The sequence below is a fragment of the Zalophus californianus genome, chromosome 11, assembly GCF_009762305.2.
Source record: "Zalophus californianus isolate mZalCal1 chromosome 11, mZalCal1.pri.v2, whole genome shotgun sequence".
NCBI lineage: Eukaryota > Metazoa > Chordata > Mammalia > Carnivora > Otariidae > Zalophus > Zalophus californianus.
In genome coordinates this window covers 49,545,234-49,689,412 of record NC_045605.1, presented here as the reverse complement: position 1 = coordinate 49,689,412, position 144,179 = coordinate 49,545,234, and the positions used below count along the sequence as shown (strand labels likewise).

Here is a 144,179-nt window from a genome sequence, read left to right as displayed (position 1 = left end):
TAGCTTGACTCTCCAGATCAACATGAATTACAGGCTAAAGCATGAGAACCTGGAGATTAACAACACCATGAATGTATCCATTTCCAGCAAGTGCCAAGGAAGAAAGAGAGGAATAGGTTATCACTGACATTAATTAGAATTGCTGGCCCATAGCGATCATAAAAAGCAGACAACTTCAGTCAATTTTATTATTGTTTATGCATATTCTTACAATGAATGTGTTTATTACCTGCACCAGGGGTGGATCATTGATATCAATCCTTGGTAGCCACTGCCAGCACCCAGAAAATGAAATGACTATATTTAAGATGATAATATTAGCTAACCTTTATTACAAGATAACTAGATGCTAAAAGCTTTAAGATCTTTACATTTTTATAAAAAATACCTAATACATTAACTATTAACATTATAATAATATTATAATAACATTAAGTAGTACATCCTGTTACTATTCCCATTTCACAAATTAGAAAGCCAATTTAGTAGAATTTAAGAAAGTTAACCAAGTTCACACAATCGCTAAATGGCCAGGCCAGGGATTCAAATCCACATCTAACTAACTCCAAAACACAAGATCTTAATTTTTCACTATTCATTTAATTTAGAATAATACAGCATATTTTAACATTTTTAGATTGGAAATTCAGTTTTAACATTCCAAAAGCAAGTCCAATGATGTGGTTGTGTTTAATGTTACTGAGGCATGAATTTAATCACATGTGCTGAGGGTCTTGTAGGTGAGATATCACTCTGCTTGTGAGTTAGCCTCATCTCATCCAGTGTCCGCCTCTCAAGGAGAGGATGGGCATCCTCACTCATCATGGTAAATGAGTAAGTTATATGAAGGGATGCCAACTTTTGGTTCTTTGTTAAGAAAAAATGGACTCTCAGACAATTGTTTATGCTGTTGACAAAATTAAAAAGGAGTTGAAAATATCTAAGTACTAGTTTACCAGAAAATGGAAATTTTTAAGTAATTTAAACTACATACAATGTTATATCTAGTAGTGTTCACATCTAGGGCATTAACAATCATAGCTAGGAATTTTGGAAACACAAAGTAGTTTATCCAAGGCTAAGGAGCTGTGAAAAGCAGAGCTATACACATTCTGCTATATTTCCTCAAAAGAAATGATGGAAGAAGTTAAAAAAGTATATTGGTAGCACTCCTTCCACAAACTGTAGAGGCATGTCCCTCCTGCCCCAGTCATATTCCTGTACCTTCCTCTCCATAGATGGAATAGCTAATATAATTGTTCAAAACCCCAGAAACCATCAAAGGCCACTGTATGTTGAGAAAGCAGCAAGCTGGCACAGGGCTGCTTTCTATATTTATGTGATAAAAAAGCATAGGGACGTTCTGGCCTCTCAGCAGTTTCTGGTTTTCTCTCTCACCTCCTCCACATAGTCAGTAGATTGGCTAAATTGAGACGAAGTCTACACCACTGCTAAGGCCATGCAGCTAGCCAGAGAGGTGATGAAAACCTTGCTCAGGTCTCACACCTGAGCCACAACTCCCTACCTCACCTTTAGCAGAGGTTTATGTTAGGGAATCAGGTACTTACACAGCTAATGACAAAGTGGTACTTTGCTTCTCAATCTGCTATTGTCTCCTGCGTAAACAGCCCCCTTGGAAGACTCACAGCAGAAGGAACAACTGGCAGTGCAGGATTCATGACATAATACCAACATCCACCCCAAATTATAAAGCCAAGTGACAGGCTGTTTTCCAAGTTACTACCAAATGCCATATGTTACTTAGTGATAATTACTGCTTATGATAAAACCAACAGAAACAATGATAATTACATGGTGAAGCAACCATGTTATCTCTCAGGCACCTGGAATATAATGCTTGTCATCACAGTGGTGACAAGAGGGATTAGGCTTCCCTCTGCTCCAGTGCTCTCATGGTGAGATTTTCCTCTCTTGGATAAGAAGGTTCACTGTCATTTTAATAATATAGCTTAATAGGCTTTAGAAGTTCTGAAGGTTGATTCTGGGCATTTTTATTCACCCATTGATTTTAAAAAGACTGTAGGTGTTGTTCCCAGGTTGAACATACAGAACCACAAAAGTGAAGGCACAAGGGGACCCTTTCTGTATGGTCTCAGGTAGGAGATAGACTAGTTACACACTTGGGTTCTAGGCTTCAAATCGGGGCTCTGTCACCTGCTAGCTATAAGACCTTGGACAGACAGCTTGCACGCTTGTCACCTTGTTCCTCCAAGTCTCATTCTTTAGTTATAAAGTGGACATACTAACAGGTGCCTGGGTGGCTCAGTTGGTTAAGTGACTGCCTTCGGCTCAGGTCATGATCCTGGAGTCCCGGGATCGAGTCCCGCATCGGACTCCTTGCTCGGCAGGGAGTCTGCTTCTCCCTCTGACCCTCCCCCCTCTCATGTGCTCTCTCTCTCTCTCAAATAAATAAAATTTAAAAAAATAAATAAAGTGGACATACTAACAACTATTTTACAGGATCGCTGTGAAGATTAAATGAGATTATCCTTCACACAAAGCCTAACATTGAGTGGGTGCTCACAAGTATTAGTTTATTACTATAATGGCTTTGCTCCAGATCTTAGGGGAGACCTTCATCTCCCCTTCTTTTTCTCAGAGTAGTTTTTTTAATTTATACAAAATCTCAATAGCCAAAAAGATCAAGCTATTGGGTAAGAGGAAAGAGGACTAGGCCACTTCACCTGCTCCTAGAAAAGACCTTTGACCCACCTCAGCTGATGAAACGATTCTTCATGGTTCTATATGGTTCAGCTCAGTTCACCAGGAGAAATGTATGTCTTGGGACTTGGAACCAAACTTGGAACCAAACTTCAGCCCATGATATTAAGTATCCCCACCATCAAGCATTCATTTGACTTTGTCCTCCATGTGGCACCTCATAGCCCTGAACAGGGGATCAGGGGTCTCAGGCAATTGACATCTTGAATTACCATCTACCAAGATAACCCTTTCACTTAAACACTGTTAAAAGACGGACAGTTGAACACGATGACCCTCCTTTCATAGGGATGAGGAAATGGAGACTCAGAGAAGCTGTTATATACCAAAGGCTACACCATCACAAAGTTGAAAATCAAATCCAAGTCTTCTGTCTCTAAACCCAAGTCTTTCCCTTGCTGCTCATTTGTATGAGACTCACATCAATGAGGTTGATGTGCTGACCAACCAAAAGGTTTAGGTCATTTCCAATAAAAGCAGTTTCATTGATCCCTGACAAAGCCACTCTAATTCAGAATCTTTCATTTTAATGATCATAAACAAAAAACTTAGATTATCTTTTAAGTTTAAATAAAACAGGTTTTTAACACCCTTGAGCTACAACATAAAAAAAAAAAACAGCATTTCTCTCAAATATATACATCTATACTGGTTCCAGAAAGCCTATTTATGAGCCAAATCAGAGTAGCAGGGCTCAGTGACAGAAGCAGCATAATTGGCCTCCTGTTCTCTTTTTATGGGTTTCCACTTCCCTATCATCCAGCCAGAGTCCATTTCTCCTCCTCCCAGGAGAAGAAGTGAATGAGGAGCATTTCAACAAACCCTTTCACATTTTTGTTGCTTCTCTGGGCATTTCCTGCCACTTTTATAGGTTATGCACCACTGGAATCAGTAACCCTATAGAAATATGGTCAAGGGAGTGTGATGTTTCCTCAAAAGTGGACTTGATTTATCAGGCTAATAAGTATAGATAGAATTAAACAATTCTGGAAATGTCCTTAGGTACAATATGAATGGTTTTAAAAAGCAGTATCATTTTCATTTCCAACCCTTTCCTAAGCCTCTCCCCTTCAGGAGCCAGCTCCCTGATATCTGCTTTGTAAAGCCCCTACTGACTACCTGGTCAAAGGGACCACCCTCCTTCTGGTAGAGTCTTCCTGCTTCTTTGTCTTATCTAGGGCTAGACTTCTCATAATTTACCTACCCACAGTAAGTGCCCAATAAATATAAATTGAAAAAATATATATAAGAATAAACATAGGAGGGAAAAACATCAGACTGATGTGTATCTAGCAAATTTTAAGATGCCAAGACTGGACACCTGGGGTTCAAGCTTTGACTTGGTACTCATTGAGGTCTTAGAACTTTCTACATTTTTATAACATTTCATTCACACACTACTTCAAGCAAACGTGTATTAAGTATACAGTTTGTAACAGGCCCTGTGGCAAGGCTCAAGAATACAAAATAAAGAAATAAAGGAGCACAGTGCCCAGCTTTGGTTTTCACAGCTTAGGGATGGGGACCGGTAGGGGGTAGGAATGGTGAAGAAGAAATGTAAATAAACATGACTATGTGGTAAATGCTATATAGAATTATTTGTGAGGTGCTATAGAATTACAAAGAAAGATGCATTTCATGCTCCCTGGGGAGGCCAAAAGAACCTTCACAGAGGAAGTGAAACTGGCCCAAAAGAATGAGTAATGTTTTTAAGGCAGGCATGGAGAGGAAAGACACTCCAGGCATAGGGTACTCCATATGCAAAGAAAGAGTGGCACTTTAGGTAGACAGGATACTGTACTTTAGTATGACTTTAGCATGAGGGGAAAGGCAAGAAGACTAGAGAAAGAGGCAGGAGCAAATTGTGAGAGAGCTTGTATATCATCCAGAAGTTAGAACACAACGAAGAGCCAGAGAAAGGGTTAAATGGTGTTTACCAATCACTGGTGAATTAGAATACATGTATATGCCGTATACACCGTGACATGGGCATCAGATCCTCCTCAGAAGAGCCATTCCCAAAAGGGCAATGGGGAAAGACTGATGAGCAAGTCACTGAATAGGCAGTTTACTTCATGCAGCTCTGAGGAGAGCCTGGCCTTTGAGGCAAAAAGTAGGTTTGGAGTCAGATCCTGGAAATACAATACAAATGAGGAGGGCTGGAGCACTGAGACCCTAACAGAGAAAGAAGCAGCCTATAAGAATGGAAATAGAGAAAGCCTGGAACCAAGGATCGAAGAAACAAATAAGGCTTCCTCCTTTAAGAGCCCACCTTCTAAGGTGCCTCAGCCAAGGTTTCCAAAGCCATGACCCACAAGAGGGCACTGCTATCCACCACCTGGAAACTGCATCTGAAACAAACAGTAAGTATGTCAGAAACTGGGAAGGGACCATTGTAGCTCATGTCCAGGATATCCATGGCACAGTTCAAGACAGAATCTGTTTTGGAATTCATGTCTCAGTTCAAATGTCACCTCCTCATTAACCCTTCTATCTTTAAAAGAGCCCCTCTTCATACATAAGTCACTCACTGGGGATTTGTCATTGTCTTCAAAGCACTCAGCAGTCTCTGAAATTATGTGGTTTACTTATTTACTTCTGCATTTTCTATTTCTTCCCACTAAAATGGTGGCCACATCTGTTTACTGTTCCCAGGAGAATATCTGAGGACATACATAAACACTGTGCTTGCTGTTAAGCATTGTGTAAAAGTTAGTTGCTGCTATATATTCAGATGGTAAGTTTTTATTTATCCAGCTTTCTTTTTCTATTCAATATTTTTTCTATTACATTTTGGCTTACAAAATATATCTTCTATCCAAAGCTGGCATAAATATACTATTCCACTCCCTTCAAGATTTTTGCAAGCTCTGAGAATTATTTAACTCTTTTTTTCCCTCTGAAAATTATCTTAGTGTATAGGATCAGGGATGAAATCAAGTTATTATATTTTGTACTGGCATTCAACTACCTATTAGTGCATTGAATAATGATTTCTTTTCTCATTATTATGATACTTTGGTTAAATCTTCAGGCCCTAAATGAATTCAGACTTTCTTTTAAAAATATTTTTAAACACCTACTAAATTAAAATCTTTCTAATTTATTAAAGTTTCAACTCTGTATCAGGTAGTTTTGGTAGTCATTTTCCAAAATGCTTTAAACTTACACAGCAATGACTTTTTTTTTTTAAGGCTTTTGGTACTCTTACCTACTCTTAAATAAGGATTTACATTAAAAATTTGTCAAGGTCTATGGAATATTCTGCAAAAGTCTAAGTTACACTATGCATAAAATGAACTAGTGGAAGTAGCAGAAAGAGGAATTAAGAAAACAATCCCAAGGGCAGAGCAAGATGGTGGAGTAGGAGACCTGGATTTCGTCTGGTCCCAGGAATTCAGCTGGATAGGGATCAAACCATTCTGAACACCTACGAACTCAACAGGAGATCAAAGAAAAGAGGAGCAGCAACTCTCTGAACAGAAAAGAGACCACTTTCTGGAAGGTAGGAAGTGCAGAAAGGGAATCCAAGGCAATATTTGGGAGGATTGACAGCAGGGGAGGGGGCCTCCATCGGCCGCTTCTGGCAAGTGATAGAGCAGCGGAGCACAAAATTGGAACTTTTAGAAGTTGGCTCCACTGAGGGACATTGCTCCACTGGCTAAGTGGGGGGGGGGGGGGACCCTCACGGGACAGTGTGGTCTCAGGACTCTTGGGGTCACAGAAGAACTGAGGGTGCCTGAGTGTGGCAGAGCTCACAGATATTGGAGAAGGGAAGATGGCTGCAGAGACAGTGCCGAGGCGCAGGATCCCAGCTCGGGATTGCCATAAACTGTGATCCGTGGCACACTCAGGCCACTGTTCTTCCAGCAGGAACCCAACAAGTGGCAGATCTGGGGAGACTCCCCTTCCTCCCCTGGGAGGAGCGGCATGGGAGCACACCGCAGGGATCTGCTGGGTTTGGAGACTCCACACAGGGTCGTGTCCCAGAGATAGAAACTCTTGGTCACAGGCCGGGTGAGCAGGGAGTGCGGCCAGAGACCAGGGAGACGGGAGTGATTGACTGCTTTTCTCTGGGGCTCAGGGCCCCGAATTCTCAGCTCCTCTGGGGTGGAGAATGGGAAGGCCACCATTTCACTCTTGTCCTCCAAAGTTGTACGGAAAGCTTCCAGGGAACAAAAGCTCCCGAGAGCAAACCCCAGCAGATTACTTAGCCTGGCACCCAGCAAGGGCAGGGCAATTCCGCCTCCCTCAAAGACATTTGGGAACCATGGCAAAAGGCCCCTCCCCCAGAAGATCAGCAAGAACAGCCAGCCAAGACCAAGTTTACTGATCAATGAGAATGGCAGAATTCCAGCGCTAGGGGAATACTGCACATAGAATTCATGGCTTTTTTACCTTGATTCTTTAGTCTTTCAAAGTTAATATTTTTAACTGTCTTTTTTTTTTAATTTTTCTTTTTCCCTTTTTCAACCATCATCTTATCAATCTCTTTTTTATAAATATTTATATTTTTCATTTTTAGAGTCATATTCTATCCCTTCATACTAGTTACCCTTATTTTTGGTATATATATATAAGTTGTTAGCTCTTTAAAATTGAGATACAGTTTCTTCTAACAGATCAAAATATACCCTAAATCTCCACTGTATGGCTTTGTTCTAGTCTCCTGCCTCATCACATTCTCTCCCTTTTTTTTTTTAAATCCTCTTCTTTCTTTTTTCAAACAACTTCTTATCAATTACTTTTATAAAATTTTTTATAATTTTCATCTTTACAGTCATATTCCATCCCTTCATCGTATTAACCCTTATTTTTGTACATATATAAGTTTTTCTTTACTTAAAATATCAGGAGGCACTTTCCTCTAACAGACCAAAATATGCCCAAAATCTAGTGTGTGGCACTGATCTATGCACCAGCCTGAGCATATTTGATCATATTCTGGTTTGTTTTGTTTTGTTTTGTTCTGTTTTTGTTTGTTTTTACCTTTTTCTTTTTCTTTTTTCTTTCTTTCCCTTTCTTTTCCCCCGGTTTCAGGTCTTTTCTGATTTGTTTAGAGTATATTTTCTGGGGACGTTGTTACCCTGTTAGCATTTTATTCTCTCACTCATCTATTCTCCTCTGGACAAAATGACAAGATGGAAAAAATCACCTCAATCAAAAGAACAAGAGGCAGTACCGACTGCCAGGGATCTACTCAATAGGGACATTAGTATGATGTCAGAACTAGAGTTCAGAATGATGATTTTAAAGATACTAGCTGGGCTTGAAAAAAGCATGGAAGTTATTAGAGAAACACTTTCTGGACAAATAAAAGAACTCAAATCCAACCAAGTCGAAATCAAAAAGGTTATTAATGAGGTAAAATAAAAAATGGGGGTGCTAACTGCTAGGGTAAATGAGGCAGAAGAGAGAATTAGTGATATAGAAGACCAAATGATAGAAAATAAAGAAGGTGAGAAAAAGAGAGATAAACAACTACTTAATTTGCTTTTTTGGTGGGAAGGTAGTTTTTGATTTTTGGTTTTGTTTTGTTTTTGGTCTCTCCCCTCTGGTACAGAAGCAAGGGTCTTTACTATCATTATACTTCTGTATCTCCAACACCTCAAACAGCAGGTAGTTGTGTTCAGTGAACATTTCCTCAATACATAAACAGAATTGGGAGCCTCCCTTGCTCTTTCCAGGTCTGCCAATGGCTGGACCCCTGCCCCTGAGGCCCAGAGGCAGTGGAGAGCTGCTCCTAACAGACTTCCTGTGCAGGTCTCTGAACATTACCTGTTCCTGGATTCCCACTGCTTGTGGAACCTTCATTATTTCCTTTTTGATCTCCCAGCTGCTGACACTTGCCTGAACTTGAAGTTGGTACCCGTCTCTCCAATTACCTTCTTTTCCTTCTTGCTTGTATTCTACTTCATCACCTAGAGTTGATTTCCTCCCAAACTTGCACACACCTCCAGTACATGGCTGAGGCAAAATTCAGACCCAAAGACAGTTGATTTCAAAATTATATTCTGTCCACTTAACCATGCTGCCATTGAAAACATAGCAATTACAGCTAAGCTTACAGCAAGCATTTGTATGCCACTTTACAGTTTACAAAGCACTGATATCTCACAGCTAGGTCAATATTTAATAACATTAATTACCTAGCATATGACCTTTGTTGTCAGTGTAGCCCCATCTCCTGGAAAATACCTGACCTGCCAGAAACCTCTTCTAACCACAAATTTACTTTAAGACGAATATAATTAAATTCATAAATCCTCAACAATAATCAAGTTGGTAGTGTCACAGAGACCCCCAAATTCCCCATGCTGTCTGAACTTACATCCACAGCTGCCCATCACCTCACTCTGAGGGCTGAGGAGATAGGTGCATCTTGGGTCATTCTCCTGGAGCCTCAGTTTTCATTACCATCTAGCTTCCTCCTCCCACAGGTCTGCTTGCTTAGTGTCTCTGCCATGGCCTCAGCTGTACACATGGCTCCCTGGGTCATTTTGGAATCTGCTGCTCTCCCTTCACATCGCCCTTGTAAAAGAAACAGGAAATAATTGCAGTCCTTCTCCGTTCTGATGCCCTCCTGTTGTTCTTAGCTTATTACCATCTTCTTCTTCCACAGCTGTTCCTCTTCTCTAGACAGTCACCTCAGGCTTCCTTTGACATGACGTTTCTTAATAAGATTTTCAGCTTCTCCATCCACAATTCTGAGTTATGCCATGTTAGACTATATCCAATGCTCAGTAAAATCCTCCAAAGTGGCTGGTGCAGCATTTGATCAAGGAGAAAACTTAGTCAGTGATTACCCAAATTCACATTTTCATTAAGTGATGGGACCTGATCTTAGATTTCCTAGCTCCAGGGTTTTGGCCCAACCACTGCACCACTTGACATACACTGGCTAAGCTGCTACCCCTTATATATAGCCCTCAAGCTCATATAGCCCTCAAGACAATCCTATTTTCATGGAATAGGTAAATGATACTACCCACATTTTACCCAAGGGAACTGAGATTGAGAAGTTATATGTAATATATAGTCTTGTCACATAAGCAGGAAATGGTGGAGCTAAGATCTGACCCCATCCCAGGTGATTGCTCCACATGGTGCAAGATTTAGCTATAATTCTAACAGGAGTCATTCCCACTTGTTGGCTTTATTTGTGACATTATGTCCACAGGATGCACTATCCAGAGCCACCATGACTCACATGGCACATATCTCCTATTCTTACCTACTATTTTTTAAACTTTAATTGCTTTATAAAAACAGTTACTTCTCTATTCATCTGTGTTTTCTCAAGTAATATTGAAACATTTATTTCAGACAAATTCTCTCTTGAAAATTCTCTTACAGACACCATAAACATAGGTCATCTGCCGTATCTTCAGTCCAGCAACATGTGAAAAAGAGGAATGGAACTAGTCTTTATTGAATGTTCACCTTGTATCACCCACTTTATGTGACTCATGTAGTATAAACAACCTATAAAATAGGTATCACAAACCCATTTTACAGATGGAGAAATAAGGTTCAAAAAATATAACTCCCCCAGAATCACACAACTTCCAAACAGCAAAGAATTCATATTCAGATCTGCCTAACTCTGAAGTGGAATACTTTTCCCACCACACACATGCAAGCTAATACAACAATATACTGTGGCAAGAGCAGAGAATTACCGTTTAAGCAATAATACAAAATTTCCATACTAAGTCTTTTGCATTTCATCAGTATTTGCATTTTCCCCCCAAGATCTCACAGGACCACTTGGACATTCTTGTCTGTGAATCAAAGACATTTTGAATGTTAATAATAATAATAATAAAATAGCCAAATACACATAACTCCAAAGCACCAAAAAGCGGACATCAGAATTCATCTAATTTGTTAGCTTGTGCTGAGAAAATCATGTTTACTATATATATTGCTGGGGGACAAACTAAGAATATTTCAGAGTTAATTTCCCCTCACAAATAATACATGGCCAAGACAAAAATACACAGGCCTTTGCCTCAGGACTTCATCTTTGGGCTCCTGATGCCATCTATTGGGCCCTCTGCTGCCTGCAGCCGTGTCTGCAGCTGGGGAAATGAGCGCTGAATGTCCCAAAACATGCCTAGACCTGTGTGTCTGTGGCTCTCTGGACGAGAAGAGAATGAAGCTTAATGTTACAGCAGACATCCTTTAAAAGGATTAATTTCAAAAATGGAGTTTGATGATCTGTAGTCATCATCTTGAGATTAAGGATTTTGTCTTTGAATTCATGCTCTGTAAGTGAGGTTTGATGGGACAAAGGAGCATGAGGGAGGGGAGGGACTTGGAGCTTCAGCTCACAATTGATCTTACTTCTTGCCACCTCCTCATCTCCCCACAGGGCTCTCAGCCTCCTCTGCCAAGTCCCCTCATTCCCAACTCAGTACCCTAGCCATCTTCCCTCCTTTCACTCCGCAGCTGCCTGCCAGCAGATCTCCACTCAGGGAAAAAACCTTCAGGTTTCAAAAGCCCTGTTTGTCTATCCCCTGCCTCCAGTTCCCTCAAAGGGCCTGGGGGTAGGGGAGGGGAGGGTAAAAGTAGGGGATGATCTGAAGATAGGACAAGGCAGGGCTCATCCCTGCCACAAGATAACAGTGGGCAATTCAAAGGGGGCCTCTCATCCACCCCCAATCCCAGCACGAGGCACAACCCTACACAGAAGGTGCAAACCACTGGGGGTTGCTCTTTGCTTTGGAGGATTAAGACAGGGAACCCATGGCAAGAGGGGATTGACTATCCTGCCCTGCTAGAGCCTCACATTTTTATTTTGCACTGAGCCCCGCAAATTATGTAGCTGACCTTGTCCTTAAAGAAAAATACATGTATATTTTAATATTGAGGAATAAATGCTAATAAGCTGCTATTACTTGAGCTCACGCTTTTAACTTTTCCTGTTAAATCCTCTGTCTGCAGGCATTAGCACTCTGGCCTCATATTTATACACCATCAATTATTTGGGCATGAGAGTGCAAACCAATAAAAATCCAATCGTATCAAAAAAGAGACTATATAGGGTGCCTGCGTGGCTCAGTTGGTTAAGCGACTGCCTTCGGCTTAGGTCATGATCCTGGAGTCCCGGGATCGAGTCCCACATTGGGCTTCCTGCTCAGCGGGGAGTCTTCTTCTCCCTCTGACCCTCTTCCCTCTCGTGCTTTCTATCTGTCATTCTCTCTAATAAATAAATAAAATCTTTAAAAAAAATTTAAAAAATAGACTATATATAACACTATACTAAATATGTACTATCATATGGAACCATATGGTATTTCTATTTTAAAAACTGAGGGGGGTGGAAATGGGCCAGTTGGAATAATTATAATATTTTCCCTTGTCCTTACTGAGTCTTCTATACTACAGCTCTGTTCTTGTAGTTAGCACTGACAGAAAGGCCTGGAGGGGATTAGTTCCTTTTACAGACTAAACAGCTAAAAACCTTTCTTTCTTTTTTTTCCCCTATTTTTTCTTGAGGAAATAGACTGTAAGCTGTATTTTCTGGTGCCAGCCAGAGTGCTCAATCCATGGTATTTATGAAATAACATGCACCCATTCATATCTCAGGAGAAAGTCAAAGATTCACCCACTTTCTCTCATCTTTCTTCCTTTTTCCCAATGCCCATCTGAGTGGACTTGTACAGGCAAAATTAGAAGTAGAAGTTTTTCTGATGGCCCATTCTCCCAGTTCCAAATCAATCTTTTCCACCTCAGATCTTCATCCACATTATCACTTGGGTGACCACTTTAAAGACAAATATAATCATCTCACTCCTATAGGTCTCCAATGTTTAAAGACCAGTTACCACTAAAAGAACCCATTCTGCCCTGGCATTCAGGGGTCCTGAAACAACTTACTGTAAGGCAAGCAGTTTATAGAAGAAATAATTTCATTAACACACACACACACACACACACACACACACACACACACACACTACATAGTAGGTGGGCAAGGTCACAGTCCAAACCTAACTCAAAGAGAAAGGCTTTCACACACACACACACAAAAAATCATCAACAATCTGCAAATTTTGTACTTCTCCCAAATCCGTGGAACAAAGAAAAGGGTTAAGAAGAGAGATTTCCAACCCCATCCTTTCAATATCAGAGATATTTAACACCTTGGCTTTATTTTTGATAAAAGAAGTAAACTTTAAGTGTCTAATTCAGATGGACCTAGTCCCTTGGTAGGAATACTAGAGATAACACAAGCTCATTAAAGCAGTTAGGTGGAAGGGGAGGCAGGCAAAGAGAACTTCTGTGCAGAGGTCTGGCAAGCTAGCCAGCTGGCCTGTAAGAGCACAAAGACAGGATAGAATGGTGACAGGACAGCAAAGGTATCAGCAGCGACTCCATCCTGCTAGGGACACCCAAGGGAAATCTCTTCAGTAGTTTTATTATAGTGCTCATCATACTCGATTATACTCACATGCTTAATTGTCTATCACCCTTACTAGACTGTGAATTCCTCCAGGGCAAAGACTCTTCTTTCTGCCTCAATGCCCATGATAAGTGTAAAGTCTCTACCCTCAAGTGTTGGTTGGGGTGCAAAGGGCTTGAGAATACATATCTTTAAGTGAAATCTGGGCCACTGCATTTTCTTAAGGCCAGTTCCTCCTGGAGAATCATGATCACGGTCATAGTATTCTTTCCCTTTCATACAGTTACCCAACTGCCAGTCCTAAGGACAGCAACAATTTGTTGATCGTGGTTGTGAGACTACTCCACACGTTAGTCTTCCCCACCTGTTCAACAATGTATTATTTTTAGGACTAGCCCCAAATTACAAAATTCTAGCACTCTCCAACCAGGAAAGAAAAAGGCTTATGACCCCTAAGTGGAACTTAGAAGCTTCAACCAATTTAATAGACCCACCCAAGTGCATCCTCTGTCACCTGGAGCCTTGTCAAACTCTGACTAATGAGCTGGCATATTTCATCATTCATCAGTCTCCACCAGCCTCACTCCACCTGAGACAGCCTATTTTGAAGAACAGGACGAATGAGCCTTCAGTGTGTAGCTCCCTCTTCCCCATGATTTCTGCCAGAAATACCAATATAGACCAACTGTCCAATTTTCCATGATCCACACCACAACTGGGGAACATTCTACCTGCCATCTGTCACTTTTTCTCTGTCAGATTTCTCACAAGGCAAAGGAAACTGATTGTGTTTTTACATATATATTAAATTGATACCAGTAATAAAACACCTGACGGAGTTGTGCGAGTTAATAAATGCAGCCTGTGCAGGATAACTACGTCTGCACAAGATGGAGTGGCAGTCATCTATCAGCAATGGCAGGCCCTGTTGCCTGCCTGCTCCTAACCTGAAGCTGATCTCAGTGGCCCATGGAGGGTCTATTTTTCTCTCTGTCCTACCTATCCATTTCCTTTGGAGTATGAATGTTGTGGGGCTGCCAAATCTTGTAGAGAGACTGTCCTCAGCCAGGCAGTGAAGTTCAATGAGAGGAGCCCCCACTCTGGGCCAGGCAGACTTGAGTAAGGATCCCCACGACTCCTAATAGTAGAGTGCACTTAGGTAATTGCCTAGTCTCCTCCAAGCCTCAGCTTCCTCAATATGTAATATTGCAATAGTTGCCTTTGAAGGTTCTTGTGGGATTAGAAATAAAGAATGTAAAGCACCTGGCTTGCTGTTGGCCATCCATAAACAGTAATCAGTAGCCAGACATAAGCAATCATTTGTGTCAGCCTCCGCTAAAAAACTCTACCTCTGTTATTATTGTTGTTGCTGTTATTTTTTTTTAAGATTTTTTTTTTAATTTGACAGAGAGAGACAGCAAGAGAGGGAACACAGGCAGGGGGACTGGGAGAGGGAAAAGCAGGCTTCCCACCAAGCAGGGAGCCTTGCGGGGCTTGATCCCAGGACCCTGAGATCATGACCCAAGCAGAAGGCAGATGCTCAATGACTGAACCACCCAGGCACCCCTGTTGCTGTTATTTTTAACCATTTTAGTAGATTATTTGGGAGTATGGAAGGTTTTTCCAGAATGAGATAAGCAGGATTAGAAAGGTAATATCCACTTGGTGGAATAAAATAAAACTAAGAATCATCACTCAACTATTATTCAAGTCAAGGAGACTTTCTCCTATGTTGGCTAGGTCCCTTTAGTTCATTCCGATTATCTTATCTGCAAGTAGAAATAAGGAAAATAGGAATTTCAACAGTAGAACAAGACCTCACCTAAAAAAGAATATTGCTAAAAGCCTGGAAGATCATTCAAGATTCAACAGAGCCTTAGCAACCAAGTTTTCTTGTCATTCCCTCAGCAACCACTTTGACCATCCCAACAGCTCTGCCATTAAGTAACTTAACACTCTCCTTATCTGCTTCTGCTTCTGCTGTTCTAAGTGACACAATGTCCTCCTTTCCGGCTTTTTCAAGGTTTTTGCTTAACAGAACTTCTACTTATTCAGGGCTCCTAATGCTCATGACTTCTCCTGTTTCATGAAGGCTGTCAACATGTCTCATGATGTCCTCTTTGTGTTCTCTGCCTCCATGGACAACCACTAACTCTACATCTCATATTCAAACTCCCCAGTGGAAAAGAATTTTACAGTTCAGTTTATCACTGTCAAAAATAATCACTGACACCCGAGGGGGGAATAGCTCTTACACCAGGCTACCACAACTCAGATATCTCTCAGCCTCAATTCAGATACCTAGCCCTTGTCCAGTGAGTTATAGTCAGGACCTCTGAATCAAAATTCTGCCCTAGGCACAGGGTGACTCCCTCTCCCCCCACCCCAAGAGCTACTTCCATCCACAGCAGACTGTGGGCTTGGCAGGCAGTCAGCACAACAGATTCCTCTCCAAAACATCTCTTTCCTCAGGCATTTTTCATTCCAGAAAGGGCTTGTAACATTAAACAGAGAATTGATTACTGCACCAGAGATGGTACTTATTATACAGGATTGCTCGTTTCACAAATTTCAGAGTAATCAGAACAACAAAATACCATACCTAAACTGTATCCTTTGGAATAGGGAGTTTTTGAATCATGAAAGACTTTGTATTTATGCACAAATGTGATCAAGTTAATAAAAAATCCATTTTCAGGATAACTGGGAAATTTTCAAGATGCCCCCTGAAATAAGAGCTGTGTCATAGAAGCAGGGTGTGATATCTAATTTACTCCAATTCTTGATCCTGTATTTGGCATCCCCTATTCAGTAAGTATTTATGGACCATATACTAACAAACACAAGTGCTTGTTGATTGTTTTAATACCTATGGATGATGAGGGAGTTTCAAAATAGCTTTGGTGAATGCCAGGTGGTGAGCCCTGTGAAAACTGGTAAAACAATTACATTTCATGCCTGAAATTCACACCTCTAATCGTGATGTTCCGCTGTTTTATTTCTTGGCAATACATCCTTAACCCATTCCCTTGCAGCATTAAAAACTAACAATTCAACAAAGCCAATGCTATTTGCTTGTAATCTGGACAAGTTTCTGTTTTAGTCTGTCAAGAAAGAATTGTGGCAGGGGGGAGGGGGAGATACTTGCCCAGATCAGGAGCTTCTTTTTTTAATGTTTGGGAACATCATACTGCACTTTATGGCAGTTTAAGGCAATTTGCATGATTTATTAAGTGATGAAAAGCAAAGTAACGTTGTTTTATGAATGATCACGAGGTCAGAGGACTCAAGGGTGACATACAGCAGCAGGAAAAATCTCGCCTGGAAATGCTGCTGAGGGCAGTTACCCAGATGTCATTCCTGCAAAAGCATCAGTCCAACAATTTCATGTCTCACACTGGCTGGATGGACCATATCTGAGCAGCCCCAGTGTGGTGCTTTTGTAATGTAGAATTCACTGAAAGGTATGAAGAGGCTTAGTAGGTACATCCATGATCCCACAGGCAACAAAATCCTTTTGCTTAAAAGAATAAATTGAAATGATCTATTTAAGGGGCTGTCTCTCCAGTTAGGAGAGAGCCCTTCATCTCTATTGCCTCAGTATCTAACATAGAGCAGACAGCCAATGAAAGCTTGTTGGGGTGGGGTTCACCCAGCTCAGACATCTCTTATGGAGTTGCTGATGACATTTAGAAACAAAAGGGGAGAATTAGCTAAGGATGACTTACTGGGATGACAGTGTAGAGTTTTTTATTGTATATGTATATGTGTGTGTGCGTCTTATATATTATGTATATACATATATGTTTATATATGTATGTATGTATATCAGAAAGCCTATAAGGTGGGTTCTGGTATCACTGGAATGAAGTCTACTTGAGAGTCAACCCAAACTGTCTCTGCTCATTCACTGTAAATCTTCCTCTTGTTAAATACTGTTCTATACCAGAACTACCCCAAATTTGCTTAAAATTTCAATCCTAAACACTGCTAAGGACTGTCCCACCCTCACCCCATTTCGCTCTGTAAAATGGTATTCAACCTAACCTGTTACCTCAAGAAGAACTGCCCCGGGCTGTGTGTGTGTGTGTGTGCGGGTTTCTCTGCTTTGAGAGGCTGTATAATGGGTTGGAAAGGACAGGGCCTTGGAAAACATATAGTCAAGGACTTATGTCCAATGTGACTCCAGTTACTTAACTTCTTTAAATCTCAGTTACTTCTTCTCTAAAATAATCATAATAATAGTAGCTATATAGTGGGGGTATTACACAGATTAAATTAGATAATGTGTATAAAGTATTTAATACAGTGTTTGGCACATAATAAACTCTTTTAAAAAAAAAGGTGTTACTTACTTGAGTACTTGGATGGCTCAGTGGGTTGGGCATCTGCTTTCAGCTCAGGTCATGATCCCAGGGTCCTGGGATTGAGCCTTGCATGGGGCTTCCTACTCAGGAGGGAATCTGCTTCTCCCTCTCCCTCTGCCACTCCTGCCTGCTTGTTCTCTCTCTCTCTCAAATATAAATAAATAAAATCTTTTTTTAAAAGTCCTACTTATTTTTATTACCATTTTTTTGCATTATTATCTTATCTGAACATTCTGAGTTATAGACCATAGTACTGAATCCCTTCCTGCTCTTTGTTCTGGTAGGATGAAATGAACAGCAAAGCCACTTTTTCATTTGCATATGAACCAAAAATAGAGCCTCCCCAGGCAGAGAACACCTGATATTTCTACTCCAATACTGTTAAATACAGCCCCCATTCCTAAACATGGAAATACTTTAAACTTAACATGGTATGAGCTACACTTTCACAGTCTCTGCAAATGGGATTATTCTTTTCTTTTGGATAAGTCTGGCCAGGGGTTTATCAATCTTGTTAATTCTTTCAAAGAACAAGCTCCTAGTTTCGTTGATCTGTTCTACTGTTCTTTTGCTTTCTAGTTCATTGATTTCTGCTCTGATCTTTATTATTTCTCTTCTCCTGCTGGGTTTAGGCTTTCTTTGCTGTTCTTTCTCCAGCTCCTTTAGGTGTAGGGTTAGGTTGTGTATTTGAGATCTTTCTTGTTTCTTGAGAAAGGCTTATATTGCTATATACTTTCCTCTTAGGACCGCCTTTGCTGTATCCCAAAGATTTTGAACAATTGTGTTTTCATTTTCATTGGTTTCCATGAATTTTTTTAATTCTTCTTTAATTTCCTGGTTGACCCATTCATTCTTTAGTAGGATGCTCTTTAACCTCCATGTATTTGAGTTCTTTCCGACTTTCCTCTTGTGATTGAGTTCTAGTTTCAAAGCATTGTGGTCTGAAAATACGCAGAGAATGATCCCAATCTTTTGGTACTGGTTGAGACCTGATTTGTGACCTAGGATGTGATCTATTCTGGAGAATGTTCCATAGGCACTAGCGAAGAATGTGTATTCTGTTGCTTTGGGATGGAATGTTCTGAAGATGTCTGTAAAGTCCATTTGGTCCAGTGTTTCATTTAAAGTCTTTATTTCCTTGTTGATCTTTTGCTTGGATGATCTGTCCATTTCAGTTGGGGGGGGTGTTAACGTCCCCCATTACTATTGTATTGTTGTCAATGTGTTTCTTTGCTTTTGTTATTAATTGCCTTATATAATTGGCTGCTCCCATGTTCGGGGCATAGATATTTACAATTGTTAGATCTTCTTGGTGGATAGACCCTTTAAGTAGGATATAGTGTCCTTACTCATCTCTTATTACAGTCTTTGTTTTAAAATCTAATTTGTCTGATATAAGGATTGCCACCCCAGCCTTCTTTTGGTGTCCATTAGCATGGTAAATGGTTTTCCACCCCCTCACTTTCAATCTGCGGGTGTCTTTGAGTCTAAAATGAGTTTCTTGCAGACAGCATATTGATGGGTCTTGTTTTTTAATCCAATCTGATAGCCTGTGTCTTTTGATTGGGGCATTAGTCCATTTACACTCTGGGTAACTATTGAAAGGTATGAATTTAGTGCCATTGTATTGCCTGTAAGGTGACTGTTACTGTATACTGTCTGTGTTCCTTTCTGATCTGTGCTGCTTTTAGGCTCTCTCTTTGCTTAGAGGACCCCTTTCAATATTTCTTGGAGGGCTGTTTTTGTGTTTGCAAATTCCTTTAGTTTTTGTTTGTTCTGGAAGCTTTTTATCTCTCCTTCTATTTTCAATGACAGCCTAGCTGGATATAGTATTCTTGACTGCATATTTTTCTCGTTTAGTGCTCTGAAGATATCATGCCTGTCCTTTCTGGCCTGCCAGGTCTCTGTGGATAGGTCTGTTCCCAATCTAATGTTTCTACCATTGTAGGTTACATATCTCTTCTCCCGAGCTGCTTTCAGGATTTTCTCTTTGTCTCTGAGACTCGTAAATTTTACTATTAGATGTCTGGGTGTTGACCTATTTTTATTGATTTTGAGAGGGGTTCTCTGTGCCTCCTGGATTTTGATGCCTGTTTCCTTCCTCACATTAGGGAAGTTCTCTGCTATTATTTGCTCCAATATACCTTCTGCCCCCCCCCCTTTCTTCTTCTCCTGGGACCCCAATTATTCTAATGTTGTTTCATCTTATCGTATCACTTATCTCTCGAATTCTGCCCTCATGATCCTGTAGTTTTTTCTCTTTTTCTCAGCCTCTTTATTTTCCATCATTTGGTCTTCTATATCACTGATTCTTTCTTCTGCCTCATTTATCCTAGCAGTTAGTGCCCCCGTTTTTGATTGCACCTCATTAATAGCCTTTTTGATTTCGACTTGGTTAGATTTTAGTTCTTTTATTTCTCCAGAAAGGGTTTTTCTAGTAACTTCCACACTTTTTTCAAGCCCAGCTAGTATCTTTAAAGTCATGATTCTGAACTCTAGGTCCCACATCGTACTAATGTCAGTATTGAGTAGGTCCCTGGCAGACAGTACTACCTCTTGTTCTTTTTGCTGAGGTGATTTTTTTCGTCTTGTCATTTTGTCCAGAGGAGAACAGATGAATGAGAGAACAGAATGCTAACCGGTTAACAATGTCTCCAGCAAATACACTCTATACAAATCAGAAAAGACCTGAAACCAGGGGGCAAGAAAGGGAAAGAAAGAAGAGAATAAAAAAAAAGGAAAAAGAAAAAGATAAAAACAAACAAAAACAGAACAAAACAAAAATAAAACAGAATATGATCAAATATGATCAGGCTAGTGCATAGATCAGTGCCACACACTAGCTTTTGGGCATATTTTGGTCTGTTAGAAGAAAGTGCCTGCTAAAATTTTAAAGGAAGAAAGATTTATATATGTAAAAAATAAGGGTTGATACAATGAAGGGATGGCAGATGACTGTAAAGATATAAATTATAAGAGATTTTATAAAAGGAATTGATAAGAAGTTGTTTTTAAAAAGAAAGAAGAAGTTTTAAAAAGAAAAAAGAAAAAAAAAACGGGAGAGAATGTGATCAGGCAGGAGACTAGAACAAAGCCATACACTTGTGATTTAGGGTATATTTTGATCTGTTAGAAGAAATTGTATCTCAAAATTTTAAAGAAAGAACAACTTATATATATATGCCAAAAATAAGGGTAACTACTATAAAGGGATAAAAATATGACTCTAAAAATGAAAAATAAAAAATGTTTTTTTATAAAAGGGATTGATAAGATGTTGTTTGAAAAGGGGAAAAAGAAAAATTCAAAAAAAAACAGTTAAAAAAATTAACTTTGAAAAACTAATGAATTATGGTAAAGAAGCCATGAATTCTATGTGCAGTATTCCCCTAGCACTGGAGTTCTTCCGTTCTTCTTGATCTGTAAACTTGGTCTTGGCTTGCTGGCTGTTCGTGCTGATCTTCTGGGGGAGGGGCCTGTTGCCGTGGTTCCCAAATGTCTTTGCCGGAGGAGGAATTGCCCCGCCCTTGTGAGTCCGGGCTAAGCAAGCTGCTAGGGTTTGCTCTCAGGAGCTTTTGTTCCCTGCAAGCTCTCGGTACAGCTTTGGAGGACCAGGGTGAAAACGGTGGCCTCCCAATCTCCGCCCGGAGGAGCTGAGAACTCAGGGTCCCGCTCCTCAGTGTGCCCCCAGAGAAAAGCAGTCACTCCCATCTCCCCAGTCTCCGGCCACACTCCATGCTCACCCGGCCTGTGATCGAGCATTTCTATGTCTGGCACCGGACCCTGTGTGGAGTCTCCAAACCCAGCAGATCCCTGAGGTGCGCTTCTGCGCCGCTCCTCCCAGGGGAGGAAGGGGAGTCTCCCCGGATCTGCCGCTTGTTGGGTCCCTGCTGGAGAAGCAGTGGCCCGAGTGGGCCGTGGATCACAGTTTATGGCAACCCCGAGCTGAGAGCCCACGCCTCGGCTCCGTCTCTTGCAGCCGGCTTCCCCGCTCCGATACCTGGGAGCTCTGCTGCACTCAGGCACCCCCGGTCTTTCTGTGACTCTGAGGGTCCTGAGACCACACTGTCCCGCGAGGGTTCCACCCCCCGCTTAGCCACTGGAGCGACGTCCCTCAGCGGATCCGACTTCTAAAAGTTCCGATTTTGTGCTCCGCAGCTCTATCACTTGCCAGAAGCGGCTGACGGAGGCCCCCTCCCCCGCCATCTATCCTCCTGAATATCGCCTCGGATTCACTTCTCCACACGTCCTACCTTCCAGTAAGTGGTCGCTTCTCTGTTCCGAGAGTTGTTGCTATTCTTATCTTCAATCTCCTGTTGAGTTCGTAGGTGTTCAGAATGGTTTGATCCCTATTCAGCTGAATTCCTGAGACCAGACGAAATCCAGGTCTCCTACTCCTCCGCCATCTTGCTCCGCCCCCCGAGTCATTTTTAAATGCTATTAAATTAGCAATAAGAGAAAAGGTTTCAAAAAATTGGAGGAGGGGCATGTGGGAGGCGCAGTCAGTTAAGCATCTGCCTTCAGCTCAGGTCATGATGCCAGGATCCTGGGATTGAGCCCCCCTGGGGGGAAGCAAAGAGCCTGCTTTTCCCTCTCCCTCTGCCCCTCCCCCACCCCTTACCTTGACCCCCACCCTGCTTGTGCACAAGCACTCGCTTGCGCTCTCTCAAATAAAATCTTTTAAAAAATTGGGAGGAAAAAGTATAAAATTTTGAAAAGATTTTGCATTTGCTTTACTTGACAAATAACCTGAGTTTTAGCTCCACTTTGAAGAAATGAAATGAGATTGTAAACTGCGCAATGTGGGTGGGGTTTATGCAACTAAAATGACTGTGTCCTCCTGTCAGCAAATTCATAACCAAACAGAAAACATGTCCCTACCTTAAAAGATTGATAATTAAATATGCCCTTGACTGTTGTAAGTTAAGATAAAATGTTTAAGGTATGTATACCTCATTTTAATGGTATGTTAAGCAATTTTTTCAATTAACCAAAAAATCACTAATACAAATCACATGGCCTCAGGGTTGCCTTGATTATACAATGTATCCCAAGTCTAACATAGCAGTTGAAACATAGGGGACCATCAGTAAAAGCTGGAAGGCAGGAAGGCAAGCAGGGGGAGATGCAGAATGGATTGAATGAACGACTTTGAGGATTTAAGTAAAAATTTGGATTTTAGGCTAACAAAGTGGCCAGTGAGAAAGATGGAACTCCTGAAAAGTGCATCCCAAGGTGAGAAGAAGCACTTAGTTTGCCCCATCCCACCCTTACAAATGGTTTCAAATAAAAATATTTCCTACCAACAACAGATTCACTATCTAAACCAAACTCCCAAGAACTTTGAGAAGAATCTCCCAGACTATGACTTTCCCCGCATTTAATATTTATGTTCTTCCTCCTGTCCGTTGAGTATGCAGGAACAGTTGGATGTTACACTTGTCTACAGACAGCAGAAGATGAGAGGACAGAATCAAAACAGCAGGAGGGGTTAACTCTGACTTTGTAATTTCAGTTCCAGATGTGTCTAAGGTTAGAAAGTTTCTATTTGATGCATAATTGTTGTGATGATGTCCTACAAGAGAATAGGAAACCAAGGGAAAAGGATACTGATTGAGTCCTACCATGCCCCAAACCCTGTGCTAGTCCTTTATTTATTTAATCCCACAGCAATCCTGTGGGAGGCATTGTTCTCCTCATTTTACAAAGGGGAAAACAGACTCACAGAAGTACAGCCATTTGCTCAGGATCACTCAGCTAGTAAAGAGAAGGAAGTCCCTGAACCTTCTCTGACCCCATCTTGCTCCCCAGTCTAACTCCTGGGGTACCTGTGCCAGTTGCAATTGGTTTGTGCCGACCCCACAAGAAAGTCCAGAGGTTTAAAATTTCAACTGAGAGCAGAAATCTAAAGAAAGACTGTTAAGTACACCCACTGTCTCCATTCTCATCACAATGCAGGCAGCATAACCGGCTGGCAGTCCAAATTATGCGAAGCACCAAGGAGCACTTGAATACACTGGAGGGTCCTTGTACACATTTGGGTAATTAGGAATCCTTCTAGCCACTCATTGACCAAAGCAATTCCTCTCACAAAAGCTTCTGCTCACACACCTTTTTTTTTCTTTTTAATCTGCATGAACTATTTCCCAGAGTAAGAGTTCCACCTGGAGGATGACAGAGAACCCCTGGACCACCCTCCATAAAATCATGAAGGAGACATACTATACAAGGCTAAATGCAGAAAAATGCTCAAGAAATTAAGCTATTATGAACTTTATCACACAATCTTCTTTAATCCTCAGTCAAACCCTTTGAGAGACACTATTATTATTCCCATTTTGTTGATAAGGCAACTGAGGCTTCAAAGCCAATAATTTTTCTGAACTCACTCAGCAATTAGGTATTGAAGAGGAAATTAAAACTCAGGTCTTCATGAAAAAATTTTGTACTCATAAGTGGTATTACTGCATCTTTAGCAATAGAAATACTAAAAGGTTGAATAATGGGCTCAGAGGTCAATATCTTTTGCCTCTAGCCCACACCCTCCAAAATTCCCCTACCCAGATGTTCTGCTCCCCTTTGTGCTACTGTGCTCTCACTAGAAACTATTACATTCCTGTCACAAGCAATCTGACTTAAGCCCACTCACACTCCAGCGTAAATAAAGCTTAATCAATAAGGCTTATGCTTTAATTATTTATCCAAATTGATTATTTAAGCTTAACAAATAGAGCTTAAGCAAAAATTCATTATTTCCTTACTATGCAATTAATTATTCACATCTAAATTAAGATAAACAAGGCTTAGTATATCAGCCCTTGATAGAAAACCCCAGTCAGGTCTGGGCTGGCTCTGGTTCTCCTTCCTTCTCTCTGTCCCAGGCCCCAAGTGCTCCACTTTCTTCCTTCCCTCTAGGTTGCTACCACCCATCTCATCCCTCAAGAGTCTTCTCCCCCAAGCCCACCTCCAAAATAGGACACAATCCCTCTAGCAACCCCAGTACTTAAGTATTTGAGACAAATTCATAGACCCTTTGTGTTTTAAGGATTTCCTCATAGAGTACAATGGGTAAGTAAACAAGATAACATAGGGTAATATGGCAGTTTCTATTTTCCAACACAGCAATCACAGTATCTCCCGGCCCACATGCTCTTGTTAAAATGTGACTTTGGCACTCTTTTATTAAGTAGGGAGGTCTGCATTCACTTCTTTGAAGCTGAGTGGATCTTTGTGACTGCCTGACAATAAAGAATGGTGGAAATGATGCCATATGACTTCCATTAAAAAAAAAAAAAAACACTATAAACTTTCTGCTTTCTAAGGACAACTGATTTTAGAACTCAGACACCACCCTGTAAATAAACCCAAACTAGCCCTCAGGAAATCGGTCAGAATGGTTTTCTGTCCTCCCCACTCTCATAGTACTTTATCTAACTACTTTAACAGCTGTTAGGGTAATATTATTGCCTTTCTTATCTCTCAACAGGATTAGCTTTTGAAAGTAGTCAGCTTTGGACACTAGCTCAATGCCTGGTACAATTTTTTTAATTCATTAAATGAATTCAATTTTTTGAATTCATTTATTCAATAAATGAAATATTAATTCTTAGTTGTTGATCAAGGAAGCCTACTTGAAAAAAGTTACATTTGAGCTGGGTATAAAATAATGGGTTGAAATGGGACATTCCAAGTGAGAATTCTGTTTGAGTAAACACTCAGAGAGAGCAAAGTGATGGTCATTTTGGTGGGGGGCAGGGGGAGCAGGCAGCAAAATATGTGGAGAATTAGGAACATAGATCATGTGAGAAGAAATAGTGAGGGAAGAGTTTGGTGAGGTAGGGTATGATGAGTCATGTAGTAATTTAAATATCGACTTTGTTTGCTAGCCAATGGGAGTTACTGAAAAGTTCTAAGAAAGGGAGTGTTTGTATAGTGTTCCCAAAGCTACACTTCCAAATTTTAAATCATTTGCTCCTGAAATAAGTGTTCATGGAATTAATCATGCCTTATGTAACTGTTTGAACATGCTTTTTCCATATCTAAAAGTCAATGATGTTAGGATTCCTGGTCAAAATCATGTTCCAAGGTTGTTAGAACAAGTGCTAATTCCCTGACCTTCTCTGAGAACCTAAGGATGTGCCTAAAGACACTTGACACCTTATCACAAGTTCTTGATGTCCCAAGTCCCACAATGGAACTCTGTATGGAATCACCAGCCAGGTAAATCACCAGCAAAACTAAGGTGATAAAAGATTATCATCCAGGGACAAGCAGCAGAATTATTAACTCCAGCAGTACCTCAGACACTACTTTGCAAAGAATCCTTTCCAAATAGCCTGAAGCTAATGTTTCTTTGACAACTGTAGGCTGAGATCAGCTTCCTTTATTTGTGGCTCTAAAGAAAAACTTTCTGTAACTTTTTGTATGATTTCTAAATGAGGTAGCAGAATTATCACTAAAAATGGATTCCTCTACTATTCAATTCATGTGTAGTCATCAAATATGTAGTGAATACCTACTATGTGCCAGCCATTTTATACATACTACTTCATTTAATCCTGTCTTAATGTTCATGAGAAAAGGGTCCATTTTAATGCCTATTTTAGAGATGATGAAGCCCAAGTTCAAGGACATTAAGTAATTAGGCCAAGGTCATGCCGTCAGTAAAGGCTAGTTTCAAACACTGGCTGGCTAGTTTTTTTCTTCCCCCATTATCCAATTCTGCCTCTCTAGGACAGGAACCAGATTGGTGTTGGGAGTACAAAAGTGAGAAAGATGTCATTCCTGCTCTCAAGAGTCTCACAAACTATGTGGAAGGTGACAGGTAAACAAAGAAGAAATAATTAAGGGCCAAATTGAAATACCAATAAGATGTGGTAGAAACATTAAAAAAAATAGTAATTACTTCTAGTCATAAGAATCTGGAAGGCCTTACCAAGAAGAAAAATTTGACATGGATTTTCATGATTGAACAAGATTTTGATTGACAGTGGACTACAGAATGCCACTAAGTGACAACCACCACTGGAATAAGGAGCTGGGACTGGGCTGTCAGACACACCTGAGTCCAATAGAAATCTCATAATCAATTCTAGATATTGAAGTCATCAGATAAACATCTCAGGAACTGTATCTATTGTGTTTAACACATAAAGCCATGTATTGAAAATAAAACTAAGAAAAAGAAAACAGTTACAAATCAAAACCACAATGAGATGTCACCTCATCATACCTGTTAGAATGGCTATTATCAAAAAGACAAGGGGCAGCTGGGTGGCTCAGTCAGTTAAGCATCTGACTCTTGATTTCAGCTCAGGTTATGATCTCAGGGCTATAGGATCGAGCCCCATGTCCGTCTCAACACTCAGCCAGGAGTCTGTTTGAGATTCTAGCTCTCCTTCTGCCCCTCTCCCCATACCCTCAAATAAATAAGTCATTAAAAAAAAAAAAGACAAGAGAGAATGTAGAGAAAGGGGAACACTTGTGCACTGTTGGTGGGAACATAAATTGATACAGCCACTATGGAAAACAGTATGGAAGTTCCTCAAAAAATTAAAAATAGAACAACTATGTGATATAGCAATTCCACTTCTCAATATTCATACAAAGAAAATGAAAACACTAAAAGATGCATGCACCCCCATGTTAACTGCAGCATTATTTACAGTAGTCAAAAAATAGAAATAATCTAAGTGTTCCTCAATAAAGAAAATGTGGTGTGTGTATGTGTATGTGCATCTATATACATATCCATACAAAAGAATATTATTCGGCCATTAAAAAGAATGAAATATTGCCATTTGTAACAACATGGATGGATGGATCTTGAGGGTATTATACTAAGTGAAATAAGTGAGACAGAGAAAGATCTCACTTATGTGTGGAAAATTAAAAAAAAAAAGCCCATAGATACAGAGAACAGATTGGTGGTTGCCAAAGGCAGAGAGTTAGTGGTGGGCAAAATGGGTGAAGAGATCAAAAGCTATAAACTTTCAGTCATAAAATAAATGAGTCCTAGGTATATAATGTACAGAATTGTGACTATGGTTAATAATACTGTATTGCATATTTGAAAGTTGCTAAAAGAGTGAATATTAAAAGTTCTCATCATAGGAAAAAATATTTTGTAACTATTTGGTGATAGATGTTAACTATACTTATTGCAGTGACCATTTTGTAATATATACAAATGTTGAATCATTGTGTGGTACACCTGAAACTAATATCATATGTCACTTATACCTCAATTTTTTATTTATTGTTTTTTAAAGATTTTACTTTATTTATTTATTTGAGAGAGGGAGAGTGAGAGAGAGAGCACAAGAGGGGATCGGGTCAGAGGGAGAAGCAAACTCCCTGCTGAGCAGGGAGCCCGAGGCAGGACTCGATCCCAGGACTCCAGGATTATGACCTGAGCCGAAGGCAGTCACTTAACCAAGTGAGCCACCCAGGTGCCCAACTATACCTCAAAATTTTAAAAAGAGAACATTAGCATGGAAAAAGAAACAAACAACAACAACAAAACCCAGAATATTAGCAAGCCTAAGGCATCAATTTACAACGTGGTCTAAAAATAACGCATGACTAAGTTTCCTTTGTTCTAGGAATGCAAAAATCTCTTACTGTAATTCACCAAATACAATACTCCAGGAGGAAAAAAAAATGCTCATCTAAATATATACAGAACACGATTTTAATTAGACTCTTCCTTTTTGATTAAAACTCTCAGCAAATTAAGAAAATTGTTTTAAATTAAATTTTAATTTTAATTTTAAATTAAATTTTAATTTTAAATTTAAATTAAATTTTAATTTTAAATTTAAATTTAAAACAAAAAACAAAAACAACTGCAGCAAACATACTCAAAGGTAAAACGTTAAATGCATCCTACTTCAAAATCAAGGACATTAACAATGATGTCCATTATTACTATTTCTCTTTAACATTGCACTTGAGCTACTATCTAAAATAATGATAAAAGGAGAAAAAAAAGATTTGTGAGCATTGCATTGAAATGAAAGAAAGGAAAGTATCATACTTTGTAGCCGGTATGAATATCTACTTAGAAAATCCAAAAGAATCTTCAGACCAATTACCAGAATAAAGATCTACTAATTCTAGAAAAACAGAACTTAGCTAAACTTTTAATTAGATTCGATATTTAAAGTCAATTTTCTCCAAAATTAAAATGCCAAATTCTAATCAAACCTCAACAAGCTTTTCATCTAATTTGACAAGCCAATTCTAAAATATATTTGGAAGAACAAAAACTAAGAATAATTATCCAAGTACACTATGTGGAAACATATATAATACAGTTAACATTACAGACCAGTGGGGAAAGTACAGGAAAGAATTTCTTGTACACTATCTTATAGAATCGTATTAATAAATTTGATTACATTATAATTTAAAATATCTTTGTATCAGAAGGAGCCATGAAGAAAATGAAAAGATAAACCATAAACTGGAAGAAATATTTATACAACAAAATAGAATTCTTTATCCAGAATATACTAAGTTGAACTATATAAAACCATCATTTTTAGTGGTGAAAAAATGGTTAAACATTGACAACTCATTTGGTGGAACTTAATGTAAAGAATTCCTATGAATCATTCAAAAAAAAAAAGCTAAACAGGAAATGACATCAGCATCAGGGCTGCATAAAGTCTCCCTCATTTTTGCCTCCCTAAATGTTCCCCATCCATCTACAAACAAAACTATCTTTGTGGGAGATGTAGGATTTAGCACCAAATGCCAAGGGATCTGGGAGCAGTCCCGTCTACCTGTGCCTCCGGTAATAGGCAAACAGATGTCAGTAGGGCTGTTGATCTGGAAGTGACCTATGAACAAGCTCTAGCACCTCTCCACAACTCAGGTCCAGGAATCCCTAGGGGACACTGACTGAGACAATCACCAACACATGAGAGAGCTTTTGTGGAAGTCCAGGTTTCCAAAGAAGATCCAGCACTCAAAGTAAAAAAAAAAAAAAAAAAAAACAAGTTCTGATACACTGGAGTAAGAGAACTCTATCTTTACCCATGTCACCCCTCTCCCAAGTCAGAACAGCTTAGGGCCCAGGTAGATTCCCCCGCTCCCTGGGAGAAAGGAAGAGCAGATGAGTGAACACATAGCTTCCCCCACTGTGCAGGTGTCACCAAAGAGGCTCATTTTTCTCTCGCCCCACCCAGTACTAAATCAAGAGCTCCACGTCTGGAGGGCTAGAGGAATCTGGCAAAGTACACAGGAGTCTCAGAGAGCACTCAAGGGGCTAACTGTATGATGGGCTCCATCAAGAAGCCCACCACCCACCCACGAGCTGCTGGAAGAGCCCCACCTACAGATCCTCCAGCTGACCCACTGACACTCCCGGCACCTCCAGTGCCTCAACCACACACACCCACTCTGTGGCTACCTGTGCACCCTCCTGTAGGTGGCAGTGAGGATGAGGTTTGGAAGATGGCAAGTGAGGACAGGGGAAAGCAGGCCCTAAACCTGTGGACCAGGGAGAGAACACACACTTGAGCTGTAGCGCCACCTTTGGGAAAACAAAAGAGAGGCTGTCAGGCTCCACCTGGCTCCTTTGGGGATCCAGAGGCATAAAGCTTTAAAAATTCTGCCACAAGAGGGAGCAAGAAGCCTGGAGCCAGTGAATCCACGGGCTGTCCGAGAAAGCCTCAAAATCTCTACAGGGCAGATGGACGATATTTCTTCCCAGAAGTCAGTAAAATGGACAAGGTGATTGCTACTTCAAATGTGAAGACAGCAACATGAAACTCAAAGCAATATGAAAAAAATCAAGAAAGCATACCACCATCAAAGGACCACAATAATCTTCCAGTAACCAAACCCAAAGACAAGGAAACCAAAAATTTACCTAATAAAGAATTCAAAATAGCTGCTTTAAGAAAATTCAATGAGCTACATGAATACACAGAAAGACAATTCATTGAAACCAGGTATGTATGTGAATATGTGTGTGTGTGTGTGTGTGTGTGTGTGTGTGTGTGTGTATCTGTATATATATACACAATGGAATATTATTCGGCCATTAGAAAGAAGGAAATTCTGCAATTTGTGACAACATGGATGGACCCTGAGGGCATTATGCTAAGTGAGGTAAGTCAAGAAAGACAAACAGTATATGTTATGACTTATATGTGGCATCTAAAAAAGCCAAATTCATAGAAACTGAGAGTAGAATGGTGGTTATCAGGAGCGGGGGGGGTGAGAGAAATAGGGAGATATTGGTGAAAAGAAACAAACTTTTAGTTCTAAGATGAAAAAGTTCTGGGGATCTAAAGTACAGGATGGTGACTATAGTGAACAATACTGTATTATATACTTGAGGGGTGGCTCAGTTGGTTAAGCATCTGCCTCTTGGTTTTGGCTCAGATCAAGCTCCATGTCAGGCTCTGCACGCAGCGCGCAGTCTGCTTGAGAGTCTTTCTTCCTCCCCCTCTGCTCCTACCTCTGCTTGCATGCTTTCTCTAAAATAAATAAATAAATAAAATCTTAAAAAAAAATACTGTATTATATCCTTGAAAGTTGCTCAGAGAACAGATCTTAAATGTTCTCTCCACAAAAATGAAATGGCAATTACGGGATGTGATGGAGATGTTAGCTAATGCTATGGTGGTAATCATTTTGCAATATATAAGTACATCAAATCTTTTTTTTTTTCTTAACATATATTGCATTATTTGTTTCAGAGGTACAGATCTGTGATTCAACAGTCTTGCACAATTCACAGTACTCACCATAGCACATGCCCTCCCCAATGTCTATCACACAGCCACCCCATCCCTCCCCCCTCCCCCACTCCATCAACCCTCAGTTTGTTTCCTGACATTAAGAATTCCTCATATCAGTGAGGTCATATGATACATGTCTTTCTCTGATTGACTTATTTCACTCAGCATAACACCCTCCAGTTCCATCCACACCGTTGCAAATGGCAAGATCTCATTCCTTTTGATGGCTGCAAAATATTCCATTGTATATATATATACCACTTCTTTATCCATTCATCTGTCAATGGACATCTTGGCTCTTTCCACAGTTTGGCTATTGTGGAGATTGCTGCTATAAACATCGGGGTACACATACCCCTTCGGATCCCTACATTTGTATCTTTGGGGTAAATACCCAGTAGTGCAATTGCAGGATCATATGGTAGCTCTATTTTCAACTTTTTGAGGAACCTTCATACTGTTTTCCAGAGTGGTTGCACCGGCTTACATTCCCACCAACAGTGTAGGAGGGTTCCCCTTTCTCCACATCCCTGCCAATATCTCTCGTTTCCTGACTTGTTAATTTTAGCCATTCTGACTGGTGTAGCAGGAAGGGAAGAATGAAGGGAGGGAAATCGGAGGGGGAAATGAACCATGAGAGATGATGGACTCTGAAAAACAAACAGGGTTCTAGAGGGGAGGGGGTGGGGGGATGGGTTAGCCTGGTGATGGGTATTAAAGAGGGCATGTTCTGCGTGGAGCACTGGGTGTTATGCACAAACAATGAATCATGGAACACTACATCCAAAACTAATGATGTAATGTATGACGATTAACATAATAAAAAAATTTAAAGAGAAAAAACAATAAAAGTTCTTAAATATGAAAATATTAGAAAAAATATTTTGTTCACTTTTTAAAAATTGGGGTGTTCTGATTTTTGAGGTTTTTTGTATATATTCTGTACACAAATCTTTTATTAGATATGTATCTTTTATGCATTTTATCCCAGTCTATGGCTTACTTTTTCATTTTTTTTAGTGCCTTTCAAAGAGCAGAAAATTTTATCAATTTGTTAACTTTATTGTTCATACTCTTTTTGTCTAAAAACTCTTTACCTAACTGAAGGTCACAGAGATTTTCTCCTATGTTTTTATCTAGAAGTTTTATATTTTAGGCTTTACATTTAGATCTATAATAAATTTCTAATTTTTCAATAAAAAAATAAGTACATCAAATCAACATATTGTACACCTTAAACTTACACAATGTTGTATGTCAATTATATCCTGATAAAGGTGAAATGAAAAGCTAAGCACTCTTACAGAAAAATTACTAACAGACATAACCAGCATTTCATAAAAGTGCAAACAACTGACCAACAATTGAAAAGGCAATAAGCATTAGAATCAGTAAAACATAAATTAAGCCCAGAAATATATGCAATCTCACATGCATTATATTGGCTGAAATTTTAAAGATTGACAATGCCAAGAAAGCCAGTGTGGTCCAGGCTCAAGAAATAGAACAAAAGGAATTTTCACTCAGTGCTGATTTTCCATCTTGGAACAAACCATTATTGCTCCTTGTCTCTCAATCCCGTCTTTCTCCAGGGTAAGAGCAAGAACAGAGGACATTCCTGGGCATTAGACTAGAGAACTGGACTCTTGTAACTTGTGCAATATTCAGATTTGTTCGGGGTAACAAGAACAATGTCAACAAAATTGCTGGACTCTAGTTTAAACAGGAAGCCTACACTTTAGGGCAGTACTTCTCAAACTTTACTATGTACCAGAATCACCTGGAGAAGCTCACAGATTTACTGGCTCCACCTGCAGAATTTCTGATTCACAAGTCTGTGATGAGGCCCAAGAATCTGCATTTCTAACAATCCCCAGCTAAGGCTGATGCTGCTGGTCTGGGGACCACACTTTGAGAACTCTTGCTCTAGAGAATGAAATTTGATCTATCATTGGGTGAGAAGAAAGGAATGATGTAATGCAAGGGAAGTTAGCATTTAATTGTGCCATGTACTATGATGTGCCAGGCAATGTGCTTTTAAATAAATCAATAGTCACAGCAAATTCATAAAGTAGGTGTTATAAATGCCATTTCACAGAAAAGGAAACTAAGGTTTTCAGAGTTGAGGTATTTTTCCAGTACCCCACATGGAATACATGACAGAAGGCAAGATTAAAACACAGGTCTGACTACAACTCTGGTAGTCTTTGTACTCTTTGCCCCATACCGCCATGACTGTTAGTGAGACAAAACATCATCTACTACTGGTATCACTGACTAGGATGTAAGCCGACCACAGCTGTCCGATACGGGCAAATGCATCACTAGTAAACATATGTTGGAAGTGTAGAACCAACATAATGCAGGTAGAGGTGGCATATCAGGAAAAAAAGATAAAACTAACTCAGTCCTAAGGGTACTCCTAATATCATAATGAAGAGTGAGAAAAAACACTCTAGGTACTCCTTTATATTTTTTTCTAGTTTTAGAGAACTATGAACACACAATTATGCTTATTTAAGCAACAAATATATTGAGGACAATTCATTTCAGAATGTTAACTTCTTAGCAAATACACTGTTTATTTGGGGTCCCAAAAGAAAGGATTCCAGTAGAGGTCACTAAGAAGACATCCTTCAATGGAGTAAACCCAACATCTTTATCCAGTCCCTCTCTGGTTGGAGCATTGATCAGATCAGAAAATTAAAACATACAAGAAAACAAAACCACTCTTACCTTTAATGTCTAATGTTTCCATGACCATAAGTGCTATAGAATACAATAAGGAGTGACTGTTTATGCCACATTTCTCAGACTCTTCTTAAAGTTTAGGTAGAAAACCCTCCTCAGGGATTTTTGAAGCTAAAACTGACAGCCAGAGCTCTTCAAAGTGCCTGTGGTTTCTAAATAGGATTACACTAGGGACTGAATGTGTGACTAGCATTTCAGAAGAGGGAAGACATCAAACAATGTGAGCATTTATTAGTATTTAAGCTTTATGTTAACATCACTTACATCTCTGCAACTCTACAAAAACTCCAAAAGATCAAAAAGCTCACTTGAATTTGTAGGGCTTGCTAGCATGAATAACTCCCTACTTCTGGTATCTCTTTAAAGCAGTAAAAAAAGACCAAGCCTTCCTATGTGGACAAAACCCAGATTTATAAGAAAGCACAAAATAGCAAATTGCAACACAGCAGAATTAGTCTAGCCTGCTATAGAGGTTCAGGTACAGATGTTAAGGTAATCGGCTACTTACCCTGTAAATAGATGTTCTGATCACCAATTCCAGTATGTGTGGTGGGTGGAGAGAGAGGGTCCCCACAGAAACAAGCAATGGTCAGGACACCAGCTGGATGTCCTATAATTCAACTCAATTCTGACACTATCTACCTGGAGATAGAATCAGATTCCACAGGTTGACAGCTCAGTCCCACAAGAACTGCCCTTTCCCCACATCAGATGCCAGTCACAAACCCAGGTTGTTACCTGTACTTCTGACCAACCAGCTACAAATGGAGGTTCCAACAACTCAGGATGCCAACTGCAAGCCTAGGTGGTTCCCACAATCCCCTCCTTGGGTTCAATTAACTTGCTAGAGCAGCTCACAGAACTCAGAAAACCTGTTTATATACTAGATCACCTGTTTATTATAAAAGGATGTAACTCAGAAACAGGGAAAGGGCATTGAACTTTCATGTGGACTGCTCCCCCTAAATTTCCGTGTGTTCACCAACCCAGAAGTCCTCCAAATACTGTTCTTTGGGGTTTTTATGGAGGCTTCATGACAATGGCATGACTCATTAAATCTTTGGCCAGTGGTGACTGATTCAACCTTTAGCCCTTCTCCCTTCCCCTGAGGTGAGAGCGATAGGACTGAAAGTTCCAAACCTTTAATCACAAGATTGGTTCCTCTCATGACCAACCTCCATCCTTAGGTGATCAAGAGGCATTTTGAAAGTCACCTGATCAACAAAAAAACACCTTTAGCATTCTCATCACTCAAATTTCAGGGGTTTTGGGAGACCTGTGCCAGAAAGGAGAGGAAGATCAAATATGTATATTTTTATAAATCCCAGTATCACACACTGTCACACCATACTGAGTTCTAATATGTTATCCACTCTAAGCCACACCATTTTATTACAGCTTTGGAATGTAAGGAAAGAACCACATAAATATTCACCTTTATAGATTTAACAATAATCTATATTTATCCATACTTTTTCTTCAGTGTCCTAACCAAGTTTGGAGCTTAAGTTTTGGATTTGCATGAACTATGCTCATGATAGTGGCCTTTTCATACTTTTAGGATTAACAGTGCTATTTTCAGGCATACAGAATATTGGTGTTTCATTGGCATGCCCTTGGAGCTTTATCCTTTTCTTCACTGAGGGAATGTCCTGAAAGTTAGCCAGGCTCTCTTCAAAGTCAGACAACTGCTTTTCAGAGAGAAGCTGTGTGGTACCTAAATGACAGTAGTTCAGACACATAAATTGGTTACCCGAGATTCCCACCTTAGCATTTTTATGATCTATTCTGAGAAATTTGGCAGTTTCTATTTCTTTTCATTGCATTGCCTGACATGTGTCAGTCATTCTTGTGGAAACAATAAAATTTTTTTCATATTAATGCTGCATTACGATGTATTTTTAAGGCATTTAAATCAATAGTTAGAGATAAAATTTAAGCTAAAATGCAACCCCTCAAGTTATGATATTGATACAAATAATTCAACTGAGTTAACAATCATGTGATTAAATAACCTCCATGAGTGGACAAGTGCATACATCTAAGGCAATGTAACAATGCAGTAACAAACTCTTCTGCCTGGTAACTGACCATTGTTTATCTTACTTTTTTTTTAATTTTTTATTGTTATGTTAATCACCATATATTACATCATTTGTTTTGGTGTAGTGTTCCATGATTCATTGTTTGTTCATAACACCCAGTGCTCCATGCAGAATGTGCCCTCTTTAATACCCATCACCAGGCTAACCCATCCCCCTACCCTCCTCCCCTCTAGAAACCTCAGTTTGTTTTTTTTTTATTTTTTTATTGTTATGTTAATCACCATATATTACATCATTAGTTTTTGGTGCAGTGTTCCATGATTCATTGTTTGTTCATAACACCCAGTGCTCCATGCAGCACGTGACCTCCTCAATACCCATCACCAGGCTAACCCATCCCCCTACCCCCCTCCCCTCTAGAACCCTCAGTTTGTTTTTCAGAGTCCATCATCTCTCCTGGTTCGTCTCCCCCTCTGACTTACTCCCCTTCATTCTTCCACTCCTGCTATCTTCTTCTTTTTCTTTTTTCTTAAAATATGTTGCGTTATTTGTTTCAGAAGTACAGATCTATGATTCAACAGTCTTACACAATTCACAGTGCTCACCATAGCACATACCCTCCCCAATGTCTATCACCCAGCCACCCCATCCCTCCCACCCCCAACCACTCCGGTAACACTCAGTTTGTTTCCTGAGATTAAGAATTCCTCATATCAGTGAGGTCATATGATACATGTCTTTCTCTGATTGACTTATTTCACTAAGCATAATACCCTCCAGTTCCATCCACGTCGTTGCAAATGGCAAGACCTCATTCCTTTTGATGGCTGCATAATATTCCATTGTGTATATATACCACCTCTTCTTTAGCCATTCATCTGTTGATGGACATCTTGGCTCTTTCCACAGTTTGGCTATTGTGGACATTGCTGCTATAAACATTGGGGTGCACGTACCCCTTCGGGTCCCTACATTTGTATCTTTGGGGTAAATACCCAGTAGTGCAATTGCTGGATCGAATGGTAGCTCTAATTTCAACTGTTTGAGGAACCTCCATACTGTTTTCCAGAGGGGTTGCACCAGCTTGCATTCCCACCAAAAGTGTAGGAGGGTTCCCCTTTCTCCACATCCCCGCCAACATCTGTCGTTCCCTGACTTGTTAATTTTAGCCATTCTGACTGGTGTGAGGTGGTATCTCATTGAGGTGTTGATTTGGATTTCCCTGATGCCGAGCGATGTTGAGCACTTTTTCATGTGCCTCTTGGCCATTTGGATGTCTTCTTTGGAAAAATGTCTGTTCATGTCTTCTGCCCATTTCTTGATTGGATTATTTGTTCTTTGGGTGTTGAGTTTGGTAAGTTCTTTATAGATTTTGGATACTAGCCCTTTATCTGATATGTCATTTGCAAATATTTTCTCCCATTCTGTCGGTTGTCTTTTGGTTTTGTGGACTGTTTCTTTTGCTGTGCAAAAGCTTTTTATCTTAATGGAATCCCAATAGTTCATTTTTGCCCTTGATTCCCTTGCCTTTGGTGACGTTTCCAGGAAGAAGTTGCTGCGGCTGAGGTCAAAGAGGTTGCTACCTGTGTTCTCCTTTAGGATTTTGATGGACTCCTGTCTCATGTTTAGGTCTTTCAACCCTTTGGAATCTATTTTTGTGTGTGGTGTAAGGAAATGGTCCAGTTTCATTCTTCTGCATGTGGCTGTCCAATTTTCCCAACACCATTTGTTGAAGAGACTGTCTTTTTTCCATTGGACATTCTTTCCTGCTTTGTCAAAAATAAGTTGACCATAGAGTTGAGGGTCCATTTCTGGGCTCTCGATTCTGTTCCATTGATCTATGTGTCTGTTTTTGTGCCAGTACCATACTGTCTTGATGATGACAGCTTTGTAATAGAGCTGGAAGTCCGGAATTGTGATGCCGCCAGCTTTGCTTTTCTTTTTCAATAGTCCTCTGGCTATTCGGGGTCTCTTCTGGTTCCATACAAATTTTAGGATTATTTGTTCCATTTCTTTGAAAAAAGTGGATGGTATTTTGATGGGGATTGCATTGAATGTGTAGATTGCTCTAGGTAGCATTGACATCTTCACAATGTTAGTTCTCCGAATCCATGAGCATGGAACGTTTTTCCATTTCTTTGTGTCTTCTTCAATTTCTTTCCTGAGTATTTTATAGTTTTCTGAGTACAGATCCTTTGCCTCTTTAGTTAAATTTATTCCTAGGTATCTTATGGTTTTGGGTGCAATTGTGAATGGGATCGACTTCTTGATTTGTCTCTCTTCTGTCTTGTTGTTGGTGTATAGGAATGCCACTGATTTCTGTGCATTGATTTTATAACCTGCTACTTTACTGAATTCCTGTATGAGTTCTAGCAGTTTTGGGGTGGCGTCTTTTGGGTTTTCGACATAAAGTATCATATCATCTGCAAAGAGTGAGAGTTTGACTTCCTCTTTGCCGATTTGGATGCCTTTGATTTCTTTTTGTTGTCTGATTGCTGTGGCTAGGACTTCTAATACTATGTTGAATAGCAGTGGTGAGAGTGGACATCCCTGCCGTGTTCCTGACCTTAGGGGAAAAGCTCTCAGCTTTTCCCCATTGAAAATGATATTCGCTGTAGGTTTTTCGTAGATGGCTTTTATGATATTGAGGTATGTACCCTCTATCCCTATACTCTGAAGAGTTTTGATCAAGAAAGGATGCTGTACTTTGTCAAATGCTTTTTCTGCATCTATTGAGAGGATCATATGATTCTTGTTCTTTCTTTTGTTAATGTATTGTATCACGTTGATTGATTTGCGGATGTTGAACCAGCCTTGCAGCCCAGGGATAAATCCCACTTGGTCGTGGTGAATAATCTTTTTAATGTACTGTTGGATCCTATTGGCTAGTATTTTGGTGAGAATTTTTGCATCCATGTTCATCAAGGATATTGGTCTGTCATTCTCCTTTTTGATGGGATCTTTGTTTGGTTTTGGGATCAAGGTAATGGTGGCCTCATAAAATGAATTTGGAAGTTTTCCTTCCATTTCTATTTTTTGGAACAGTTTCAGGAGAATAGGTATGAATTCTTCTTTAAATGTCTGATAGAATTCCCTTGGGAAGCCATCTGGCCCTGGGCTTTTGTTTGTTGGGAGATTTTTGATGACTGCTTCAATTTCCTTAGTGCTTATAGGTCTGTTCAGGTTTTCTATTTCTTCCTGGTTCAGTTTGGTAGTTGATACATCTCTAGGAATGCACCCATTTCTTCCAGGTTATCTAAATTGCTGGCATAGAGTTGCTCATAATATGTTCTTATAATTGTTTGTATTTCCTTGGTGTTGGTTGTGATCTCTCCTCTTTCATTCATGATTTTGTGGATTTGGGTCATTTCTCTTTTCTTTTGGATAAGTCTGGCCAGGGGTTTATCAATCTTCTTAATTCTTTCAAAGAACCACCTCATAGTTTCGTTGATCTGTTCTACTGTTCTTTTGGTTTCTATTTCATTGATTTCTGCTCTGATCTTTATTATTTCTCTTCTCCTGCTGGGTTTAGGCTTTCTTTGCTGTTCTTTCTCCAGCTCCTCCAGGTGTAGGGTTAGGTTGTGTATTTGAGACCTTTCTTGTTTCTTGAGAAAGGCTTGTATTGCTATATACTTTCCTCTCAGGACTGCCTTTGCTGTATCCCAAAGATTTTGGACAGTTGTGTTTTCATTTTCATTGGTTTCCATGAATTTTTTAATTCTTCTCTAATTTCCTGGTTGACCCATTCATTCTTTAGTAGGATGCTCTTTAGCCTCCATGTATTCGAGTTCTTTCCGACTTTCCTCTTGTGATTGAGTTCTAGTTTCAAAGCATTGTGGTCTGAAAATATGCAGGGAATGATCCCAAACTTTTGGTACCAGTTGAGACCTGATTTGTGACCTAGGATGTGATCAATTCTGGAGAATGTTCCATGGGCACTAGAGAAGAATGTGTATTCCATTGCTTTGGGATGGAATGTTCTGAATAGGTCTGTGAAGTCCATTTGGTCCAGTGTGTCATTTAAAGTCTTTATTTCCTTGTTGATCTTTTGCTTAGATGATCTGTCCATTTCAGTGAGGGGGGTGTTAAAGTCCCCCACTATTATTGTATTGTTGTCAATGTGTTTCTTTGCTTTTGTTATTAATTGCCTTATATAATTGGCTGCTCCCAAGTTCGGGGCATAGATATTTACAATTGTTAGATCTTCTTGTTGGATAGACCCTTTAAGTAGGATATAGTGTCCTTCCTCATCTCTTATTACAGTCTTTGTTTTAAAATCTAGTTTGTCTGATATAAGGATTGCCACCCCAGCTTTCTTTTGGTGTCCATTAGCATGGTAAATGGTTTTCCACCCCCTCACTTTCAATCTGGGGCTGTCTTTGGGTCTCAAATGAGTCTCTTGCAGACAGCATATTGATGGGTCTTGCTTTTTAATCCAATCTGATAGCCTGTGTCTTTTGATTGGGGCATTTAGCCCATTTACATTCAGGGTAACTATTGAAAGATATGAATTTAGTGCCATGGTATTGCCTGTAAGGTGACTGTTACTGTATGTTGTCTGTGTTCCTTTCTGATCTTTGCTGCTTTTAGGCTCTCTCTTTGCTTAGAGGACCCCTTTCAATATTTCTTGGGAGGGCTGGTTTCCTGTTTGCAAATTCCTTTAGTTTTTCTTTGTTCTGGAAGCTTTTTATCTCTCCTATTTTCAATGACAGCCTAGCTGGATATAGTATTCTTGGCTGCATATTTTTCTCGTTTAGTGCTCTGAAGATATCTTGCCAGTCCTTTCTGGCCTGCCAGGTCTCTGTGGATAGGTCTGTTGCCAATCTAATATTTTTACCTTTGTAGGTTACATATCTCTTCTCCCGAGCTGCTTTCAGGATTTTCTCTTTGTCTCTGAGACTCGTAAGTCTTACTATTAGATGTCTGGGTGTTGACCTATTATTATTGATTTTGAGAGGGGTTCTCTGTGCCTCCTGGATTTTGATGCCTGTTTCCTTCCTCACATTAGGGAAGTTCTCTATTATTTGCTCCAATATACCTTCTGCCCCCCTCTCTCTTTCTTCTTCTTCTGGGATCCCAATTATTCTAATGTTGTTTCGTCTTATCGTATCACTTATCTCTCGAATTCTGCCCTCGTGATCCTGTAGTTGTTTCTCCCTCTTTTTCTCAGCCTCTTTATTTTCCATCATTTGGTCTTCTATATCACTGATTCTCTCTTCTGCCTCATTTATCCTAGCAGTTAGTGCCCCCATTTTTGATTGCATCTCATCAATAGCCTTTTTGATTTCGACTTGGTTAGATTTTAGTTCTTTTATTTCTCCAGAAAGGGTTTCTCTAATAACTTCCACGCTTTTTTCAAGCCCAGCTAGTATCTTTAAAGTCATGATTCTGAACTCTAGGTCCGACATCGTACTAATGTCCGTATTGAGTAGGTCCCTGGCTGACAGTACTACCTCTTGTTCTTTTTGCTGAGGTGATTTTTTTCGTCTTGTCATTTTGTCCAGAGGACAATAAATGAATGAGAGAACAAAATGCTAACAGGTTTACAACGTCCCCAGCAAATATACTGTATACAAATCAGAAAAGACCTGAAACCAGGGGAAAAGAAAGGGAAAGAAAGAAAAAGAAAGAGAAAAAAAAAAAAGAAAGAAAAGAAGATAAAAACAAAAACAGAACAATACAAAAAAAGCAGAATGTGATCAAATATGATCAGGCTAGTGCATAGATCAGTGCCACACACTAGATTTTGGGCGTATTTTGGTCTGTTAGAAAAAAGTGCCTCCTAAAATTTTAAAGGAAGAAAGACATATATGTACAAAATAAGGGTTGATACAATGAAGGGACAGAAGATGACTGTAAGGATGAAAATTATAAAAGATTTTATAAAAGGGCTTGATAAGGTAAGAAGTTGTTTGAAAAAAGAAAGAAGATTAAAAAAAAAAAAGAAAAAAGGGAGAGAATGTGATCAGGCAGGAGACTAGAACAGAGCCATACACTAGTGATTTAGGGTATATTTTGATCTGTTAGAAGAAACTGTATCTCAAAATTTTAAAGAGAGAACAACTTATATATATATGCCAAAAATAAGGGTAAATACTATGAAGGGATAAAATATGACTCTAAAAATGAAAAATAAAAAATGTTGTTTTTTTTTTAAAAAGAATTGATAAGATGTTGGTTGAAAAAGGGAAAAAGAAAAAAAAACAGTTAACAAAAATTAACTTTGATGAACTAATGAATCATGGTAAAAAAAAGCCATGAATTCTATGTGCAATATTCCCCTAGCGCTGGAGTTCTCCCGTTCTCCTTGATGGGTAAACTTGGTCTTGGCTTGCTGGCTGTTCGTGCTGATCTTCTGGGGGAGGGGCCTGTTGCTGGGGTTTCCAAATGTCTTTGCCGAGGCTGAATTGCCCCGCCCTTGTTGGTCCAGGCTAAGCAAGCTGCTCTGGTTTGATCTCAGGAGCTTTTGTTCCCTGCAAGCTCTCCATACAGCCTTGGAGGACCAGGGCAAAAATGGTGGCCTCCCAATCTCCACCCGGAGGAGCTGAGAACTTGGGGTCCCGCTCCTCAGTGCGCCCCCAGACAAAAGCAGTCACTCCCTTGTCCCCGGTCTCCGGCTGCACTCCATGCTCACCCAGCCTGTGATGGAGCATTGCTATCTCTGGCACCCCACCCCGTGTGGAGTCTCCAAACCCAGCAGATCCCTGCGGTGCGCTCCTGCGCCGCTCCTCCCCGGGAAGGAAGGGGAGTCTCCCCGGATCTGCCGCTTGTTGGGTCCCTGCTACAGGAGCAGTGGCCCGACTGGGCCGCGGATCACAGTTTACGGCAACCCCAAGCTGAGAGCCCGCGCCTCAGCTCCGTCTCTGCAGCCGGCTTCCCCGCTCCGATACCTGGGAGCTCTGGTGCACTCAGGCATCCCCGGTCTTTCTGTGACCCCAAGGGTCCTGAGACCACACGGTCCCGGGAGGATTCCACCCCCTGCTTAGCCACTGCAGCGACGTCCCTCAGCGGAGCCGACTTCTAACAGTTCCGATTTTGTGCTCCGCGACTCTATCACTTGCCAGAATCGGCCGGCGGAGGCCCCTCCCCCGCCGTCTATCCTCCCGAATATCGCCTCGGATTCACTTCTCCGCACGTCCTACCTTCCAGTAAGTGGTCGCTTCTCTGTTCAGAGAGTTGTTGCTACTCTCCTCTTTGATCTCCTGTTGAGTTCGTAGGTGTTCAGAATGGTTTGATCCCTATTCAGCTGAATTCCTGAGACCAGACGAAATCTAGGGCTCTTACTCCTCCACCATCTTGCTCCGCCTCCCTGTTTATCTTACTTTTGAGAAGCATCTCAACCAGGGACTCGTCACTTACATATAATACCCAAATGACATATTTTTAAAAAGCTAAGTAATTTGTTAAAGCTTATAGAATTACAAAGTGGGTGATATCTCTAACAAGGGAACCATGAGATTGCAAGGAAAACAGGCTACCTTGGTATGTCTGCTTAAATCAATCATATTTATGAATATTGATATAAAAATTCCAAATAAAACTGTGGCAAATGGCATTCAGAATACATCATAAAAAAGTAGAATCTATATCAGGAATGCAAGGATGGTTTAAAATCAAGACATTTATTAATGTAATTAATTATATTATCTGATTAAATAGATATGCCAAGGCAAGAGATGTAAAGTTTTAATGAAATTTAATATCATTCACATTAAGAACTTAAATGTTCTATGTTAAGGAAGAGGTCATAAATTATGCTTTATCCACTCAGTAATTATAGGGGACCATTAATGACACCTTTTTGGAAACTATATAATAACCCAGGAAATTAAGCATTGGAAAAAACCAGTGAATGAAATTGTACATAAGATTACAATTATATAAGAGGACAAGCATATAAGATTGGAAACACAAAAACCAAATTCTAAAAAGCGATATAATGTGCAAGCATTATGGGTGTTTTTTCTTCTTTTTTAAAGTTTTAGTTCTAATATTTCAAAATGAAAAATATAACCTAATGTAAATAAAAAGCTTTATCATAACTATTAAAAATGCGTTGAAACCACTTTCACCTTTATTCTGACTACTTGTATTCATTTTCTTCCTCATCCTCAGGGCAATTTGGTATATCAAGGATCCATGTTTTCCAAGAATTGCAACTATTTCATTCTGTACAATGCCTGTTTTATATCTCATCAGGGGACTGCATGAGATGCAGGCACTGTTTATGCATACTGGCTTTGAATAGTAATCACATGGAGAAAAGCATTTTGTCTGCTGTCATACTTAATACATTCTAGAAATAAAATTACATTCTGAATGTAAGATTTGCCAACTTTCCTTTGAATGGGACAAGTTTTTTGTTAGAAGAGGTTAAATTGGTTTCCTTTTCTCATTCCAAAGCTCAAAACTCCCATGGCCTCATGATCTGTAGGAATACAAACCAATGCATTTAATGCTTTCCCATGTACCACTCAGCCTGTCTTTTCACTTGCAGAAGCTATAGGCAGGATTTTTTTTTTTTTTTTTTTAGTTTTATGAATCTACTTTAAACCTGAAACAAAGGATCATAGATTCGTGGCATCATCCTTGAGGACCCCACTGACATATTTGTTCTGGCTAAGAGGGCGTCAGAGGCTACCCAGAGCCTGCACTTTTCAACTGCTTCATGCTATCCTTCTCCCTAGCCCCATCTAGTTCCTCTCCTTTCTCCCAAATTTTTATCCATAATTCTGGTGGACCCCAGGAGGCAATCTTAAGAGGTAGTACCATATCTTGGCAAGTGTGGGGGAGTCTCTAATCAGAGAGAAAGAGGTTGGGCTACTAGTTGTGTGACCCTGGTCAAGTTGTGTCACCTTTCACAATATCATCAAGGGTAACATAAGATCACTGTAAAAATTATAGAAGATTGTCTCTGTGCTGCTGCTATGTAGTGGTGACTTAAATTGTATATACTTAATAGTAAAGTATGACTTAAACAAATAACTGCCCAGCAGGAGAACTAAAGTGAAAGAAGTAATCAAGTAGAAGGGTGTGATAGAAAAATTATATGGTTCTAAACCTTTTTCTGACACTAACTAGCTGTGTGACTTTGGGACAAAACCTTTTCTTCTATGGGCACCAGTTTCTCTGTCTGTAAAGTGTGTCATCAGATTGCATGATCTTAGACTCCTTTCTGTGTTAATGGGCTCTATTCTTTTATTTTCTTTCTTTTTTAATTCAGACCAAGTGCACAGCTTTCAAACCCTGCTCAGTTCCTTGAGAGAAATCCTCCGCTCTTTCCCCCTGATGTTTCACAGGCAGCTGTCACTTCCTACACAGAGCTACAGAGAGGGCTTTTCATAGCCCCAAGCAAGCATGGGTGTTTGGCAGCCAAGGTGCAGAGCTGAGTGAACAGGGCAAATTGTCTAACCTTCCTGCCTCGAACAGGGCGGCAATGCACATTGTTTGATCAGACAAAGCTTTCTCCAGCCCTTCCGCCTGGAACTCCCTCTGTGTTCAACCAGTCACTCACATTCTCGTTACAATTTCCCCACGAGCCAGAAGCAAATTGGAGCCAAAGGGTCTGAGTGCTTTGCGCACATGGGAGCCTTCGCTGCCTGGCAATCCCCAGCTGGCCTGCCACAGTTCATCTATAGCAATAAACGTGCCTGGTCAATGCTCACTTACAAAGCTGCAGCAGTCATTTAATCTGGGAATGAGGAAAGGGAGATCCCTGTTCACTAAAGCAAAGGCTATTTCCACAAATGGTTCAAAGAGGCCCTTCCTCAAGGGACCTCCCAGAGAGCCCAGAGGTACAACCCAAGGGGCAGGGCAAGGGCAGGTGGTGGAACCATATAATGAACAAAAAGAGATGGAACTTGGAATTTTAAAGTAAAGAAATATTCAACTGATTAGAGAGCTGGACCCCAACCCCATTTTGAACTGATCAGTCTGGGCTACCTTCATATATCATAAAATAAAAAGTTACCCTCACACTTGTTACTTGCAGAAGTTCTCACAGTGTGCTTAGAAATAGCTGTTAAAATTTACTGAATAACTACTATGGCTCAATAACATATGTGTGGTAGATGTTACCATCTTCCTTTTCCAGATGAAGAAAATAAGTTTCCTTAAATAAGTCACTTTACCTAAGGTTACACATTACTAACTTGTCCTAGGTGAACTTCCCTCACCTTGAGATGAACATTATGTACAAGTAATTTATGAAGGAGGAGCTCCTAAGAGAAACCAGTAGTAGTGTGAGAGAAACAAGAGAGGGAAGAGGAAGGAGAAAGCAAGGATGGGATTTAAGACCAAGTCCTGATCCAAGAAGGGAGCACTATAGGGCTGATTTTGTCTCAGAGTCACACTGACCAGAGCAAGGGAGCTGGGCTGACATACCACTCATTGGTTAAGGCCCTCCAAAGGTTGGTTAAGGACATTACCAGCACTTAGCAAAGTGGCAATCCACTGAAAGAAGAGTCATAAGTGCAAGCCATTAGCAGCAGAAGCAAACCAAAACCAGGAAAGGAGCATGGAAATGATAGAAAGGATGCACCCAGGAGGCCCTGGGCAGGGCCCCACGGGACACTCCATAAATAATTTGCTCTTGACAGCCACTTTCAGAAAAGGATAGCATTTACTACTGTCCTTATTTAATAGGAAAAATGACTCTCGGGTTATGTAACCAATCCAAGGTCATACAGCTGATATGTGGCTAATTGACTCTACAACCCCTTCTCTTTTCTCCACACTGGGCTGTTTTCTGGAGCAAAACAGAGGAATGGTGTCACATGAGGGGTACTTAAAGGCATCCTTGCCATCAAATATTTCCTCCCTTAAGTGTTTATAGGTCCACAATTAGAAGTACATTCCTTTGGGTAAGTACTGCTTCTCCTCAGGGCCTATGTTGAAATGCCATGACTGCAGAGGACGAAGGCAAGATGGTGAAGAGTAGGGGACCTCATTTCATCTGCTCCCCTGAATTTAGCTATATATCAAATCATTCTAAACACCTATGAACTGAACCTGAGATGTAAGAAAAGAATTGCTAGAATTCTATGAATAGAAAAGCAACCACTTTTTTTTAATTTTTTTATTGTTATGTTAATCACCATATATTACATCATTAGTTTTTGATGCAGTGTTCCATGATTCATTGTTTGTTCATAACACCCAGTGCTCCATGCAGAACGTGCCCTCCTCAATACCCATCACGAGGCTAACCCATCCCCCTACCCTCCTCCTCTCTAGAACCCTCAGTTTGTTTTTCAGAGTCCATCATCTCTCATGGTTCTTCTCCCCCTCTGACTTACTCCCCTTCATTCTTCCTCTCATGTTAACTTCTTCTTTTTCTTTTTTCTTAAAATATGTTGCGTTATTTGCTTCAGAAGTACAGATCTGAGATTCAACAGTTTTGCACAATTCACAGCGCTCACCATAGCACATACCCTCCCCAATGTCTATCACCCAGCCACCCCATCCCTCCCACCCCCAACCACTCCGGTAACACTCAGTTTGTTTCCTGAGATTAAGAATTCCTCATATCAGTGAGGTCATATGATACATGTCTTTCTCTGATTGACTTATTTCACTCAGCATAACACCTTCCAGTTCCATCCACGTCGTTGCAAATGGCAAGATCTCATTCTTTTTGATGGCTGCATAATATTCCATTGTGTATATATACCACCTCTTCTTTAGCCATTCATCTGTTGATGGACATCTTGGCTCTTCCCACAGTTTGGCTATTGTGGACATTGCTGCTATAAACATTGGGGTGCACGTACCCCTTCAGGTCCCTACATTTGTATCTTTGTGGTAAATACCCAGTAGTGCAATTGCTGGATCGAATGGTAGCTCTAATTTCAACTGTTTGAGGAACGTCCATACTGTTTTCCAGAGGGGTTGCACCAGCTTGCATTCCCACCAACAGTGTAGGAGGGTTCCCCTTTCTCCACATCCCCGCCAACATCTGTCGTTCCCTGACTTGTTAATTTTAGCCATTCTGACGGGTGTGAGGTGCTATCTCATTGAGGTTTTGATTTGGATTTCCCGATGTTGAGCACTTTTTCATGTGCCTGTTGGCCATTTGGATGTCTTCTTTGGAAAAATGTCTGTTAATGTCTTCTGCCCATTTCTTGATTGGATTACTTGTTCTTTGGGTGTTGAGTTTGGTAAGTTCTTTATTGATTTTGGATACTAGCCCTTTATCTGATATGTCATTTGCAAATATTTTCTCCCATTCTGTCGGTTGTCTTTTGGTTTTGTGGACTGTTTCTTTTGCTGTGCAAAAGCTTTTTATCTTGATGAAGTCCCAAGAGTTCATTTATGCCCTTGCTTCCCTTGCCTTTGGCGATGTTTCTAGGAAGAAGTTGCTGTGGCTGAGGTCGAAGAGGTTGCTACCTGTGTTCTCCTTTAGGATTTGGATGGACTCCTGTCTCACGTTTAGGTCTTTCAAACATTTGGAGTCTATTTTTGTGTGTGGTGTAAGGAAATGGTCCAGTTTCATTCTTCTGCATGTGGCTGTCCAATTTTCCCAACACCATTTGTTGAAGAGACTATCTTTTTGCCATTGGACATTCTTTCCTCCTTTGTCAAAGATAAGTTGACCATAGAGTTGAGGGTCCATTTCTGGGCTCTCGATTCTGTTCCATTGATCTATGTGTCTGTTTTTGTGCCAGTACCATACTGTCTTGATGATGACAGCTTTGTAATAGAGCTGGAAGTCCGGAATTGTGATGCCGCCAGCTTTGCTTTTCTTTTTCAATATTCCTCTGGCTATTCAGGGTCTCTTCTGGTTCCATACAAATTTTAGGATTATTTGTTCCATTTCTTTGAAAAAAGTGGATGGTATTTTGATGGGGATTGCATTGAATGTGTAGATTGCTCTAGGTAGCATTGACATCTTCACAATGTTGGTTCTCCGAATCCATGAGCATGGAACGTTTTTCCATTTCTTTGTGTCCTCTTCAATTTCTTTCATGAGTATTTTATGGTTTTCTGAGTACAGATCCTTTGCCTCTTTGGTTAAATTTATTCCAAGATATCTAATGGTTTTGGGTGCAATTGTAAATGGGATCGACTCCTTGATTTGTCTCTCTTCTGTCTTGTTGTTGGTGTATAGGAATGCCACTGATTTCTGTGCATTGATTTTATAGCCTGCTATTTGACTGAATTCCTGTATGAGTTCTAGCAGTTTTGGGATGGAGTCTTTTGGGTTTTCCACATACAGTATCATATCATCTGCAAAGAGTGAGAGTTTGACTTCCTCTTTGCCGATTTGGATGCCTTTGATTTTTTTGTTGTCTGATTGCTGTGGCTAGGATTTCTAATACTATGTTGAATAGCAGTGGTGAGAGTGGACATCTCTGCCGCGTTCCTGACCTTAGGGGAAAAGCTCTCAGCTTTTCCCCATTGAGAATGATATTCGCTGTAGGTTTTTTGTAGATGGCTTTTATGATATTGAGGTATGTACCCTCTATCCCTATACTCTGAAGAGTTTTGATCAAGAAAGGATGCTGTACTTTGTCAAATGCTTTTTCTGCATCTATTGAGAGGATCATATGATTCTTGTTCTTTTTTTTGATAATGTATTGTATCACGTTGATTGATTTGCGGATGTTGAACCAGCCTTGCAGCCCAGGGATAAATCCCACTTGGTCGTGGTGAATAATCCTTTTAATGTACTGTTGGATCCTATTGGCTAGTATTTTGGTGAGAATTTTTGCATCCATGTTCATCAAGGATATTTGTCTATAATTCTCCTTTTTGATGGGGTCTTTGGTTTGGGGATCAAGGTAATGCTGGCCTTATAAAATGAGTTTGGAAGTTTTCCTTCCATTTCTATTTTTTGGAACAGTTTCAGGAGAATAGGTATGAATGCTTCTTTAAATGTCTGATAGAATTCCCCTGGGAAGCCATCTGGCCCTGGGCTTTTGTTTGTTGGGAGATTTTTGATGACTGCTTCAATTTCCTTAGTGCTTATAGGTCTGTTCAGGTTTTCTATTTCTTCCTGGTTCAATTTTGGTAGTTGACACATCTCTAGGAATGCACCCATTTCTTCCAGGTTATCTAATTTGCTGGCATAGAGTTGCTCATAATATGTTCTTATAATTGTTTGTATTTCTTTGGTGTTGGTTGTGATCTCTCCTCTTTCATTCATGATTTCGTTGATTTGGTTCATTTCTCTTTTCTTTTGGATAAGTCTGGCCAGGGGTTTATCAATCTTATTAATTCTTTCAAAGAACCACCTCCTCGTTTCGCTGATCTGTTCTACCATTCTTTTGGTTTCTAGTTCATTGATTTCTGCTCTGATCTTTATTATTTCTCTTCTCCTGCTGGGTTTAGGCTTTCTTTGCTGTTCTTTCTCCAGCTCCTTTAGGTGTAGGGTTAGGTTGTGTATTTGAGACCTTTCTTGTTTCTTGAGAAAGGCTTATATTGCTATATACTTTCCTCTCAGGACTGCCTTTGCTGTATCCCAAAGATTTTGGACAGTTGTGTTTTCATTTTCATTGGTTTCCATGAATTTTTTAATTCTTCTTTAATTTCCTGGTTGACCCATTCATTCTTTAGTAGGATGCTCTTTAGCCTCCATGTATTCGAGTTCTTTCCGACTTTCCTCTTGTGATTGAGTTCTAGTTTCAAAGCATTGTGGTCTGAAAATATGCAGGGAATGATCCCAAACTTTTGGTACCGGTTGAGACCTGATTTGTGACCTAGGATGTGATCAATTCTGGAGAATGTTCCATGGGCACTAGAGAAGAATGTGTATTCCGTTGCTTTGGGATGGAATGTTCTGAATATGTCTGTGAAGTCCATTTTGTCCAGTGTGTCATTTAAAGTCTTTATTTCCTTGTTGATCTTTTGCTTAGATGATCTTTCCATTTCAGTGAGGGGGGTGTTAAAGTCCCCCACTATTATTGTATTGTTGTCAATGTGTTTCTTTGCTTTTGTTATTAATTGCCTTATATAATTGGCTGCTCCCATGTTCGGGGCATAGATATTTACAATTGTTAGATCTTCTTCGTGGATAGACCCTTTAAGTAGGATATAGTGTCCTTCCTCATCTCTTATTACAGTCTTTGTTTTAAAATCTAGTTTGTCTGATATAAGGATTGCCACCCCAGCTTTCTTTTGGTGTCCATTAGCATGGTAAATGGTTTTCCACCCCCTCACTTTCAATCTGGGGCTGTCTTTGGGTCTCAAATGAGTCTCTTGCAGACAGCATATTGATGGGTCTTGCTTTTTAATCCAATCTGATAGCCTGTGTCTTTTGATTGGGGCATTTAGCCCATTTACATTCAGGGTAACTACTGGAAGATATGAATTTAGTGCCATTGTATTGCCTGTAAGGTGACTGCTAACTCTATGTTGTCTGTGTTCCTTTCTGATCTTTGCTGCTTTTAGGCTCTCTTTTTGCTTAGAGGACCTCTTTCAATATTTCTTGGAGGGCTGGTTTCGTGTTTGCAAATTCCTTCAGTTTTTCTTTGTTCTGGAAGCTTTTTATCTCTCCTTCTATTTTCAATGACAGCCTTGCTGGATATAGTATTCTTGGCTGCATATTTTTCTCGTTTAGTGCTCTGAAGATATCTTGCCAGTCCTTTCTGGCCTGCCAGGTCTCTGTGGATAGGTCTGTTGCCAATGTAATGTTTCTACCATTGTAGGTTACATATCTCTTCTCCCGAGCTGCTTTCAGGATTTTCTCTTTGTCTCTGAGACTCGTAAGTCTTACTATTAGATGTCGGGGTGTTGACCTATTATTATTGATTTTGAGAGGGGTTCTCTGTGCCTCCTGGATTTTGATGCCTGTTTCCTTCCTCACATTAGGGAAGTTCTCTGCTATTATTTGCTCCAATATACCTTCTGCGCCTCTCTCTCTCTCTTCTTCTTCTGGGATCCCAATTATTCTAATGTTGGTTCGTCTTATCGTATCACTTATCTCTCGAATTCTGCCCTCGTGATCCTGTAGTTGTTTCTCTCTCTTTTTCTCAGCCTCTTTATTTTCCATCATTTGGTCTTCTATATCATTGATTCTCTCTTCTGCCTCATTTATCCTAGCATTTAGTGCTCCCATTTTTTATTGCATCTCATCAATAGCCTTTTTGATTTCGACTTGGTTAGATTTTAGTTCTTTTATTTCTCCAGAAAGGGTTTCTCTAATAACTTCCACGCTTTTTTCAAGCCCAGCTAGTATCTTTAAAGTCATGATTCTGAACTCTAGGTCCGACATCGTTCTAATGTCCGTATTGAGTAGGTCCCTGTCTGACGGTACTACCTCTTGTTCTTTTTGCTGAGGTGATTTCTTTCGTCTTGTCATTTTGTCCAGAGGAGAATAGATGAATGAGAGAACAAAATGCTAACAGGTTTACAACGTCCCTAGCAAATATACTGTATACATACAGAAAAGACCTGAAACCAGGGGAAAAGAAAGGGAAAGAAAGAAAAAAGAAAGAGAAAAAAAAAAAGAAGAAAAGATAAAAACAAAAACAGAACAATACAAAAAAAGCAGAATATGATCAAATATGATCAGGCTAGTGCATAGATCAGTGCCACACACTAGATCTTGGGCGTATTTTGGTCTGTTAGAAAAAAGTGCCTCCTAAAATTTTAAAGGAAGAAAGACATATATGTACAAAGTAAGGGTTCATACAATGAAGGGATGGAAGATGACTGCAAAGATGAAAATTATAAAAGATTTTATAAAAGGACTTGATAAGATAAGAAGTTGTTTGAGAAAAGAAAGAAGATTTAAGGAAAAAAAAAAAGGAAAAAGGGAGAGAATATGATCAGGCAGGAGACTAGAACAAAGCCATACACTAGTGATTTAGGGTATATTTTGATCTGTTAGAAGAAACTGTATCTCAAAATTTTAAAGAGAGAACAACTTATATAAATGTGCCAAAAATAAGGGTAACTACTATGAAGGGATAAAATATGACTCTAAAAATGAAAAATAAAAAATGTTTTTTTTTTTAAAAAGGGATTGATAGATGTTGGTTGAAAAAGGGAAAAAGAAAAATAAAAAAAAGCAGTCAACAAAAATTAACTTTGATGAACTAATGAATCATGGTAAAAAAAAAGCCATGAATTCTATGTGCAGTATTCCCCTAGCGCTGGAGTTCTCCCGTTCTCCTTGATCGGTAAACTTGGCTTTGGCTTGCTGGCTGTTCGTGCTGATCTTCTGGGGGAGGGGCCTGTTGCTGGGGTTTCCAAATGTCTTTGCCGGAGGCTGAATTGCCCCGCCCTTGCAGTCCGGGCTAAGGAAGCTACTCCGGTTTGCTCTCAGGAGCTTTTGTTCCCTGCAAGCTCTCGGTACAGCTTTGGAGGACCAGGGTGAAAATGGTGGCCTCCCAATCTCCACCCAGAGGAGCTGAGAACTCGGGGCCCCGCTCCTCAGTGCGCCCCCAGAGAAAAGCAGACACTCCCGTCTCCCCAGTCTCCGGCCGCACTCCGTGCTCACCTGGCATGTGACTGAGTGTTGCTATCTCTGGCACCCGACCCCGTGTGGAGTCTCCAAACCCAGCAGATCCCTGCGGTGCATTCCCGCGCCGCTCCTCCCCGGGAAGGAAGGGGAGTCTCGCCGGATCTGCCGCTTGTTGGGTCCCTGCTGGAGGAGCAGTGGCCCGACTGGGCCGCGGATCACATTTTATGGCAACCCCGAGCTGAGACCCCGCGCCTCGGCTCTGTCTCTGCAGCCGGCTTCCCCGCTCTGATACCTGGGAGCTCTGGTGCATTCAGGCACCCCTGGTCTTTCTGTGACCCCAAGGGTCCTGAGACCACACTCTCCCGGGAGGATTCCACCCCCTGCTTAGCCACTGGAGCGACGTCCCTCCGCGGAGCCTGCTTCTAAATGGTCCGATTTTGTGCTCCGCGTCTCTATCACTTGACAGAAGCGGCCGGCGGAGGCCCCTCCCCCACCGTCTATCCTCCCGAATATCGCCTCGGATTCACTTCTCCGCATGTCCTACCTTCCAGTAAGTGGTTGCTTCTCTGTTCAGAGAGTTGTTGCTACTCTCCTTTCGATCTCCTGTTGAGTTCGTAGGTGTTCAGAATGGTTTGATCCCTATTCAGCTGAATTCCTGAGACCATACGAAATCTAGGTCTCCTATTCCTCCGCCATCTTGCCTCCATCCTCGAAAAGCAACCACTTTTTGCAAGGTAAGAAGTGTGGAGAAGTGAATCTGAGAGGATCTATTGTAAGATAAATGGCAAGGGGAGAGAGCCTTTGCAAGCCAGCTACCAGAAAGCAATATAGCAGCAGAGAGCAATATCGGAACTTTTAGAAGTCTGCCCCAGTGACAGATGTCCCTGCCTGGTAGGTGCACAGATGGTGAAGCAGGACAGAATCTTAGGTGGACAGTGTGGTCTCAGGATCCACGGGGTCACAGAAAGAATGGGGTGGTGCCTAAGCCGACAGATTCCTAAGCATTGGAGCAGGGAACCTGGCTATGGTCAGTGAGCCTGGGAGTGGGCTCTCAGCTCGGTTTGCCATAAACCATGAACCCCAGCAGGATTGGGCAACCACTCCCATGCAGTGGCCTGCAAAAGAGAGGGGAACCCTCCTCCTTCCCATGGGAGGGGCAGCACAGGTGCACTCACAATCAATCAAGTGATTGCTCTCCCTGTGGGGTCCCTGCAAGTGGCAGGTCTGAGGTGACCTTCCTCCTTCCCCTGGGAGGATTGGCATAGGTGTGCACTGCAGGAATCTGCAGAGTTTGGTGCACACAAAAGTGAAGACTGCTTTTCCTTGAGGGTTTACTGAAGAGAGGGGGCCACAATCTTTCACCTCCAGAGCTGGAGAATGGGTCACCACCATTTTTATTTTCATCTTCTAAAGCGGTGTGGAAAGTCTTCAGGGAACAAAAGCCACATATAACAACACAAAGCAGTTTACACTGAGCCTGGCCTCTTGGAAAGGGGTGGTGCAAATTCACCCAGGCAAACACACCTGAGAATCAGTGCAGCAGGCTCCTCCCCCAGAAGACTGGCTGGAACATCAGAAAAATATCAAGTTTACGGACCACACAGAACTGCAACTCCAGTGCTAGGGGAAAATAGTATAGAGAATTTGAGAGTTTTTCTCATGATTTTTTATCATGAGTTTAAAATTTTCATTTTTTTTCTTTTCAACTAGTTTCTTATTTATCAACTCTTTGTTTTTAAGTCTTTCTTTAACTTACATTTTTACATTTATATTTTATAGACATATTCTTCATTTTTGGCTTCCTTTCACTGTATTCAATTTTATTTTTGTATACATATGTTTTGCTTTCTTCAGAATTTTGGGATATAGTGTCTTCTAACAAACAGATCAAAATACACCTGGGACCATGTGGATCACCTTGTTTTGTCCACCTAGGAGATTATATTCTCTCTTTCCCCCCCACGTTTTTTCTGTTTCTTTTCTTTTTTAGTTTCTGACCTCTTCGGATCTGTCTACTGTGTATTTTGCTTTGGTCGTGGTTGATATTTTTCATTTTGTTCTCTCTTTCATTCATTCTTCTCCAGGCAAAATGACTAGAAGGAGGAATTCATAACAAAAGAAAGAACCAGAGGTAATACTCTCTGCCACAGATCTAATCAACATGTATACACGTAAAATGTCAGAGTGGGAATTCAGAATAATGATTATAAAGTTACTAGCTGGGCTTGAGAAAAGCCTAAAAGACACTAGAGAATCTCTTACTACAGAAATAAAATCTAATCATGCCAAAATTCAAAATAATTTCACTGAGATGCAGTCTAAAATGGATGCTCTAACAGCTAGGTAAAATGAGGCAGACGAGAAAGTCAGTGACATAGAAGACAAGATGATGGAAAGGAAGGAAGCTGAGGAAAAGAGAGAAAAACAACTAATGGACCATGAAGGGAGGCTTTGAGAAATCATCATTGCCATAAGGTGAAACAATATTAGAATTATTGGGGTCCCAGAGGAAGAAGAGAGAGAAGGAAGGTATATTTGAACAAATCATAGCTGAGAACTTGCCTAATCTGGGGAAGAAAATAGGCACTCAAGTCCAGGAGGTAGAGAGAAGCCCCCCTCAAAAAAAAAAATAAATAAATAAAAATAGATCAACACCCGGACATATCAGTGAAGCTTGCAAAATTCAGAGATAAAGAGAAAATCCAGAAAGCAGCTTGAGACAAGAACTCCTTAACCTACATGGATCGGAACATTAAACTGGCAGAAGACCTATCCACTGAGACTTGGCAGGCCAGAAAGGGCTGGCATGATATATTCAGGGTACTAAATGAGAAGAACAGGCAGCCAAGAATTCTTTATGCAGCAGGGCTAACATTCAGAATGGAAGGAGAGATAAAGAGCTTCTGGGACAAACAGAAACTAAAAGAATTTGTGATCACTAAACCAGCCCTGCAAGAAATATTAAAGCCCTGTAAGAAAGAGAGAGCCCAAAAATAACACAGACCAGAAAGAAACAGAGATAATCTACAGAACAGGGACTTTACAGGTAATACAATGGCACTAAATTCATATCTTTCAATAGTTACTCTGAATGTAAATGGGTCAAATGCTCCAATCAAAAGACACAGGGTATCAGATTGGATAAAAAAGCAAGGCCCATCCATATGCTGTCTACAAGAGACTCATTTTAGACCTAAAGACACCAGATTGAAAGTGAGGGGGTGGAGATCCATTTATCATGCTAATGGACATCAAAAGAAAGCTGGAGTGGCAATCCTCATATCAGACAAATTAGATTTTTTTTTAAGATTTCATTTATTTATTTTACAGAGAGATAGAGAGCACAAGTAGGCAGAGCAGCAGGCAGAGGGAGAGGGAGAAGCAGGACCCTGGGATCATGACCTGAGCCGAAGGCAGCCACTTAACTGACTGAGCCACCCAGATGTCCCACAAATTAAATTTTAAACCAAAGACTATTGTAAGGGATGAAGAGGGATACTATATCATACTTAAAGGGTCTATCCAACAAGAAGATCTAACAATTATAAATATTTATGTTCCTAACTTGGGAACAGCCAATTATATCACCAATTAATAACCAAATTAAAGAAACACATTGATAATAATACAATAATCATAGAGGACTTCAACACCCCACTCACAGTAATGGACAGATCATCTAAGCAGAAGATCAATAAGGAAACAAGGGCTTTGAATGACACACTAGACCAGATGGACTTCACAGATATATACAGAGCATTCCATCCTAAAGCAACAAAATAAACATTCTTCTTGAGTGTACATGGAACATTCTCCAGAATAGATCACATACAGGGTCACAAATCAGGTCTCCACTGGTACCAAAAGATTGGGATTATTCCCTGCATATTTTCAGACCACAATGCATTGAAACTTGAACTCAATCACAAGAGGAAATTTGGAAGGAATTCAAACACGTGGAGGGTAAAGAGCATCCTACTAAAGAATGAATGGGTAAATCAGGAAAAATGAAAATGAAAACACAACTGTTCAAAACCTTTGGGATACAACAAAGTTGATCATAAGAGGGAAGTACATTGCAATACAATGCTTTCTCAAAAAATAAGAAAAGTTTCAAATACAAAAGCTAACCTTACACCTAAAGGAGCTGGAGAAAGAACAGCAAATAAAGCCTAAACCAAGCAGGAGAAGAGAAATAATAATGATTAGAGCAGAAATCAATGAAATAGAAACCAAAAGAACAGTAGAACAAATCAATGAAATTAGAAGCTTGTTCTGTGAAAGAATTAATAAGATCGTCAAACCCCTAGCGAGACTTATCAAAAAGAAAAGAGATGGGTGCCTGGGTGGCTCAGTTGGTTAAGCCACTGCCTTCGGCTCAGGTCATGATCCTGGAGTCCCGGGATTGAGTCCCGCATCGGGCTCCCTGCTCAGCAGGGAGTCTGCTTCTCCCTCTGACCCTGTTCCCTCTCGTGCTGTCTATCTCTCATTCTCTCTCTCTCAAATAAATAAATAAAATCTTTAAAAAAAAAAAAGAAAAGAAAAGAGAAAGGACCCAAATTAATAAAATCATGAATGAAAGAGGAAAGATCACAACCAACACCAAGAAAATACAATCTTAAGAACATATTATGAGCAATTATATGCCAACAAATTAGGAAATCTGGAAGAAATGGATGCATTCCTGGAAATTTATAAACTACCAAAACTGAAACGGGAAGAAAGAGAAAACCTGAACAAAGCCATAACCACTAAGGAAATTGAAGCAGTAATCAAAAATCTCCCAACAAACAAGAGTCCAGGGCCAGATGCCTTCCCAGGGGATTTCTACCAAACATTTAAAGAAGAACTAATACCTATTCTTCTGAAGCCGTTTCAAAAAATAGAAAGGGAAAGAGAATTTCCAAACTCATTCATTGATCCCAAAACCAGACAAAGACTCCATCAAAAAGGAGAATTACAGACCAATATCCCTGGATGAACATGGATGCCAAAATTTTCACCAAGATACTGACCAATAGGATCCAACAGTACATTAAAAGGATTATTCACCACAAACAAGTAGGGTTTATGCCTGGACCACAAGAGTGATTCAACATTTGCAAATCAATCATTGTGATACACTACATAAATAAAAGAAGGAAAAGAACCATATGATCCTCTCAATTGATGCAGAAATAGCATTTGACAAAATACAGCATCCTTTCTTGATTGAAACTCTCCACAGTGTAAAGATATAAGGAACATACCTCAATATCATAAAAGCCATCTATGAAAAGCCCACAGAATATATCATTCTCAATGGGGAAAAACTGAGAGCTTCCCCTCTAAGGTCAGAAACATGACAAGGATGCTGACCCTCACCACTGTTGTTCAACATAGTACTAGAAGTCCTAGCCTCAGCAATCAGACAACAAAAAGAAATAAAAGCATACAAAGCAGCAAAGAAGAAGTCAAACTCTCACTCGTCACAGATGACATTATACTTTATGTGGAAATCCCAAAAGACTCCACCCCAAATTTTCTAGAACCTAAACAGGAATTCAGCAACGTGGCAGGATATAAAATCAATGCACAGAAATCAGTTGCATTTCTATACACTAACAATGAGACTGAAGAAAGAGAAATTAAGGAATCGATCCCATTTACAATTGCACCAAAACCATAAGATACCTAGGAATAAATCTAACCAAAGAGGTAAAGGATCTGTACTCTAAAAACTACAGAACTTTTATGAATGAAATTGAGAGAGACACAAAGAAATGGAAAAATATTCCATGTTCATGGATTGAAAGAATATTGTTAAAATGTCTGTGCTGCCCAGAGCAATTTACACATTCAATGCAATCCCTATCAAAATACAATCAACATTTTGAAAGAATATCCAATGGAAAAAGTACAGTCTCTTCAATAAATGTTGCCGGGAAAATTAGATAATCACATGTAAAAGAATGAAATGGACCATTTTTTTTACACCATACACAAAAATAAACTCAAAATGGATGAAAGACCTAAATGTGAGACAGGAATCCATAAAAGTCCTAGAGGAGAACACAGGCAGCAACCCCTTTGACCTCGGCAGCAGCAACATCTTGCTAGACACGTCTTCAAAGGCAAGGGAAACAAAAGCAAAAATGAAGTATTGGGACTCATCAAGATAAAAAGCTTCTGCACAGCAAAGGAAACAGCCAACAAAACTAAAAGGCAACCTACAGAATGGAAGAAGATATTTGCAAATGACATATCAGATAAAGGGCTAGTATCCAAGATCCATAAAGGACTTCTCAAACTCAACACCCAAAAAACAAATAATCCAGTCAAGAAATGGGCAGAAAACATGAACAGACATTTCTCCAAAGAAGACATACAAACTGCCAACAGACACATGAAAAAATGCTCCACATCCTTTGATATCAGGGAAATACAAATCAAAACCAAAATGTGATACCATCTGACACCAGTTAGAATGGCTAAAATTAACAAGACAGAAAACAACAAATGTTGGCATGGATGCAGAGAAAAGGGAACCCTCCTCCACTGTGGGTGGGAATGCAATCTGGTACAGCCACTCTGGAAAATAGTATGCAGGTTCTTCAAGAAGTTAAAGACAGAGCTACCCTATGACCCAGCAATTGTACTACTAGGTATTTACCCCAAAGATACAAATGTAGTGATCCAAAGGGGCACCTTCACCACAATGTTTATAGCAGGAATGTCCACAATAGCAAAACGTGGAAAGAACCAAGATGTCCATCAACAGATGAATGGATAAAGAAGATGTGGTATATATATATATATATATATATATATATATATATATATATATATATATATATATACACACACACAAACACACACACACACACACACACACACAATGGAATATTACTCAGCCACTAGAAAAGATGAATACTTACCATTTACATCAACGTGGACGGAACTGAGTGAAATAAGTCAATTAGAGAAAGACAATTATCATTTGGTTTCACTCATATGTGGAATATAAGAAACAGCGCAAAGGATCATAGGGAGAGGGAGGAAAAACTGAAGGGAAATTCATCAGAGAGGGAGAAAAATCATGAGAGATTCTTAACTATAGGAAACAAACTGAGGGTTGCTGGAGGGGAGGTGGGTGGGGGATGGGGTAATTGGATGGTGGGCATTAAGGAGGGCATGTGATGTGACAAACACTGGGTGTTACATGCAACTGATGAATTACTTAACACTACATCTGAAACTAATGATGTACTATATGTTGGCTAATTGAATCTAAATAAAAGAAAAGAAAAGAAATGTCATGGCTGTACCACAGACTTTCCTGAATACACACATTGTGCCCAGGAAGATTAAAGCAGGAATGAGACATGTGCTGGCAGAACTCAAGTCCCTCAGGGGACACTGTATGTGTGCAGAGCAACTGGGGGCTCCCTGAGATCCTCACAGAAGCCATAGTAGTAGCTGGGCAAAGAATTTTTTCCTCATTTTACAGTTAAGAAAACCAAGTCTGAAAAAGACGACTTCTCAAAGTTACACAGTAAAGACTAGAAGAGCTGGGAAGGGAAGCCCTGCATTGTCTTATGCTTCTTAAAGACTGCCTTATCTACAAAATCCCTGAGTATAATGTGATTGACATCTCTGGGTTTTTCCCTCTTTTTATCTCCTGTCTCTTAATAGCAGCACCTAATTTCTCTTTAAAGAACAACACTCTCCCATCCCATCAGCCATGGTGAGACCACACCACACACCACATTGGGCTCCTGATCCCAGTTGCCAAATTGGGATACACTATCCAAACTAGATTTCCTCAGAGAAGGGCACATGACCCAAGAAAGACCAATGTTTTGGAGAATATTGATATAGATGCTAAAAGAGAGGGGTTTTTTTATTGCTAAGATCGTATACACTAAAAGATATCTAAATTTCTAGCTTCCAAAATTACCTTTACAATCAGAGAGAGAGAGATTTCGCCTGGAAATGAAGCCAACACAGAAGAAAACAGAGATCAAGGAGTGAGAGAATGAAGGCGGAAAGAATGAAGGGATGGCAGGAGAGAGAAGAGGGAGGGAGCAGGAGCAGAATTACTGCAATGCCCTGGATCTAGCCACTGCTGATGGGAGCACTGACCACCTTAGACTACCTAGTTATGTGAAACACTGCATTCTCTTCCTGTCACTTCCAACCAAAAGACTTTTTACAAATGCTATGCTATATAACTTTCAGATGTGTCTATATATTTATCTGTGGATATACTATCAATATAGCAATAGATTCCGGTCAGTATAAAGAAATGTTTTAAAAGAACCATTTCTTTGAGCTACATGGTGAATAACAGACTGAGAAATCATACTGACATGATTCAATAGTAAATGGCCTCCAAAGATGGGATTCCAACTTCAGCTCCATAGACAGAGAACTTGGTACAAGAGCCAGCTCAATCACTTGCCAGCTTGGCCACACTGAACAAAAATTTTAATATCTCTGAGGGTCCATCTCCTCATCTGCAAAATAGAACATGTGCTTGCCTCTCTCACACATTAGTTGTGAGAATTATTAGGGAAAAGATGTGAAGGTTCTACATGACCTAAAGAATACTGTATAGATACAAGGGATTCATCACTCCAGCTACAGACCATGCTGGACTACTCACCCTTTGCTATGTGGATGTGTGTCTACACAGATGAGAGCTGTAGGAGTGCAAATATAGAATAAAGTAGCATTTCAATGATTACTCCCTCTTGTCACTTTAGCTTTAATGGGGTAAGTACTTTGAGGTGTTTATTGGTTTGCAGTGGATTCCTGGGTGATTTCCCCACCAAGCATCACAGCAGAAACACAATAATGGACTATGACAGACTCAGAGTTAAATCTGTCTGGACTGTTCAATACAAAACACAGTTCTATATATACTATTTCATCCTTGAATGCAAATGCTTCTGACAGCATTTCTAGTGGCTTTTTAAGGTTCTGCAAAATGCATGAGGTCTGTTAAGACTCTGCTTCTTTGAAATCCCAGGTTACTGAGATCTGTAACCTGGATATCATCCTCTCTCCCTCAACCCCTTATCTCATCAAACTGTCAGCCTTGCCAATCCCACCTCAACCCTCCTATCCCATTAGCACTGCCAATTCCTGAATTCAGTCCTTCATCACTTCATGGCCCCAACACAAGAATGATTTGTTTCTAAAACAAGTATCTGACCATGATATTCCCCAGCTAAAAACTCTTGCACGTATTGCATGGAACACTGGGTATTATACACAAAAAATGAATCATGGAACACTACATCAAAACCTAAGATGTACTGTATGGTGACTAACATAACATAATAAAAAAAAAACCTCTTGAATAATTCCCTGCTATTTACCAAATCAAGGATTAATCTTTTAGTATATTAACAAAACTCTTCACGAGTTTGCATTCACCTTTATCTCTCCAGTCTTTTTCCTTCTTCTACCCCACAAGCTCCTTATGTTCTAGCCATGTCAAAATATTACTTCAAACTTCCCAAACTTTGCTCTCTCATATCTCTATGACCTTGCACTTGATGTTTCTTTTTTTTTCTTCAAATTTTAATTTAAATTCTATTTAGTTAACATATATAATACTGGTTTCAGGAGTAGAATTTAGGATTCATCACTTACATATAACACCCAGTGCTCATCACAAGTGCCCTCCCTAATGCCCATCACCCATCTAGCCCATTCCCCACCCACCTCCCTCCATCAACCCTCAGTTTGTTCTCCATAATTAAGAGTCCCTTATGGTGGGGCACCTGGGTGGCTCAGTCAGTTAAGCATTTGCCTTCAGCTCAGGTCATGACCCTGGGGTCCTAGGATTGAGCCCCACATCAGGCCTCCTGCTCAGTGGGAGCCTGCTTCTCCCTCTCATCCCTGATCATGCTCTCTCTTGCTGTCTCTGTCTCTTTCTCAAATAAATAAATAAAATACTTTAAAAAAAATTTTTAAAGAGTCTCTTATGGTTTGCCTCCTTCTTTTTTCCCCCCTTCCCTATGTTCATCTGTTTTGTTTATTAAATTACATATATGGGTGAAATCATATGGTATTTGTCTTTCTCTGACTTATTTCACTTAGCATAATACACTCTATCTCCAACCACATTGTTGCAAATGGCAAGATTTCATTCTTTGTGATGGCTGAGTAATATTCCATTGTACATATATACCATTCCTTCTTTAGCCATTCATCAGTTGATGGATATTTGGGCTTTTTCTGTAATTTGGCCATTGTTGATAATGCTGCTATAAACATTAGGGTGCATGTGCCCCTCTGAATCAGTACTTTTGTATCCTTTGGGTAAAAACCTAGTAGTGTAATTGCTGGGTCATAAGGTAGTTCTATTTTTTAACTTTTTTAGAAACTTCCATACTATTTTCCAGAGTGGCTGTCCCAGTTTGCATTCCTACCAGTGTACTTGATGTTTCTTCTGTCTGGAACTCTTCACACCCTTTTCAACTATACCTTTTTTATCTGGAAAATTACAGATTATTCAAAGAGAATGAAGTCAAGGCATCAGCCTCCTTGTGAAACTTTTCCTGGAAACATCATTTCTCCACTCCAGCCTTTTGGCTCTCAACTTTCCACTTACAATCACCATAGCTAACATATGTAGAATGCTTTCAGTGCTCCAGCCAGAATACCAAATGCCTCCCATAGGCTATCTCATTTTACCTTCTCAATAACACTATGAAGCATATATCATTTTTTAATTTAATTTTATTATGTTAGGTTAGTCACCATACAATATCATTTTTATTCCCATTCTACAGATGCGAAAATAAAATTTGGGAATATTATTTAACTTCCTGAAATCATAGAGGTAATTAGTAATAAAAATAAAATTGGAATCTAGGCAATCAGACTCCAGAACTCATGTGCATAACACCCAATATACCACACTGCACTACTGGTACATTTCTATTATAGCATTTAGCACATTTATTACCACTTTAATTATTAGCATGTCATACTTAGAAAAAGCCTTGAACTGACTGAATCCTTGAGATCAAGATGTGTCTTCATTTAGCCAACTGCTCAACTGGTGAGGGAAAAATCTGAAAGTGACAAATACAATGCCATATGGTAAGGATGGTGTGATTTGAGGGCAAGAACAAGATGCTATGGGGATACCAAAAAGTAGGGTCTGAATAGTAGGGTTAAAATAGAAATTCTGATTGCATCTCTTCCCCAAAATCTGTTCTCCCTGAGTCTTCCCCATCTCTGTGAACAGCACTTGTTATTATCAAATACTGTTCTTATTTATGGTCCATTTCCTCCCAGGAGATATAAGCACAATGACAGTAGGGACATTGGTTGTTGCTTCATTACTCTATGCTCAGCATCTAGAACAATAGCTGGCATGCAATAAGAATATCATAAATAAATATCTTCATCTCCTAGCTCCTGACAACCTCCAAGTGGCAGAGAATTTTTGTCATACTGCTAGTTTTCCAACTGATTCAACTCTCACAATGACCTGAGCAATTTGCTGGTTTGACCAATTGTATCTACAGTCATCAGGAGCTCAGTATCTCCCTTTTCTCCCAGTAGTTAATGTAATTCACATTAAGAAAAAGCTTATCTTTGATTCCATTCATTTTAACAATGAAAGAAGAATCTACCCTTGAATTCCAGAAACTGTTATTCAATTTAGAGAGACAGACATACCTAGATAACCCTTATGGAAGGCAGACTGGAAGTCTGACAGAGATATAAACAACCATCATATAGGGTATGAGAGCAAATATTACTTGCAACTTGTGAGGAAGTGGGAGTCTAAAGGAAAGTAGCACTGAGCTAGATGTAGGGTGGTGGTGAGGACAAGGAGGATGGCATTGCAAACAGAGTTACAGATTAAACAAAGCCGCATTTATGAAGGAATATCAGGAGCTTTCAAGGACAGGTAGTAGTGGTCTATGCCTGGAGCTCAGGGTACATAAGTGGGGAGAAGCTTAGGACAGTGCATGGATTACAGGGTGAGCATATATTCTGAACAAAGTCAGGACACATAGGAACTGATAAAGCATAGCAGTCATGAGCATGAATTTTGCCATCAGAATATCCAGTTTTCAATTCTGACTCTATCATTTCCTACTCCTGTGACCTTGTTACATAAATTAATATGTTACATCCAAAATTGAAATGGTAATAATACCTGCCTTAGAGGGCCCTTGTAAGAATTAAATAAGATAATAAGTAAAAGCTTCTGCAACATGTAAATTCTTTTAAAAAGTTAGATATTTTTAATATTATCATTGTCTAGAAACATTTTTGCTGGTTTTAAATTTGTTTCATATACTTAAAAGAGTATGAGGATTAAATTCTTTCTGTGGTCTATTTAATAAGCCATCTTTATCAAAAGTATAAAATAAAATTGAATCCATATTCTTGTAGAAAATACTGTATTTAGTGTACAAGGGAGGAGAGGGAAGTACATTGTAAGTAGTAATGGTGAAAATCTAAAAAAACCCACTGGTTTCTGAGCAGTTATGTTGCCTTGAATTGTATGCCAAACCCAGATAATTCTTAGTTCTTAGTTGCCCCATATCCCCAAATCAAGAACCAAGCCAAATCAACTCAAATCACAGATGCTTTCCCATAATATAGAGAAACCACCCTTTCCACTTATAACAGCTGGGGAAAGAAGAAGCCAGAACTTCAGAGGAGTTTACTTAAGCCCATAGCAAAAAGAAAAGCTTGCTTCTTCTAGTATAGGAAGAGAGTGGGGATTTCTATTTAAAAGGAGGGGGAAGCACCAGATGGCATGTCCAAAAGCCAACATCTTGGGGTCAGAAAATATGGGCTGTGCTCTGTTCTCCATTTGGAACTTAAAGACAGCAGTGAGAGGCAACACACAAGATAGTCCCTTAGCAACATGGGGTAAAAAGTCACACAATTAGTTTAGGAGGAAGAGAGCCTGAATTAGCATTTCCAAAGTTCCCTCAACTTTAATGTCATGAGGAATCCAGAAGTTTCCCACTTGGACCATAGAGTATGTGGTTGGAGCAAAGCAACTCTGTAGATGAGGGCTACAGAAAGGGCTGTCCAACCAGACTTAACCAGGAGCATCCTCAGTACCAGTGAAAAGGGGTGGAGTTAGCAAGGTGGCAGAAGAACCACCAGACTCTGCTGGAGGCCAGAGAATAGATCACAAGTTTGCCAATCATAAATTTTGTCCTCTATGCCAATGGCCAGGCAAAAAACCCCCCAAAATGTTGCCATGGAGATGAGAAGAGCCAGACAGCAGTATAGGGCCCTGAATGCGGGGATGCAGTCCCCTTCCAGCTGCTGCAATGGCAGGATCAGCCCCAATCTCACACTTCAAGAACATCTTGGTGAAAAGCAGGAAAGAAGCTGGATTTAAAAGAGGGATATTATCCAAAGAGACTGAATCATCCAAAAGCCATGGTTTAAACTAGAAAGGACTGAGAGAGATTTCAGTAATTAGAAATTTTGAGTCCTCCTCCCCCACCACTCACCCTTCTTTCCAGCTTCCCAACAACATGGGGCTTTTGAGGGGCATTAAATCAGTTATAAAAAATAAAATCATATATTTTCTGAGTAATAGTAAGAATACAATCATGACCCCAGAACACATGAAATATCTCATCTATTCCTTATAACAGGGTTGTGAGATAGACACTATTATCCCTATTTTACAGATGAGTAAGGTGAGGCTCAATGAGGTTAAGTAAGTTGCCAAAAGTCCATAGCCTGGACTCTGTCCTATATGTGACTGATGCCAAAGTCACCTTCTTAACCACTATACCAAACCAAAGGTCAAAGTCCAATTGAGAAAGATATTGAATATCAGTCTATGGACTCCAGGTTTTACTTTATACAAATGGAAAGAAAGAACAAGTTTTGCAACTAGAAGGGAGATTATTTGAAGTTTAGAAGAATCACTCTCGTGGCAACGAATGAAGAGATTGAGCAGGTAGAGACTGATGTATGAAGTCTATCAAAAAGGTTTACAAAAAGTAGAGTGAGAATTAAAATTCAGATCTATTTGATGTAAAAGTCAGTGAATTTTTCTTTGGGCCAAACTTCCTCACCAAAATGACCTCCAAATTTGGTGACAGAAGGAATGCAAGTATAGTGGTACCATATATTGAGCGATGGGAGGCATGTCAGTATAGAAAGAAAATATTAAAATTGTTTTTTTGATATGTATCTTCCATAATATCACTCTCCTTGAAAATAAATAGGATTCTGTAAATTCCAAGCAACCATTTCCAAACCTCTTGATACTTGAAAAGAGCATCGTCATTATTATAATATATGTCTTTTCTCAGCATAACTCTGTTGGTATTACCTCAATTACTTTTAAACTTTAAAACATGAAAGTTGGGGTGCCTGGGTGGCTCAGTCATTAAGCGTCTGCCTTCGGCTCAGGTCATGATCCCAGGGTCCTGGGATCGAGCCCCACGTCAGGCTCCTTGCTCCACAAGAAGCCAGCTTCTCCCTCTCCCACTCCCCTTGCTTGTGTTCCCTCTCTCACTGTGTCCCTCTCTGTCAAAAAATAAATAAAATCTTTAAAAAAAAATAAAACATGAAAGTTCTATTTAACACAGTTCATGAATTTAAATGAAATTTGAAATTTGAAAATATCTTTAACAGATAGATGACCTGATTTCATATAAGTCCTAGGAAATAAGCCTTTGTAGTTATTTATGAAGTCAAGACATATACAACGAGAAGTAAAAACAGCAAAGCAAGGGATTTTGATAAATTAATCATTTGGTTCAATTCAATCCAATTAAAAAACCTGTTATTGAACACCTACTTCATGTAGGGCACTCCACTAGGTAATAGGATTATAAGAAGGCTTGTGGTAAAGTTTCTGTCCCCTAGGACTCAGAAATCTATCTTGCTGCAAAAAGAACATGGTTTTTACAGCCGCACTGACCTGGCTTTGAAACTTGGCCTTGCAGTGGTGCATGTCAGGGGCAAATCATTCAAACTCTCCAAGCCTCCACTTATTCCCCTTTAAAACAAAGTAATATACTATACTTAACTCTCACAGTTGCTATGAGAATTAGTAACAAGTGGGTAAATCCCAATAAATGTTAGCCATTAGCCTTAGTAGATAAGACTAGTTTACAAGCAACTATAACAAATGACCCTGTAATAGAAAAGTTATATGATAGAGAAGCAGAGTCATAACGCTTTTATTCTTTCTGAGAGGTTTTTTTTTAAGGAGGTATTTTTAAGAGAATAAGTAAGTAGAAATTAAAAAGTTTTTTTCACTGATCCAATAAATATTGTTAGAAAGCAGACAGCCCAACTAAAAAAGGAAACTAGATATCAAACCACCACATTCTCATATGTTGTATTTAATCCTAACCACAACCCCATAAGGATGTATTATAAGGAAATAGACTCAAAGAAATTAAATGATCTCCAAGATCACACAGCAAACAAGTAGCAGAACTAGAATCCTAGCCCCTAGGTACCCTGTGCCTTGTACCCCTTGTGCCACCTCTCAGCCTACCTGGAGATGCCTACACAAAGGCTCTTGTAGAAGGTGTTCCATGAACATTTGCTGATCTGAGTGGATTTGAAGGAGCAAGCTGGTTGCAAAAGGAGTACAGGGAAGCAGTCTTGCTAGAGAAGTTGTTGATTTCAGCAAGATTTAGAGATCTTTGGGATAAGGAAGGGATGGAGTCACAAAGGACTGAATGGATATGAATGAAACCTACCCACCTCTGAGTTACCTTTGGAACACTGGTAAATTGATACGTCCAGAAAACCTCTTTCAAAGGCACAAAAGATTGTTTTTTAGTATAGAGTAGTCCTCCCTTATTCACAGGGGATACATTCCAACACCCCCCAGGAGATGCCTGAAACAGCAGATAGTACCAAACCCTATATACACTATGTTCTTTCCTATACATACATACATATGATAAAGTTTAATTCATAAATTAGGTACAGTAAGAGATTAAAAATAACATAAATAGTATAATTTTAACAATATACTGTAATAAAAGTTATGTGAATGTGGTTTCTCTCTCTCCCTCAAAATATCTTATTGTTCTGTACCCTTCTTGTGATGATGTGAAATGATAAAATGTCTACATGATGAGCTGAAGTGAATGACATAGGCATTGTGATTTAGCATTAGGCTACTATTTAATTTCTGATGATATTGTAGAAGGAGAATCATCTGCTTCCAGACCAAGGCTGACCACAGGGAACTGAAACCACTGAAAGCTGAGCTGCAGACAAGGGGGCACTACTGTAAAGTCTAGTTTCTTCAAATGTTTCCAGATGGCCACCTCTGAGCCCTCCCACTGTCCTGATCTACATCCAAACATGCTCCCTCAAGAATATGCTATATCCTTCTTAAAATCATAGCTCCCAGATATGAATGCAATGATCCAAGTTGTGGTTGGTTTAAAACGAGTTGAAAAGCACCATAACCACCTCTGCTTTGAACATTATCACAATTAATGTGGCCTAAGATGATAAATGTATTTTGTTTTACTTTGCTTTGCTTTTAGCAGCACGCACAATTTACTGACTCTTATAGTCTGAGAAAGTTTTATTTAAGAAATAAATGCTTTTAATTAAAAAAATGAAATTCTGGTGTTTTCCAAAGTCTTTAAGAGATACTGAAAAGAAGACTTCCTATTTCAGACAGTGACTAGAGTTAAAGAGGTTTCAGAATCACAGCATGATTTCCTAAATAGAGATGACAGCTAAAATGTTTTCTCTTCAGTGATTCAAGAGGAACTGAGCAACTGTCTGAAAAACAAATCCATCCTCAGTGTAGCAGTTCTTTTCTTCCCCATTCGTTTTCATTTTATCTGCATCACAAATTGGAAATAACATTTAGGGGCAAGTTCTCTGATTAAAATGGAAAGGTTTTTCAAGAAAGAAATGCTTGTACTAGGATCATAATTTTTTTAAGAAAAATAAATGAACAACTCACTCCATGGATCTGCCCTGCTAGTTTGATATTTCTGAATTGAGGCTTTCTGAGATTTTTGTCAGGGTTTGTTAAAAGGCTTTGATATATGAGAAAGAACTAACCCTCATGGACTGTGGCTCCTTAGGATACTGTCTTAATAACAGAGGAAAGAGGGTGCTCTTTGTCCCCAAGTGGATACTAGAATTACTATGGACTAGTAATGCTATGACCTAGTAATACTATGAACTAGTATTGCACAGAGCATTAGCCTCATGATCTGTAAGGACAAAGACAAAAGAAGCACCTAAATGATTACGTAAGAGAATTAATTTCAAATCCTTAATAGTAAGCAGGCAAATGAATAAATAGGAGAATAAGGTTATTAAATAAGGGAAAACATTTAGAACCAAAAGAGCAGCTTTTCCCTGTATATTCATAATTAAAATAAATATTAAAGATACTATTTAACTAGACCAATCATGTGAATTTTTCCTCAGATCCAAATTTCAAGAATTAAATATTTATTGAGTACCTACTCATGGCCAGGAAATAGCAAGTATTGGGAATACAAAGAAAAATAAGACAAGTTTCTGGACCTCTTGTAGCTCAAATCAACAAATTTGAGAATGATTTAAGAGTGATATAAATCAACAAATAATAATATAGCCATCTGGTCCCAAAGGCTCTTTTCATTTTTTAAAAGATTTTGTTTCTTCATTTATGTACTTGAGGGAGAGAAGAACAGGAGTAGGAGTAGGGGCAGAGGGGGAAGGAGAGGGTGAGAATCTCAAGCAGACTCTACACCTAGCGTGGAGCCCCACATGGAACTCAAACTCACGACCCTGTGAGCAGAAACCAGGAGTCAGATGCTTAAACAACTGAGCCACCCAAGCACCCCCCCGCCTCCACCACCAAAGGCTCCTTTCATGAAAAACCTGTGCAGTTTGTCTTTAGGCTTCTCTGCTTTCCTTTTTCTATAATATTTTCCTGCTCTCAACCATTATCTTACTACACAGACTCTTAAAGTTCTTAATTGCTGGCATGGGAGAATTTGACCTCCACATGAAGAGCAGATCTTAAATTTTCAGTCATAATTCCCATGCTCTAATCCTGCATTTATCATTCATAAGCTATGTGATTCTGAGTGAGTTATTTCTTCTATGTAGACCTCAATTTCCTCATTTGTAAAATAGAGCAAGGTTCTTAAGAGTCTTCAGGGGCCCTTCCAGGTCTGGCATTCCACAGTGTGCTCTGCACCTGCCAGGGGCATCTGTAGGAAAATAGCAACACTTGACCAAGAGCAGAAACACTCTAATAGTAGAATTTCAGATACTGGGCTGCCCCTTGGGGAAATAGAGAGATTTGAGGCTGAGGGCAGTAGATCTATCTAATTCCAATCAATTCAATAGGCATTTGAAGAGGGTCCATTATGAGCCAGATGAAGAAGGAGCTTCAGAGTTCAAGAAGCCTTTCTTTCAGTGGAAGAAAGACTGTAAGCAGATGATGGTTATGTAGAAAATTATGTACTGACAAAAAGGAAAGCGCAAGGTATTGTATGAATGCAGAGAATACCTCTAACAATCTAGAATTTCAGGAAAGGCTTCCCAAAGGCCATGACAATTAAGTTGAAACAAGGAAGACAAGGGAAGAGGGTCTTAAAAGAAAAACGGTTAATGGGAATGTTTACCAGGCAGAAGAAGCAGTAGGTGAAAGCAGTTCAAATTAAGCAGGATGCCTGTGGAAACTGAAAGTTGCAACTAGAGCCCTAGGTCCATATTGCAAAGAAGCAGGACATAAGTTGAAGATGGAAAAGTGACAAGGAGCCAGAAAATTGAGGGCCTTGTGTCTCGTTCTAAGGATTTTAGATATTTTCCTGTGAATCTCAAAGGACAATTAAAAGGTTTAAGCAGAAATGGGTGATCCATAAGTAACACCTCCCTCAACATAACTTGGACCAGCTCATCTCTCTTACATAAACTTACAGTTTTGGATCAGAATGCATACACTTTCCAGTCTATTCTTGAAGATCTTCAAGCTGCACCTTCCATAACCATATCCCTAAGATGCCATGTTATGCAGACCCCAGGATAATTCATTTTGTACAAGCTAAGCATTTCTGCATGGGCTGCTTCCCAAGCAACACAGCCAAAAGCTGCAACACAAGCTCTGAACAAACTGCAGCTCCTGAATTATTCAGGGCACTATTAAAATGAGACTCACGACTCACAGGGTAAATTAATTTTAATTTTTAAACAGGCAACATTTTAAACTGTTCATTTCCTTGAAATGTATCTGTCCTGACATTTTTATCATCAGAAGAGTAAGTAAAACTCATAGTGGAAAGAGGAAAAGAGCCAGGATGCTGTAAACTAAGACTCTCTCATGTCCAGGAAAGGCCCTCTGGAATGAGCAAGAGTCACATCATCTGTTCTCGGAGGGTATGTATCTTGAAAATACAGTGTCAATCTAAGAAATTCAGTAGTGGAAAATTCCTTTTTCCTCTGCTTTTGTCATAATGACATGTGGTCAGCAGCCTGAAACTCCAGTACCTTAGTCACTGTGCTTTAACCCTGAAGCCTATTTCTATACAAAAGCAGAAGGAAAGTGGAGTCAAAGGCCTAAGGTACTGAGGCCTGAGAATATTCATCTGAACTGTAAACATCTCTCTACAAGGCCTATGTGTTACTGCCCTTTGTCTAGCCTCCAGCACCTAAAACACAGTTGTTCCATTAAGTTTTACTGTACTGAGCTGAATTTCATATGAAAAATCCTTTCAAACAGGAGATGTCCTTTATGTTTTTCCCTTTCTTCTAAACTGCCTTTGTTCTCTATGACTAGTAATCTAAGTGTCCTTGGGATGCCCAGTGACCCCCAGGAACAAAATTAAATGCACCACTGCTGCCTAAACTTAGCCTTGAAAATGACAAAATTCTGACTTCCTTGTCATTCAGACAGGATCCATGTGGCTGCCATGCATAAACTGAAAGTAAGGAGGCCAAGTTGGGGGTTGGGTGAGACTGGTACCCAGGCTTTCTCCCTCCTGATCCAGGGTTTTTACCACCACACTTCATGGCTTGATAGAATTAGGAAGTCTCTCAGACACCCAGATGGTGTCCTTCTCTACTCTTCCCCTTCCTGATTGCTGGGAATCACAGAATAAAGAAAATAAATGAATGTTTTTGAGACCCCTCACTACAGGCCTACCACTCTGATAGGCAAATTTTATACACTATAATATTATTTAGTCTTTTCAATAAGTGTGTGAGGAAGAATTTTTTTAATTGACATAGAATTGACAATTAAAACTGTATTCATTTCAGGAGTGCAACATAAGATTCAATATTTGTATATATTGTAAAATGATCACCACAGTAAGTTTAGTTAATATCCATAACACACATAGTTGCAAAAGTTTGTTTCTTGTGATAAAAACTTTAAAGATCTACTTTCCTAAGACTTCAAATATACAGTACAGCATTGTTAATTATAATCATCATGTTGTACATTACATTCTCAAGACTTATTTATCTTATAAGGAAGTCTGTAGTTCTTAACCCCCTTCACCCATTTTCCCCACCCCATCCCCTGCCCCAGAAAACTACCTATCAGTTCTCTCCATTACGAGCTTGTTTTCTGTTGCGTTTTTTTAAGATTCCACATATAAGTGAGATCATACAGCATTCCTCTCTCTCTGACTCATTTCACTTAGCATAATGCCAAGAAGAATTTTTTTATACCTATTTTGCATCTAAGAAAATGTTGAGGCTAAATAGGATTAAATAGTAAACCCAAGGTCACCCAGAAAACCAGTGGTAGTACTAAGATTTTAACCCTCATTTGACTCCAAAGTTTTTGTTCTTTCTACTATACTGAGAAGGAATTGAGTAGGTTGGGGTGAACTTTTTGAATGAGCAAGGAGTCTTCCATTTCACAGCCAATATGGTATTTCTCAGGCTCACAGTCCATGTGTTATTTCTTGAAATGGTGTTCCTTCACTGGTGGGCAGATAGGATTCCTCATTCTCTGCCCATCCGTGACTCATCACAATTTCTCAGACTCATCAAAGCTCTGCCAGGAGCCAAAAAGGCAGCTCTGTTCAGTTCTATTCCACCCACTCAGCGATGGTCTCATTTCTAGGCTCCTGACACTGTCTGAACTAAGGGTTTCATCATCTCTCTTACTTGACAGCTTCCTCATTCTTCATTTGTCTTTCTATCTCTCCCTCTTCTAATCCATACTCCACACAGATTTCAAAGATGTGTCTCCAAAATGTAAATATGAATATGTCACTCACTGGCTTAAAACCCCTCACCTATCTGATCACATCCAAATTATAAACAGCATATATAAGACCGTCCATGCTCTGGTCTCTGACTCCTTCCTTATCCCTTGCTACTCTCCCCACCCTCATTCTTAAATCCTATCCTCCAACCCTACCTAAACACTGCCACTTCCCATTCTGTGCTCACCTGTAACTTTTACACATACTGCAACACACACACACACACACACACACACACACACACACACACACACACACACTCCGTCTAGTGAACTCCAAATCATGGCTCAAAACCTAGATTTAGTTCTTTCATGAAGCCTCCCATGGTCATTGCAGAAGTTTATCACTCATTTCTGGACACCCACCATTCTTTGTACATTCTTATTATGAAACCCATTCCATATCAGTCTCTCATTTCAGAACTCTCTTTACTTTTCTTAGACTATGGTTCCTTAAAGGAAAAGAAACTATGTCTTCTTCATCTTTAAACCCCAGTTTGAACATACTGGTCATTCAACAAACATCTGAGGAAAAAACAAGTTGAATAAATACTATGATAATTAATATATTAAGGAATGGAATCAGGTTAGCTGAAATCTATACTCAGTTCTCTCAGTAACTTTTTGTGTTAAAAATCAATCAGTTTTCTGAGTATTATTTTCCTCTCCCATTTAAACCATTTCTGTATGGGGCACCTGGGTGGCTCAGTTGGTTAAGCTACTGCCTTTGGCTCAGGTCATGATCCTAGAGTCCCTGGATCGAGTCCCGCATCGGGCTTCCTGCTCAGCAGGGAGTCTGCTTCTCCCTCTGACCTTCCCCCCTCTCATGTGCTCTCTCTCTCTCAAATAAATAAATAAAATCTTTTAAAAAAATAAAATAAATAAACCATTTCTGTATGGAAAAATGTGCTGACCAGCTAATAGACCTCCCATAGTTATATTTCTTTTAAATTAATAAGTGGGCTTTCTGACTTACATGTCAATCTTCTATGAACATGGCTAGTGTAAGTCAGTCATCATGAGGTTAAACTTTGGCTTCACTGGAAAAACTGTCTTTGGAGTCAAGGTAAGCTAAGAACCAGCTTGTAGAGCTTTGTTGAAGTGGGCAGGCAAGTTCTACCCTTATAGAATTGCTCTTTAATTGAAATTTAAATCATGAGAACTTAGCCACTGAGCCTTAAATTTGTTAATTGTAAAATAGAAAATTGGATTAGATCCTAAATCACAAACACAAATACCTGCTGTCAACCTAAATGAGTAAACTCTGCTGGGTTTTAGACAAAAAGAAGCTTGGTTGCATGTATGATTATCACAATCAATCATGGTTTCTACCTAGTTACCTTGCCCATTAAAACATAAGATGCTAAACAAAGCACAACCCTAAGCCTTGTACAGCTATGTGTCACCTGGGACAGCTCTTTTGTGACTCCAAGGACCCTAAAATGCTTTAAGGCTATGATGCTGTGACTGCTATTTCTCTGAATTTCATTCGTTCTTTCATTTATTCACATAGTAGTAAGTATTGCAGGCACTGACGTAGGGGCTGACAACACTGGTGTCAATAAACATGACCCTGCCTTCAATGGACACTGGGCTCTGTTGGAAGAGTTGGACTTTTAATTAATTAAAGACATTAAGTGGTGTCAAAGACAGTTTACAAAGAACAGTGGGAGCACAAGAAGAGATACCATCTATGCACAACAGTTTCCCTGGAAAGGTCAGAAAGGCTTCACAGAGGAGGTGATATGTGAGCTGAATTCAGAAGGATAAATAAGAGATTTTCAGACGGGCAGGGCATTCCAGGCAAGGTGAACAGCATGGATAAGGGCACTAAAAATTGAAAGACCTCTGAATGGAAGAGGAAATGATCTAAACCCTCAATTACTCTTCTTAGTCCAAAAAATGCAAGACATGAGGAATGGAAAGGAAAGGGAAAATACTCTATAATTCCACTGAGGCTTCTCCCCAGCCTCTTAAAGGACAGTATCCCCCACCACAAACACCAGCCATTCCTCATCTGCACTGCTCCCTTAGTCTAGGTTTTCCCATTAAAGAAGTGAACAAGACACTTCTCATTATTGATGCACTGTATTCACACGGCAGCTTCCTTTCTCATGGGGGAGCTGCTCAGTCTGAGCAAATAAGACCCTCCTCCTCAGAGGCCCCAGTGGCTCAGAGGCACTCTTCACTGAAAAGCAATCTGATCCATGTTGATTCTTTGTAGTAATAGATAGAGACTAGGCAGTTGATTTAACATATTCCTTAAATTGCCTCTAAACAAAGTGAAGGAAACAACCATTTACCAATAGGTTGTTAAACTTTGTATTAACACTTTGGGTAACTTCCCATACCCTCAATTTGAAGATTGCAAGTAAGAAGCAGAGAAAGAAATAACAAGAAGATCCACTGCTTACATAGCACTTACTATGGTCTGGTTATCACTTTAACTGCCTCAAAACATTAATTCATTTAATCCCCACTACAACCCAATTAGGCGAGCCCTCCTATTGTCTTACTTTATTTTTTTTAAAGATTTTATTTATTTATTTGAGAGAGAGAGAATGAGAGATAGAGAGCACGAGAGGGAAGAGGGTCAGAGGGAGAAGCAGACTCCCTGCTGAGCAGGGAGCCTGATGTGGGACTCGATCCCGGGACTCCAGGATCATGACCTGAGCCGAAGGCAGTCGCTTAACCAACTGAGCCACCCAGGCGCCCCTATTGTCTTACTTTAAAGATGAAGAAATTGAGACTCAGAAATCTTGTTTCTCTCCTACTTGCTAATAAGTGATGACAAGTGACATTTGAACTGAGGCAGACTTGGCAGAATTTGCTTGTAAGAACTATGATCCACAGCCTTGTGATACACTAGATTCAATGGCTCTGTGGGACTATGAACCCAATATTTTGGATAAATTGTGTAATTTAATCTTCATAACAGTTTACATTATGAATTAAAACCTGAGGCTTGGAGAAAGTAACTGGCCCAGCACTGCATAGCTGGTAAGTGAAAGAGGTAAAATCTGATTTAAAGTCTGACTTTAACCTTATGCTACTGTGTCTATCTCTGTAAGTGTTAGGTAGGGGTTTACACAGAAGAAAAAGTGGCTAACAAAGCAGTAGGCCTGATATCCCTGGATGATATTATTTGCATTTTAATTCCAATATCTGATAGAATTGAAAATACCTGAAATTGAGACTTCATTAACCAGTGAGGAGTTTTGCCTGGACCAGTGGTTGTTAAACAGAGTTCTTGAAACCCCAGGGTCTTCTCCAGTGGGGAAAGTCTAAGTCCTTCACATAATCCCCTATATTAATCAGCTTTTGTTGTAGTGGCAAACAACTAATTCTCAGGGCTTCTCAACAGCAAAGGTTTATATCTCACTCACCTTGCATGTGGTCTGCACCATGGCATTACCAAAAAACTGTATCACCTCTAAAATTATAAATCCAATCTCCTACTAACCAACCACAAACTCCTATCAGTCTTCCAGCTCATTTGCTGGAGATCACCAATCTACTGACCCTCTACTTTCTCTCTAACCACCAGCCTTCTATCATGTAAATCCCAACCCTGATCCATGGCCAATGGTATCAACCTCATATTAATATCTTTAACTCACTTATCTCTGTGCCCCTCAATTATGTTCATCCTAACCCTGAATGAACCTAACCCTCTGTTTCACTAAGGCAGCTGAATTTGTTGAAGAATATCATGTAACTGGAAAAATTGCTCTTACTGTATATTCATGATCACCAACCCCAAACTCAGCACTGCCTGGTAATGCTACTGCATTCTTCTGTTAAGCTTAGTCTCTTCCTCTACCCAAAATTCTCCAATTTCCTCAAAGATCCCATACATCACCCATATTTACAGTAGTTCATCTTACTTTGTATTTTATTAAGAAAAAAAGAAACCACCTGACAATAGCTCCATATCTTTAAATCTACAAAAATACCTAATTTGCAGCTATTTCCCTTTCCCTCCTGTAAAAAACTGTGAAACATTCCTTCTTCTAGCAAGGGTCACTTCCTCTACCCTTGGAATACATGCTTTGAATTTTATTCTCTCTCACGTTCTCAATTATCTTTCTTTCTCTTGCATCTTCTGTCTTTCCTTTTCTAGTGGACTTTTTACATCATTAAATGTTATCATACTTCCCATAGTTTTGAAAAAATCTTCCCTAGCTCCCAAATCCCTCGCTAGCCAATATCCCATTTTTCTGCATAGCAAAACTTCTCATATCTGCCAAACTTAAATGAGGGGACATGAATCAACATATATATGTAATACCTTTTACCAGGTCTGATCTATGCCACATACTCAATAAATGATAGTATTGGTTGTAAAATCAGTAATAAAAATAATTGTAGTTGACATAAAAGTTTTCTTATATGCCAGTACAGCCCTTAGCATTATAAGTAGATTGTCTAAATTTGCTCTTACAACAACCCTATGAAGTAGGTATTAATTTTATCCCAATTTTATAGATGATGTGTCTGAAGCTTAGAAAGGTTAAATTGCTCAAGGTCAGACAATTCATAGAAAATATGACTTAGATTTCCTTCCATTTCTGTGTGACACCATAGCCAAAGGCTGTTACTCTCTAAATAAACCCTAGCTTCTATTCCTCTAACACTCTCTATGTACTTCTACCTCATAAGAACAGATACAATTTTTCCCATAAGCAGAGTAATAACAATCAGGAAGAACCTCTGTGAAGCCGGATGATACTGGCATCACCTCCAGATCCCTTAGGGTGTCAGTATATGAGCAGGTTCACTAGGAAAATTCAAAGGAAGTATTGACAGGGTTCAGGGCAGGCCACCCCAGAATATGCCACCTTGACATGTAGATTATTTTAAGCTGAAGACAATCAAGGCCCAACAGACCAATGATACCTTTTACTTCACCCTTAGCTGCCTAAAAGAATTCAGATAGAAAGTCTACACCAGGAAGAGAGCTATTATCAAAGGTAACTTTTTTTTACATTAGACAGACTTCTCTCCAAGGCATGGCAAACATTTGTTTACCAAACATTTCCTCTCTCCATCTTCCTGTGAATTATTTTCCTTCCTATTTGAAGTCCCCGACCTTTACCCCCTTCTCCTTAGCTCAGAATGGCATATGAGCTTCAATTGCCTGGCTATCTGGAAGCCTCATGCCTTTGTGGAGCTCCATATATATGAAATATATATATGTATATGTATATATGTAACAATAGCAAATAATCTGGTATACATTTCCAACAAATAGAATTTTTGGTTAACATGCAAAAGAAAAGGAGAAAGAAAAGAAAACAAACAAAATTCTGAATTAAATCCAGCTCAACACAGATGGAAGGAACAATGAGTAAGAAGCAGAAAGTATTCAGTAAATGAGGTGATGACCCACTCTACATATGAAACCTGAGGGGATGACTGATAGAGTTAGAATGTCTTCAAAGTTGTTCTCAATCAATAGGGAAATGTCAAGACCAGAGGGAAAAGTTGAATGTGAATGGAGGTATCAGAAGTGCTTATAATTAGATAACAAAAAGCCAAGTAGCAAACACTGGAGGTTAAGACACATTGATTGCAAAATCAGTAGCAATATGAGAAGCATAGCTTTGGATGCCTCAGAGGCCAGACAAAAAAAACTGAGGAAAATATAGGGAACTAAGTATAACCAAAGGAGGAAAGAGGAAAATAAGCTGCAAAAGTCGGGGAGGATTCCCTAATCTACTATTTACTAAGCCCTTCATGTTTATATCCATCCTTTGAGATATATTTAATATTCCCATTTTACATGAGAACATTAAAGCCTAGAGAGGCAAAGTGAATTTTCCAAGGTCATTCAACTACCATGGTGAATTTTAAGCACAACTTCTTAGAATCAGAATTTGAGCTATCTTGATTTATAAACCCATGATCTTTTCATTCCCCAGGATTGCTTTGTGAAGAAAGAACTGTCTAGGTATGGAAAGCATGCCCACGGGGTTTAACTAAGAGAAGAAAATGCTATGGAATCTTAACCATTTTCCTTCCTGCAAGCCAGATGGGATTTCTATTTTTTTTAAGAGTTTATTTATTTATTTAAGAGAGAAAGAGAGAGTGAGAGAACACAAGCAGGAGGAGCAGCAGAGGGAGAGGGAGAAGGAGGCTCCCCGCTAAGCAGGGAGTCTGATGCAGGGCTCAATCCCAGGACCCTAGGATCATGACCTGAGCCCAAGGCAAAGGTTTAACCAACTGAACCACCCAGGCATCCCACTGAATGGGATTTCTCATGCTTCAGAATCACCACTGTATTTTGAGAGCACCAATTATGGGACACTCAGCTTATTACAGCCTTATAGTAGTTACTTGTAGATCACTGTTATGTTCGCTGTGTCTTTCTTCATATTTGTATTTTCATGGCACCAAAAACAAGGTGAACTAGTGATTGGTAGAAAATGAACATATGAAACATACACACAACGTGCACATGCACGCATACACTTCCTTACTCTTTTAGCCCAGAATGCTAAAGGGAGGCCACACTGAGTAGGGGCAGTTAAAGCTTGTCTAACCACAGCTTTTCTAATAGGGGCTATGGTTGCCAGTTATATCACACAAAGTAGGGTCTTTCTGCATCCAATAAGTTTAATTGTATGCTATATCACAACCTTTTATACTTGGAGTTGGTATCATTATTCTGGACGAATTTACATAATCCCTTTAAGGGGATATTTACAGACATTGAGAATGTCATGATTCTGTAACTATCTCTAACAATTCCAAAATTTTAGAGTCTGTTCCTTACAATATCGTGCTCCTGATCCCAAATCTTTTTCAGTTACAGTTGTTTGGCTTGAAACAATAGAAAGTCCAACTCAAAATAACTTAATCATTAAGGAGAATGTATCATCTCATGGAACCATTAATGTAAATCCTAAATAAGAGGGCTCCAGGTTTGGTTAATTCCATTACTCAACATTATTAAAAATCCAGGTTCTTTCCATCCTCAAGGTGTCAGCATTGCCCTCAAGGAAGCTCCTGTTATGACTGAAAGATGCTGCTGCATTTTCCAGCTCCCCAAATAAACATAACATCCCTCTTACATGTCCTTTTTAAAAGGAAGAGAAATTTTCTCAGACACCCTTCATTAGACCTCCCCGTTTTGTCTCTGTGGCTGGAACTAGGTCACAGCATTTTAAAAAATGTAAGCTCAATGAAGAAATAAATGTTGTCTGTCTTGTTCACTTCTATATCCCTAGAACTCAGAACAATATTTGGTGCACAGCTTATATTTAACCTATAGCAACCTATTTTATTTTATAATATAGTAACAGCAATAACTAATAACAGTAAAAACATAGCACATCTGTTGAGACTATGGGCTCTGGAGTCAAATGGCTGGGGATATTTTTTTCTCTCTTTTTGGACCTTAGATGAACAGAATTGGCTTAATCATAGCCCTACATTCATGACAACTCTCATCATTGCTCCATGTAGGATTTACTTCTTTATTTACTTATTGACCAATAATGTAATAGAAACTAATCTCACCACTCAAAACAAAAGTTAGGATCTTGACAATAACCTATTTCTAACTTTATGACCACCATTCACATTCCCTGCCTGTCCCCACCCAAGATAACCATCATAATAAATTGTGTCTCAATATTGTGTTGATTTTTAATACAATTTAGTACATCTATAAGTATTCCTAAAAATATTTTATTTCATTTTTTTTCAACTTTATAAAAAAGTAATCAACTTTAAGTAATATTTTTGGATTTACTTTTTTACTTAAACTTATATTTGCTGATATCACTCATATTTTGCATGTCACTGTAGTCTATTCACTGTAACTGCTATACAACAGTCCATTCTGTCAATATATCACCATATATTTTCCTACTTTGATGTTAGTAATCACCTGAGCCATTTAATTTTTGCTATTATAAAAAAAGCTGCTATAAACATTCTTGCAGAGCTCCCATTGTACACATGCAAGAGTATCTCTTGGGTATTTACACCTCAATGTGGATTTGCTGGATCATAGGGTACATAAATATTCAAATCAAGTAAATAAAACTAAACTGTTTCCAAATTGGTTGACCTATTGGCTTTTAGTTCCATATTCTGTCCAGTATTATCATATCCCTAATTCCAATTTTTCTATTATTTGTGCTTTCCTAATTGATTTGCGGATTGCATACATACCACACATACACATAAACACATCCCACATATTCTTGATACAACCACTTTGTGTCTGTCTCTTCTGAGTAATCTTTAACCAGTCTGTGCCTTAGTTTTTCACTCTATAATATAAGGTAAAATATAAAATATGGTACCTGTTGGTGAGGGTTAATTTTATGTGTCAACTTGACTGGGCTGAGATGCCTAGCAGACTTGTAAAACATTATTTCTGGGTGTTCCCATGAGAGTTTTTCTGGAAGAAACTAGCATTTGAATCAGTAGACTAAGTAGAGGATCATCTTCTCCAATGTGAGTGGGCATTATCTAATCCTCTGAGGACCTAAATAGAACAAAAAGGCAGAGGAAGGACAATTTGCTCTCTGCTTGATCTGGGACATCCATCTTCTCCTGACCTTAGACATCAGTGCTCTTACTTCTGAGGCTTTTGATATTAGATGAGGAATTACACTATTGGCTCCTGTGGTTTGCAGGTCTTCAGGTTTGGACTAGAATTACATCACTGGCTTTCCTGGACCTCCAGCTTATGGGTGACAGATCATGGGACTTCTCAGCCTCCATAATCATGTGAGCCATTCACTCATAATAAATTTCTTTCTCTGTTTCTCTGGAGAACTCCAATACACTACCTAAGAAGGGATTTTTTTGAGGAATATATTATTAATACATGTAGAATGATTTATTAAAACTATTTTATCAAATATCAATGTTATCATCCCCAACTTATAAGTTAGCAAGTTGAGGCTTAGAAAGGTTAAATAATTTGACCAAGATCATACAGCTAGGATATGGTAGGGCTAGATTGTATACCCAAACTGAAACAGAGCTTCTGTCTGTTCTTAACCACTCTACCATACCACCTCTTTTTATATCAGGAAATTGAAAAGTTCTTGTGAAACTTTGCTACAGGGAAAGACAATGGAAAATAATACTTTTGACGACTATGCTCATTACATGTTTTGAAAATATATCTCTACCTTGTAAAATAGACACTAGAATGCCAGGATGATCAATATATTGTAATAAGCATAACAACAATCACATAATAAGTGGTTAATAAATTCTAGTTATGATTATTATCTCATAATATCTCACAAATCCAGGGTTACAGATCTTCTCCCCATTTTATCAATAAGAAAAATGAAGCTTTTAAAGAATAAGTAACTTGTCCAAGGTTGAATGGTACAAAGTAGTTATAGACCCATAAGCTTGTCTGATTGTTCTATATGGCACCACAGAACAGATCTAAGATTAATGGCAGACTGTATATTATTATTAACAATAATAAGCTAAAATTTATTAAGCATTTATTATCTAGCAGGCTGTGCTATGTACTTTATATGAATCATCTCATTTATTTCCAACAAAGCAAGTGGTAGGTCTCATTCTGCAAGTAAGTAAATACAGGCTTAAAGAAGTTAATTTGTGAAATTATTTATGACTGATGAGCAGTGGATACTAACCTAGGATTGCTGAAATCCAAAATGTATATTCTTTACCATAATGGTATGTGCTTAACAGAAATAAGGATCCCTATCACAAGAGTTGTATAGAAGAAAGGGCTGGGAAACCACTGGACTGGTATCTTACTGAAAAGATTCATGTATTTTTTCATCTAACTCATACCTGTTAAGTGCCTATTATGTAGAAGTCATATTATTTTACAATTTAAGGATTATATGAAAAGCAAGATTGTTTAAAGAAAGCAGATTTAAATGGGAGGCAGAAAACTGAACTGAATGGTTTTTATGTTTTTTAGTTTCTTCAGTCATATAATTCTGTAACTCTTGATTTCCCTTATTCCAAATAACGCCAGCAGTTCCTAAAGCAATTAAAACAGAAGGAATTTGCTACTTCAGTTACTTTCTCTTTCCCAGTATCTACATATACTCCATTCCGTATTCAGCATGCTGATTTGCATTAGCTTAGATGTCACTCAGAATTGAGGAGTGAAATCCAGGCATTCCTACAGAGTTCTTTACAACTGACTGCTGAAACCTCAAGCTGTGATACAGCATGAACTGCCCATCTCCCAGGTGTTTCACATGCTCTCACTGTCATTTCATCAGGAAAGGGAGATTACCTATTTTTCTCCTTGAAATCATCATTTCCTGTCTTCAGGCTGGGTAGCTTATCTATTCTGATAACAAAAGATATAGATATCACTCTTGTTTGCCCTATCAAACATCATGAGACATTTCCCTCACTAATTACTGAACAAATTGAAAGGAGTAAGACAAGAGCCACTCAAAATATAGGGATTTTCTTTTTATTTATTTATTTTTATTGTGGGAAGAACACCTAACATATCTACCTGCTCACAATTTTTAAGTGCAAAAGACAGTATTGTTCACTACAGGCACAATGCTGCATAGCAGATCTCTAGAACTTACCCATCTTGTACAACTAAAAAATTATACCTTTTGAACAGCAATTCCCCATTTTCCCGTCCCTTCAACCCCTGACAACCATCATTCTAATTTCTGCTTCTATGACTTTGAAATAGGAACCTCATATACTTGGAGTCATGCAGCGTTTGTCCTTCTGTGACTGACTTATTTCACTTAATATAATGTCCTGCAGGTTCATCGATGTTGCTGCTTATGAAAAGATTTCCTTCCTTTCTATATATGTCATGTGATTACAAAAATTTTATCTATTTCTGAGCTTTGTGATGAAATTTTTATTAGCTTTTTCAAAACTGTAATTTGTTGTTAGTCTTTTTCTCATTTTAGATAAATATTGACTTCCATGTGTTTATAAAAAGGACAAGTACCAAGCTTCAGTATCTGATTCTTTCATAAAAATCTATTGAATAATTCAATTATATATGTTGGGAAGATTTTTATAGCTAAGGTGGTTTTGAAAAATTATTCATTGTCATTTTCAGATTATGTGACTTCTGGCAAGGATGTATCCAAAGAAGGCTGATTCCATAGTCATCAGATTCTATTTATTTTGTGAATTTGATTAGAAAATGGCAATTGATTATTATAAGATTGGACAGTAACCATTACAATCCAATTTGTATTTTTTAAGACAGATGTAAATCATACCACAGTGATAGAAAAGCAAGAGTACTTTGCGTGGCAATAAAAAAGACAAACTTTCAATGATTCTACCATTCTCTGGCATGGTTTTGCATCACATTGGTCCATAAACCTATGAAAATAACATACACTAGATGCTTACTTTTGGAATTTCTCATTCAGGAAACCTAGGGTTAGTACAGATATCATAAATGTATTTGAAGTATTCAATGAGTCTGTGAAGAACCACTGATTTGCCTGGTATAGGCCAAAGTCCTCAGCATAGACACATCATGATGGCTAGCTAACTCATGCTTAGCAACGCATACCAGCCCCACCTCCAAACAACTTCAATACTTATACCTAAGTAATATGGAGCTACTTGTGGTTTTTTTTGGAATCATCATACATTTGCTGATGATGTTCTCTTCCCTGGAATAAACTTTCCCCCTTGTACACTTGGAACATTCTACTCCTATTTCAAGACCCAATCCAAAAATCATCACCTCTCTCATTTTTTCCAAGAAAACATCCTGTTCTAATTCCTCATGCTACCTTATAACTTAAATTATATAATTAAATATATATATTTATATAAAATTAAGCTATATATATATATCGCAATTAACACACTGTATTGTCTCGAATTGTCTAGATCCCTGTCTTCCCTGCTAGCCTGTGAGCTCCTAGAAAACCTGTTCATCATTTTATCCATAGTGCTTAAAACTGTGCTCTGCCAAAGAGAGAGACAAACCAAAAAACAGACTCTTAACTATAGAGAACAAACTGATGGTCACCAGAGAGGAGGTGGGTGGGGGATGAGTGAAACAGGTGATGGGGATTAAGGAGCATACTTACCATGATGAGCACAGGGTGATATATGAACTGTGGAATCACTTTATTCTATAACTGAAACTCATATAACACTCTGGAAACATATAACTAACTAGAATTAAAATAAAAAATTAATTAAAGGGGGGCGGAGCAAGATGGTGGAGGAGTAGGAGACCTAGATTTTGTCTGGTCTCAGGAATTCAGCTGAATAGGGATCAAACCATTCTGAACACCTACGAACTCAACAGGAGATCGAATAGGAGAGTAGCAACAACTCTCTGAACAGAGAAGCGACCACTTACTGGAAGGTAGGACGTGCGGAGAAGTGAATCCGAGGCGATATTCGGGAGGATAGACGGCGGGGGAGGGGCCTCCGCCGGCCGCTTCTGGCAAGTGCTAGAGCCGCGGAGCACAAAATCGGACCTTTTAAAAGTTGGCTCGGCGGAGGGACGTCGCTGCAGTGGCTAAGCGGGGGGTGGAATCCTCCCGGGACAGTGTGGTCTCAGGACCCTTGGGATCACAGAGAGACCGGGGGTGCCTGAGTGCGGCAGAGCTCCCAGGTGTCGGGGCGGGGAAGCCGGCTGCAGAGACGGAGCAGAGTTGCGGGCTCTCAGCTCGGGGTTGCCATAAACTGTGATCTGCGGCCCAGTCGGGGCACGGCTCCCCCAGCAAGGACCCAACAAGCAGCAGATCCGGGGAGACTCCCCTTCCTTCCCAGGGAGGAGCGGTGCGGGAACGCACTGCAGGAATCTGCTGGGTTTGGAGACTCCGAGCGGGGTCGGGTGCCAGAGATAGCAACGCTCGATCACAGGCCGGGTGAGCACGGAGTGTGGCCAGAGACCGGGGACACGGGAGTGACTGCTTTTCTCTGGGGGCGCACTGAGGAGTGGGGCCCCGAGTTCTCAGCTCCTCCGGGCGGAGACTGGGAGGCCGCCATTTTCGCCCTGGTCCTCCAAAGCTGTACCGAGGGCTTGCAGGGAACAAAAGCTCCTGAGAGCAAACTGGAGCAGCTTCCTTAGCCCGGACCGACAAGGGCGGGGCAATTCCGCTTCCGGCAAAGACATTTGGAAACCACAGCAACAGGCCCCTCCCCCAGAAGATCAACACAAACAGCCAGCAAGCCAAGACCAAGTTGATCGATCAAGGAGAATAGGAGAACTCCAGCGCTAGGGGAATACTGCACATAGATTCATGGCTTCTTTTTTTTTTTTTTTTTTACCATGATTCATTATTTCATCAAAGTTAATTTTTGTTGACTTTTTTTTATTTTTCTTTTTCCCTTTTTCAACCAACATCTTATAAATCCCTTTTTTAAAAAAAAAAAACATTTTTTTTTTTTTTTCATTTTTAGAGTCATATTTTATCCCTTCATAGTAGTTATCCTTGTTTTTGGCATATATATATAAGTTGTTCTCTCTTTAAAATTTTGAGGTACAGTTTCTTCTAACAGATCAAAATATACCCTAAACCACTAGTGTATGGCTTTGTTCTAGTCTCCTGCCTGATCACATTCTCTCCCTTTTTCCTTTTTTTTTTTCCTTAAATCTCCTTTCTTTTTTCAAACAACTTATCTTACCAAGTCCTTTTATAAAATCTTTTATAATTTTCATTTTTACAGTCATCTTCCATCCCTTCATTGTATCAACCCTTATTTTGTACATATATGTCTTTCTTCCTTTAAAATTTTAGGAGGCACTTTTTTCTAACAGACCAAAATACGCCCAAAATCTAGTGTGTGGCACTGATCTATGCACTAGCCTGATCATATTTGATCATATTCTGCCTTTTTTGAATTGTTTTGTTTTTGTTTTTATCTTTTTTTTCTTTTTTTTTCTTTTTCTCTTTCTTTTTTCTTTCTTTCCCTTTCTTTTCCCCTGGTTTCAGGTCTTTTCTGATTTGTATACATTATATTTGCTGGGGACGTTGTAAACCTGTTAGCCTTTTGTTCTCTCATTCATCTATTCTCCTCTGGACAAAATGACAAGACGAAAGAAATCACCTCAGCAAAAAGAACAAGAGGTAGTACCGTCAGACAGGGACCTACTCAATACGGACATTAGTACGATGTCGGACCTAGAGTTCAGAATCATGACTTTAAAGATACTAGCTGGGCTTGAAAAAAGCGTGGAAGTTATTAGAGAAACCCTTTCTGGAGAAATAAAAGAACTAAAATCTAACCAAGTCGAAATCAAAAAGGCTATTGATGAGGTGCAATCAAAAATGGGGGCACTAAATGCTAGGATAAATGAGGCAGAAGAGAGAATCAGCGATATAGAAGACCAAATAATAGAAAATAAAGAGGCTGAGAAAAAGAGAGAGAAACAACTACAGGATCACGAGGGCAGAATTCGAGAGATAAGTGATACGATAAGACGAAACAACATTAGAATAATTGGGATCCCAGAAGAAGAAGAGAGAGAGAGAGGGGCAGAAGGTATATTGGAGCAAATTATAGCAGAGAACTTCCCTAATGTGAGGAAGGAAACAGGCATTAAAATCCAGGAGGCACAGAGAACCCCTCTCAAAATCAATAAAAATAGGTCAACACCCCGACATCTAATAGTAAAACTTACGAGTCTCAGAGACAAAGAGAAAATCCTGAAAGCAGCTCGGGAGAAGAGATATGTAACCTACAATGGTAGAAACATTAGATTGGCAACAGACCTATCCACAGAGACCTGGCAGGCCAGAAAGGACTGGCAAGATATCTTCAGAGCACTAAACGAGAAAAATATGCAGCCAAGAATACTATATCCAGCTAGGCTATCATTGAAAATAGAAGGAGAGATCAAAAGCTTCCAGAACAAAGAAAAACTAAAGGAATTTGCAAACACGAAACCAGCCCTCCAAGAAATATTGAGAGGGGTCCTCTAAGCAAAGAGAGAACCTAAAAGCAGCAAAGAGCAGAAACGAACACAGACAACAGACAGTTAACAGTCACCTTACTGGTAATATAATGGCACTAAATTCATACCTTTCAATAGTTACCCTGAATGTAAATGGGCTAAATGCCCCAATCAAAAGACACAGGCTATCAGATTGGATTAAAAAACAAGACCCATCAATATGCTGTCTGCAAGAGACTCATTTTACACCCAAAGACAGCCCCACATTGAAAGTGAGGGGGTGGAAAACCATTTACCATGCTAATGGACACCAAAAGAAAGCTGGGGTGGCAATCCTTATATCAGACAAACTAGATTTTAAAACAAAGACTGTAATAAGAGATGAGGAAGGACACTATATCCTACTTAAAGGGTCTATCCAACAAGAAGATCTAACAATTGTAAATATCTATGCCCCGAACATGGGAGCAGCCAATTATATAAGGCAATTAATAACAAAAGCAAAGAAACACATTGACAACAATACAATAATAGTGGGGGACTTTAACACCCCCCTGACTGAAATGGAAAGATCATCTAAGCAAAAGATCAACAAGGAAATAAAGACTTTAAATGACACACTGGACCAAATGGACTTCACAGACATATTCAGAACATTCCATCCCAAAGCAACGGAATACACATTCTTCTCTAGTGCCCATGGAACATTCTCCAGAATTGATCACATCCTAGGTCACAAATCAGGTCTCAATCGGTACCAAAAGATTGGGATCATTCCCTGCATATTTTCAGACCACAATGCTTTGAAACTAGAACTCAACCACAAGAGGAAAGTCGGAAAGAACTCAAATACATGGAGGCTAAAGAGCATCCTACTAAAGAATGAATGGGTCAACCAGGAAATTAAAGAAGAATTAAAAAAATTCATGGAAACCAATGAAAATGAAAACACAACTGTTCAAAATCTTTGGGATACAGCAAAGGCAGTCCTGAGAGGAAAGTATATAGCAATACAAGCCTTTCTCAAGAAACAAGAAAGGTCTCAAATACACAACCTAACCCTACACCTAAAGGAGCTGGAGAAAGAACAGCAAAGGAAACCTAAACCCAGCAGGAGAAGAGAAATCATAAAGATCAGAGCAGAAATCAATGAACTAGAAACCAAAAGAACAGTAGAACAGATCAACGAAACTAGGAGCTGGTTCTTTGAAAGAATTAACAAGATTGATAAACCCCTGGCCAGACCGATCAAAAAGAAAAGAGAAATGACCCAAATCAACAAAATCATGAATGAAAGAGGAGAGATCACAAGCAACACCAAAGAAATACAAACAATTATAAGAACATATTATGAGCAACTCTATGCCAGCAAATTAGATAACCTGGAAGAAATGGGTGCATTCCTAGAGATGTATCAACTACCAAAATTGAACCAGGAAGAAATAGAAAACCTGAACAGACCTATAACCACTAAGGAAATTGAAACAGTCATCAAAAATCTCCCAAGAAACAAAAGCCCAGGGCCAGATGGCTTCCCAGGGGAATTCTATCAGACATTTCAAGAAGAATTAATACCTATTCTCCTGAAACTGTTCCAAAAAATAGAAATGGAAGGGAAACTTCCAAACTCATTTTATGAGGCCAGCATTACCTTGATCCCAAAACCAGACAAAGACCCCATCAAAAAAGAGAATTACAGACCAATATCCTTGATGAACATGGATGCAAAAATTCTCACCAAAATACTAGCCAATAGGATCCAACAGTACATTAAAAGGATTATTCACCACGACCAAGTGGGATTTATTCCTGGGCTGCAAGGCTGGTTCAACATCCGCAAATCAATCAACGTGATACAATACATTAACAAAAGAAAGAGCAAGAATCATATGATCCTCTCAATAGATGCAGAAAAAGCATTTGACAAAGTACAACATCCTTTCTTGATCAAAACTCTTCAGAGTATAGGGATAGAGGGTACATACCTCAATATCATAAAAGCCATCTACAAAAAACCTACAGCGAATATCATTCTCAATGGGGAAAGGCTGAGAGCTTTTCCCCTAAGGTCAGGAACGCGGCAGGGATGTCCACTCTCACCACTGCTATTCAACATAGTATTAGAAGTCCTAGCCACAGCAATCAGACAACAAAAAGAAATCAAAGGCATCCAAATCGGCAAAGAGGAAGTCAAACTCTCACTCTTTGCAGATGATATGATACTATAGGTGGAAAACCCAAAAGACTCCACCCCAAAACTGCTAGAACTCATACAGGAATTCAGTAAAGTAGCAGGATATAAAATCAATGCACAGAAATCAGTGGCATTCCTATACACCAACAACAAGACAGAAGAGAGACAAATCAAGGAGTCTATCCCATTTACAATTGCACCCAAAACCATTAGATACCTAGGAATAAATCTAACCAAAGAGGCAAAGGTTCTGTACTCAGAAAACTATAAAATACTCAGGAAAGAAATTGAAGAAGACACAAAGAAATGGAAAAACGTTCCATGCTCATGGATTGGGAGAATCAACATTGTGAAGATGTCAATGCTACCTAGAGCAATCTACACATTCAATGCAATCCCCATCAAAATACCATCCACTTTTTTCAAAGAAATGGAACAAATAATCCTAAAATTTGTATGGAACCAGAAGAGACCCAGAATAGCCAGAGGAATACTGAAAAAGAAAAGCAAAGCTGGCGGCATCACAATTCCGGACTTCCAGCTCTATTACAAAGCTGTCATCATCAAGACAGTATGGTACTGGCACAAAAACAGACACATAGATCAATGGAACAGAATCGAGAGCCCAGAAATGGACCCTCAACTCTATGGTCAACTTATTTTTGACAAAGCAGGAAAGAATGTCCAATGGCAAAAAGACCGTCTCTTCAACAAATGGTGTTGGGAAAATTGGACAGCCACATGCAGAAGAATGAAACTGGACCATTTCCTTACACCACACACAAAAATAGACTCCAAATGGTTGAAAGACCTAAACGTGAGACAGGAGTCCATCCAAATCCTAAAGGAGAACACAGGTAGCAACCTTTTCGACCTTAGCCGCAGCAACTTCTTCCTAGAAACATCGCCAAAGGCACGGGAAGCCAGGGCAAAAATGAACTATTGGGATTTCATCAAGATAAAAAGCTTCTGCAGAGCAAAAGAAACAGTCCACAAAACCAAAAGACAACCGACAGAATGGGAGAAAATATTTGCAAATGACATATCAGATAAAGGGCTAGTATCCAAAATCTATAAAGAACTTATCAAACTCAACACCCAAAGAACAAATAATCCAATCAAGAAATGGGCAGAAGACATGAACAGACATTTCTCCAAAGAAGACATCCAAATGGCCAACAGGCACATGAAAAAGTGCTCAACATCGCTTGTCATCAGGGAAATCCAAATCAAAACCTCAATGAGATACCACCTCACACCCGTCAGAATGGCTAAAATTAACAAGTCAGGGAACGACAGATGTTGGCGGGGATGTGGAGAAAGGGGAACCCTCCTACACTGTTGGTGGGAATGCAAGCTGGTGCAACCCCTCTGGAAAACAGTATGGAGGTTCCTCAAACAGTTGAAATTAGAGCTACCGTTCGATCCAGCAATTGCACTACTGGGTATTTACCACAAAGATACAAATGTAGGGACCCGAAGGGGTACGTGTACCCCAATGTTTATAGCAGCAATGTCCACCATAGCCAAACTGTGGAAAGAGCCAAGATGCCCATCGACAGATGAATGGATAAAGAAGAAGTGGTATATATACACAATGGAATATTATGCAGCCATCAAAAGGAATGAGATCTTGCCATTTGCAACGACGTGGATGGAACTGGAGGGTGTTATGCTGAGTGAAATAAGTCAATCAGAGAAAGACATGTATCACATGACCTCACTGATATGAGGAATTCTTAATCTCAGGAAAGAAACTGAGTGTTACTGGAGTGGTTGGGGGTGGGAGGGATGGGGTGGCTGGGTGATAGACATTGGGGAGGGTATGTGCTACGGTGAGCGCTGTGAATTGTGCAAGACTGTTGAATCACAGATCTGTACTTCTGAAACAAATAATGCAACATATTTTAAGAAAAAAGAAAAAGAAGAAGATAACAGGAGAGGAAGAAAAGGGGAGTATGTCAGAGGGGGAGACGAACCATGAGAGATGATGGACTCTGAAAAACAAACTGAGGGTTCTAGAGGGGAGGGGGGTAGGGGGATGGGTTAGCCTGGTGATGGGCATTGAGGAGGGCACGTTCTGCATGGAGCACTGGGTGTTATGAACAAACAATGAATCATGGAACACTGCACCAAAAACTAATGATGTAATATATGGTGATTAACATAACAAATTAAAAAAAAAATTAAGTAAAAAAAAACTGCTCTGCAAAGGGAGGTGCTAAAGCAATAGTTGCTTAAATTTTTTAAATGAATCAATGAATGAACAGCAGCACCAATCAAACAATCTTTCAGGCCAAACACTTCAAACCTAGATTCTTCTCTGCTATTCAGTTGTCACAGTCACAGATTCCACTGTTAGATCTGTTCTAATGATTTACTCCTCTCCTTCTCCATGGCAAATGCAGATATTTTTTTCTACAGGCTAGTGCCACCTTAATACCCTCCTATGATACCCCACAGCCTTCAGCAGAAAGTCTTGATGCCTGGTCATGCCATACGAGACCATGCCTGCTCTGTGTCTACCTAAGCCCCAAATTCTACCATTCCCACAAACAGAGCCTACAGTCCACTCATATGGACCCATTCAAGCCTCCAAAGCAGACCATCGATTTCTGTATTACTTCTTTGTTTTTGCATGTCTTTCTTCACTTAGAAACTCCTCATTCTTCTCTGCCTGGATAAAAAAGTAAAACCATAAAAAAAAAAATTTAGCTCAACTGTTCACCTTCCCTGGAAAGGCTCAACTAATTCTTATCCTCTTAGACCGGGCTAGAGACATAGTCCCCCTCCCACTTCCCTTAACTCTCAGTGCATCCTTCTAGGTCCAGGTCACTGCAACTGCTGACTTACTGTCTTTACCAGTAAACTAAGAAATTTTCCAAGGAAGAGACCATGGCACCTACTACAAGCCTACTTCATGTGATTCTGACAAACTACCAGCTGTATCTATGATATAACTCAATACTTACCTCACATCGATTTGTTTAAAATATATTTAATTTGAAGGATGTAAATGTAGTTTTTCTTAAATTAGTATCACATGGAAAATATTGTAATGAGAAATGAAATTTGAGAATTAAAAATCAGTCATTTTATCAGGAACATGTCTTTTTTTAAGATTCATTTATTTATTTATTTGAGAGCAAGAATGAGAGAGAGAGAGAGAGAGTATATGAGAGGGGGAAGGGTTAAAGGGAGAAGCAGGCTCCTTGCTCAGCAGGGAGCCCAATGCAGGACTCGATCCCGGGACTCCAGGATCATGACCTGAGCCAAAGGCAGTCGCTTAACCAACTGAGCCACGCAGGCGCCCCAGAAACATATCTTGTAAGGGGACTTTTGCAGAATGTACATAATCTAAATACAGTGCCAGAAAAGGGGAACCAAAGATGACCAAGACAAGACTCCTACAATTAAAGCCTTGGCAAGCTGCATTTATAATTAACTAAAAACACAACAAAATCATCAGTGTTGATCAATACTCTTCTGGCATGTGATCAAAAGCAATTTTTGCACTGAGCCCTGGAAATTTAAACAAACATATTTTCTCCCTATTTTTTTTATGATCATGAATCCTGCTTGATTAAAAATCTCTACAAGATTCTTTCATTCACTCATTAACTCATTCATTTAATAAATATTTCCTGACCATGTCCCACATCAGGCATTTTGCCAAGAACAGATGGTACAAAAATATAAGATAAATACTTTTCCTTAGGGGAGGCATTTTTAATGAAAACAGATAAATACAACTAACACCTAAAAAAAGGAAACAACTTTGCATGGGGATCATGAAAGGCTTCTCAATGAAGATAACATTTAACTTCAGTCTTGAGGAAGGAGTTAGTTTACCAGAAGTTTTATTGTTTGAGGCGATGATAGAGATGAATATGGAATTGGTTTTTACGGTGCATGCTAACCAATATGAGCCTCTAGCTGTGTGACACAGTTAACAACATGTGAGGGGGACGACTTTCCTAGAAACAGGTGTTCTGGCATTTTCCTAACTGGAATAGCTTAGATGACTTTCCCAGGCACTTGAATTTAAAGAAAAGTTCTCCCAATATAGAATCTTCAGGAGTGCTGTGTCAAATTATTCATTTTTGGTATTTTAGACATATTGACTAAAGGATTTTCAACAAGCTTTTGTATATGTATGGGCAACACTCAACAAATTATTTTTCTATGCCATAAAATTTTTCACTTGAGAATAAATTTATCATCTCCAGATTTTGCTAACATGGGCTTCTTGGTGCCTTACAAACAGTAAAAAGTAGGGATTCATGGAAAAGAAAAACTTTCACAATACTTTCAAAAAGTACAAAACACTTAATCAATAGTCAACATATTTGAGTGGAGCAAGATGGCAGAGGGGTAGGAGACCTGGATTTCGCCCGGTCTCAGGAATTCAACTGGATAGCGATCAAACCATTCTGAACACCTACGAACTCAACAGGAGATCAAAGGAAAGAATAGAAACAACTCTCTGAACAAAAAAGCGACCACTTTCTGGAAGGTAGGACATGCGGAGAAGTGAATCCGAGGCGATATTCGGGAGGATAGATGGCGGGGGAGGGGGCCTCTATCGGCCGCTTCTGGCAAGTGATAGAGCCATGGAGCACAAAATCGGAACTTTTGAAAGTCGGCGCAGCTGAGGGACGTCGCTCCAGTGGCTAAGCTAGGGGTGGAACCCTCGCGGGACACTGTGGTCTCAGGACCCTCGGGGGTCACAGAAAGAACGGGGGGGGCGTGCTGAGTGCAGCAGAGCTCCCAGGTATCAGAGCAGGGAAGCCGGCTGCAGAGACGGAGCCGAGGCTTAGGCTCTTAGCTCGGGGTTTGCCATAAACTGTGATCGATGACAGTCGGGCCACTGCTCCTCCAGGGGTGACCCAACAAGCGGCAGATCCGGGGAGACTCCTCTTCCTCCCCCAGGAGGAGCGGCACAGGAGCACACCGCAGGGATCTGCTGGGTTTGGAGACTCACGGAGTCGTGTGCCATAGACAGAAACGCTCGGTCACAGGCCAGGGGAGCAGGGAGTGCAGCCAGAGACCAGGGAGATGGGAGTGACTGACTGCTTTTCTCTGTGGGCGCACTGAGCAGCGGGGCTCCGAGTTCTTGGCTCCTCCAGGGCAGAGACTGGGAAGCCGCCATTTTCACTCTCGTCCTCCAACGGTGTACGGAAAGCTTGCAGGGAAAAAAAGCTTCTGAGAGCAAACCCGAGCATATTACTCAGCCTGGACCGGCAAGGGCGGGGCAATTCCGCCTCCCGCAAAGACATTTGGGAACCATGGCAACAGGCCCCATCCCCAGAAAATCAGCAAGAACAGCCAGCCAAGACCAAATTTATCGACCAATGAGAACGGGAAAACTCCAGTGCTAGGGGAATACTGCACATTGAAATCATGGCTTTTTTACCATGATTCATTAGTCTTTCAAAGTTAATTTTTTTAACTGTTTTTCTTTTAATTTTTCTTTTTCCCTTTTTCAACCAACATCTTATCAATCCCTTTTTTAAAAAAAAATTTTTATTTTTCATTTTTAGTCATATTCTATCCCTTCATAGTACTTACCCTTATTTTTGGCATACATACACACACACACACACACACACACACACACACACACACATATATAAGTTGTTCTCTCTTTAAAATTTTGAGATACAGTAAGTCGGAGGGGGAGATGAACCATGAGAGACGATAGACTGTGAAAAACAAACTGAGGGTTCTAGAGGGGAGGGGGGGTGGGGGGATGGGTTAGCCTGGTGATGGGTATTAAAGAGGGCACATTCTGCATAGAGCACTGGGTGTTATGCACAAACAAGGAATCATGGAACACTACATCAAAAACTAATGATGTAATGTATGGTGATTAACATAACAATAAAAACTTTTAAAAAAGTTTTTGAGATACAGTTTCTTCTAACATATCAAAGTATACCCTAAATCTCTAGTGTCCATGGCTTTGTTCCAATCTCCTGCCTGATTACATTCTCTCCCCCTTTTGTATCTTTCTTTCCTTTTCTTTTAATTCTCTTCATTATTTTGTCAAACACCTTCTTATCAATTCCTTTTTTAAAATTTTTTTTAAAATTTCCATCTTTACAGTCATATTCCATCCCTTCATCATATCAAACCTTATTTTGTACGTATATAAGTCTTTCTTTTTTAAAGTTTTAGTAGGCACTTTCTTCTAAAAGACCAAAATACACCAAAAATCTAGTGTGTGGCACTAATCTATACGCCAGCCTGATCATATATGATCATATTCTGATTTTATTGTTTGGTTGGTTTTTTTTTTTTTAATCTTTTTCTTCTTCTCTTTCTTTTTTCTTTCTTTCCCTTTCTTTTCCACTGGTTTCGGGTCTTTTCTGATTTGTTTAGAGTATATTTTCTGGGGATGTTCTTAACCTGTTAGCATTTTGTTCTCTCATTCATCTATTCTCCTCTGGACAAAATGACAAGACAAAAAAAAAATCACCTCAAAAAAAAGAACAAGAGGTACTACCGTCTGCCAGGGACCTACTCAATATGGACATTAGTGCGATATTGGACCGAGAGTTCAGAATCATGATTTTAAAGATACTAGCTGGGCTTTAAAAAAGCATGGAAGTCGGGGCGCCTGGGTGGCTCAGTTGGTTAAGCAACTGCCTTCGGCTCAGGTCATGATCCTGGAGTCCCTGGATCGAGTCCTGCATCGGGCTCCCTGCTCAGCAGGGAGTCTGCTTCTCCCTCTGACCCTCCCCCCATCTCATGTGCTTTCTCTCTCATTCTCTCTGTCTCTAAAATAAATAAATAAAATCTTTAAAAAATAAATAAATAAATAAATAAAGCATGGAAGTTATTAGAGAAACCCTTTCTGGAGAAATAAAAGAACTAAAATCTAAACAAGTCGAAATCAAAAAGGCTATTAATGAGGTGCAATCAAATATGCGGACATTAACTACTACGATAAATGAAGCAGAAGAGAGAATCAGCGATATAGAAGACCAAATGATGGAAAATAAAGAAGCTGAGAAAAAGAGAGATAAACAACTACTAGATCATGAGGGCAGAATTCAAGAGATAAGCAATACAATACGACGAAACAACATTAGAATAATTGGGATCCCAAGAAGAAGAAGAAAGAGAGAGAGGGGCAGAAGGCATATTGGAGCAACTTATAGTGGAGAACTTCCCTAATTTGGGGAAGGAAACAGGCATCAAAATCCAGGAGGCACAGAGAACCCCTCTCAAAATCAATAAAAATAGGTCAACACCCCAACATGTAATAGTAAAACTATGAGTCTCAGACACAAAGAGAAAATCTTGAAAGCAGCTCAGGAGAAGAGATATGTAACCTATAATGGTAGAAACATTAGATTGGCAACAGACCTATCCACAGAGACCTGGCAGGCCAGAAAGGACTGGCATGAGATCTTCAGAGCACTAAACGAGGAAAATATGCAGTCAAGAATACTATATCCAGGTGGGCTGTCATTGAAAATAGAAGGAGAGATAAAAAGCTTCCAGGACAAACAAAAACTAAATGAATTTGCAAATACGAAACCAGCCCTCCAAGAAATATTGAAAGGGGTCCTCTAAGCAAAGAGAGAGCCTAAAAGCAGCATAGACCAGAAAGGAACACAGACAACATACAGTAACAGTCACCTTACAGGCAATAAAATGGCACTAAATTTGTATCTTTCAATAGTTACTCTGAATGTAAATGGGCTAAATGCCCCAATCAAAAGACACAGGCTATCAGATTGGATTAAAAAACAAGACCCATTGATATGCTGTCTGAAAGAGACTCATTTTAGACCCAAAGACAGCCCCACATTGAAAGTGAGGGGGTGGAAAACTATTTACCATGCTAATGGACACCGAAAGAAAGCTGGGCTGACAATCCTTATATCAGACAAATTAGATATTAAAACAAAGGTCGTAATAAGAGATGAAGAAGGACACTATATCCTACTTAAAGAGTCTATCCAACAAGAAGATCTAACAATTGTAAATATCTATACTCCTAACATGGGAACAGCCAATTTTATAAGGCAATTAATAACAAAAGCAAAGAAACACATTGACAACAATACAATAATAGTGGGGGACTTTAATACCCCCCTGACTGAAATGGACAGATCATCTAAGCAAAAGATCAACAAGGAAATAAAGACTTTAAATGACACACTGGACCAAATGGACTTCACAGACATATTCAGAACATTCCATCCCAAAGCAAGAGAATACACATTCTTCTCTAGTGCCCATGGAACATTCTCCAGAATACATCACATCCTAGATCACAAATCAGGTCTCAAATGGTACCAAAAGATTGGGATTATTCCCTGCATATTTTCAGACCACAACGCTTTGAAACTAGAACTCAATCACAAGACGAAAATCAGAAAGAACTCAAATACATGGAGGCTAAAGAGTATCCTACTAAAGAATGAATGGGTCAACCAGGAAATTAAAGAATTAAAAAATTCATGGAAACCAATGAAATTGAAAACACAACTGTTCAAAATCTTTGGGATGCAGCAAAGGCAGGCCTGAGAGGAAAGTATATAACAAAACAAGCCTTTCTCAAGAAACAAGAAAGGTCTCAAAGACACAATCTAACCCTACACATAAAGGAGCTAGAGAAAAAACAGCAAGTAGAGCCTAAACACAACAGGAGAAGAGAAATAATAAAGATCAGAGCAGAAATCAATGAAATAGAAACAAAAAGAACAGTAGAACAGATCAACGAAACTAGGAGCTGGTTCTTTGAAAGAATTAAGAAGATTGATAAACCCCTAGCCAGACTGATCCAAAAGAAAAGAGAAATGACCCAAATCAACAAAATCATGCATGAAAGAGGAGAGATCACAACCAAGACCAAAGACATACAAACAATTATAAGAACAGATTATGAGCAACTCTATGCCAGCAAATTAGATAACCTGGAAGAAATGGATGCATTCTGAGAGATGTATCAACTACCAAAATTGAACCAGGAAGAACTAGATAACCTGAACAGACCTATAACCACTAAGGAAATTGAAGCAGTCATCAAAAATCTCCCAACAAACAAAAGCCCAGGGCCAGATGGCTTCCCAGGGGAATTCTACCAGACATTTAAAGAAGAATTAATACCTATTCTCCTGAAACTGTTCCAAAAAACAGAAATGGAAAGAAAACTTCCAAACTCATTTTAGGAGGCCACCATTACCTTGATCCCCAAACCAGACAAAGACCCCACCAAAAAGGAGAATGACAGACCAATATCCTTGATGAACATGGATGCAAAAATTCTCAACAAAATCCTAGCCAATAGGATCCAACAGTACATTAAAAGGATTATTCACCATGACCAAGTGGGATTTATCCCTGGGCTGCAAGGTTGGTTCAACATCTGTAAATCAATCAACGTGATACAATACATTAACAAAAGAAAGAACAAGAATCATATGATCCTCTCAATAGATGCAGAAAAGGATTTGACCAAGTACAGCATCCTTTCTTGATCAAAACTCTTTAGAGTATAGGGATAGAGGGTACATACCTCAATATCATAAAAGCCATCTATGAAAAACCTACAGTGAATATCATTCTCAATGGGGAAAAACTGAGAGCTTTCCCCCTAAGGTCAGGAACATGACAGGGATGTCCACTATCACCACTCCTATTCAACATAGTGTTAGAAGTCCTAGCCACAGCAATCAGACAACAAAAAGAAATTAAAGCCATCCAAATCGGCAAAGAGGAAGTCAAACTCCCACTCTTTGCAGATGATATGATACTGTATGTGGAAAACCCAAAAGACTCCACCCCATACTGCTAGAACTCATACAGGAATTCAGTAAAGTGGCAGGATATAAAATCAGTGCACAGAAATCAGTGGCATTCCTATACACCAACAACAAGACAGAAAAGAGACAAATTAAGGAGTCAATCCCATTTACAACTGCACCCAAAACCATAAGATACCTAGAAATAAATCTAACCAAAGAGGCAAAGGATCTGTACTCAGAAAAGTATAAAATACTCATGAAAGAAATTGAGGAAGACACAAAGAAATGGGAAAATGTTCCATGCTCATGGATTGGAAGAACAAACATTGTGAAGATGTCAATGCTACCTAGAGCAATCTATACATACAATGCAATCCCCATCAAAATACCATCCACTTTTTTCAAAGAAATGGAACAAATAATCCTAAAATTTGTATGGAACCAGAAAAGACCCCGAGTAGCCAGAGGAATGTTGAAAAAGAAAAGCAAAGCTGGAGGCATCACAATTCCAGACTTCCAGTTCTATTACAAAGTTGTCATCATCAAGACAGTATGGTACTGGCACAAAAACAGACACATAGATCAATGGAACAGAATAGAGAGCCCAGAAATGGACCCACAACTCTATGATCAACTAATCTTTGACTAAGCAGGAAAGAATGTCCAATGGGAAAAAGACAGTCTCTTCAACAAATGGTATTGGGAAAATTGGACAGCCACATGCAGAAGAATGAAACTGGACCATTTCCTTACACCACACACAAAAATAGACTCCAAATGGTTGAAAGACCTCGATGTGAGACAGGAGTCCATCAAAATCCTAAAGGAGAACATAGTCAGCAACCTCTTCGACCTCAGCCGCAGCAACTTCTTCCTAGAAACATCGCCAAAGGCAAGGGAAGCAAGGGCAAAAATGAACTATTGGGATTTCATCAAGATGAAAAGCTTTTGCACAGAAAAAGAAACAGTCCACAAAACCAAGACAACCAACAGAATGGGAGAAAATATTTACAAATGACATATCAGATAAAGGGCTAGTATCCAAAATCTATAAAGAACTTCTCCAAACTCAACACCCAAAGAACAAATGATCCAATCAAGAAATGGGCAGAAGACATGAACAGACATTTTTCCAAAGAAGACATCCAAATGGCCAACAGACACATGAAGAAGTGCTCAACATCGCTCGGCATCAGGGAAATCCAAATCAAAACCTCAGTGAGATACCACCTCACACCCGTCAGAATGGCTAAAATTAGTAAGTCAGGAAATGACAGATGTTGGCGGGGATGTGGAGAAAGGGGCACCCTCCTACACTGCTGGTGGGAATGCAAGCTGGTACAGCCACTCTGGAAAACAGTATGGAGTTTCCTTAAAAAGTTGAAAATAGAGCTACCATACGATCCAGCAATTACACATCCGGGATCTTTACCACAAAGATACAAATGTAGGGATCTGAAGGGGTACGTGCACCCCAATGTTTATAGCAGCAATGTCCACAATAGCCAAACTGTGGAAAGAGCCAAGATGCCCATCGACAGATGAATGGATAAAGAAGAGGTGGTATATATACACAATGGAATATTATGCAGCCATCAAAAGGAATGTCATCTTGCCATTTGCAAAGACGTGGATGGAACTGGAGGGTGTTATGCTGAGTGAAATAAGTCAATCAGAGAAAGACATGTATCATATGACCTCACTGATATGAGGAATTCTTAATCTCAGGAAACAAACTGAGGGTTGCTGGAGTGGGGGTGGGGTTGAAGGGATGCGGTAGCTGGGTGATAGACATTGGGGAGCGTATGTGCTATGGTGAGCCCTGTGAATTGTGCAAGACTGTTGAATCACAGATCTGTACCTCTGAAACAAATAATGCAATATATGCTAAGAAAAAAAAAGAAGAAGAAGATAGCAGGTAGGGATGAATGAAGGGTGGGAATCGGAGGGGGAGAGGAACCATGAGAGAGGATAGACTCTGAAAAACAAACTAGAGAGTTCTAGAGGGGAGTGGGTGGGGGGATGGGTTAGCCTGGTGATGGGTATTAAAGAGGGCACGTTCTGCATGGAGCACTGGGTGTTATGCACAAACAATGAATCATGGAACATTACATTAAAAACTAATACAATGTATGGTGATTAACATAACAATAAAAAATTTAAAGATAAAAAATATACAGCATTAATAGAACAAACTAAGAGAAACTTTTTGAAAATTAACTTGCATGATATGGATTATTGCCTTTTTCTTTCTTATATGGTAAGAATTGAGGACTTCTGGACCTCCTGCTTTTGTATCTCTCTTCTTATGAAGTCAGAATTAATATTCAGAATGTTGTCTCTCTGTTACATGAGATTAAATTATTTGGGGGGTCATCTAAACTATTGGAAAGCATAGTTTCATTAAGAAGTGTTAAGACAGTTATATTCTTGGTTAAACAAAAATTATACTAACTGGAGTATTTAGATTGAGATATTATTGTGTCTACATATTTATCCAAAATCATGTAAAATTCATGATTTTTCACTCTATTTTCTCTAACAATCTAACATTTAGCCAACACTTTTTATTATGATTTAAGGAAATTTGCAAAATTCTGTTGTTTCCTACACCTGATACCAAAAAGCTGCTAAGAAATATGATGGACGAGCAACAAACTTCCTTGGATTATTTATCCAATCAGGTTAACGAGCTCATGAACCGGGTTCTCCTTCTGACCACAGAAGTTTTCAGAAGGCACCTGGATCCTTTTCCCCACAGGCCGGTTCAGTCACATGGTTTAGATTGTACTGATATTAAAGGTACCATTGGCTCTGTCACCAAAACACCAAGTGGTTTATATATAATCTACCCAGAAGGATCTAGTTACCCGTTTGAGGTAATGTGTGACATGGATTACCGAGGAGGTGGATGGACCATGATACAGAAGAGGGTTGACGGGGTCATTGATTTCCAAAGGCTGTGGTGTGATTATCTGGACGGACTTGGCGACCTTTTAGGCGAATTTTGGCTAGGACTAAAAAAGATTTTTTTATATAGTAAATCAGAAAAATACCAGTTTTATGCTGTATATTGCATTGGAATCTGAAGATGACACATTTGCTTATGCATCATATGATAACTTTTGGCTAGAAGATGAAAAAAGATTTTTTAAGATGCACTTAGGACAGTATTCAGGAAATGCTGGTGATGCTTTCCGGGGCTTCAGAAAAGAAGAAAACCAAAACGCAATGCCTTTCAGCACATCAGATGTGGATAATGATGGGTGTCGCCCCGCATGCCTAGTCCGGGGTCAGTCCATGAAAAGCTGTAGTCACCTGAGTAACAACACAGGCTGGTGGTTCAACCAGTGTGGTCTAGTGAACCTAAACGGCATTCATCACTTCCCTGGAAAATTGCTTGCAACTGGAATCCAGTGGGGCACATGGACCAAAAACAACTCACCTATCAGGATTAAATCTGTTTCAATGAAGATTAGAAGTATTTACAATCCATATTTTAAGTAATCTCCTTTTAAATTGCAGTGTGCATTCCAGAGTTATTTTTGATAATATGGAAGGGATTTTACATAGTTTCTCTTTTTACTCTTTCAAACCTTTTAGCCAAAATTTAACTATAGATGACATCTAGGTGTTGTTTAATTAGAAATCTTTTGTAGAATTTTATAAAACATGGCTCAATGTATGCTTTTACTACTAAGCACATTAACAATATGTAATAAAATTTGTTTTAAGTAAAAAAAAAAGTCAACATATTTTATTTTTTTATGTTATGTTAGTCACCATATAGTACATCATTAGTTTTTGATGTAGTGTTCCATGATTCATTGTTTGCATATAACACCCAGTGCTCCATGCAATATGTGCCCTCCTTAATACCCATCCCCGGGCTAATCCACCCTCCAACCCCCCTCCCCTCTGAAACCCTCAGTTTGCTTCCTGTAGTCCATAGTCTCTCATGGTTCATCTCCCCCTTTGATTTCCCCCGCTGCATTTTTCCCTTCCTTCTCCTAATGTCCTCCATGCTATTTCTTATGTTCCACTTATAAGTGAAACCATATGATAATTGCCTTCCTCTGCTTGACTTATTTCAGTTAGCATAATCCCCTCCAGTTCCATCCATTCCTTGTTAGGACAAATAAGGAGGAAGACTTTTGCAATACACCAATTTTGTTTATCTTTTCTCCTAAATTTGATTTTCCTAATCATATATGAATAGAATCACACTGTGGAAAATTGGGAGAAAAAGACAGAAAAAAATAACAATGATCATAATCGCTGTCACTTACTAAACACTTTGTGCATTGGGCTTCACATACATTACTTCATCTAATCCTCACCACAACTCTATGAGGTAAGGTAATATTATCATTATCCTTTTATAATAAGTGAAAAGAGGCTTAAGGAGACCTAGAGATACCAGCCAAGGATAGCGCCAGTTAACAAACTTAAAATATCTGACTTCAGAACCCTCACATTTACTCATCTTCTACAAGGCAGCCAGCACTTCATCTAGTTGCAGGTTTCCCCCTTTTTAATTAATTAATTATTTTTTATAAAATATTTATTTATTGAGAGATACAGAAAGAGAGCACATGTGTGAGCATGCACACACAAGCAAGTGTGTGGGGAAGAGGGGCGGGGGACGGGGTGGAGAGAAGGGATTTTTCAGCAGACTCCCTGCTGAACCAGGAGCCTAAAGTAGGGCTCAGTCTCAGGACCCTGAGATCGTGACCACAGCCCAAATCAAGAATCCCACGTTCAACCAACTGAGCCACCCAGGCATCCCATCTTAACTAATTTATTAACTTACTTAAATATTTCATTACATGGTTATACCAGGCACTATATTAGATACTGGAAGTACAGAGGTAAGGACAGTCTTGGCCATCACTGAATTTTTATCCTAGCAGAAGTGGTGGACATTTTATAAGTAATTACAAATGTGATGTGTATAATAAAGGAAAAGTCGTTTGAAAGCTTGTAATAAGAGGGACCAAATGTAGCCTGGTGGACCACAGAATGCTTCCCTAAGTTATCTATCTGTGTAATTACATATGTATAGTTGAGTGTGCTATTTCTGAGTTTTCAATGTTACCTTGTTCATTTAACACTATATTCTAAGCATTTATAAGTAATTAAGTGTGATTTGTTTTAACTACTTACATAATATTTAGATTTAGGAATGCATCCATTAACCATTTTCTATTATTGGATATTTCAGTAGTTTCCTATTTTTCTTTGTTATAAACAATAATATAGTTAACATTCTTGGGCATAAAGCTTTTTCTATATGTCTAATTATCTAAGGATAATTTTCTTAGGAAAAAGAATCCCCAAATTAGAAGGCTACAGATACCTAGAGTATTACAGGATCTCAAAAATACACTTGCTGAATAAGTGAATACAGACATGAATGGAAAAACAGAAAATTATCACCATTTCAGTATGAAACTGATGTATGGTTGTTCTGAAGGGTAAAAATGAGTTTCTAAACAGTTCTTATAACTCAAGTTCAAATTGTCTTTATTGACAGCAAAACTAAAAAGCAGTTAGCACCTTCATCAAGTACACTTCTATTTGTAATTTTTGTACAAAACTTTGCATTCCTTCATTAGCATGAAATGAAAACCTCCCTTTTTTTTTTTAAAGAGAGAGTGCACACACATGCATGCATGAGTGGGGGGAGGGGGGAGGCAGAGAGAATCTTAAGAAGGCTCCATGCTCAGTGCAGACCCTGATGCAGGGCTTGATCTCACGACCCTGAGATCATGACCTGAGCTGAAATCAAGAATCAGATGCTTCACAGACTGAGCCATCCAGTGTCCCGAGACCCTCCTTCTTAATCATCACTGCCTGGCATCAAAACGCCGAGTGCCACATAACCACAAATAGAAACTGCTAGTTGTGAGTTTCACACACACTCCCTGTTACTGCCACCAAGGGAGAAGGGTTTGGAGACCAGTTATGTGACCATAAACATGTTTCTTAACTCCTTAGGTTCCAATTTCTATATTCAAAAAATTAGGAAAGATATCTCTGGCTTTGTGGCTGTCAAGAGTGTTAAAAGATAAAAGAGGAATGGTATACACATGCTACCTACCAACTGTGCATTAGGTACTGTGTAAGGCCCTTCTTATGCTACATAAAATGTCTAATCACGGTGACTCAGCCTTCAGATCATTTGTCAAGAAAGAAAAAAAATATGGGGGAAACAGGATAAGGGGATGATAGCAAAAGATACACAATTTCTTCTTGAGATGATAAAAGTGATCTAAAATTGACTATAATGATGGTTATACTTATCTGGAACCACCTAAAAACCATTGAATTGTATACTTTAAACAGGTGAATTGTATGATATGTGGATTATATTTCAATAAAGCTGTTAAAAAAAATAAGTTATTAGGCAGCAATATTACCCAATCAGACAGATTCTGGCCTATGCAAGGCTGCATTTTAACTCATTTGATAAGCATATATTAAGCACCTGACATGTGCCAGGAGTGATTCTAGATGGCAGAGATATAGTAACACACAAAAAAAACAAAGCACTACCCTAATGGAGTTAACAATAAGCCAAAAACACATGCATATATAATAAATATCAGGCATGATAATTGTTATTAAAAAATAGAGAAACAGATCAGACTATTTTAAATACAGTGATCAGGGAAGACAGCTCTGTGGAGGTAGCCTGTGAATGTAAAACCAAATGATATAAAGAAGCAATTGCAGCAGAAGAAATAGCAAATACTGTGGGCCTGAGACAAAAATGAATGTGGATATTCAAGAAACAGAAAAAATGCCTGTGTGCCTGAAGCATATTGAGTTTATTATCTATGAGTTTGTGTTCTGCCAGTCTGAATATCTGTTTGTACCTATCTTATGAAATGTTACAACTTTATGGGAAATAATTTGGAATTAAAGTACCACTTTGGACAACTTTGGATATAACCAAAATTCCCCACTGTGGAGGTATCATAGAGCAAAAGGGAAGCAAAATTTCTAATAATCAATGGTCATTCACCTTTGGTTGGATTAAAAACCTCTTAAAATTTTTTCATTAAAGCTTTATTATTGTGCAAAATATATTATCCAAAATATATTCATATATATGTGATATTAAATATATATATTCATTAAATGCTTCTTTGCCCAAAGCCAATGAAATATGTGAAAAATTTAGAAATATTTTACTTTTGAATCCATCAAAATCTTGTTCCTCTATTCATTGCCTATCTCCTACAATAGCTCGTTCTCCCTCTGATAATCTCCCAATTTTTCCTTTTTTATCTTTTCACCTAGATCTTCTTCCCTTTTCCCCAGATTCTCCTGGTCTTAACCCAACCTCCCCCCTCTGATTTTATCCTAAAGTTCATAATTTCCTTTAAAAATAAGATCACTGAAACAGGAATACATACTTGGCAGGTAGATTTTAAGATCTGGCCTTGGTCTAACAGATAATTATCACATATTTCCCCAAACTCTGAAAGGAAAAGTAGAAATTTACTGAAGGCTTTCAACAGTATTGGGAACGCAGTGTCCCAACCTCTCTGACCTATAACAACTAATAATGACTAATACTTGTGCTCATAAATCCATTTGATATTTGATGCTGAAGCCTGGCAACAACAACAAAAACATTTTATTGGGAATATTCCCCAAAAGTGAAGTTATCCCCAAGGTCCACCAAATAGAATAGGAATTTTTAAAAGCACAAAATGTGGGGCAACCTTAACTGAGGATTATACTTGTTATATTTTCAGTAAAGAATGACTAGATATTAATCCAGTCTTGCAAGCAAAGAAAGGGCAAATATATCAGATGTCTTAGAAATTACCTTTTCAATAACTTTGGTCAACATTCAGGATAGATCCACAGGCAGATGCTTCTGCTGCACTATTCTCACCTCTTATGAATGGCCTTAAGCTATAAATGCAGGACTTGGTATGCAAACAAATACTCAAATAGGAAATAGCTCTCCTAATGGGCCTTTAGCATTTGCCCAAACATATTGAGAGGGTCTTAGAACAAAAACAAAGTAAGACCCAAAAACAAGTTAATGGCTTTGCAAAATAAAACCATTGAATGGCCCCTTGTCATCTTGGGTTCCCCAAAACAAAAAATGCCCATAATAGATCTTTAGAATTATCCATGATTTGGGATGCACTGAAAAGAGTAATTTTTTCTAGGGGTGCCTGGATAGCTCAGTCAGTTGGGCATCTGACTCTTGATTTTGGCTCAGGTTGTGATCTCAGGGTCATGGGATTGAGCCCCACGTGGGACTCCATGCTGGGCATGGAGGCTGCTTGGGATTCTCTTTCTCCCTCTCTCTCTGCCCCTTACCCTACTTGCTCTTGCTCTCTCTCTCTCAAAAAATAAACAAAATCTTAAAAAAAAAAAGTAATTTTTTCTAAACATAAGATGGATTCCTATCAACAATGATTTGGAGTCAAGGAACTTCTAGATGTTCCAATGCTGACAAAGGAAATAGCTACTCTAAAAGGCAAAAATTATCTTAAAAATGGATGACCTAGAAACCAAGAGACTAGCTCATCATTATGTCAAGCAGACAGTCCTTATAAAGGGTATGTGCATCTGTGATGCCTCAAACACCTAGATTATAGAAGGGCTCAAATAAACCATTATAGAATGCTAAAATTCATCCTCAACACTAAAGAACATATACTGGAAACTATATGAATGTAAGTTATATGGAGATAAGCTCTGGCAGTCCCAGGATAGCTTACTGGTAGCACCTGATGACCTCAAGTTGAACCTTGTTAAGATCCTTCATGAAGGGGTGCCTGGGTGGCTCAGTCAGTTAAGAGTCTGCCTTCAGCTCAGGTCATGATCCTGGAATCGAGCCCCACATCAGGCTCCTTGCTCAGCAGGGAGCCCACTTCTCCCTCTCCTCCCTGCTTGTACTCGCTCACTGTCTCTCCTTCTCTCTCTCTCTCAAATAAATAAATAAAATCTTAAAAAAAAAAAAGATCCTTCATGAAATCCACACCACAGCAAGGACAACCTGGCCACCACTGCACACAAACGCTGTGGGGAAAATTTGGAAAAATCACTGAGAATGTCTCTACTGCTCATCTTACCTGCTAAAATGTAATCCTAGCAAAACAGTAAAGATGGTGACATGAATGACACCAACTTCAGGGTCTGTTTGACTCTCAAGATGGAATTTTACTTTTTTGCTCTGCTTGTTGCATGCTTATTTTGGGGATCACTAAAGCTTTTCCTTGTCAAGAGCAACATCTTGATAGCAAGAGAGAGCTATTTTGTGTTTTCCACTTAGCAAATCTGAATTACCTTTCTAATAATAACCATACTCATTATACTGTGACAGTCGTTAAAGAACTCTGCAAGGCATTACACTAAGTTTGAGGCATCCTTTTTTTTCAGGCAATACAAATTAAATTATCAGTTTAAAGTTAGTCAAATTTGCAAAAACAACTGAATTTTATTAGCCAAGGTTCTGTCCTTAGCCTAAAGACAATAATATCAACTCCGTTTGAAGTTCATCAGTCTCTTTCTATGATTTAATAACAAGCCAACCATGCATCTAGCAATATAATTTATAATCTTAGACGCTGTCTTCATACAAGTAAAAATGGCTGGGGCACCTGGGTGGCTCAGTTGGTTAAGCATCTATCTTTGTCTCAGGTTATGATCCCAGGGTCCTGGGATCGAGCCCCACATCAGGCTCCCTGCTCAGTGGGGAGCCTGTTTCTCCCTCTCCCCCAATGTTCGTGCTCTCTCTCTCACAATCTCTTTCTCTCTCTCTCAAATAAATAAATAAAGTCTTTAAAAAAGTTAATATGGCTAAAATACAGCAAGGGACTAATGCAGTACACTCAGTTTTATCAACAGATAGGGTCAGCCCTCCTCAAAGTCCATCCAGCAATCCTTGCATTACCTAAAACCTGAAGAATTGGTCTTCCTAAAGAGATATCAGAGAAAGACAGCCTTTGAGCCTCAATGAAAAGAACATTATCAGGTTCTTTAAACAAATAAAAAAGCAGTAAAAACTCCAAAGGGTGAATCTGTAGATACATGTCTCACAATTTCTATGTCACAAGTTATCTTCAGAACACAGGTAGACCATCCCAACTGAAGACCTCAAGCTAAGAATTCCTAAGAATTCTCCAGAAGCATATGATCTTTAGGAGAGTGCTAACTCAAGATTATTTAGATCAAGATGATAACAGCATAGGATATACAGTTTCCACCCAAGATGTTTGGAACTAGACCGACCAGATGCCCAGAGTAACAGGACAAAATACTACCCCTAGCATTCTTACTTTAATAGTTGTCTATTTCTTGCCACTTCACTGATTTTCAGTCATAAATTGCTAATAAAAGAACTTCTGTACCATAGCCATATTGAAGAGACTTCCTCTAACCATATGTTACAAGAACCATTTTGTTCTAGATACAATTATTCAATTTTATCATAAGATTCTTTTATTTTTATTGAAGTATAATTGACACACAATGTTACATTTTTTTCACCTGTACAACATAGTGATTTAGCAAGTCTTTACATTATGCTATATCATAAGATTCTTACAGACTGACAACAATAACCCTAAACCATAATGACTTGGTTTTGCCATACACTAATCACCATTTACCTGAACATTCACAGTCATCCACAGAACACTTCTAGCACCTAAAATATAACCATGGTATCGACTATAATATCCAATCATGTAACAATTGAACTTGACCACATAACAGCAAAAAAAACTTTTATAAAAATTATTACAGTGCTCTCAAAAGAAGCCAAAAACCCAGCAAGAACAGGAATGAACACTGAGGCTATGTTTGCATAATAGGGCACTTGTTCTCCTCAGAGATTCTCCAACATCCTTACAGGAATTATTTGGCTCTGTCTAGAGAATCTGTCTTCTCAAAACAAGAGTTAACTGGCACTCCTATTATATTAAACATTTACTCCCACAACAAAATTTGTGCTCCAATAAAGTCCTGTCTTTTATGTGGCCATCAAACCCTCATTTGTTTACTATAAAAAAAATTGTACTTGTCTATACTGGTAATTTGTCAAAACTTTCAAGTATATTCAGGATCACTATACCTCTGTGCTTCATGTTTCATTTAAGTGTATTCCCAGGAATTTCAAAACAAAGTTACTCTAAGCTACTCTGGAGAATTAGAATAATTATTGATCTACTCTTTATATATACCATGTGAGCAAAAATTTATACAATAAAGGTTATGGAATTAGAAAAGGTGGTCAGAAATTTATCAATAAGCCAAAAATATAAATGATATTCTCCTAGTATCTAATGTTCAAGCTTTAAAAGCAGGTCTAAAACTCTTTAACCCAAGTAGAAATAAATAATTAAATAGCTTTCACATTCTATTAGCTAGCCATGTTGGTACCTGCATAATTTCCAATACTTCATGTTGAATTTGGATAAATATAATTGGTCAGGTAGAACAGTTCATGTAAACTGAACGTGATGACCACTGGACTCTCTAAAACAAATCAAAAGGGAGTGTGGGACATGTTTTCTTTACAGATTTTGGTATTTGGGGATCATGATTTCACAGCATTCAGGCTCTTATACTTTGTGTGTATTCCAGTTGTCAAGTGTGACTTCTCATGAGTCCTAAATGCCACTGTATAGCCACTGTCATGTCAGATGATTCAACCACTCATCATCTGAGAAAAGCAGCAAGAAGGGCAAACCCTGGTTTGACGCTGAACTGCTGTGTCTGAGATAAAGATGTTACCTAGAGATCAGGACCATGGTGTGAATCTGGCATGACACTGATTTTAAGACTGACCCTCTGGACTCACTAGAGAATGACCAAAAGATAGAGGTCTGAGAACCTATACAACAAACCCCACCAGACATGCAATACTGACAGAAGAATACCTTCATCAATTATCCAACTATATTCAGAACCTCATGTCACTTAGATTGACCTACCTTAAAATCCAACAAACCTAAAGACTTATCCCATTTCTGATATCCCAATTTCCCCTAACAAGATGCCATTTAAGAATTGTATGTTTGGTGTTCCCTGTCAATGGAGTAAGTCAATAAAACTCAGTTTGTATTGTAAGAGGTATTTTTATTTTGAGCTTTCTCTACTTCAAACAGGCAAAAGAGAATGGAATCTAGTGAACAAGTGTAGGATCTGTTAATATAGATGTAGAATGACTTCTTCATGTGTTAAAGAAAGGAAGGCAAAATGTATGTGGTACAGACACACTACCAAGCCATTTCCAAAATTTTTACCTCAAGATTAACATATGGCCAGTGTTACATAGGCCTTCCACTTTCCTGCTCTGATATAATACTGACTCAAATGGGCTTAGACTCATCTCATATGGGATCAATCTAAAATGATAGATATGTATAGACAGGTGGATCAAAGTACATGGTAGAAAAAGGTCTGCATTTAACTTGGATGCTCAAAGCAAGTTATCCGGTTATTATAATAACAGGATAAAAGTAAATGAGAGTCATACATTTCCCTATTTAGATGCAAAATTACTAACTTGACAAAATGATTCTAAAGTTTACCTGACAGGATAAATAAGTGAGAATAATAAAAAAATTTGATATACATTAGCAATGAATAATCAATGCACAGATTATTTTTTAAATAAAGATAGCCTAAAAATAACCTGTTTTATTTACATTACAGAGGAGAGATCATAAATGAATGAAGAAATCAAAGACAATTCAATAAAAAGTACTAAGACAACCAATTTAAACCTTAATGAAATTAGACCTTTATCTACTACCATACACCAACAGAAATTCTTGGTGGATTAAAAAGCCAAATGTAAAATGAGAAATCACTTAAAAATTTAAAATATACTTCAAAATGTATTTGATCTTATGTTGAAAACAACACTAAAGCATAAAAGAATAAACCACAATATTAACAACAGGTAGCACCAACCACATGCAAATTTTTAGACTTCTGAATATCACAGGTTGTAACAAACCAAAATAAAAAGTAAACAATACATCCAGAAAAAATATTTGAAATGTACTATAAACAAATTTTCATGATCTTGGTATGTAAAACTTCATACAAGTCAATGTGAAGAAAACTAAAACTCCAGTAGAATTATGAACATAGTATATAGAAAAATAATTCACACAAAATAAAATTGTGAAAGGAATAAAAGTGACCAATAATCAAATGAGATTATGTTAATATTACTAGCCATTGTGGAAATGCAAGTTAGTTATAAAATTGACATTCTCTAAAAAACATTTTAACTGATAATGCTCAAGACAATGGTGAAGCAAAAAATCCACAACCGTCAGGAGTATTAACAACTTTATAGAAATATTCTACCAGTGTTAAGAATCACAGTAAGGTTTTCTATACATTTGAACTCAACAATACTCTTTGTAGGACTCTATTCTCAAAGAAATTTTTAAAGCCAATTTATAAACAATATTCAGTATAACATTATTTTAAAAAAAGCAAAAATTCAGAAACAACTTTAATATCCAGCCATAGAATAGGTACATTTGTTATGGAAGGTTGAACACACATCATTTGTGGATAACCACCATTTTAACACTTTCCTAAGTTTTGGCAATTTTTTTACATTAGAAGTTTTACCTCCTGATGTAGTAAGAAAACTAACATCTCTGGATTCTCTGTAATAGGATGCAAGTGTGGAGGATCTCACCCTCATGGAAGACTTGAAGTAGGAAATAGGCAAAAAAATAGTACCTGGGAAATCAATCTCATAGAAAATTCAGTTATGGAACTACTCAATTCTTCAGTGGTAGTTGCGATGAGGTACAGAAGAGGGAGTGAAGCAGCTTTGAACTAAACAGAGTTTAATTCAGTTAGGCTTCTCCAAATATCAGATGCCAGATAATCTGATTACAGACCAGTTGGAAAGAGATTCTGAATTGCTGTGAAATGCTTAGAAGGATTTAGCATTAATTCCAAAATTGGCCCATTCACTTCCTTTTTTATCTTCCTGAATTGTCATAGCAATTCTTACTTGTCCAAATATATTACTCCATATATAAGTAACCTGAATATTTCAGAAAACACTTTCATCAGAATACACTCAGCCAACTGAAGTACTTTAACTTAGTTCAGAAATGAGGAAGAAGGAAAGAAATCAGGTATTTGAGTACCTACTAGGTTAGAATTAGCATTGGGCACATTATCTATATTTTTTCATGAAATCATCACAATCACCTAAAAAATGGACACTAATGTCTCCATTCTACAAATAAGGAAGTCAAGGAAGGCTAAATAATCTCCTAACAGTTACTCCTCTCATGAAAAGGTTATTTTCTTATTTAATCTTCACAACAATTACCATTTTCCAGATGAAGAAAGGAAGGTGAAATCACAAAATTGTCAATTTCTGGGAGTTTTCATTATTTTTGTTTGTTTTTTCTCTTTTTTCTTTTCTTTTTTTATTTTTTATTATGTTCAATCAGCCAACATATAGTACATCATTAGTTTTTTTTTAATTTTATTATATTATGTTAATTGTCCAATGGAAAAAAATTTTTTTCCCAACAAATGGTGTTGGGAAAATTGGACCGCCACATGCAGAAAAATAAAACTGGACCACTTCCTTACATCACACACAAAAATAGACTCAAAATGGTTGAAAGACCTAAATGTGAGACAGGAGTCCATCAAAATCCTAAAGGAGAACACAGGCAGCAACCTCTTAGACCTCAGCCGCAGCAACTTCTTCCTAGAAACATCGCCAAAGGCAAGGGAAGCAAGGGCAAAAATGAACTATTGGGACCTCATCAAGATAAAAAGCTTTTGCACAGCAAAAGAAACAGTCCACAAAACCAAAAGACAACCGACAGAACGGGAGAAGATATTTGCAAATGACATATCAGATAAAGGGCTAGTATCCAAAATCTATAAAGAACTTATCAAACTCAACACCCAAAGAACAAATAATCCAATCAAGAAAGGGGCAGAAGACATGAACAGACATTTTCCCAAAGTACATCATTAGTTTTTGATGTAGTGTTCAATGATTCATTAGTTGCACACCCAGTGCCCATCACCACACGTGCCCTCCTTAATCCCCATTACCCCACCCCCCTCCATTCTATAACCCTCAGTTTGGTTCCCAGAGTCCAAATTCTCTCATGATTTGTCTCCATCTCTGATTTCTTCCCATTCAGTTTTCCTTCCCTTTCCCTGTGGTCCTCTGTGCTATTCCTTATTTTCCTTATTATTAAGGTTTGAACTATCTCTCTGGCTCTAAAGTCTACCTAATTTAGACTCTATCATACTGCCTTCTAAATCTCAGTGTGGTTAGTAGATACACATATGTACTCAGAAATAAAAATATTCAGTAGATCTGATGCTCTTTGGGCACTGATAGAGCCTCAGTTCCAGACTGAAGTCATATTCATTCTGGATTGCATTGAAATTACACAAGAATGGCAAAATGATGCATTATAAGGGACTTATTCTAAACTATTCCTTACCCTCCATGCTAGGTGAAATACAAATTATCTCCAGCTTGTAATCTATTATTATTAATTTACCAATATTTTATGAATAGGTGTTCAATAATTCTAACTCAATAATTTGCTATAAATAAAAGGATGAATGATAGTCAACAAAGCCACACACAATATTTTTTATCTCTGCCTCAAACACAATGTCATTGTGTGACAGATTTATTTGCATTGATATTAAATGCCAGTTTTGTGAAGTTTCATAGTGATGCATGCAGGACTGGCACCCAATTGAATAGCCTGCATTTCAGCGTACAGCAATAAAACTAGATATACCTGGCAATGTAAAAAAAAGCTTCCATTAGCACCTTTTAAGAGGCAGTAAGGCATGATGGCTAAAACCACAGACTCTAGAGCCAGAATGCTTGAGTTCAAATCTTAATTCTATAACATTACTAGCTGTGTGACCTTGAACAAGTCACATAACCTCTCAACTCTAAAATGGAGAGAATAGTAACTTCCACATAGGCTTATGAGGTTTGAAGAACTAAAACTTCTAAAGCACTTGGAACAAGGGCCTGGCATGCAGAAAACACTAAGTACATATTACCTAATACAGCTACCACTTACCATCAAAAGACTTTGGGAGAGTGGAATTTAACTGCTGCACATACACATATTTGTATTTGGAAACTTTATTTCAATTGATGTGAACCTTGATATGCAGAAACTTAGTGGGGAAATCCTTTCACAATACATATGTATATCAAATTATAATGATGTATGCTTTAAATATATTACAATTTTATTTGTCAATTATACCACAATAAAGTTGGGAGAGAAAAAGAAACAAGCATTGGAACAGGACAGATAAACAAAGAGAAGCAGAAACCGGAAGGCAGGGAAATACTCAACTGTGTTTCCAGATTGAGTTCTTTGAGAATTCCCTGCATCCTTCCGCTTATTCTCTTTTTCTTTGTCTACTTTGAGTAACTTTTGCTTTCATGCATCCTGAAGATCCCTAAGACAGTCTCCTTGCTAAAAAGGTAGACAGAAAGAAAAGAGAGAACAGACACAGCTGAGAAGGAAGCCCTTATCCCAGCCAGTGAGAACAGGCTTGTGCATGTCTGTGGCTGAGCCAGAATAGTTCATTCCACCTCTCTAGTGGACTGCCTCACATTTCCCCAGCAGTGATGTTCAAAATGTTAGCCCAAGTTATATAGCAGACTCTGAGATCAGAGCCCTTAATGATATGTGGACATCTTGAGGAGAACATGAGTCAGAAACTTGAGCTGACATGCGGATTGAAGTCTTTATTCATAACAAATTGAAGGTAAGAAGCTACATTCTCATTTAATTCAATTTACTGAAATGTGAAGGTTTATTAGAAAATATATTAGATATGACGTTTACCCTTCTAAGAATAAGAGTGAAAGTCATTCTCAGACTGCAAAGAAGTAATGAATTTCAAGAGTCCATGGATTTTTCTCTGTTCAAATACTTACCTTTTGGGGATATTTTTTTTTTAATTTATTTTCATCAGCATCAAGATTTTCTAACTACTATATTAAAGAATTTTTTCAGTCATATTTATTTAAATTCAGATTCTCCTTGACACAATGTTTTCTATGTTCATCCTTATTTAAAAAAGAGAGAGACAGAGAGAGGATTTCAAAGGAGTTATCACATCTTTCCTTACTATATTATGCAATTCCTTCAAATGTAATCTCCAAAGATTTATCTGCTTGTATCATCAGAACCTAGAAGAGTAGAGAGCACATCATAGGCTCTCAATCATTTTTAATTGTTATTGATTCCATGTTATTATAACAATGATAATAAAAGGGAGTTCTCCGATCATGAAAGCAAAAGGCACAGAAGAAGCTTATAGGTTTTGGAACCAGAACAGACAACCTAGCTGTGTTTCCTTAGCTGCTGTGAAGTGTGTTAATAAAGCACATGGCCAAACAGTTTAAAATCACAGCTACCTTATTAATTATCTTTACATAAAATTCTCTTAAATTATGCATTGAATCTTTGTCATTGTTTGGGGCTCTTATTGTGCTTCTTAGCATTTTAATATAAAATTTAAATTGTTTATTCTCTAAAAAACTGGTGCTCTGAAATATGAATGAAAGGTAGTACCCAATAAGACACACTATCTGAAGGCAGGAAAAAAAAAATGTGTAAGCTGATTCTCCATGATAAAATCATAAACCCCCAAAATTACAAAATCAAAAGTCTCCTAGACATCAAGAACATTTACTCCAGTCTTCTAACTTCTAGCATCGGAGAAAGGATCTACAGATCTGATGAAGATTTAAAAATTCTTTAAGTGTCAGTAGCAAATATTAAAAAGATTAAAAAGAAAATAAAATTGCAACAACTATAATCCAGGAAAGTAACTTTATTATATATAAAAGGCTGGTACCCAAGATATATAAAGATCTTTTCAAACTCAACACCCGGAAAACAAATAATCCAGTCAAGAAATGGGCAGAGGACATGAACAGACACTTCTCCAAAGAAGACATACAAAAGGCTAACAGACACATAAAAAAATGTTCAACATCATGAGCTATCAGGGAAATACAAATCAAAACCACTATAAGATACCACCTTATACCAGTTAGAATGGCAAAAATTAACAAGACAGGAAACAACAGCGTTGGCAAGCATGTGGAGAAAGGGGAACCCTCTTACACTGTTGGTGGGAATACAAGCTGGTGCAGCCACTCTGGAAAACAGTATGGAGATTTCTCAAGATGTTAAAAACAGAGCTACACTATGACCCAGGAATTGCACTACTAGGTATTTACCCCAAAGATACAGATGTAGTGAAAAGAAGGGGCACATGCACCCCAATGTTCATAGCAGCAATGTCCACAATAGCCAAACTGTGGAAGGAGCTGAGATGCCCTTCAACAGATGAATGAATAAAGAAGATGTGGTCCATATATACAATGGAATATTACTCAGCCATCAGAAAGGATGAATACTCACCATTTGCATCGACATAGATGGAACTGGAGGGGATTATGCTAAGTGAAATAAGTCAAGCAGAGAAAGACAATTATCACATGGTTTCACTCATATGTGAAACATAAAAAATAGCATGGAGGACCACAGGGGAAGGGAGGAAAAACTGAATGGGAAGAAATCAGAGAGGGAGACAAACCATGAGTGACTCTGGACTCTGGGAACCAAACTGAAGGTTATGGAAGGGAGGAGTTGGGGGCTGGGATAACTGGGTGATGGGTATTAAGGAGGGCACATGTGGTGATGAGCACTGGGTGTTATATGCAACTAATGAATCATTGAACACTACATCAAAAACTAATGATGCTGGCTAATTGAGCATAATATTTTTTTTAAAAAGTCTTATAAAGTAAAAAATCACTCAAACTATAATAGATTAAATAATCAGAAGGGAGAAAATAAATAATTCACAAAAGAGAAAAAGCAACTAATAACCAAAACATAAAAATGTAGTAATACAACTGCAATTATAGCAATATAGTAATTAACTCCTTGTAGCAACAATGACATAACATCTTTTATATGTGTCTTTAGTGATTTTACATATAACAGACTGGTGAGCAATAAAACAGTAATTTTTCCATTTAATTGGTAGAACTGTATACTACCTCAAACCTTTGAAAATCAAAAATTTAAAAACTACTTTATTGACAGCAGTTGCATCTCTAGGAATTTAAAATATGGACAGGTCAAATCTAAGTAGAAGTTAATCACAGAATTACTTATACTTATTTTAAAAATGAAAATAAGCAACCTTCCCTGGGGAAATGGTGAAGTGAATACTGACATCAATTTAACAAAGTATTATGCAGTCATTAAAAATTTTGATTTTGCAGGATCTTGAAGAGATATCTGCAGCCCCATGTTCACTGTAGCATCATTCACAATAGCTAATATGTGAAAACAACTTAAGTGTCCATCAACAGATGAGTGGATAAAAAAGATGCTGTATATATAAACAACGGAATATTATTCAGCCACGGAAAAATAGGAAATCCTGCTGTCTGTGACAATGTGGATGAATCCTGAGGGTGTTATGCTAAGCAAATTAAGTCAGACACATAAAGACAAATACTATATGATATTGTTTATACATGGAATCTAAAAAAGGTAAACTCAGTAAAACAGATAACACAGTTTTGGCTACTAGGGGCTTGGGGATGGGGGAAATGAAGAGACATTGGTCTTATAACTTCCAGTTATAAGATTAATAAATTGTGCAAAGCAATCCCTATCAAAATACCAACAGTATTTTTCATAAAACTAGAACAAATAATACTAAAATTTGAATGGAACCACAAAGACTCTGAAAAGCCAGAGCAGGGGCGCCTGGGTGGCTCAGATGGTTAAGCGTCTGCCTTCGGCTCAGGTCATTTCACTTACATGTGGAATTTAAAAAATAAAACAGATGAACAAAGAAAAAGAGACAAACAAAAACTGACTCTTAACTATAGAGAACTAGTGGTTACCAGAGGGATGGTGGGTGGGGGGAATGGGTGAAATAGGTAAAGGGGATTAAGAGAATAAAAGAAAGATTTTTTTGAAAAAAAAGATTAACAAGTTCTGGGGATGTAATGTACGGCATGGTGATTATAGCTAATAATACTATATTATATACTTGAAAGTTGCTAAGAGAGTATATTTTAAATGTCTCACTACAAAAAGAAATGGTAATTATGTGATGGGGTAGAGGTGTTAGCTAATGCTATGGTGCAATACATAAATGTATCAAATCATCATGTTATGTACCTTTAAATTTACACAATGTTATATGTCAATTATTTCTTAATAAAGCTGGAAAAAATCGGTTTTGAATATTCTTCAAAGTGCACATCAAATATTAACTGAACAAAGCAAAATACAAAATATGATGTGAATTTTTATTACAGTAATATAAACACATATGAAAATTTTCTGAAATGAAATACACCAAGTAGTAATAGTAATGACGATAACAGTTACAACATGAAAATCAAGCTAATCACATAGAAATCCATTCCATTCAAATTAACACAAATCCACATCTAAAGAATCATGAAAATATTAGCCACCACAAATAAGATTAAGTAATTAATCCTTCCTTAAACATGTAAGAATTTGAAAACATAATAAAAAGTTGGCTCAATACATCCACAGCCACAGAAAATTTCTGACAAAATCAGAAAGAATGAGGTGGTATCTCATAGTAGTTTTGATTTGCATTTCCCTGATGGCCATCTGTATGTCTTCTTTGGGAAAATGTCTATTCATGTCTTCTGCCCATTTTTTAATTGGATTATTCATTTTGGAGGTGTTGAGTTTTATAAGTTCTTTATATATTTTGGATACCAACCCTTATCAGATATATCATTTGCAAATATCTTCTCCCATTGCATAGGTTGCCTTCTAGGTTTGTTGATTTTTCCTTCACTGTGCAGAAGCTTTTTATTTTGATGTAGTCTTACTAGTTTATTTTCGCTTTTGTTTCCCCTGCCTCAGGAGACATACCTAGAAAGAAGTTGCTACAGTAAATGTCAAAGAGGTACTGCCTGTGTTCTTCTCTAGGATTTTTATGGTTTCGGGTTTTAGGTCCGTAATCCATTTTGCATTTATTTTTGTGTATGGTATAAGAAAGTGGTCCAGTTTCATTCTTCTGCATATTGCTGTCCAGTTCTCCCAACACCATTTGTTGAAGAAACTGTCTTTTTCCCTTTGGATAATTTTTCCTGCTTTGTCAAAGATCAACTGACCATATAGTTGTGGGTTCACTTTTGGGTTTCTATTATGTCCCGTTGATCTATATGTGTGTGTGTGTGTGTGTGTGTGTGTGTGTGCGTGCGCGTGCTAGTACCATATTGTTTTGATCACTACTGTTCTGTAATGTAATTTGAGATCCAGAATTGTGATGCCTTTGCTTTTCCTTCTCAGGGTTTCTTTGGCTATTCAGGGTATTTTGTGGTTCCATACAAATTTTAGGTTTGTTCGTTCTAGCTCTGTGAAAAATGCCGTTGGTATTTTGATAGAGATTGCATTAAATGTGTAGATTTCTTTGTGTACTATAGACTTTTTAACAATATTTGACCACCTCACATCAGTTGGAAATGCTAAAATCAAGAACACAAGAAACAACAGGTGTTGGCAAGGATGTGGGGAAAAAGGAATCCTCTTGCACTCTTGGTAGGAATGCACACTGGGGCAGCCACTCTGGAAAACAGGATGGAGTCTCCTCCGAAAGTTAAAAATAGAACTGCCCCCAAGATCCAGCAACTGCAACACTAGGTATTTACCCAAAGAGTACAATAATACTAATTTAGAGGGATACATGTACCCCAATGTTTATAGCAGCAGCATCTACAATAGCATCTACAAATCATGGAAACAGCCCAAGTGTCCATCGACTGATGAATAGATAAAAAATTGGTATATATACAATGGAATATTATTCAACTATAAAAAATGAAATCTTGCCATTTGCAACAACATGGATGGAGTCAAAGAATATTATGTTAAGCACTCATGTGTGGAATTTAAGAAACAAAAGAAAGGGGGAAAAAATAAGAGAGAGAGACAAAGCAGGAAACAGAATCTTAATTATAGAAAACAGTCTGATGGTTACCAGAGGGGAGGGGTTGAGAGGTTGGGTGAAATAGGTGATGGGTATTAAGGAGTCCACTTGCTGTAATAAGCACCAGGTGTTGTACTGAAGTGTTGAATCGCTATACTGCACACCTGAAACTAATATAACACTGTATGTTAAACTGGAACTAAAATAAAAACTTTTAAAAAAATCAAAGAATAGAAGGGACCTATGAAGAAGCTGATTTATGGCAAGAAAAAAATAAGTGTAACATGGACTGTGTTTTAAGTTTGCAGAAAAGGATATTTTACTAGAAATAACCAAGGCTCTGATTCAGTAAACCCTCCCTAGGTTTTAGTAAGTTCCAGTCCCATAACAAAGCTAAATTCATCTTTCTACAGTCTGTTAATCTTTCATTACTGGCTCTCAGTGAAAGTTACAATCCTTTATAAAGCCATAAATGCTATATCAGTATATAGCATTATATTACAGCAGAAATTTTTGATATTATTTAAAACCAAACTTGATTGTAGATACCTCTGCCTTCTAAAAGTTTGGATAAGGTACATAAATCATCTTAATGGAAGAAAAAATATCTCTATCCTGGTTCCTTCACCTATGATGAGTAAGATAATAAAACATAAGATTTCCTATTTTTTACTATTTCTGTAACTGTTAAAGAGTAAGTAAGACCCAGGGCAGATGACTTTTTTAGCAGAGTTCCTCAATTAGTTTTTCTTTCTGGAAAGCATGCCTGGAAGCAAATAAGGGAATAGAAAGTTAAAATTGGTATCAAAAACTATTGTGAAAAGTAAGATGTGATTGTACCTTCAAGAAGGAGAGAACGTATCAGCCTGGCAGAAGGCTGGAACTCACTGGGAAATTTGATCACTTTCCAGTGGTGGAGGGGTAGAAGAACTTTTAAGAAGGGAATTGTCTACATTTGAAATTTATGGTATTTTCAATTTCTGCAATGAAAAATATCCCTCTCTAAGGTCTGCTGCAACATAAATATTTTTGTGAATGGTTTGGGGGAAATTAAAGAAAAGGGTACTGTGTTTCTTATTTGAGTTGATGGCAAGAAATATAAATAAGAAGATACAGTGTTGTGGAATATTTACAGGGCTCTAAGCTCTGGGAAGGCAGGGTCATGTCTGTCTTACTCATCACTGCCTTGAGACTGAGTCCATGACTGAGAATATCTCCAATAAACATCTGCTGAAAGAATTAACAAATTATAGCATCAATATACAAAGTTTAATCATAGTAGTGTGAGAACACATAGAAGGAAGTGCTTAACTATTCCTAGAGTTTTCAGGAAAAGAGTCCTGAAGAAGTTTAATTGAATGAAGTGCTATTTGAGCAAAATCTTGAGGTCCCCCAGAAAACAGCAGCCTGAGTACATCTAGCCAATGGGGACAACATGTACGGGAGCAAAGAGGTGTGAAATGGCCTGGTGTGTCTGGGGATCTACAGATTGGTGTGGCTCAGTCTCAGCATCCATGTGAGAGAGCGCTTCTCTCTCATGGGAGAAAGGGGAACAGAAGCCAAGCGCTACCAACTTGATGTGATCCACCACAGCACAGAGTTCAGCCATTTCACTACAGGGACATGACTCTGTGTGGATGCTAATAGGACTAGCACCCCATTGTTCAGGACACCACACTCTTATGAATACAAATGACTAAAATAACCTGTGTGGTAAATCTGAAGGTGCCCTCTTTTGTCCGTGTCAGTTAGGAAAGCAGCAGTTGACATATTCAAGATGCATTCATTTAGAGGCCCAAAGTCGTGGAGGCGTTTTAGCTCACACAACTTCAGAGACAACAGAGCACACTGAATATTGAGACTGTGAGACAACCCCTGCCTGTCAGTGCTGTATCGATGAGATCAGATGATCCGTGAGATGAAATGGCATTCCTGCCTATTCAAAAATTGATATGCATACAATCACAATAGAAATTCTAACACATATGGGAGAAAAACCTAATTAGGATCATCAGAATGTGCACTGGAAATAGCACTGAAATATAAGGAGACTGGGAAAAGAACCTCCAGGCCTTTTCATTATCATAAGCCTAAAATCTGCATATTCATACTCATCTGGAAAGCTACCATGAGCTGTGTGGTCCTTATGTTGCATCTACAATTGCTATCTTCCTTTCCCCACCCCTTGAGTCTTCCACTAAATAACTGCTTAAAAAAAAAAAGGCAAGAAATGGCAAGGGTAGCAAAGCAAAATTATGTCACTGTATTTTGCAGCCTCAAGCCAAATTGACAGTTCAAACTTTCTTATTCTTACAGATGCTGTTAATTTATCCGATATTACTGATATTCCAAGATATTTAGACAAAACTATGTGACAGCAAGGAAGGCCCAAAGGACAGGAGCCATTGGCCTAGTAAAGAAGACAGGGAAAGACGAGAGCTGACAGGAAGTCCTAGAACAGGGTTTTAATTTGGGGTCCACGTACCACCAATAGGAATATAAATGGATTTCTAGAGTCCATGAATTTGCATGCAAAAATATATTGCATAGTATTTTCACTTATTTCTAACTGAAATTTAGCATTTCCTTAAACTATGACTGTAAGTAAAAAGCACAATAGGATTAGCTGTGCCTGTGACTTTGTAGCCAGGAGAAATGACAGATACTTTGATATAACATAAATATTACAAATATATCACACATATCACTAATGTGAAATTACAGTATTTAGACTTGCCCTTAATCACACTTAATCACAATCTTCCTACCTACAGATGTTGGCCTAACTATAGCACACCTCTGCCCCTCGTAGTCATTCAACCCCTAACAATAAAGCTGTGTGTTCTCACACTGGTAACCAAGACATGGTCATTGGTTTCCAGTGCACCTTAAAACTGCTTATTGGTGAATATACTGAAAGGTTTGAGTTGTGCTGATATTTAGATTCCTTTATTTCAGTATAATTGTTATCCTCTGTAATTTTGGGTATTTTATTGTATGTATATAAGAAACTTATTCTGAGAATTGGTGTATAAGCCTGACAGGACTGCCAAAAAATTCCATTAAATGAAAACATTTTTGATCACTTGGCCTAGATCACATTGCTTTCTGGAAATTAGCAGGCATCAATTTTTATCTTCCTTTCTTCCATTTTTCAACTTGGTATCATTAAAGGGTAGACTCTGGAGAATGGAGTGGTGGTCGGGGAGGGTTGGCAGTCTCCACTACTTAGAATAAAAGCAGTAGGACTTCTAGTTTTCACGTCAGGAAGGACTCAAGTCTGGAAGCCAAACTCTGAGAACTTTCCAAGGTTCTGAACACTTGTTCCTTTGCTTGTATTCTTTGCTTAAAATTATTTATATTCCATAGTAGTCAGCAACTCCCTTAAGCCAGAAAGACCTTAGGTTTCCCTTCAGGGGCAAATAGGAAGACAAACACTAAAACAAGAAGCTATCTCTCACACCTGTCAGAACAGCTAACATCAAAAACACAAGAAACGGTGGGGTTTGGGAGGGATGGGGTGGCTGGGTGATAGACATTGGGGAGGGTATGTGCTATGGTGAGTGCAGTGAATTGCGCAAGACTGATGAATCACAGATCTGTACCTCTGAAACAAATAATACATTATATGTTAAAAAAAAAAAAGAAGAAGAAGATAGCAGGAGGGGAAGAATGAAGGGGGGAAATCAGAGGGGAGATGAACCATGAGAGACGATGGACTCTGAAAAACAAACTAAGGGTTCTAAAGTGGAGGGGGGTGGGAGGATGGGTTGGCCCAGTGATGGGTATTAAGGAGGGCACGTTCTTCATGGAGCACTGGGTGTTATACACAAATAATGAATCATGGAACACTACATAAAAAACTAATGATGTCATGTATGGTGATTAACATAACATAATAATAATAATTAATAAATAAATAAATAAAACACAAGAAACAACAAACATTGGCAAGGATGTAGAGAAAAAGGAACCCTCATGCACTGTTCGTGGAAATGCAAGCTGATGAAGTCACTGTGGAAAACAATATGGAGGTTCTTCAAAAAAATATAAATAGAACTACCATACTATCCAGTAATTTCACTACTGAGTATTTACCCAAAGAAAACGAAAACACTAATTCGAAAAGATATATGCATCCCCATGTTTATCGCAGCATTATTTACAATAGCCAAGATATGGAAGCAACTCAAGTGCCTATCAATAGATGAATGGATAAAGAAGTCGTATATGTATACAGTGGAACATTACTCAGCCATTAAAAAAGAATGAAATCTTGCCATTTGCAATAACACAGATGGTTCTAGAGGGTAAAATGCTAAGCAAAATAAGTCAGAGAAAGACAAATACCATATGATTTCACTCATATATGAACGTAGTTTAAGAAATAAAAGAAAAAGAGACAAACAAAAAAACAGATTTGTAATTAGAATGAACAAATTGGTGGCTGCCAGAGGGGAGGTGAGTGGGGGGATGGGTGAAATAGGTGATGAGGATTTTGCACAGCAAATGAAATAGTCAACAAAACTAAAAGGCAACCTACAGAATGGGAGATACTTGCAAATGACTTATCAGATAAAGGGCCAGTATCCAAAATCTATAAAGAAATTATCAAACTCAATACCCAAAAAACAAATAATCCAGTCAAGAAATGGGCAGAAGACATGAACAGACATTTTTCCAAAGAAGACATACAAATGGCTAACAGACCCATGAAAAAATGCTCATTGCTAGCATCAGGGAAACACAAATCAAAACCACGACGACATACTACCTCACACTGGTCAGAATGGCTAAAATGAACAAAACAGGAAACAACAGATGTTGGCGAGGATGTGGAGAAAGGTGAACCCTCTTACACTGTTGCTGGAAATGCAAACTGGTGTAGCCACTTCAGAAAACCATATGGACGTGCCTCAAAAAGTTAAAAATAGAGCTACCCTATGACCCAGCAATTGCACTACCAGGTATTTATCCAAAGGATACAAACATAGTGATCCAAAGGGGCACATGCACTCTAATGTTTATATTAGCAATATCCACAATAAGCAAAATATGGAAAGAGCCCAGATGTCCATTGACAAATGAATGGATAAATAAGAGGTGGTGTGTGTGTGTGTGTGTGTGTCACACACACACACACACACACACACACACACACAATGCAATATTACTCAGTCATCAAAAAGAATGAAATCTTGCCATTTGTAACAGCATGGATGGAACTAAAGGGTATTATGCTAAGCAAAATAAGTCAGCTAAAGACAAATGCCATATGATTTCATTCATGTGGAATTTAAGAAAAAAACAGATGAACATACAGGAAGGGAAATAAAATAAGATAAAAACAGAGAGGGAGGCAAACCACAAGAGACTCGTAACTATAGGAAATAAACTGAGGGTTGCTGGAGGGGTGGGGGGATGGAGTAATTGGGTGATGGATACTAAGGAGGGCCCTTGATGTAATGAGCACTGGGTGTTATATTCAATTGATGAATCACTAAGTTCTACCCATGAAACTTATAATACACTATATGTTAACTAAATTGATTTAAATTTTTAAAAAAGAGTATACTTACCATGATGAGTACTGAGTAATGCATAGAATTGCTGAATCACTATATTGCACATCTGAAATTAATTTAACACTTTATGTTAAATATAAACAAGAAACCAAGTAAGAGAATAAGTGGTGGAGTGTGGTAGGGGAGGTAATTTCCAAAAGGAGAGATAAGCACACTGACTTCCTGTTACAGGAAGAGAAGAGGGCAGATACCTGGAGCCATTCTGTGACTGGAGAAAAGGATGCTAAAGCAGAGGACATCTCTTACTCTCTCAATCTTTTCAAAAAATTTTAAGGACATAGAAAAATTACTGAGGCAACTATTGTATATAATTTTTAGGAATAAATTTATATTCAGATGCCAAAATCTTTAAAGACCCCTGCATACAATGACCACAGTGGTCTCCCTCTAATTCTAGAATATGATCATTGGCCTTAGAAATCCAAAGCCCCTGGAGTGCCACCACCAGCATTACCCACTTCCTACCACTTCCCCCCAAGTCCTATAATAGTGACAGAGCATTTACAACCTGGTATAAAGTGTCAATTCCTTAGGAAACAGAAATAAATAAGTCCATTTTCAAGAACATTGAGTCTGAAGAAGAAGAAGAAAGAAGAAAAGAAGACAGAAGAAGAAGGGAGAAGGAAGAAGAAGGAGAAGAGGAAGAGGGGGAAGGATACTGAGTCTCTGAAGAAAGAAAAGTGAAAGACAACAGTCAGCATTTCTTCAGTGCTAGGCCTTGTTTTGGATATTTATATCCAGATATTTATTTCATTTAATCCTCAAGGCACTAATTTAAAGTAAATATTACTATACCAATTTTCCAGCAAGCTGAAACTCAGAGGGATTAATTAATTTACTGAAGTTCAAATAAAATAGTCAAGGTTACTTGACTCTAAACGGTTATTCTATATCTACTACATTGTGCTATGCAGAATCACAAACAAGAGCTCACATTATGGAACCAAATCCAAGCTTCTTCAACTTCATTGCATCATAATTTTGGTCAGATTTCTTTCTCTCTCTGTGCCTCATTTCCTTCATCTGTAAATGTGAATAATAGTTCTACTTCACTCAGCACCATGCACTTGGCACATAATAAGTGGGTGATTAAAGTTATTTTCATTATGGCATAGGCATAAGAACAAAACTCAGAAAGAGAAGGCAGCAAGAAACTAAAGATAGCAAGGCATGATCCAGTGTCTCTCATGATTTGCCCAGCATTTTGATTCTCTCCATTTTAATTCAGGAAACATTTATTGTACATCCAATATATACAAGGAACAGTATAAAGATGACTTGGAACCAGATTCTACTTTTAAAGATTTATTCTCTTTTAAGAAATGATCAAGGGGTGCCTGGGTGGCTCAGTTGGTTAAGTGTCTGCCTTCAGTTCAGGTTACGATCTCAGGGTCCTGGGATCGAGCCCCACAGCGGGCTCCCTGCTCACTGGGGAGCCTACTTCTCCCTCTCTCTGCAGCATCCCCTGCTTGTGCTCTATATCTCTCTCTGTGTGTCAAATAAATAAATAAAATCTTTAACAAAAAAAGGAAAAAATGATCGAGATGTTACCATGAGCTAGATGGAGGAGACATTCAATTAAAACAAGACCTGTATCATAATGGTGATGATACGGTGAGCCTTTCAAAAGCAGAAATGCATATTCTTCATTTGTGTCTTCCCAGTGTCTATTCCAGTGCCCTGAAAACAGAAGTTATTTAATAAATGTTCCAGGAAAGAAGAAAGGAAAAAGGGAACCAGGAGGAAGAAGTGAACAGAGGAGAAATATGGAAGAGCAGGAGTAAATAAAAAGGGGATAGTCTACAAAGAGGAACAATCAGAGGATTGTGAGACTTCAGAGGAAGGTAACATTAACTGGGTGGAAATGCTGTGATATTTGAGGCATACTAAATAGCTTGAGGAATGGGTTGGGACTTAGTCTTGTTCATTGTGCTTGAACTGTAGTGGGATTCAGTAAGCATTTGTTCATTGAATTAATGGATGAATACCACAGGGGTTGGAAAGAGTCTTGGGAAACCACTGTAGGAATCTGGACATGATACTTCCCTTTCCTAATCTCAGACTGCTCAATGGACAAAATGAAGAATGAAATCATGCCTTTTAATGTCTTCTACTAACATTTTCATCCCTAATTTTTTCCAGTTTATTTTTTTGAAAAATCTAAAGAAAAACTTTATTCTCTGTTACATGGAGGCTAATGCACATTTTTATAACTCTGTGTCTCCCCTCTGGCCCCATGTAGACAGTTCCCAACACTGGGGCTGTAAAAATTGAGGCTCCACAGCTTTTTATAATATCTAAGACTCATTAAATGTGTTAAACCAGAAAAATGTATCTAATGCCTTTTAAATGACACATTTTTTATGTCTCAGGAAATGAGGATGGCCTGTATAGTAAAAACCAGGAGGCTGACAAGTTACATGAGCAACCTTCTTTTAGATCTTTTCTGGACTAGTAGCTCAGATCTTCTGTCTCATTAAGTAAAACTACTTTCCACTCCTTGTGCTATTAAAGAGATAGGTCCTAACACCTTTCAACCGAATGATATGTAGAGCTCTCTCTCTCTGGCCTACAAATGTTGAACAGTTGAAACACGGTTCAAACAAAGATGGTGATCAGGGGAAAAGGGAAAGGTAAGATAGGAAGGAAGTTATTTAAACAAATCCCTGGCAGAACATCAAGACCATCTAACGAATGTTAAGATTTCCTGGGAAGAAAGAAGGGAGAGGGAGAGGAAGGAATTGAGGTAGGGAGGAAGAAAAGAAGGAAACTCAGGTAGGTAACAGCTTGCAATTTTTGAAAAGGGTATATTTAAGTCTATTGAGATGTATTCTGTGTGAAACACAGTGTCAGGCAGTGCAGATAACAAAATGAATGGGCACAGTCTCTTCAGCCCCTTGCATCAGAATGTGAAGACAGGTTGGTAAGCAGATGTTGTACCACAGGGCCATATTAGAGGCATATCCACCATGCAGTAGGACCTCTTAGAGCTCTGAGTATGTCAAGACGATGAAAAACAGAAATCACGTGAATTCCAGCATGGCCTCTTACTGCCTGGGTGATTTTTGGACAAGTTACATAATTTCGGCTTCCTATTTAATAGTAGTACTTACATCTAAGGACCATTGGGGATGTTAAATGAGACAGCATCCATGGAAGTTTTTATCTCAGTGCAGGGGATATAGAAGTTGTAATGTGTGTTTGCTCTATTACTTGAGAATATTCAATTCTGCTCTAGAAAACAAGAAAAATAAATGGGATGGATGAAACCCTTTTAGAAGTATTAAACATAAAAAGGAGGTAAAAAAGTAGTTTGTAAAATGTAGGCAGAATTCACATGGCATGTTAAATATCAATAGTAAGTAAGTTAGTAACCCGTAAGAATTGTTAAAGATCGATAGGATAAAGGAATATATGAGAGAATTAAAAAAAAAAGTGTTCCTAATAAATAGAAAGGGATGAAAAGATAAATTCATAGGTATATTATGCCACTTCTGGGATGACAACTATGTCATCACAAAATCAGCTACCCAGTATGGGCCTATTATGTCCCAGTGTATTCTCTGCCCAAGAAACACAAATAAAATCCATAACAGCTCCTCAGGCTAATTTGTGAGCTATAAGCCCAGTGGTGTGTATTTGCACCTGCATCTCTATGAAGAACAGAATATGTGTTTGGACCCAGATACTTTGTTTTTATTGGGCCCTTTACTCAAACCTCAATTCTGTTCCATGCATGCACATCAGTCAGGAAGTCTGATGTAACAGAGACAAAATATAGAACATCACATATTTTGGTAGTACGGTGCATGCATCTCACTTGCATCTTAGCCTAAGTATACTCACCTGATCTCTTTCCCTTTACATCTCTTCCCCTTTTATATTGGTTTGATAAGCTCTACAATTAAAGCACCTTATTTTGGTCTATAAACATTTCTGTCCCATGACCTCTGAGATGGCTTACCTATTTACAGGTTGCCACTGCTTCAAACTGATTTCCTACATGTCGGAAGTTGTGCATATTAGTTCCTTTCCTTCTTTCATCTTACTGCAAGATAACAAAATAATTGCAGTACACTCTGGAAGGAGTATGGCTTGATTATATTTTTCTATTTGACTCTACTTATACAAAATATGTCTATCATGTGTCCCACTCACAAGTCCTTCTGTGTAAACATCAGTGGATTGATACAATACCAGACAACCATTGGTCGGCCAGTGACCTGAGATATGATTCAAAAGATCAGCTAGGCCAGCCAAATAATTATGTTGAGAATTTGGACCTGAGACACTGAAGCTAGTATCAGTTATAAAGAGGTACTAAAGTGGGCAGGCCATGCTATAGCTAAGGGTTGGAGTGGAAAGTGAGCAAAAAGATGAACAGAGCTCTACTGGCCACACTCAGGACTATGTGAAAGGAAGAGAATGCTGGTCTGTGAAAAGACGGAACAGAGCAGATGCACAGGAAGAAGCAGAGATATCACTGAAGAGTAACCACAAATTCCCCCAGGAGAAAAAGGGATGGGAAATTTGCCTTAGTGGAAGCTTTCCATTTCCAGCTTTAGTGGGGCCCAGCCATTCTCAAGTTTCTCTCCTGGGTCCTACATACCAGTACAGTCTATAAGAAACTTCCATTTTCCTTGTTCATATTTCTTGCAACCAAATCAATAAAAGGTTTCATTAGAATACTACTTGTTCATTTTAATGATCCCAAATAACCTCATTTAGAAGCCACTTACAAATCTTACTTTAAGAGCCTATACTGATGGTAAAACTATATGATTCAATTAATATGGTGTCACTCATATACTTAAGTGCCACACTGTTAGTATGTCATAAAAAACACCAGCTGTGCAGACCCTAGTAAATTAGAGTATTTGCTGATGACACTGAAGCCACCAACAGAACACTGGTCCCCTTACACCTATCCCATTTAGAACAATTAAGCCCAGGAAGGTTCGTAGTCTCATGCTACTGGACAAGTTAATGATAGAGAAAAAAGTAGCATACCCTTAAACTCACCCAATTTATAAAAATGCCAGTAAAAATTGTCATCAATTAGCAAACTGAGTGTGAGAGAGTAATGTTGCTTCTCCAGAAAACTTACTCCATTTGATAGTTGGATCACATTTGGCCTAGATGTAATTATTTCTTGGTGAAAAATTAATTAGCAAAAAAAAAAAACCCTTATTTGCTAGTCTTCTGATTTTATGGGAAATGAACTGTCAGGGTTGGACAAAGTTACATAAAAATGTTTGTAAGCACATCATAGAGAACCTAAAAATGAATTTCTCAACTAAAGTTCAACCATTGAACTGATTTCCAGCTCTAAAAATTATTTCTAACTCAAAATATTACTTTAAGAGTTTTAATGTTGCCTTAACTGCATTGCTCCTAACTACATTCCAAGCACCTTGTCAAGGACTTTTGACAAATAGATTGTTACCCCCATGTACAAGAGAGGAAACTGAGATTTAGAGAAATAATATTACTTGTCCAGGGATACAAAGCAAGTGAATTACAGGGCTCATATTCTAATTAAACTGTGTCTAGCTCCAAACCTAGCTTTTCTATTTCATCATGTTACTTCAACTCGATTAAAATGTGTTAAATTAATCCTATTTAAGCAATAAAATAAGTTCTACTTTAATCATTTTTAAAAACTTGTTTGGCTGTCTTAAGCCTTATTTAAACACAAAAAAAGTTTAGGCTTTTTCATTGATATGAAGAGATCATTAATCAAGATCACTGATACTATCTACAATGTGAAAATGTGCTGGTCTGAGACTCTCCAACAAGACAGAACTTGTGACCCCTATAAGAAATGGCCTTCAGTCATCACAGAGTCTGCATACCATACATTTGCTAAATAAATAAATGAAAATCCCTCAGGCACCTGAAACTCAGCATCTCCAAAACTAAATTCATTTTCTGTTTCCCTTTTCCAAAAATATAATAATAAATTTATCCGCCTTATACTTTCATACATGAATATGATTACCATCCATCCCATTTCCTACAGTAGAATTCTAGAAGTCATCCTTGACTCCTCCTGTTCCTGGTCCGCTGCATTCAATGGGTTACTATACTAGATACCTTCCAGATACCCTCTCTCCAGATCCATTTTCTTCTCATTTCTTCCTTGCTTTGTGTCCCTAGAAGTTGGCTACATATGGAGGGCATTAGTGGGCTTATATTCAGCTCCATCTCCGTTAGGATCCTGTGAGCTGGTGGTGACCTTACTCAAAAGTCACTGATCTGTCAGCCTTTCTGTAGAGTCCTTTCTCACCAGGTTCTGGTAACTACTCTCTCCTCTTGCTATTTAAGCCTAGAGGTGGAAATAACTGTCCATTATATTAATCTTCCTTATAACACACCTACACTCTGCCCTCACCTTTATAAATATTTAGTTTACTAAAACTCACCACAAAATAACTTATTTGAGCGTGCTCTTTATTTTCTGTATTCTAATACTGTAATCTAATCCTGTTTATTCTATATATTTCTTGAATCTGTCCACTTCTCAATGCCTTCGCCTTAATTTGGAACTTAATCTTTTATTTTGTGGATTTCTGCAATGCCCTCTTGACCACTCTCTAATTCATTCTCCATATTCTAGTTAGTGATATCTTCTTTAAAAAAATATCAGGTCAGGAGTAGGAGACCTGGATTTCATCTGGTATCAGGAATTCAACTGGATAGGGATCAAACCATTCTGAACAACTACGAACTCAACACGAGATCGAAGATAAGAGTAACAACACTCTGAACAGAAAAGCGACCACTTTCGGGAAGGTAGGACGTGTGGAGAAGTGAATCCGAGGCGCTATTCGGGAAGATAGACGGTGGGGGAGGGGGCCTCCGTGGGCCGCTTCTGGCAAGTGATAGAGCAGCGGAGCACAAAATCAGAACTTTTAGAAGTCGGCTCCGCTGAGGGACGTCATTCCAGTGGCTAAGCGGGGGTTGGAACCTTCGCAGGACACTGGTCTCAGGACCCTTGGGGTCACAGAAAGACTGGGGGTGCCTGAGCGCGGCAGAGCTCCCAGGTATCAGAGCAGGGAAGCTGGCTGCAGAGACGGAGCCAAGGTGCAGGCTATCAACTTGGGGTTGCCATAAACTGTGATCCGCGGCCCAGTAGGGCCACTGCTCCTCCAGCAGCAACCCAACAAGCGGCAGATCCGGGGAGACTCCCCTTCCTCCTCGGGGAGGAGCAGCACAGGAGTGCACCGCAGGGATCTGCTGGGTTTGGAGACTCCACACCAAGCCGGGTACCAGAGATAGAAAAGCTCGGTCACAAGCCGGGTGAGCACGGAGTGCGGCCAGAGACCGGGGAGACGGGAGTGACTGACTGCTTTTCTCTGGGGGCGCACTGAGGAGCAGGGCCCCGAGTTTTCGGCTCCGCCGGGGCGGAGATTGGGAGGCTGCCATTTTCACTGTTGTCCTCCAGCGCTGTACGGAAAGCTTGCAGGGAACAAAAGCTCCCAAGAACAAACAGGAGCAGATTGCTTAGCCCGGACCGGTAAAGGCGGGGCAATTCCGCCTCCAGCAAAGACATTTGGGAACCACGGCAACAGCCCCTCCCCCAGAAGATCACCACAAACAGCCAGCCAAGACCAAGTTTACCGATCAATGAGAACGACAGAACTCCAGCGATAGGGGAATACTGCACATAGAATTCATGGCTTTTTTACCACGATTCTTTAGTCTTTCAAAGTTAATTTTTTTAACTGTTTTTTTTTTAATTTTCCTTTTTCCCTTTTTCAACCAACATCTTATCAATCCCTTTTTTAAAAAAACATTTTTATTTTTCATTTTTAGATTCATATTCTATCCCTTCATAGTACTTACCCTTATTTTTGGCAGATATATATATAAGTTGTTCGCTCTTTAAAATTTTGAGATACAGTATCTTCTAACATATCAAAATATACCCTAAAACTCTACTGTATGGCTTTGTTCTAGTCTCCTGCCTGATCACATTCTCTCCCCTCCCTTTTTTTTTCTTTCTTTCTTTCCTTTTTTTATCCTCTTCTTTCTTTTTTGAAACACCTTCTAATCAATTCCTTTTTTAAATTTTTTATAATTTTCATCTTTACAGTCATATTCCATCCCTTCATGGTATCAACCCTTATTTTGTACATATATAAGTCTTTCTTTCTTTAAAATTTTAGGAGGAACTTTCTTTTAACAGACTAAACTACACCCAAAATCTAGCATGTGGCACTGATCTATGCACCAGCCGGATCATATGTGATCATATTCTGTTTTTTGTTGTTTTGTTCTGGTTTTTTTTGTTTTTGTTTTTGTTTTCCCTCTTTCTTTTTTCTTTCTTCCCCTTTCCTTTCCCTTGGTTTCAGGTCTTTCCTAATTTGATTAGAGTATATTTTCTAGGGGCGTTGTTAACCTGTTAGCATTTTGTTCTCTCATTCATCTGTTCTCCTCTGGACAAAGTGACAAGCAAAAAAAATCACCTCAACAAAAAGAACAAAAGGTAGTATCGTCTGCCAGGGACCTACTCAATATGGACATTACTGTGATGTCGGACCTAGAGTTCAGAATCATGACTTTAAAGATACTAGCTGGGCTTGAAAAAAGCATGGAAGTTATTAGAGAAACACTTTCTGGACAAATAAAAGAACTAAAATCTAACCAAGTCAAAATCAAAAAGGCTATTAATGAGGTGCAATCAAAAATGGGGGTACTAACTGCGGATAAATGAGGCAGAAGAGAGAATCAGCGATAAAGACCAAGTGATGGAAAATAAAGTAGCTGAGAAAAAGAGAGAGAAACAACTACTGGATCATGGGGGCAGAATTCAAGAGATAAGCGATATGATAAGACAAAACAACATTAGAATGATTGGGATCCCAGAAGAAGAAGAAAGAGAGAGAGGGGCAGAAGGCATATTGGAGCAAATTATAGCATACAACTTCCCTAATGTGGGGAAAGAAACAGGCACCAAGCTCCAGGGGACACAGAGAATCCCTCTCAAAATCAATAAAAATAGGTCAACACCCCAACATCTAACAGTAAAACTTACGAGTCTCAGAGACAAAGAGAAAATCCTGAAAGCAGCTCGGGGGAAGAGATATGTAACATATAATGGTAGAAACATTAGATTGGCAACAGACCTATCCACAGAGACCAGGCAAGCCAGAAATGGCTGGTATGATATAATCAGAGCACTAAATGAGAAAAATATGTAGCCAAGAATACTATATCCAGCTAGGCTGTCATTGAAAATAGAAGGAGAGATAAATAACTTCCAGGAAAAACAAAAACTAAAGGAATTTGCAAACACGACACCAGCCCTCCAAGAAATATTGAAAGGGGTCCTCTAAGCAAAGAGAGAGCCTAAAAGCAGCATGGACCAGAAAGGAATACAGACAATATATAATAACAGTCACTTTACAGGCAATACAATGGTACTAAATTCATATCTTTCAGTAGTTACCCTGAATGTAAATGGGCTAAATGCCCCAACCAAAAGACAGAAACTATTAGATTGGATTAAAAAACAAGACCCATCGATATGCTGTCTGCAAGAGATTCGTTTGAGACCCAAAGACACCCCCAGATTGAAAGTGAGGGGGTGAAAAACCAGTTACCATGATAAAGGACACCAAAAGAAAGCTGGGGTGGCAATCCTTATATCAGACAAATTAGATTTTAAAACAAAGACTGTAATAAGAGATGAGGAAGGACACTATATCCTACTTAAAGGGTCTATCCAACAAGAAGATCTAACACTTGTAAATATCTATGCCCCTAACATGGGAGCAGCCAATTATATAAGGCAATTAATAACAAAAGCAAAAAAACACATTGACAACAATACACTAATAGTGGGGGACTTTAACACCCCCCTGACTGAAATGGACAGATCATCTAAGCAAAAGATCAACAAGGAAATAAAGATTTTAAATGACACACTGGACAAATGGACTTCACAGACATATTCAGAACATTCCATCTCAAAGCAACGGAATACACATTCTTCTCTAGTGCCCATGGAACATTCTCCAGAATACATCACATCCTAGATCACAAATCAGGTCTCAAATGGTACCAAAAGATTGGGATTATTCCCTGCATATTTTCAGACCACAACGCTTTGAAACTAGAACTCAATCACAAGACGAAAATCAGAAAGAACTCAAATACATGGAGGCTAAAGAGTATCCTACTAAAGAATGAATGGTTCAACCAGGAAATTAAAGAGGAATTTAAAAAATTCATGGAAACCAATGAAATTGAAAACACAACTGTTCAAAATCTTTGGGATGCAGCAAAGGCAGTCCAGAGGGGAAAGTATATAGCAAAACAAGCCTTTCTCAAGAAACAAGAAAGGTCTCAAATACACAACCTAACCCTACACCTAAAGGAGCTAGAGAAAAAACAGCAAATAAAGCCGAAACCCAGCAGGAGAAGAGAAATAATAATGATCAGAGCAGAAATCAATGAAATAGAAAGCAAAAGAACAGTAGAACAGATCAACAAAACTAGGAGCTGGTTCTTTGAAGAATTAACAAGATTGATAAACCCCTGGTCAGACATATCAAAAAGAAAAGAGAAATGACCCAAATCAACAAAATCATGAATGAAAGAGGAGAGATCATAACCAACACCAAAGACATACAAACAATTATAAGAACAGATTATGAGCAACTCTATGCCAACAAATTAGATAACCTGGAAGAAATGGATGCATTCCGAGAGATCTATCAACTACCAAAATTGAACCAGGAAGAAATAGAAAACCTGAACAGACCTATAACCACTAAGGAAATTGAAGCGGTCATCAAAAATCTCCCAAAAAACAAAAGCCCAGGGCCAGATGGCTTACCAGGGGAATTCTATCAGACATTTAAAGAAGAATTCATACCTATTCTCCTGAATGTGTTCCAAAAAATAGAAATGGAAGGAAAACTTCCAAATTCATTTTATGAGGCCACCATTACCTTCATCCCCAAACAGGACAAAGACCCCATCAAAAAGGAGAATGACAGACCAATATCCTTGATGAACATGGGTGCAAAAATTCTCACCAAAATACTAGCCAATAGGATCCAACAGTACATTAAAAGGATTATTCACCACAACCAGGTGGGATTTATCCCTGGGCTGCAAGGCTGGTTCAACATCCGCAAATCAATCAACGTGATACAATACATTAACAAAAGAAAGAGCAAGAATCATATGATCCCCTCAATAGATGCAGAAAAAGCATTTGACAAAGTACAGCATCCTTTCTTGATCAAAACTCTTCAGAGTATAGGGTTAGAGGGTACATACCTCATTATCATAAAAGCCATCTATGAAAAACCTACAGCGAATATCATTCTCAATGGAGAAAGGCTGAGAGCTTTTCCCCTAAGGTCAGGAACGCGGCAGGGATGTCCACTCTCACCACTGCTATTCAACATAGTATTAGAAGTCCTAGCCACAGCAATCAGACAACAAAAAGAAATCAAAGGCATCCAAATCGGCAAAGACGAAGTCAAACTCTCACTCTTTGCAGATGATATGATACTGTATGTGGAAAACCCAAAAGACGCCACCCCAAAACTGCTAGAACTCATACAGGAATTCAGTAAAGTAGCAGGATATAAAATCAATGCACAGAAATCAGTGGCATTCCTATACACCAACAACAAGACAGAAGAGAGACAAATCAAGGAGTCGATCCCATTTACAATTGCACCCAAAACCATTAGATATCTAGGAATAAATTTAACCAAAGAGGCAAAGGATCTGTACTCAGAAAACTATAAAATACTCATGAAAGTAATTGAAGAAGACACAAAGAAATGGAAAAACGTTCCATGCTCATGGATTGGGAGCACCAACATTTTGAAGATGTCAATGCTACCTAGAGCAATCTACACATTCAATGCAATCCCCATCAAAATACCATCCACTTTTTTCAAAGAAATGGAACAAATAATCCTAAAATTTGTATGGAACCAGAAGAGACCCCAAATAGCCAGAGGAATGTTGAAAAAGAAAAGCAAAGCTGGTGGCATCACAATTCCGGACTTCCAGCTCTATTACAAAGCTGTCGTCATCAAGACAGTATGGTACTGGCACAAAAACAGACACATAGATCAATGGAACAGAATCGAGAGCCCAGAAATGGACCCTCAACTCTATGGTCAACTCATCTTTGACAAAGCAGGAAAGAATGTCCAATGGAAAAAAAGAGAGTCTCTTCAACAAATGGTGTTGGGAAAATTGGACAGCCACATGCAGAAGAATGAAACTGGACCATTTCCTTACACCACACACAAAAATAGACTCCAAATGGTTGAAAGACCTAAACGTGAGACAGGAATCCATCAAAATCCTAAAGGAGAACACAGGTAGCAACCTCTTCCATCTCAGCCGCAGCAACTTCTTCCTAGAAACATCACCAAAGGCACGGGAAGCCAGGGCAAAAATGAACTATTGGGATTTCATCAAGATAAAAAGCTTTTGCACAGCAAATGAAACAGTCCACAATACCAAAAGACAACTGACAGAATAGGAGAAACTATTTGCAAATGACATATCAGATAAAGGGCTAGTATCCAAAATCTATAAAGAACTTACCAAACTCAACACCCAAAGAACAAATAATCCAATCACAAAATGGGCAGAAGAAACGAGGTGGATGGAACTGGAGGCTGTTATGCTGAGTGAAATAAGTCAATCAGAGAAAGACATGTATCATATGACCTCATTGATATGAGGAATTCTTAATCTCAGGAACAAACTGAGGGTTGCTGGAGTGGTTGGGGGTGGGAGGGATGGGGTGGCTGGGTGATGGACATTGGGGAAGATATGTGCTACGGTGAGCGCTGTGAATTGTGTAAGACTGTTGAATCACAGATCTGTACTTCCGAAACGAATAACGCAACATATTTTAAGAAAAAAGAAAAAGAAGAAAATAGCAGGAGAGGAAGAATGAAGGGGAGTAAGTCAGAGGGGAGATGAACCAGGAGAGATGATGGACTCTGAAAAACAAACTGAGGTTTCTGGAGGGGAGGAGGGTGGGGGGATGGGTTAGCCTGGTGATGGGTATTGAGGAGGGCACATTCTGCATGGAGCACTGGGTGTTATGAACAAACAATGAATCATGGAACAGTACACCAAAACAAATTATGTAATATATGCTGATTAACATAACAATAAAAAATTTAAAAAAAAAAAGAAATGGGCAGAAGACATGAACAGACATTTTTCCTAAGAAGACATCCAAATGGCCAACAGGCACATGAAAAAGTGCTCAACATCGTTCGGCATAAGGGAAATCCAAATCAAAACCTCAATGAGATACCACCTCACACCCGTCAGAATGGCTAAAATTAACAAGTCAGGAAACGACAGATGTTGGCGGGGATGTGGAGAAAGGGGAACACTCCTACATTGTTGGTGGGAATGCAAGCTGGTGCAACCACTCTGGAAAACAGTATGGAGGTTCCTCAAACAGTTGAAATTAGAGCTACCATTCGATCCAGCAATTGCACTACTGGTTATTTACCACAAAGATACAAATGTAGGGACCCGAAGGGGTACGTGCACCCCAATGTTTATAGCAGCAATGTCCACAATAGCCAAACTGTGGAAAGAGCCAAGATGTCCACCGACAGATGAATGGATAAAGAAGAGGTGGTATATATACACAATGGAATATTATGCAGCCATCAAAAGGAATGAGATCTTGCCATTTGCAACGACGTGGATGGAACTAGAGGGTGTTATGCTGAGTGAAATAAGTCAATCAGAGAAAGACATGTATCATATGACCTCACTGATATGAGGAATTCTTAATCTCAGGAAACAAACTGAGTGTTACCGGAGTGGTTGGGGGTGGGAGGGATGGGGTGGCTGGGTGATAGACATTGGGGAGGGTATATGCTACGGTGAGCGCTGTGAATTGTGCAAGACTGTTGCATCACAGATCTGTACTTCTGAAACAAATAACGCAACATATTTTAAGAAAAAAGAAAAAGAAGAAAATAACAGGAGAGGAAGAATGAAGGGGAGTAAGTCAGAGGGGGAGACGAACCATGAGAGATGATGGACTCTGAAAAACAAACTGAGGGTTCTAGAGGGAAGGAGGGCAGGGGGATGGGTTAGCCTGGTGATGGGTATTGAGGAGGGCACGTTCTGCATGGAGCACTGGGTGTTATGAACAAACAATGGATCATGGAACATTGCAACAAAAACTAATGATGTAATGTATGGTGATTAACATAACAATAAAAAAATTAAAAACAAAAACAAAAAAATTTCCCAACAAAAGCCCAGGGCCAGATGGCTTCCCAGGGGAATTCTACCACACATTTAAAGAAGAATTCATACCTATTCTCCTGAAACTGTTCCAAAAAATAGAAATGGAAGGAAAACTTCCAAACTCATTTTAGGAGGTCACCATTCCCTTGATCCCCAAACGAGACAAAGACCCCATCAAAAAGGAGAATGACAGACCAATATCCTTGATGAAAATGAATACAAAAATTCTCACCAAAATACTAGCCAATAGGATCCAACAGTACATTAAAAGGATTATTCACCACGACCAGGTGGGATTTATCCCTGGGCTGCAAGGTTGGTTCAACATCCGCAAATCAATCAATGTGATACAATATATTAACAAAAGAAAGAAGAAGAATCATATGATCCTCTCAATAGATGCAGAGAAAGCATTTGACAAAGTATAGCATCCTTTCTTGATCAAAGCTCTTCAGAGGTTAGGGATAGAGGGTACCTACACCAATATCATAAAAGCCATCTATGAAAATCCCACAGCGAATATCATTCTCAATGGGGAAAAGCTGAGAGCTCTCCCCCTAAGGTCAGAAATGCGGCAGGGATGTCCACTATCACCACTGCTATTCAACATAGTATTAGAAGTCCTAGCCACAGGCAAGATGGCAGAGGAGTAAGAGACCTAGATTTTGTCTGGTCTCAGGAATTTAGCTGAATAGGGATCAAACCATTCTGAACAC

At 38.9% G+C, this 144,179-nt stretch overlaps 1 protein-coding gene across 1 annotated transcript; it reads left to right on the top strand.

Moving 5' to 3' along the window:
* Positions 1-29,805: 29,805 nt before the first annotated feature.
* Positions 29,806-105,049, top strand: LOC113913691 (angiopoietin-related protein 5-like). Its single transcript, XM_035723124.1, is given in 4 exon segments — positions 29,806-29,989; positions 104,125-104,155; positions 104,157-104,571; positions 104,573-105,049. Coding segments are annotated over 4 exon segments (1,107 nt in total).
* Positions 105,050-144,179: the final 39,130 nt, after the last annotated feature.